General features: G+C 34.8%; 1 long non-coding RNA gene and 1 pseudogene across 1 annotated transcript; both read left to right on the forward strand.

Moving 5' to 3' along the window:
- The first annotated feature begins 34,096 nt into the window (after positions 1-34,096).
- On the forward strand, positions 34,097-120,706 carry LOC135679642 (alpha-N-acetylglucosaminidase-like; annotated as a pseudogene).
- On the forward strand, positions 61,623-116,107 carry LOC135678705 (uncharacterized). The gene is made up of 3 exons (XR_010515055.1): positions 61,623-61,697; positions 62,662-62,692; positions 115,478-116,107. It is a non-coding gene; the product is annotated as an uncharacterized LOC135678705 (long non-coding RNA).
- Positions 120,707-127,254: the final 6,548 nt, after the last annotated feature.

The following is a 127,254-nucleotide window of genomic DNA, read 5'->3' on the forward strand; positions in this document are numbered from 1 at the left end:
ATTTTTTTAGATCAATTTTCTTGTAATTTTTGAAAATATAAAAAACAAAAATTCTTACTCTTAGAAATAATAATTTGAATAATATCTAGTTCACCTTTATTAATGAACCTAGTCGATGATCTTTTTCATAAAATTTAAAATTTTCAAAATGTGGATGAAATTATTGTCAATTTGACATATTCAAGATGTTTGTTCATTATTTTATATCAAAAGAGCAAACTATTTCAACAAACATCAAGATTATCATGATAATTTGAGTCATAATATGATGTTATCATGATTTTAAACGAGCATGGCAAAGTTAGAAATATTTGTAAAAAAGTCTTGCATTTTATGTTAATTTGTTTCCCCCATGCTAAATAACAAAGATGAATTTTAATAATCAATTGTATAAATATGTGAATTAAAAATTTAACATAATCAAAATTTATGAAGACAAATTTGATATTTTGTTAAAATGCATTAAATATTTGTTTTGCCAACATTGACTTTGCAATCACTTAATTTTCAAGATGAGCAAATTCTAATGCTCTAAGATTATTTTATTATAGGTAACTTATAATGAGAGTTTCTTTTTATAGAAATATTTTGACTTAGTAAATGCTAGTGACCTAAATTGAGAATTTGTTCATTTAACTATCGACTACGTTATTCATTATCAAAACCTAGTAGCTAATAATATAATTGTACTTTAATAAAGTTAGTTTTAAGGACATTGATTTGCATTTGTAGAGGAAATTGAAAATCTACCCCTATTACAAGAATTACACATTTAAAATAATAAACTATATAATTAAATAATATCGAAAAAAATTATTCATCTTACTGGAAAATTTCTACAAATTAATGATATAACTTGATTTCATGTGGTAATAGTCATGTCAAAATTTCTTTCTTATAAACTTGGATGTTTCTATTTCTAGAAATAGAAAGAGAGCATTCTTTGATTTAATAATACTTGTCATGATTGTTGGCAATCTATAAATGTTTAAAATTGATATTTATAATTTCGTTTGGGTCATTTTTTCCTCAAGTTGACATCTAACCATATCAATTTTATCGATAATATTAAAGACTTTTATTTTATCATTTTTTATTCATCACATATTATGATAATGATAATACATAATGCATTAAAATTTATTTTTTATGATATTAGAAAAAATTAGCTCAAGGAGATGTAAGGTGTACTAGATTTTAAAGGGGAGGTATGATTATAGGATTAATATCAATTGATCTGATCTCATCCCCAACTATCGCCTCTTTTATAGCAATGGCTAAAAAATAAACGTAATTCATGTTAGTAAAATATTTTGAAAGAAGATCTAAATTTTAATAATTATATGATATTATCTAAAATGTTGAATAATATAGCATAATTAGTTTTTAAAAAAAAGCAATCTTGATGGCATTAAAAAAACTACACAAATTTTCACAAACTACTTATTTTTAAGGTCAATATTGTGGTGAACTTGGTGTTATTAATCATAAGTTTTAACATCGAAACATACATAATGCGTCATCGTATATTATTCCGAATATCTTAAGCAAGTGAAACTATATTATTACTAAAATAATATTTTAGCCGACTATTCTAATTCTCAAGATGATGGAGGAGCAATCTCTTTATATGATAGTGCAAAAAATTACATTGTCGTTTAAAGAAGGAAGATCGTTAGGCCAATAAGAAGTTGTCTTCGAACGTGACAGACTAACATTACATTATACGTAAAAAAAATAAATTTTGCATTATTGAAGTAATGTGTAGATGGTTGAATTATTAATCACAAGAGTGAGGTAATATAAAGATTAGGGTCAATTAAATTTTATGCATAATGTTATATTATTTTAATACTTTTAATGTAACTGAAATCTTTATTGTATATAGTAACTTCCGTAGTATCTAATAATGTATAAAATGGAAGAATTGAAATGTATAAAAGTTGAATAAAAAATCATGACATCATACAATTTATAAACTATGCTTGTTATATCCATAAGGTAAATATTTTATAAGAATATTATCATCTTTTGACAAGATACTTATAGTTTATATAACACTATTAAGATTTAAATTTAAAAAAATTATTTCATATCTTTCAAGTGCATAAAAGCTACTAAGAGAGGATTTAAAGTTTACTTTGTGAATTACTAATTAATACCTCAGTAGTTTAGTATGTTATGCTCTTTTTGAGATGAAGTATATAAAGCATGGTGTAAAACTCTCGACGCATAGAATTCTTATTTAAAATGAGGCCCAATTTAATTTTTTATGTTGTCAATTTAGTATTCTTGTAATATGAAAAAATCTAAATGTGGATTGAAAATTCTCACTAGTACAATTTTATATTTGAATAATTTCTTGTTCACCTTATTCAGGAATATAGTTGATGATCCTCTTCCAACAAGTTAAAAATATTAAAATACGGATGTATTGATTGTCAACTTGACTTGTTCGAGTCATTTGTTAATTATTTTATATCAGAAGTATAATATTTTATAATAAATATCTATTATCTCATGATAATTTAAATCGAGATATGTTGTTATCAATATTGTATTTGTCGATAATAAACCTAAAAATATTTGTAATTATTTATCTTTGCTTTTATGTTAATTCTTTTACTCAAATCCTAAAAAAGATAAAATTTAATAATGTATTGTTAAAAGGAGTGAACAAAAAGTCAAACATATTAAAAATCGAAAATGTCACAATTATATAAAAATTTTAAAAAACTTTAGTTTTGCCTACTCTAAGATTATAACCACTTAAAGTTCAGGATGAGTGTATTTTAATGGTCCAATGCTAGTTTATCTTGGGCAACTAATAAGGCATTTATACTTTCTTTTTATAGCAATGTTTCAACTCATTACCAACTAGTGACTTGAAATTAAATTTTTTTCATTTAACTATCATGTAAGTTATTAATCATTAAAATATAAGAGCTTAGAATATTGTTATAATATAATGGAGTGAGGATATTGTGTGTTGGTCTACTTTTGTAGTGGAAATTGGAACTCTAACTCGCTCTCACGAATTATCAATTTATGGCAATAGACTATATAATTAAATAATATTGAGAAACAATATATTATATTGGAATAATTATGTAATATAATGACATAACTATATTTTATGTGGTAATAGTTATATCCAACCTTCTTTTCAAGAAAACATAGAATCGATAGTTATAATAATGCTTTTCACGGATGAAAGTTAATATTTAAAATTTCGTTTGGGTTATCTTTTCTACAAGCTCACATTTAACTATTTCAATTTTATCGATAAAATTTGAGAGACATATATTTTAATAATTTTTAGATCATTTCGAAGTAAAATAATGACAACGCATAATGCATTACAATTTATTTTTTATGATATTAAGACAATGAACCTAATCGTGTACAGCGGGGACTATAGGATTATGTAGAGGAGGAATGATAAAAGGTTTTATATCGAATGATTTGATGTCATCTCCAGCTATAGCCTCTTTGATAGCAATGGCTAAAGAACAAAAGTAATTCAATTAGTAAAATATTTTGAAACAAACTCTAAATTTTAACAAGCATACGAAGCAATAAAAACTATTATCGAATATAACAAAATTAGTAAAAGAAACAAGCTTTTAGATTTGCATCAAAAGAATTGAAGATAACTCTTCACTTAACATATTTCCTATATGGTCAGCATTGAGAAGAACTTGGTGTTATTTATCATTGTTTTAATATCAAAACTACAATAATGCTGGATCATACGCTATTTCAAATACTATAAGTAAATAAATAATAATTACTACTGACCTAAGATTTTTGCCAACTCTTCTAATGCTGAAGATGATGTTGGAGGAAGCTTATCAGACGCTACCGAGAAAAATTGCATTGTCGTTAAGAGGAGGAAGACCATCAGGCTAATGAGAAGTTGTCTTAGAAACATGATGGGCCAACACTTGAATATTTGTAAATGAAATTACAATACTGAAGTAATATATCTTGATGGATGAATTGTTTTATCGCAAGAGTGAGTTGCTTTAAAAATTAGGATTAATTAAACGTTATGCATGAGGTTTTAGTTTTTTGAAACTGACCATGGTCGTCTAGAAACTGAAATCTTCATTGTATATTGTAACTTTCTTTGCATGCAATAACATATCAAATGGTACAAGGGAAATGTATATAAATTAAATAAAGAATTATGACTTTATACACTATGCTTGTTATATTTATTAATAAATATTTTATAGAAATAATGTCATCTTTTAACATAATGCATATACTTTATGTAAAAATCTAAGATTATTGTATGGTATGTTGAAAAAAATATATTTCATATCCTTCAAGTGCATAAATATAATTGAGAGAGGAATAAGCATCTCTTTTGTAAATTGGCTTGTAATCCTTTAGTCATCCAATACTTTATGCTTTTTTGTGATCAATTACATGAGGCATGGTTCTAAACTCCACACATAGAAATCTTTTTTAAAAATAGAACTAACTTAAATTTTTTTAGATCAATTTTCTTGTAATTTTTGAAAATATAAAAAACAAAAATTCTTACTCTTAGAAATAATAATTTGAATAATATCTAGTTCACCTTTATTAATGAACCTAGTCGATGATCTTTTTCATAAAATTTAAAATTTTCAAAATGTGGATGAAATTATTGTCAATTTGACATATTCAAGATGTTTGTTCATTATTTTATATCAAAAGAGCAAACTATTTCAACAAACATCAAGATTATCATGATAATTTGAGTCATAATATGATGTTATCATGATTTTAAACGAGCATGGCAAAGTTAGAAATATTTGTAAAAAAGTCTTGCATTTTATGTTAATTTGTTTCCCCCATGCTAAATAACAAAGATGAATTTTAATAATCAATTGTATAAATATGTGAATTAAAAATTTAACATAATCAAAATTTATGAAGACAAATTTGATATTTTGTTAAAATGCATTAAATATTTGTTTTGCCAACATTGACTTTGCAATCACTTAATTTTCAAGATGAGCAAATTCTAATGTTCTAAGATTATTTTATTATAGGTAACTTATAATGAGAGTTTCTTTTTATAGAAATATTTTGACTTAGTAAATGCTAGTGACCTAAATTGAGAATTTGTTCATTTAACTATCGACTACGTTATTCATTATCAAAACCTAGTAGCTAATAATATAATTGTACTTTAATAAAGTTAGTTTTATGGACATTGATTTGCATTTGTAGAGGAAATTGAAAATCTACCCCTATTACAAGAATTACACATTTAAAGTAATAAACTATATAATTAAATAATATCGAAAAAAATTATTCATCTTACTGGAAAATTTCTACAAATTAATGATATAACTTGATTTCATGTGGTAATAGTCATGTCAAAATTTCTTTCTTATAAACTTGGATGTTTCTATTTCTAGAAATAGAAAGAGAGCATTCTTTGATATAATAATACTTGTCATGATTGTTGGCAATCTATAAATGTTTAAAATTGATATTTATAATTTCGTTTGGGTCATTTTTTCCTCAAGTTGACATCTAACCATATCAATTTTATCGATAATATTAAAGACTTTTATTTTATCATTTTTTATTCATCACATATTATGATAATGATAATACATAATGCATTAAAATTTATTTTTTATGATATTAGAAAAAATTAGCTCAAGGAGATGTAAGGTGTACTAGATTTTAAAGGGGAGGTATGATTATAGGATTAATATCAATTGATCTGATCTCATCCCCAACTATCGCCTCTTTTATAGCAATGGCTAAAAAATAAACGTAATTCATGTTAGTAAAATATTTTGAAAGAAGATCTAAATTTTAATAATTATATGATATTATCTAAAATGTTGAATAATATAGCATAATTAGTTAAAAAAAAAAAGCAATCTTGATGGCATTAAAAAAACTACACAAATTTTCACAAACTACTTATTTTTAAGGTCCATATTGTGGTGAACTTGGTGTTATTAATCATAAGTTTTAACATCGAAACATACATAATGCGTCATCGTATATTATTCCGAATATCTTAAGCAAGTGAAACTATATTATTACTAAAATAATATTTTAGCCGACTATTCTAATTCTCAAGATGATGGAGGAGCAATCTCTTTATATGATAGTGCAAAAAATTACATTGTCGTTTAAAGAAGGAAGATCGTTAGGCCAATAAGAAGTTGTCTTCGAACGTGACAGACTAACATTACATTATACGTAAAAAAAATAAATTTTGCATTATTGAAGTAATGTGTAGATGGTTGAATTATTAATCACAAGAGTGAGGTAATATAAAGATTAGGGTCAATTAAATTTTATGCATAATGTTATATTATTTTAATACTTTTAATGTAACTGAAATCTTTATTGTATATAGTAACTTCCGTAGTATCTAATAATGTATAAAATGGAAGAATTGAAATGTATAAAAGTTGAATAAAAAATCATGACATCATACAATTTATAAACTATGCTTGTTATATCCATAAGGTAAATATTTTATAAGAATATTATCATCTTTTGACAAGATACTTATAGTTTATATAACACTATTAAGATTTAAATTTAAAAAAATTATTTCATATCTTTCAAGTGCATAAAAGCTACTAAGAGAGGATTTAAAGTTTACTTTGTGAATTACTAATTAATACCTCAGTAGTTTAGTATGTTATGCTCTTTTTGAGATGAAGTATATAAAGCATGGTGTAAAACTCTCGACGCATAGAATTCTTATTTAAAATGAGGCCCAATTTAATTTTTTATGTTGTCAATTTAGTATTCTTGTAATATGAAAAAATCTAAATGTGGATTGAAAATTCTCACTAGTACAATTTTATATTTGAATAATTTCTTGTTCACCTTATTCAGGAATATAGTTGATGATCCTCTTCCAACAAGTTAAAAATATTAAAATACGGATGTATTGATTGTCAACTTGACTTGTTCGAGTCATTTGTTAATTATTTTATATCAGAAGTATAATATTTTATAATAAATATCTATTATCTCATGATAATTTAAATCGAGATATGTTGTTATCAATATTGTATTTGTCGATAATAAACCTAAAAATATTTGTAATTATTTATCTTTGCGTTTATGTTAATTCTTTTACTCAAATCCTAAAAAAGATAAAATTTAATAATGTATTGTTAAAAGGAGTGAACAAAAAGTCAAACATATTAAAAATCGAAAATGTCACAATTATATAAAAATTTTAAAAAACTTTAGTTTTGCCTACTCTAAGATTATAACCACTTAAAGTTCAGGATGAGTGTATTTTAATGGTCCAATGCTAGTTTATCTTGGGCAACTAATAAGGCATTTATACTTTCTTTTTATAGCAATGTTTCAACTCATTACCAACTAGTGACTTGAAATTAAATTTTTTTCATTTAACTATCATGTAAGTTATTAATCATTAAAATATAAGAGCTTAGAATATTGTTATAATATAATGGAGTGAGGATATTGTGTGTTGGTCTACTTTTGTAGTGGAAATTGGAACTCTAACTCGCTCTCACGAATTATCAATTTATGGCAATAGACTATATAATTAAATAATATTGAGAAACAATATATTATATTGGAATAATTATGTAATATAATGACATAACTATATTTTATGTGGTAATAGTTATATCCAACCTTCTTTTCAAGAAAACATAGAATCGATAGTTATAATAATGCTTTTCACGGATGAAAGTTAATATTTAAAATTTCGTTTGGGTTATCTTTTCTATAAGCTCACATTTAACTATTTCAATTTTATCGATAAAATTTGAGAGACATATATTTTAATAATTTTTAGATCATTTCGAAGTAAAATAATGACAACGCATAATGCATTACAATTTATTGTTTATGATATTAAGACAATGAACCTAATCGTGTACAGCGGGGACTATAGGATTATGTAGAGGAGGAATGATAAAAGGTTTTATATCGAATGATTTGATGTCATCTCCAGCTATAGCCTCTTTGATAGCAATGGCTAAAGAACAAAAGTAATTCAATTAGTAAAATATTTTGAAACAAACTCTAAATTTTAACAAGCATACGAAGCAATAAAAACTATTATCGAATATAACAAAATTAGTAAAAGAAACAAGCTTTTAGATTTGCATCAAAAGAATTGAAGATAACTCTTCACTTAACATATTTCCTATATGGTCAGCATTGAGAAGAACTTGGTGTTATTTATCATTGTTTTAATATCAAAACTACAATAATGTTGGATCATACGCTATTTCAAATACTATAAGTAAATAAATAATAATTACTACTGACCTAAGATTTTTGCCAACTCTTCTAATGCTGAAGATGATGTTGGAGGAAGCTTATCAGACGCTACCGAGAAAAAATGCATTGTCGTTAAGAGGAGGAAGACCATCAGGCTAATGAGAAGTTGTCTTAGAAACATGATGGGCCAACACTTGAATATTTGTAAATGAAATTACAATACTGAAGTAATATATCTTGATGGATGAATTGTTTTATCGCAAGAGTGAGTTGCTTTAAAAATTAGGATTAATTAAATGTTATGCATGAGGTTTTAGTTTTTTGAAACTGACCATGGTCGTCTAGAAACTGAAATCTTCATTGTATATTGTAACTTTCTTTGCATGCAATAACATATCAAATGGTACAAGGGAAATGTATATAAATTAAATAAAGAATTATGACTTTATACACTATGCTTGTTATATTTATTAATAAATATTTTATAGAAATAATGTCATCTTTTAACATAATGCATATACTTTATGTAAAAATCTAAGATTATTGTATGGTATGTTGAAAAAAATATATTCCATATCCTTCAAGTGCATAAATATAATTGAGAGAGGAATAAGCATCTCTTTTGTAAATTGGCTAGTAATCCTTTAGTCATCCAATACTTTATGCTTTTTTGTGATCAATTACATGAGGCATGGTTCTAAACTCCACACATAGAAATCTTTTTTAAAAATAGAACTAACTTAAATTTTTTTAGATCAATTTTCTTGTAATTTTTGAAAATATAAAAAACAAAAATTCTTACTCTTAGAAATAATAATTTGAATAATATCTAGTTCACCTTTATTAATGAACCTAGTCGATGATCTTTTTCATAAAATTTAAAATTTTCAAAATGTGGATGAAATTATTGTCAATTTGACATATTCAAGATGTTTGTTCATTATTTTATATCAAAAGAGCAAACTATTTCAACAAACATCAAGATTATCATGATAATTTGAGTCATAATATGATGTTATCATGATTTTAAACGTGCATGGCAAAGTTAGAAATATTTGTAAAAAAGTCTTGCATTTTATGTTAATTTGTTTCCCCCATGCTAAATAACAAAGATGAATTTTAATAATCAATTGTATAAATATGTGAATTAAAAAGTTAAACATAATCAAAATTTATGAAGACAAATTTGATATTTTGTTAAAATGCCTTAAATATTTGTTTTGCCAACATTGACTTTGCAATCACTTAATTTTCAAGATGAGCAAATTCTAATGCTCTAAGATTATTTTATTATAGGTAACTTATAATGAGAGTTTCTTTTTATAGAAATATTTTGACTTAGTAAATGCTAGTGACCTAAATTGAGAATTTGTTCATTTAACTATCGACTACGTTATTCATTATCAAAACCTAGTAGCTAATAATATAATTGTACTTTAATAAAGTTAGTTTTATGGACATTGATTTGCATTTGTAGAGGAAATTGAAAATCTACCCCTATTACAAGAATTACACATTTAAAATAATAAACTATATAATTAAATAATATCGAAAAAAATTATTCATCTTACTGGAAAATTTCTACAAATTAATGATATAACTTGATTTCATGTGGTAATAGTCATGTCAAAATTTCTTTCTTATAAACTTGGATGTTTCTATTTCTAGAAATAGAAAGAGAGCATTCTTTGATATAATAATACTTGTCATGATTGTTGGCAATCTATAAATGTTTAAAATTGATATTTATAATTTCGTTTGGGTCATTTTTTCCTCAAGTTGACATCTAACCATATCAATTTTATCGATAATATTAAAGACTTTTATTTTATCATTTTTTATTCATCACATATTATGATAATGATAATACATAATGCATTAAAATTTATTTTTTATGATATTAGAAAAAATTAGCTCAAGGAGATGTAAGGTGTACTAGATTTTAAAGGGGAGGTATGATTATAGGATTAATATCAATTGATCTGATCTCATCCCCAACTATCGCCTCTTTTATAGCAATGGCTAAAAAATAAACGTAATTCATGTTAGTAAAATATTTTGAAAGAAGATCTAAATTTTAATAATTATATGATATTATCTAAAATGTTGAATAATATAGCATAATTAGTTTTTAAAAAAAAGCAATCTTGATGGCATTAAAAAAACTACACAAATTTTCACAAACTACTTATTTTTAAGGTCAATATTGTGGTGAACTTGGTGTTATTAATCATAAGTTTTAACATCGAAACATACATAATGCGTCATCGTATATTATTCCGAATATCTTAAGCAAGTGAAACTATATTATTACTAAAATAATATTTTAGCCGACTATTCTAATTCTCAAGATGATGGAGGAGCAATCTCTTTATATGATAGTGAAAAAAATTACATTGTCGTTTAAAGAAGGAAGATCGTTAGGCCAATAAGAAGTTGTCTTCGAACGTGACAGACTAACATTACATTATACGTAAAAAAAATAAATTTTGCATTATTGAAGTAATGTGTAGATGGTTGAATTATTAATCACAAGAGTGAGGTAATATAAAGATTAGGGTCAATTAAATTTTATGCATAATGTTATATTATTTTAATACTTTTAATGTAACTGAAATCTTTATTGTATATAGTAACTTCCGTAGTATCTAATAATGTATAAAATGGAAGAATTGAAATGTATAAAAGTTGAATAAAAAATCATGACATCATACAATTTATAAACTATGCTTGTTATATCCATAAGGTAAATATTTTATAAGAATATTATCATCTTTTGACAAGATACTTATAGTTTATACAACACTATTAAGATTTAAATTTAAAAAAAATATTTCATATCTTTCAAGTGCATAAAAGCTACTAAGAGAGGATTTAAAGTTTACTTTGTGAATTACTAATTAATACCTCAGTAGTTTAGTATGTTATGCTCTTTTTGAGATGAAGTATATAAAGCATAGTGTAAAACTCTCGACGCATAGAATTCTTATTTAAAATGAGGCCCAATTTAATTTTTTATGTTGTCAATTTAGTATTCTTGTAATATGAAAAAATCTAAATGTGGATTGAAAATTCTCACTAGTACAATTTTATATTTGAATAATTTCTTGTTCACCTTATTCAGGAATATAGTTGATGATCCTCTTCCAACAAGTTAAAAATATTAAAATACGGATGTATTGATTGTCAACTTGACTTGTTCGAGTCATTTGTTAATTATTTTATATCAGAAGTATAATATTTTATAATAAATATCTATTATCTCATGATAATTTAAATCGAGATATGTTGTTATCAATATTGTATTTGTCGATAATAAACCTAAAAATATTTGTAATTATTTATCTTTGCGTTTATGTTAATTCTTTTACTCAAATCCTAAAAAAGATAAAATTTAATAATGTATTGTTAAAAGGAGTGAACAAAAAGTCAAACATATTAAAAATCGAAAATGTCACAATTATATAAAAATTTTAAAAAACTTTAGTTTTGCCTACTCTAAGATTATAACCACTTAAAGTTCAGGATGAGTGTATTTTAATGGTCCAATGCTAGTTTATCTTGGGCAACTAATAAGGTATTTATACTTTCTTTTTATAGCAATGTTTCAACTCATTACCAACTAGTGACTTGAAATTAAATTTTTTTCATTTAACTATCATGTAAGTTATTAATCATTAAAATATAAGAGCTTAGAATATTGTTATAATATAATGGAGTGAGGATATTGTGTGTTGGTCTACTTTTGTAGTGGAAATTGGAACTCTAACTCGCTCTCACGAATTATCAATTTATGGCAATAGACTATATAATTAAATAATATTGAGAAACAATATATTATATAGGAATAATTATGTAATATAATGACATAACTATATTTTATGTGGTAATAGTTATATCCAACCTTCTTTTCAAGAAAACATAGAATCGATAGTTATAATAATGCTTTTCACGGATGAAAGTTAATATTTAAAATTTCGTTTGGGTTATCTTTTCTACAAGCTCACATTTAACTATTTCAATTTTATCGATAAAATTTGAGAGACATATATTTTAATAATTTTTAGATCATTTCGAAGTAAAATAATGACAACGCATAATGCATTACAATTTATTGTTTATGATATTAAGACAATGAACCTAATCGTGTACAGCGGGGACTATAGGATTATGTAGAGGAGGAATGATAAAAGGTTTTATATCGAATGATTTGATGTCATCTCCAGCTATAGCCTCTTTGATAGCAATGGCTAAAGAACAAAAGTAATTCAATTAGTAAAATATTTTGAAACAAACTCTAAATTTTAACAAGTATACGAAGCAATAAAAACTATTATCGAATATAACAAAATTAGTAAAAGAAACAAGCTTTTAGATTTGCATCAAAAGAATTGAAGATAACTCTTCACTTAACATATTTCCTATATGGTCAGCATTGAGAAGAACTTGGTGTTATTTATCATTGTTTTAATATCAAAACTACAATAATGTTGGATCATACGCTATTTCAAATACTATAAGTAAATAAATAATAATTACTACTGACCTAAGATTTTTGCCAACTCTTCTAATGCTGAAGATGATGTTGGAGGAAGCTTATCAGACGCTACCGAGAAAAATTGCATTGTCGTTAAGAGGAGGAAGACCATCAGGCTAATGAGAAGTTGTCTTAGAAACATGATGGGCCAACACTTGAATATTTGTAAATGAAATTACAATATTGAAGTAATATATCTTGATGGATGAATTGTTTTATCGCAAGAGTGAGTTGCTTTAAAAATTAGGATTAATTAAATGTTATGCATGAGGTTTTAGTTTTTTGAAACTGACCATGGTCGTCTAGAAACTGAAATCTTCATTGTATATTGTAACTTTCTTTGCATGCAATAACATATCAAATGGTACAAGGGAAATGTATATAAATTAAATAAAGAATTATGACTTTATACACTATGCTTGTTATATTTATTAATAAATATTTTATAGAAATAATGTCATCTTTTAACATAATGCATATACTTTATGTAAAAATCTAAGATTATTGTATGGTATGTTGAAAAAAATATATTCCAGATCCTTCAAGTGCATAAATATAATTGAGAGAGGAATAAGCATCTCTTTTGTAAATTGGCTCGTAATCCTTTAGTCATCCAATACTTTATGCTTTTTTGTGATCAATTACATGAGGCATGATTCTAAACTCCACACATAGAAATCTTTTTTAAAAATAGAACTAACTTAAATTTTTTTAGATCAATTTTCTTGTAATTTTTGAAAATATAAAAAACAAAAATTCTTACTCTTAGAAATAATAATTTGAATAATATCTAGTTCACCTTTATTAATGAACCTAGTCGATGATCTTTTTCATAAAATTTAAAATTTTCAAAATATGGATGAAATTATTGTCAATTTGACATATTCAAGATGTTTGTTCATTATTTTATATCAAAAGAGCAAACTATTTCAACAAACATCAAGATTATAATGATAATTTGAGTCATAATATGATGTTATCATGATTTTAAACGTGCAAGGCAAAGTTAGAAATATTTGTAAAAAAGTCTTGCATTTTATGTTAATTTGTTTCCCCCATGCTAAATAACAAAGATGAATTTTAATAATCAATTGTATAAATATGTGAATTAAAAAGTTAAACATAATCAAAATTTATGAAGACAAATTTGATATTTTGTTAAAATGCCTTAAATATTTGTTTTGCCAACATTGACTTTGCAATCACTTAATTTTCAAGATGAGCAAATTCTAATGCTCTAAGATTATTTTATTATAGGTAACTTATAATGAGAGTTTCTTTTTATAGAAATATTTTGACTTAGTAAATGCTAGTGACCTAAATTGAGAATTTGTTCATTTAACTATCGACTACGTTATTCATTATCAAAACCTAGTAGCTAATAATATAATTGTACTTTAATAAAGTTAGTTTTATGGACATTGATTTGCATTTGTAGAGGAAATTGAAAATCTACCCCTATTACAAGAATTACACATTTAAAATAATAAACTATATAATTAAATAATATCGAAAAAAATTATTCATCTTTCTGGAAAATTTCTACAAATTAATGATATAACTTGATTTCATGTGGTAATAGTCATGTCAAAATTTCTTTCTTATAAACTTGGATGTTTCTATTTCTAGAAATAGAAAGAGAGCATTCTTTGATATAATAATACTTGTCATGATTGTTGGCAAACTATAAATGTTTAAAATTGATATTTATAATTTCGTTTGGGTCATTTTTTCCTCAAGTTGACATCTAACCATATCAATTTTATCGATAATATTAAAGATTTTTATTTTATCATTTTTTATTCATCACATATTATGATAATGATAATACATAATGCATTAAAATTTATTTTTTATGATATTAGAAAAAATTAGCTCAAGGAGATGTAAGGTGTACTAGATTTTAAAGGGGAGGTATGATTATAGGATTAATATCAATTGATCTGATCTCATCCCCAACTATCGCCTCTTTTATAGCAATGGCTAAAAAATAAACGTAATTCATGTTAGTAAAATATTTTGAAAGAAGATCTAAATTTTAATAATTATATGATATTATCTAAAATGTTGAATAATATAGCATAATTAGTTTTTAAAAAAAAGCAATCTTGATTGCATTAAAAAAACTACACAAATTTTCACAAACTACTTATTTTTAAGGTCCATATTGTGGTGAACTTGGTGTTATTAATCATAAGTTTTAACATCGAAACATACATAATGCGTCATCGTATATTATTCCGAATATCTTAAGCAAGTGAAACTATATTATTACTAAAATAATATTTTAGCCAACTATTCTAATTCTCAAGATGATGGAGGAGCAATCTCTTTATATGATAGTGCAAAAAATTACATTGTCGTTTAAAGAAGGAAGATCGTTAGGCCAATAAGAAGTTGTCTTCGAACGTGATAGACTAACATTACATTATACGTAAAAAAAATAAATTTTGCATTATTGAAGTAATGTGTAGATGGTTGAATTATTAATCACAAGAGTGAGGTAATATAAGGATTAGGGTCAATTAAATTTTATGCATAATGTTATATAATTTTAATACTTTTAATGTAATTGAAATCTTTATTGTATATAGTAACTTCCGTAGTATCTAATAATGTATAAAATGGAAGAATTGAAATGTATAAAAGTTGAATAAAAAATCATGACATCATACAATTTATAAACTATGCTTGTTATATCCATAATGTAAATATTTTATAAGAATATTATCATCTTTTGACAAGATACTTATAGTTTATATAACACTATTAAGATTTAAATTTAAAAAAAATATTTCATATCTTTCAAGTGCATAAAAGCTACTAAGAGAGGATTTAAAGTTTACTTTGTGAATTACTAATTAATACCTCAGTAGTTTAGTATGTTATGCTCTTTTTGAGATGAAGTATATAAAGCATGGTGTAAAACTCTCGACGCATAGAATTCTTATTTAAAATGAGGACCAATTTAATTTTTTATGTTGTCAATTTAGTATTCTTGTAATATGAAAAAATCTAAATGTGGATTGAAAATTCTCACTAGTACAATTTTATATTTGAATAATTTCTTGTTCACCTTATTCAGGAATATAGATGATGATCCTCTTCCAACAAGTTAAAAATATTAAAATACGGATGTATTGATTGTCAACTTGACTTGTTCGAGTCATTTGTTAATTATTTTATATCAGAAGTATAATATTTTATAATAAATATCTATTATCTCATGATAATTTAAATCAAGATATGATGTTATCAATATTGTATTTGTCGATAATAAACCTAAAAATATTTGTAATTATTTATCTTTGCTTTTATGTTAATTCTTTTACTCAAATCCTAAAAAAGATAAAATTTAATAATGTATTGTTAAAAGGAGTGAACAAAAAGTCAAACATATTAAAAATCGAAAATGTCACAATTATATAAAAATTTTAAAAAACTTTAGTTTTGCCTACTCTAAGATTATAACCACTTAAAGTTCAGGATGAGTGTATTTTAATGGTCCAATGCTAGTTTATCTTGGGCAACTAATAAGGCATTTATACTTTCTTTTTATAGCAATGTTTCAACTCATTACCAACTAGTGACTTGAAATTAAATTTTTTTCATTTAACTATATATAAGTTATTAATCATTAAAATATAAGAGCTTAGAATATTGTTATAATATAATGGAGTGAGGATATTGTGTGTTGGTCTACTTTTGTAGTGGAAATTGGAACTCTAACTCGCTCTCACGAATTATCAATTTATGGCAATAGACTATATAATTAAATAATATTGAGAAACAATATATTATATTTGAATAATTATGTAATATAATGACATAACTATATTTTATGTGGTAATAGTTATATCCAACCTTCTTTTCAAGAAAACATAGAATCGATAGTTATAATACTGCTTTTCACGGATGAAAGTTAATATTTAAAATTTCATTTGGGTTGTCTTTTCTACAAACTCACATTTAACTATTTCAATTTTATCGATAAAATTTGAGAGACATATATTTTAATAATTTTTAGATCATTTCGAAGTAAAATAATGACAACGCATAATGCATTACAATTTATTGTTTATGATATTAAGACAATGAACCTAATCGTGTACAGCGGGGACTATAGGATTATGTAGAGGAGGAATGATAAAAGGTTTTATATCGAATGATTTGATGTCATCTCCAGCTATAGCCTCTTTGATAGCAATGGCTAAAGAACAAAAGTAATTCAATTAGTAAAATATTTTGAAACAAGATCTAAATTTTAACAAGCATACGAAGCAGTAAAAACTATTATCGAATATAACAAAATTAGTAAAAGAAACAAGCTTTTAGATTTGCATCAAAAGAATTGAAGATAACTCTTCACTTAACATATTTCCTATATGGTCCGCATTTAGAAGAACTTGGTGTTATTTATCATTGTTTTAATATCAAAACTACAATAATGCTAGATCATACGCTATTTCAAATACTATAAATAAATAAATAATAATTACTACTGACCTAAGATTTTTGCCAACTCTTCTAATGCTGAAGATGATGTTGGAGGAAGCTTATCAGACGCTACCGAGAAAAATTGCATTGTCGTTAAGAGGAGGAAGACCATCAGGCTAATGAGAAGTTGTCTTAGAAACATGATGGGCCAACACTTAAATATTTGTAAATGAAATTACAATACTGAAGTAATATATCTTGATGGATGAATTGTTTTATCGCAAGAGTGAGTTGCTTTAAAAATTAGGATTAATTAAACGTTATGCATGAGGTTTTAGTTTTTTGAAACTGACCATGGTCGTCTAGAAACTGAAATCTTCATTGTATATTGTAACTTTCTTTGCATGCAATAACATATCTAATGGTACAAGGGAAATGTATATAAATTAAATAAAGAATTATACTTTATACACTATGCTTGTTATATTTATTAATAAATATTTTATAGAAATAATGTCATCTTTTAACATAATGCATATACTTTATGTAAAAATCTAAGATTATTGTATTGTATGTTGAAAAAAATATATTCCATATCCTTCAAGTGCATAAATATAATTGAGAGAGGAATAAGCATCTCTTTTGTAAATTGGCTGGTAATCCTTTAGTCATCTAATACTTTATGTTTTTTTATGATCAATTACATGAGGCATGGTCCTAAACTCCACACATAGAATTTTTTTTTAAAAATAGAACTATCTTAATTTTTTTTAGATCAATTTTCTTGAAATTTTTGAAAATATAAAAAACAAAAATTTTCACTCTTAGAAATAATAATTTGAATAATATCTAGTTCACCTTTATTAATGAACCTAGCCGATGATCTTTTTCATAAAATTTAAAATTTTCAAAATATGGATGAAATTATTGTCAATTTGACATATTCAAGATGTTTGTTCATTATTTTATATCAAAAGAGCAAACTATTTCAATAAACATCAAGATTATCATGATAATTTGAGTCATAATATGATGTTATCATGATTTTAAACGAGCATGGCAAAGTTAGAAATATTTGTAAAAAAGTCTTTCATTTTATGTTAATTTGTTTCCCCAATGCTAAATAACAAAGATGAATTTTAATAATCAATTGTATAAATATGTGAATTAAAAAGTTAAACATAATCAAAATTTATGAAGACAAATTTGATATTTTGTTAAAATACCTTAAATATTTGTTTTGCCAACATTGACTTTGCAATCACTTAATTTTCAAGATGAGCAAATTCTAATGCTCTAAGATTATTTTATTATAGGTAACTTATAATGAGAGTTTCTTTTTATAAAAATATTTTGACTTAGTAAATGCTAGTGAACTAAATTGAGAATTTGTTCATTTAACTATCGACTACGTTATTCTTTATCAAAACCTAGTAGCTAATAATATAATTGTACTTTAATAAAGTTAGTTTTATGGACATTGATTTTCATTTGTAGAGGAAATTGAAAATCTACCCCTATTACAAGAATTACACATTTAAAATAATAAACTATATAATTAAATAATATCGAAAAAAATTATTCATCTTACTGGAAAATTTCTACAAATTAATGATATAACTTGATTTCATGTGGTAATAGTCATGTCAAAATTTCTTTCTTATAAACTTGGATGTTTCTATTTCTAGAAATAGAAATAGAGCATTCTTTGATATAATAATACTTGTCATGATTGTTGGCAAACTATAAATGTTTAAAATTGATATTTATAATTTCGTTTGGGTCATTTTTTCCTCAAGTTGACATCTAACCATATCAATTTTATCGATAATATTAAAGACTTTTATTTTATCATTTTTTATTCATCACATATTATGATAATGATAATACATAATGCATTAAAAATTATTTTTTATGATATTAAAAAAAATTAGCTCAAGGAGATGTAAGGTGTACTAGATTTTAAAGGGGAGGTATGATTATAGGATTAATATCAATTGATCTGATCTCATCCCCAACTATCGCCTCTTTTATAGCAATGGCTAAAAAATAAACGTAATTCATGTTAGTAAAATATTTTGAAAGAAGATCTAAATTTTAATAATTATATGATATTATCTAAAATGTTGAATAATATAGCATAATTAGTTTTAAAAAAAAAGCAATCTTGATGGCATTAAAAAAACTACACAAATTTTCACAAACTACTTATTTTTAAGATCCATATTGTGGTGAACTTGGTGTTATTAATCATAAGTTTTAACATCGAAACATACATAATGCGTCATCGTATATTATTCCGAATATCTTAAGCAAGTGAAACTATATTATTACTAAAATAATATTTTAGCCAACTATTCTAATTCTCAAGATGATGGAGGAGCAATCTCTTTATATGATAGTGCAAAAAATTACATTGTCGTTTAAAGAAGGAAGATCGTTAGGCCAATAAGAAGTTGTCTTCGAACGTGATAGACTAACATTACATTATACGTAAAAAAAATAAATTTTGCATTATTGAAGTAATGTGTAGATGGTTGAATTATTAATCACAAGAGTGAGGTAATATAAGGATTAGGGTCAATTAAATTTTATGCATAATGTTATATTATTTTAATACTTTTAATGTAATTGAAATCTTTATTGTATATAGTAACTTCCGTAGTATCTAATAATGTATAAAATGGAAGAATTGAAATGTATAAAAGTTGAATAAAAAATCATGACATCATACAATTTATAAACTATGCTTGTTATATCCATAATGTAAATATTTTATAAGAATATTATCATCTTTTGACAAGATACTTATAGTTTATATAACACTATTAAGATTTAAATTTAAAAAAAATATTTCATATCTTTCTAAGTGCATAAAAGCTACTAAGAGAGGATTTAAAGTTTACTTTGTGAATTACTAATTAATACCTCAGTAGTTTAGTATGTTATGCTCTTTTTGAGATGAAGTATATAAAGCATGGTGTAAAACTCTCGACGCATAGAATTCTTATTTAAAATGAGGCCCAATTTAATTTTTTATGTTGTCAATTTAGTATTCTTGTAATATGAAAAAATCTAAATGTGGATTGAAAATTCTCACTATTACAATTTTATATTTGAATAATTTCTTGTTCACCTTATTCAGGAATATAGTTGATGATCCTCTTCCAACAAGTTAAAAATATTAAAATACGGATGTATTGATTGTAAACTTGACTTGTTCGAGTCATTTGTGAATTATTTTATATCAGAAGTATAATATTTTATAATAAATATCTATTATCTCATGATAATTTAAATCGAGATATGATGTTATCAATATTGTATTTGTCGATAATAAACCTAAAAATATTAGTAATTATTTATCTTTGCTTTTATGTTAATTCTTTTACTCAAATCCTAAAAAAGATAAAATTTAATAATGTATTGTTAAAAGGAGTGAACAAAAAGTCAAACATATTAAAAATCTAAAATGTCACAATTATATAAAAATTTTAAAAAACTTTAGTTTTGCCTACTCTAAGATTATAACCACTTAAAGTTCAGGATAAGTGTATTTTAATGGTCCAAAGCTAGTTTATCTTGGGCAACTAATAAGACATTTATACTTTCTTTTTATAGCAATGTTTCAACTCATTACCAACTAGTGACTTGAAATTAAAATTTTTTCATTTAACTATCATGTAAGTTATTAATCATTAAAATATAAGAGCTTAGAATATTGTTATAATATAATGGAGTGAGGATATTGTGTGTTGGTCTACTTTTGTAGTGGAAATTGGAACTCTAACTCGCTCTCACGAATTATCAATTTATGGCAATAGACAATATAATTAAATAATATTGAGAAACAATATATTATATTGGAACAAATATGTAATATAATGACGAAACTATATTTTATGTGGTAATAGTTATATCCAACCTTCTTTTCAAGAAAACATAGAATCGATAGTTATAATAATGCTTTTCACGGATGAAAGTTAATATTTAAAATTTCCTTTGGGTTATCTTTTCTACAAGCTCACATTTAACTATTTCAATTTTATCGATAAAATTTGAGAGACATATATTTTAATAATTTTTAGATCATTTCGAAGTAAAATAATGACAACGCATAATGCATTACAATTTATTGTTTATGATATTAAGACAATGAACCTAATCGTGTACAGCGGGGACTATAGGATTATGTAGAGGAGGAATGATAAAAGGTTTTATATCGAATGATTTGATGTCATCGCCAGCTATAGCCTCTTTGATAGCAATGGCTAAAGAACAAAAGTAATTCAATTAGTAAAATATTTTGAAACAAGATCTAAATTTTAACAAGCATACGAAGCAATAAAAACTATTATCGAATATAGCAAAATTAGTAAAAGAAACAAGCTTTTAGATTTGAATCAAAAGAATTGAAGATAACTCTTCACTTAACATATTTCCTATATGGTCCGCATTTAGAAGAACTTGGTGTTATTTAACATTATTTTAATATCAAAACTACAATAATGCAGGATCATACGCTATTTCAAATACTATAAATAAATAAATAATAATTACTACTGACCTAAGAATTTTGCCAACTCTTCTAATGCTGAAGATGATGTTGGAGCAAGCTTATCAGACGCTACGGGGAAAAATTGCATTGTCGTTAAGAGGAGGAAGACCATCAGGCTAATGAGAAGTTGTCTTAGAAACATGATGGGCCAACACTTGAATATTTGTAAATGAAATTACAATACTGAAGTAATATATCTTGATGGATGAATTGTTTATCGCAAGAGTGAGTTGCTTTGAAGATTAGGATTAATTAAACGTTATGCATTAGGTTTTAGTTTTTTGAAACTGACCATGGTCGTCTAGAAACTGAAATCTTCATTGTATATTGTAACTTTCTTTGCATGCAATAATATATCTCATGGTACAAGGGAAATGTATATAAATTAAATAAAGAATTGTGACTTTATACACTATGCTTGTTATATTTATTAATAAATATTTTATAGAAATAATGTCATCTTTTAGTATAATGCATATACTTTATGTAAAAATCTAAGATTATTGTATGGTAAGTTGAAAAAACTATATTCCATATCCTTCAAATGCATAATTATAATTGAGAGAGGAATAAGCATCTCTTTTTTAAATTGGCTAGTAATCCTTTAGTCATCCAATACTTTATGCTCTTTTTGTGATCAATTACATGAGGCATGGTCCTAAACTCCACACATAGAAATCTTTTTTAAAAATAAAACTAACTTAATTTTTTTGACGATCAATTTTCTTGTAATTTTTGAAAATATAAAAAGCAAAAATTCTTACTCTTAGAAATAATGATTTGAATAATATCTAGTTCACCTTTATTAATGAACCTAGTCGATGATCTTTTTCATAAAATTTAAAAATATCAAAACGTGTATGAAATTATTGTTAATTTGACATATTCAAGATTTTTGTTCGTTATTTTATATCAAAAGAGCAAAATATTTCAATAAACATCAAGATTATCATGATAATTTGAGTCATAATATGATGTTATCATGATTTTAAACGAGCATGGCAAAGTTAGAAACATTTGTAAAAAAGGCTTTCATTTTGTGTTAATTTGTTTCCCTCATGCTAAATAACAAAGATGAATTTTAATAATCAATTGTATAAATTTGTGAACTAAAAAGTTAAACATAATCAAAATTTATGAAGACAAATTTGATATTTTGTTAAAATACCTTAAATATTTGTTTTGCCAACATTGACTTTGCAATCACTTAAATTTCAAGATGAGCAAATTCTAACGCTCTAAGATTATTTTATTATAGGTAACTTATAATGAGAGTTTCTTTTTATAGAAATATTTTGACTTAGTAAATGCTAGTGACCTGAATTGAGAATTTGTTCATTTAACTATCGACTACGTTATTCATTATCAAAACCTAGTAGCTAATAATATAATTGTACTTTAATAAAGTTAGTTTTATGGACATTGATTTGCATTTGTAGAGGAAATTGAAAATCTACCCCTATTACTAGAATTACACATTTAAAATAATAAACTATATAATTAAATAATATCGAAAAAAATTATTCTTATAATATGAAAAAATCTAAATGTGGATTGAAAATTCTCACTAGTACAATTTTATATATGAATAATTTTTTGTTCACCTTATTCAGGAATATAGTTGATGATCCTCTTTGTACAAGTTAAAAATATTAAAATACGGATGTATTGATTGTCAACTTGACTTGTTCGAGGTATTTGTTAATTATTTTATATCAGAGGTATAATATTTTATAATAAATATCTATTATCTCATGATAATTTAAATCGAGATATGATGTTATCAATATTGTATTTGTCGATAATAAACCTAAAAATATTTGTAATTATTTATCTTTGCTTTTATGTTAATTCTTTTACTCAAATCCAAAAAAAGATAAATTTTAATAATGTATTGTTAAAAGGAGTGAACAAAAAGTGAAACATATTAAAAATCTAAAATGTCAAAATTATATAAATTTTTTTGAAAACTTTAGTTTTGCCTACTCTAAGATTATAACCACTTAAAGTTCTGGATGAGTGTATTTTAATGGTCCAATGCTAGTTTATCTTGGGCAACTAATAAGGCATTTATACTTTCTTTTTATAGCAATGTTTCAACTCATTACCAACTATTGACTTTAAATTAAAATTTTTTCATTTAACTATCATGTAAGTTATTTATCATTAAAATATAAGAGCTTGGAATATTGTTATAATATAATGGAGTGAGGATATTGTGTGTTGGTCTACTTTTGTAGTAGAAATTGGAACTCTAACTCGCTCTCACGAATTATCAATTTATTGCAATAGACTATATAATTAAATAATATTGAGAAACAATATATTATATTGGAACAATTATGTAATATAATGACACAACTATATTTTATGTGGTAATAGTTATATCCAACCTTCTTTTCAAGAAAACATAGAACCGATAGTTATAATAATGCTTTTCACGGATGAAAGTTAATATTTAAAATTTCATTTGGGTTATCTTTTCTAAAAGCTCACATTTAACTATTTCAATTTTATCGATAAAATTTGAGAGACATTATTTTAATAATTTTTAGTTCATTTCGAATTAAAATAAAGACAACGCATAATGCATTACAGTTTATTGTTTATGATATTAAGACAATGATCCTAATCGTGTACAGTGGGGACCATAGGATTATGTAGAGGAGGAATGATAAAAGGTTTTATATCGAATGATTTGATGTCATCTCCAGCGTCTTTGATAGCAATGGCTAAAGAACAAAAGTAATTCAATTAGTAAAATATTTTGAATTAAAATCTAAATTTTAACAAGCATACGAAGCAATAAAAACTATTATCGAATATAGCAAAATTAGTAAAAGAAACAAGCTTTTAGATTTGCATCAAAAGAATTGAAGATAACTCTTCACTTAATATATTTCCTATATGGTCCGCATTTAGAAGAACTTGGTGTTATTTATCATTGTTTTAATATCAAAACAACAATAATGCTGGATCATACGCTATTTCAAATACTATAAATAAATAAATAATAATTACTACTGACCTAAGATTTTTGCCAACTCTTCTAATGCTGAAGATGATGTTGGAGCAAGCTTATCAGACGCTACGGGGAAAAATTGCATTATCGTTTAGAGGAGGAAGACCATCAGGCTAATGAGAAGTTATCTTAGAAACATGATGGGCCAACACTTGAATATTTCTAAATGAAATTACAATACTGAAGTAATATATCTTGATGGATGAATTGTTTATCGCAAGAGTGAGTTGCTTTCAAGATTAGGATTAATTAAACGTTATGCATGAGGTTTTAGTTTTTTGAAACTGACCATGGTCGTTTAGAAACTGAAATCTTCATTGTATATTGTAACTTTCTTTGCATGCAATAACACATCTCATGGTACAAGGGAAATGTATATAAATTAAATAAAGAATTATAACTTTATACACTATCCTGGTTATATTTATTAATAAATATTTTATAGAAATAATGTCATCTTTTAACATAATGCATATACTTTATGTAAAAATCTAAGATTATTGTACGGTAAGTTGAAAAAAATATATTCCATATTCTTTAAGTGCATAAATTTAATTGAGAGAGACATAAGCATCTCTTTTGTAAATTGACTAGTAATCCTTTAGTCATCCAATACTTTATGCTCTTTTTGTGATCAATTACATGAGGCATGGTCCTAAACTCCACACATAGAAATCTTTTTTAAAAATAAAACTAACTTAATTTTTTTGACGATCAATTTTCTTGTAATTTTTGAAAATATTAAAAGCAAAAATTCTCACTCTTAGAAATAATGATTTGAATAATATCTAGTTCACCTTTATTAATGAACCTAGTCGATGATCTTTTTCATAAAATTTAAAAATATCAAAATATAGATGAAATTATTGTCAATTTGACATATTCATGATGTTTGTTCACTATTTTATATCAAAAGAGCAAAATATTTCAATAAACATCAAGATTATCATGATAATTTGAGTCATAATATGATGTTATCATGATTTTAAACGAGCATGGCAAAGTTAGAAATATTTGTAAAAAAATCTTTCATTTTGTTTTAATTTGTTTCCCTCATGCTAAATCACAAAGATGAATTTTAATAATCAATTATATAAATATGCGAAATAAAAAGTTAAACATAATCAAAATTTATGAAGACAAATTTGATATTTTGTTAAAATACCTTAAATATTTGTTTTGCCAACATTGACTTTGCAATCACTTAAATTTCAAGATGAGCAAATTCTAATGCTCTAAGATTATTTTATTATAGGTAACTTATAATGAGAGTTTCTTTTTATAGAAATATTTTGACTTAGTAAATGCTAGTGACCTGAATTGAGAATTTGTTCATTTAACTATCGACTACGTTATTCATTATCAAAACCTAGTAGCTAATAATATAATTGTACTTTAATAAAGTTAGTTTTATGGACATTGATTTGCATTTGTAGAGGAAATTGAAAATCTACCCCTATTACTAGAATTACACATTTAAAATAATAAACTATATAATTAAATAATATCGAAAAAAATTATTCATCTTACTGGAAAATTTCTGCAAAATAATGATATAACTTGATTTCATGTGGTAATAGTCATGTCAAAACTTCTTTTCTTATAAACTTGGATGTTTCTATTTCTAGAAATAGAAAGAGAGCATTCTTTGATATAATAATACTTGTCATGATTGTTGGCAATCTATAAATGTTTAAAATTGATATTTATAATTTCGTTTGGGTCATTTTTTCCTCAAGTTGACATCTAACCATATCAATTTTATCGATAGTATTAAAGACTTTTATTTTATCATTTTTTATTCATCACATATAATGATAATGATAATACATAATGCATTAAAATTTATTTTTTATGATATTAGAAAAAATTAGCTAAAGGAGATGTAAGGTGTACTAGATTTTAAAGGGGAGGTATAATTATAGGATTAATATCGATTGATCTGATCTCATCCCCAACTATCGCCTCTTTTATAGCAATGGCGAAAAAATAAAAGTAATTCATGTTAGTAAAATATTTTGAAAGAAGATCTAAATTTTAATAATTATATGATATTATCTAAAATGTTGAATAATATAGCATAATTAGTTTAAAAAAAAAGGCAATCTTGATGGTATTAAAAAAAATTTATAAATTTTCACAAACTACTTATTTTTACGGTCCATATTGTGGTGAACTTGGTGTTATTAATCATAAGTTTTAACATCGAAACATGCATAATGCATCATCGTATATTATTCCGAATATCTTAAGCAATTGAAACTATATTATTACTAAAATAATATTTTAGCCAACTATTCTAATTCTCAAGATGATGGTGGAGCTATCTCTTTATATGATAGTGCAAAAAATTACATTGTCGTTTAAAGAAGGAAGATCGTTAGGCCAATAAGAAGTTGTCTTCGAAACGTGATAGACTAATATTACATTATATGTAAAAAAAATAAATTTTGCATTATTGAAGTAATGTGTAGATGGTTGAATTATTAATCACAAGAGTGAGGAAATATAAAGATTAGGGTCAATTAAATTTTATGCATAATGTTATATTATTTTAATACTTTTTATGTAACTGAAATCTTCATTGTATATAGCAACTTCCGTAGTATCTAATAATGTATAAAATGGAAGAACTGAAATGTATAAAAGTTGAATAAAAAATCATGACATCATACAATTTATAAACTATGATTGTTATATCCATAAGGTAAATATTTTATAAGAATATTATCATCTTTTGACAAGATACTTATAGTTTATATAACACTATTAAGATTTAATTTTTTTAAAAAATATTTCATATCATTCAAGTGCATAAAAGCTACGAAGAGAGGATTTAAAGTATATAAAGCATGGTGTAAAACTTTCCACGCATAGAATTCTTATTTAAAAAGAGGCCCAATTTAATTTTTTATGTTGTCAATTTAGTATTCTTATAATATGAAAAAATCTAAATGTGGATTGAAAATTCTCACTAGTACAATTTTATATATGAATAATTTTTTGTTCACCTTATTCAGGAATATAGTTGATGATCCTCTTTGTACAAGTTAAAAATATTAAAATACGGATGTATTGATTGTCAACTTGACTTGTTCGAGGTATTTGTTAATTATTTTATATCAGAGGTATAATATTTTATAATAAATATCTATTATCTCATGATAATTTAAATCGAGATATGATGTTATCAATATTGTATTTGTCGATAATAAACCTAAAAATATTTGTAATTATTTATCTTTGCTTTTATGTTAATTCTTTTACTCAAATCCAAAAAAAGATAAATTTTAATAATGTATTGTTAAAAGGAGTGAACAAAAAGTGAAACATATTAAAAATCTAAAATGTCAAAATTATATAAATTTTTTTGAAAACTTTAGTTTTGCCTACTCTAAGATTATAACCACTTAAAGTTCTGGATGAGTGTATTTTAATGGTCCAATGCTAGTTTATCTTGGACAACTAATAAGGCATTTATACTTTCTTTTTATAGCAATGTTTCAACTCATTACCAACTATTGACTTTAAATTAAAATTTTTTCATTTAACTATCATGTAAGTTATTTATCATTAAAATATAAGAGCTTAGAATATTGTTATAATATAATGGAGTGAGGATATTGTGTGTTGGTCTACTTTTGTAGTAGAAATTGGAACTCTAACTCGCTCTCACGAATTATCAATTTATTGCAATAGACTATATAATTAAATAATATTGAGAAACAATATATTATATTGGAACAATTATGTAATATAATGACACAACTATATTTTATGTGGTAATAGTTATATCCAACCTTCTTTTCAAGAAAACATAGAACCGATAGTTATAATAATGCTTTTCACGGATGAAAGTTAATATTTAAAATTTCATTTGGGTTATCTTTTCTAAAAGCTCACATTTAACTATTTCAATTTTATCGATAAAATTTGAGAGACATTATTTTAATAATTTTTAGTTCATTTCGAATTAAAATAAAGACAACGCATAATGCATTACAGTTTATTGTTTATGATATTAAGACAATGATCCTAATCGTGTATAGTGGGGACCATAGGATTATGTAGAGGAGGAATGATAAAAGGTTTTATATCGAATGATTTGATGTCATCTCCAGCGTCTTTGATAGCAATGGCTAAAGAACAAAAGTAATTCAATTAGTAAAATATTTTGAATTAAAATCTAAATTTTAACGAGCATACGAAGCAATAAAAACTATTATCGAATATAGCAAAATTAGTAAAAGAAACAAGCTTTTAGATTTGCATCAAAAGAATTGAAGATAACTCTTCACTTAATATATTTCCTATATGGTCCGCATTTAGAAGAACTTGGTGTTATTTATCATTGTTTTAATATCAAAACAACAATAATGCTGGATCATACGCTATTTCAAATACTATAAATAAATAAATAATAATTACTACTGACCTAAGATTTTTGCCAACTCTTCTAATGCTGAAGATGATGTTGGAGCAAGCTTATCAGACGCTACCAGGAAAAATTGTATTGTCGTTTAGAGGAGGAAGACCATCAGGCTAATGAGAAGTTATCTTAGAAACATGATGGGCCAACACTTGAATATTTCTAAATGAAATTACAATACTGAAGTAATATATCTTGATGGATGAATTGTTTATCGCAAGAGTGAGTTGCTTTCAAGATTAGGATTAATTAAACGTTATGTATGAGGTTTTAGTTTTTTGAAACTGACCATGGTCGTTTAGAAACTGAAATCTTCATTGTATATTGTAACTTTCTTTGCATGCAATAACACATCTCATGGTACAAGGGAAATGTATATAAATTAAATAAAGAATTATAACTTTATACACTATCCTGGTTATATTTATTAATAAATATTTTATAGAAATAATGTCATCTTTTAACATAATGCATATACTTTATGTAAAAATCTAAGATTATTGTACGGTAAGTTGAAAAAAATATATTCCATATTCTTTAAGTGCATAAATTTAATTGAGAGAGACATAAGCATCTCTTTTGTAAATTGACTAGTAATCCTTTAGTCATCCAATACTTTATGCTCTTTTTGTGATCAATTACATGAGGCATGGTCCTAAACTCCACACATAGAAATCTTTTTTAAAAATAAAACTAACTTAATTTTTTTGACGATCAATTTTCTTGTAATTTTTGAAAATATTAAAAGCAAAAATTCTCACTCTTAGAAATAATGATTTGAATAATATCTAGTTCACCTTTATTAATGAACCTAGTCGATGATCTTTTTCATAAAATTTAAAAATATCAAAATGTGGATGAAATTATTGTCAATTTGACATATTCATGATGTTTGTTCACTATTTTATATCAAAAGAGCAAAATATTTCAATAAACATCAAGATTATCATGATAATTTGAGTCATAATATGATGTTATCATGATTTTAAACGAGCATGGCAAAGTTAGAAATATTTGTAAAAAAATCTTTCATTTTGTTTTAATTTGTTTCCCTCATACTAAATCACAAAGATGAATTTTAATAATCAATTATATAAATATGCGAAATAAAAAGTTAAACATAATCAAAATTTATGAAGACAAATTTGATATTTTGTTAAAATACCTTAAATATTTGTTTTGCCAACATTGACTTTGCAATCACTTAAATTTCAAGATGAGCAAATTCTAATGCTCTAAGATTATTTTATTATAGGTAACTTATAATGAGAGTTTCTTTTTATAGAAATATTTTGACTTAGTAAATGCTAGTGACCTGAATTGAGAATTTGTTCATTTAACTATCGACTACGTTATTCATTATCAAAACCTAGTAGCTAATAATATAATTGTACTTTAATAAAGTTAGTTTTATGGACATTGATTTGCATTTGTAGAGGAAATTGAAAATCTACCCCTATTACTAGAATTACACATTTAAAATAATAAACTATATAATTAAATAATATCGAAAAAAATTATTCATCTTACTGGAAAATTTCTGCAAAATAATGATATAACTTGATTTCATGTGGTAATAGTCATGTCAAAACTTCTTTTCTTATAAACTTGGATGTTTCTATTTCTAGAAATAGAAAGAGAGCATTCTTTGATATAATAATACTTGTCATGATTGTTGGCAATCTATAAATGTTTAAAATTGATATTTATAATTTCGTTTGGGTCATTTTTTCCTCAAGTTGACATCTAACCATATCAATTTTATCGATAGTATTAAAGACTTTTATTTTATCATTTTTTATTCATCACATATAATGATAATGATAATACATAATGCATTAAAATTTATTTTTTATGATATTAGAAAAAATTAGCTAAAGGAGATGTAAGGTGTACTAGATTTTAAAGGGGAGGTATAATTATAGGATTAATATCGATTGATCTGATCTCATCCCCAACTATCGCCTCTTTTATAGCAATGGCGAAAAAATAAAAGTAATTCATGTTAGTAAAATATTTTGAAAGAAGATCTAAATTTTAATAATTATATGATATTATCTAAAATGTTGAATAATATAGCATAATTAGTTAAAAAAAAAAAGCAATATTGATGACATTAAAAAAACTACACAAATTTTCACAAACTACTTCTTTTTACGGTCCATATTGTGGTGAACTTGGTGTTATTAATCATAAATTTTAACATCGAAACATGCATAATGCGTCATCGTATATTATTCCGAATATCTTAAGCAAGTGAAACTATATTATTACTAAAATAATATTTTAGCCAACTATTCTAATTCTCAAGATGATGGTGGAGCTATCTCTTTATATGATAGTGCAAAAAATTACATTGTCATTTAAAGAAGGAAGATCGTTAGGCCAATAAGAAGTTGTCTTCGAAACGTGATAGACTAACATTACATTATACGTAAAAAAAATAAATTTTGCATTATTGAAGTAACGTGTAGATGGTTGAATTATTAATCACAAGAGTGAGGTAATATAAAGATCAGGGTCAATTAAATTTTATGGATAATGTTATATTATTTTAATACTTTTTATGTAACTGAAATCTTCATTGTATATAGTAACTTCCGTAGTATCTAATAATGTATAAAATGGAAGAATTGAAATGTATAAAAGTTGAATAAAAAATCATGACATCAAACAATTTATAAACTATGCTTGTTATATCCATAATGTAAATATTTTATAAGAATATTATCATCTTTTGACAAGATACTTATAGTTTATATAACACTATGAAGATTTAAATTTAAAAAAATTATTTCATATCTTTCAAGTGCATAAAAGCTACTAAAAGAGGATTTAAAGTTTACTTCGTCAATTACTAATTAATACCTCAGTAGTTTATTATGTTATGCTCTTTTTGAGATGAAGTATATAAAGCATGGTGTAAAACTCTCCACGCATAGAATTCTTATTTAAAAAGAGGCCCAATTTAATTTTTTATGTTGTCAATTTAGTATTCTTGTAATATGAAAAAATCTAAATGTGGATTAAAAATTCTCACTAGTACAATTTTATATTTGAATAATTTCTTGTTCACCTTATTCAGGAATATAGTTGATGATCCTCTTCGTACAAGTTAAAAATATTAAAATACGGATGTATTGATTGTCAACTTGACTTGTTCGAGTCATTTGTTAATTATTTTATATCAGAAGTATAATATTTTATAATAAATTTCTATTATCTCATTATAATTTAAATCGAGATATGATGTTATCAATATTGTATTTGTCGATAATAAACCTAAAAATATTTGTAATTATTTATCTTTGCTTTTATGTTAATTCTTTTACTCAAATCCTAAAAAAGATAAATTTTAATAATATATTGTTAAAAGGAGTGAACAAAAAGTCAAACATATTAAAAATCTAAAATGTCACAATTATATAAAAATTTTAGAAAACTTTAGTTTTGCCTACTCTAAGATTATAACCACTTAAAGTTCAGGATGAGTGTATTTTTATGGTCCAATGCTAGTTTATCTTAGGCAACTAATAAGGCATTTATACTTTCTTTTTATAGCAATGTTTCAACTCATTACCAACTAGTGACTTGAAATTAAATTTTTTTCATTTAACTATAATGTAAGTTATTTATCATTAAAATATAAGAGCTTAGAATATTGTTATAATATATTGGAGTGAGGATATTGTGTTTTGGTCTACTTTTGTAGTGGAAATTGGAACTCTAACTCGCTCTCACGAATTATCAATTTATGGCAATAGACTATATAATTAAATAATATTGAGAAAAAATATATTATATTGGAACAATTATATAATATAATGACATAACTATATTTTATGTGGTAATAGTTATATCCAACCTTCTTTTCAAGAAAACATAGAACCGATAGTTATAATAATGCTTTTCACGGATGAAAGTTAATATTTAAAATTTAATTTGGGTTATCTTTTCTAGAAGCTCACATTTAACTATTTCAATTTTATCGATAAAATTTGAGAGACATGTATTTTAATAATTTTTAGTTCATTTCGAAGTAAAATAATGACAACGCATAATGCATTACAGTTTATTGTTTATGATATTAAGACAATGAACCTAATCGTGTACAGCGGGGACTATAGGATTATGTAGAGGAGGAATGATACAAGGTTTTATATCGAATGATTTGATGTCATCTCCAGCTATAGCGTCTTTGATAGCAATGGCTAAAGAACAAAAGTAATTCAATTAGTAAAATATTTTGAATCAAGATCTAAATTTTAATAAGCATACGAAGCAATAAAAACTATTATCGAATATAGCAAAATTAGTAAAAGAAACAAGCTTTTAGATTTGCATCAAAAGAATTGAAGATAGCTCTTCACTTAACATATTTCCTATATGGTCCGCATTTAGAAGAACTTGGTGTTATTTATCATTGTTTTAATATCAAAACTACAATAATACTGGATCATACGCTATTTCAAATACTATAAATAAATAAATAATAATTACTACTAACCTAAGATTTTTGCCAACTCTTCTAATGCTGAAGATGATGTTAGAGCAAGCTTATCAGACGCTACCTAAGATTTTTACTTACTGCTTTCCTTGGTCGATGCTGAAAATCCATCTAGTTGGCTTTCTTTCTTCCTTCTAATGGTTCTGTTTGTTAGATTGTGTCCATCAAGATATTGTGTGGGACAACATCTGGATGTCTTGGCCAATAAATTTGTTTCTAATTTATGGAACTACTTTCCATCAAGATTTATGGATATCAGAATTTTGGTACAGAATTATGCTACTATAAGTTTTTGTATATGGTTTTTCATTTTTTTTCTGTTAGTGAAATATGAAAGTATTTAAAAAATACTTCAGATGCTTATCCTGTAATTGTGCCTCCTGGTTTGTGTTCCAATGTTGAAATACTCTGTCAATGTTTTAACAGAATCCAGGGGACAAGTGGTGTTGAACTTTCTGCTGGTCTCCATTGGTACTTAAAACACTGGTGTCTGATACACATATCTTGGGAGAAGACCGATGGTCTACAGTTGTCATCTGTACCAAAAGTGGGCTCCCTTCCGCATGTTCCTTCGGCTGGTATTTTGGTACAAAGACCTGTTCCGTTGAGTTACTACCAGAATGCTGTTACATCCAGTTGTAAGTTACTTTATTATTTATTTTTTAAGTTGATTTGGCGCTCAATAGCCCCTTTAGTTTGGTCTAGAAGTCTATTAATGTGAGACTGAAGTATCTATTTTCATCTTGATAGCTATTATTTGAAATTCACTTTCTAGTTTTTATATTACTTAAAAGCTACACATAAAGTTGAAACGAGTTTAATCTAGTCTGAAAATCCAAGAAACCAACTTTGATCATGTGTATGTATGAGAGCTAGCATAATGGACATTTTTTCTTTTAGTTTCGTAAATTTTAGTGAATACTACTACAAATTATTTGAGCATCTTATGTACTTCGGTACATTATTTATCCTCAAAAGAAGGGAAATAAATGGATAGTTTCACTGTTTTTACTATGATAATAATTAAGAAAATGGTTCTTAACATTGCTTAGACACCAACTCAAACTACAGTGCAGCAATGGCACAGCTGCCTGATTGTTATTTGAACAACATAGCTATTAGTTAAAATAAAATATGAAAGATGGAACAAAGAGGTAAAATTAACGTGATTATAACCTCCATGAAGTTCCATTCTTTATACCATTCACTTCAGAGCATATAATGGAGGTTCACATTTAAAAATGAAATAGATTTTTTTGTTTGATTTTTTTGGATTAAATTTGCTGAACTGAGTGCTAATTTGCTCCACTTTCTGCTTTATACATGGTTGCTTGTCACCATCTATAAGCATATCAGACTCCATAATTTGTTATAATCTGGCCTCATGATATTTGTGCTTTCTATATGTTTCTAACTGAAATTTGGATGGGCCAGAAAATGTTTGTACTAGATGTGGATTCAGCAGCTACATAGGTGCAGATGTTACATGTACAATCATGGTGGTTGCCTCCAAGTTCTAACTAACATTTTACAATCATAAAAGTTAAACCGACTGAAACATGTGCTAAGAGATAGTCAATCTGTTAGAATGTCATAGTCCTTAAGTCCATCTAGGTCAATTAGCTATTTTTAGTGATTACATTATCTAGAATGTTTCTTCATTATGCATCTAGTAAAAAATTGTTTCGCAAAAGAAATGAGGATATGTTTAATAAATCATTAATTTCATGAATAGATTTCTCTCCACTATTAGTTGGGCAGCAGGAAGTGACATTTTCCAAGAATGGCAAGTTTGAGCCATTTGATTTATAGTCATTTCAGTGTCTTTGGACCATGGAGAGTCATCATCTGTTGTATGCTTAAACTCATCTAAAATATATAGTCAGTTACCATGACATATGTTTGTTGCCATTTAGTTCCATTGCTGGTGACCTCTTGACTGCTGACTACCTGGTTATTGACCCCTCCAGCAACTAGCTACCAAGTTGTCGGTCATCAATAAATAACTATCCATAACTGTTTGGCCATCAACATGTTGTTAGATCAGTGTTGTCAATCCATTTAAATTGTCAGTTAACTTTTTTTAATGCAAATGGTGCAATTTACTTTAAACACTGAATTCTGTCATATAACAACAAGTTCAATTAGTTTATGGTTATATTTTGTAAATGCTTTCACTTCTCCAGCACTTCCTTGGTGCATTGAATGTGTGTGCATGGTGCATTTTAACTGACACATTGCATGAGCTTTTTACTACTTTGCGCTGCCCTTGTACTCGTTTTACATAATGTTGGCATGCCCTTGTGCTAATATTTGTCCATGATGGTAACATTCTAGTGTGAGTTTGTGTTGCTTGTACTTTCGATCCTTGATTTTGCTAGAACCTTTACGGTGTTTGGATAAATTGGCTAAGATATTGATGCATAGTTTATGATGTGAAATGCCAGCCGTTGGAACTGCCTCGGGTGGCATTCTAGGGGATGACACCCCAGTTGTATGCTATTTATATTTGTTTCTTCCGTGTTGTGAACTTTGTTTTTTACTGTGTTAAGATTCATATGCATGGTGGAGTTGGGAAAGATGGGAGAAGGAAATTGATTGGATGGTTCTCCAAGGGGTCAACTTACCACTTGCTTTCAATGGGCAAGAAGCCATTTGGCAGAAAGTTTTTGAGGTACAATACTTTTCTTTTTCTTCTATCAGTGTCCTTTGCTATTAGTTTGTCAAGGTATAATACCTCAATATATGTACCTTTTCTATCAAACATAGAGCAACAAATGATGTTTTGCCTGGACTGGTATGTACATAACAGTCCTGGTGTGTGAACCAGTATGTGGACTGCCCCCGTTTTGGACCAGTTCAACCTGCCCATATAAAATGTAAAAAATATGTTTGCACCTTTGCCCTAATTGTGCACGTCATGACCTCGTACACTGTTGCTTTGCACCACCTTTGCCCTAATCGCATCTCAATCACAAAGGATACATCATGTGATGTCGCCACTCACCATCTCTGCGCACAGCCACCAAGCACATACACCTCTTCTCCTCTTCCTCCACTGCCTCCTTTTCTTCCTTCCTTTACTGTGCCTTCTCCTTCATCTTCACTCATACATACTAGTGTACTGGTACCGACCGGTATAGGTCTGGCTAGGGAATGATATGCATCCAGTATGCACTAGATGACGATCCTTTTTATATAGTTTGAGATGTTAGTTCCTTACGGATGCAACTTTGCATGCTGCTTTTTTGTACAAAACAATATTTTACTTCTCATCCTTATACCATAATTTTTAGCTCTCTCATCAGTCCATTGACCATTCAAGACTCTACCAACAATAGGTCAACTATGGAATACAACTCACAATGAGGAGGTTCCTTTGGTGATTTGACAGTATTTGATACTGGCTGTCAATCTAATGTCAATACCCTGAAGCAAGGTTTTAAATATCGGTCCGTACCGACGTATTGAGCTCCGGTACACCAGGGTATACCGATGGTACATCCTAAAACCTTAAAAATACCTGGTATTGGTCTGTACGCCTCGGTACCGGCCTGTCACGGACAAAACTGTAAACAAGGTTTTTAATGTAAGCTTATGTATGTCCGTGTCTTTTGGCTTGTTCATGCGTTGCACAACATGCAGAGGAACAGTCGAAGGCTTAACAATCCCATTTTAGTTGAGTTTGGTGGCTGTTTTAGGCTTGTAAATAAATGTTGTATCATGTGGACACTTGTGAGAGATATTTGGTATGTAGTGGACCATTTTGGATCCTTTGTTGTGCCACCGTTTAGAGCTTATAAAGTCTGTTTGTAATTTGCATTGGCTATGAAGTGTTTTTCGAAATGTTTGCTTGTGGATCCCGAGTGAGGCATTTTCTTTGACTCATTTTCTCTTTTATAGGTCCTAAGGGACCATGAGAGGTTTCGGGGAGGTTGACTTTTGCGGATGGACACACAACGATGCTACACGACTTTGACAAAACCAGCTAAGTCCATGACAGATGGTATCAGAGCGGGACAAGCACTCATAGAAACACTTGGTATGCAAACGTGGGGGTCAATGCAGCCCACACGCGCGATCGTTTAGGGGAAAGCGGGCATGGAAATGTAGGGAAAATGAGTCACTCAGAGAAGCGGACATCTGAGATTGACATTCAGAGGAATGACCAACCCTTCGCGCAAGAGGCATTACGATGATAAGCAAGTTGGGAAGAATGTGTAGCGCACAAAGGCTGAGATGGTTGAGTTTGAGCTACGACTCAATGTTGGCAACCATACTTGATGGTGATTAAGGCAAGCGAGGCACTTGGTAAAGGATGAGACTATGTAAGGTGGAATGGGTTGTTCAGTGACCGAAAGAGTTGTGCAAAGCTCGAAAAATTCGATACTCATTTAAAGGCTTGTATGCGAACGATGGAGTGTTCGTAGCCATCCTAATGTGACCAAAACTCGGCGCTATGGAGCATTGAAACTTTCTCTTCAGCATGAGAATGATACGTCTGTAGGAGGCTAAAGTGTGCAGCCAGTTCAGCATGTTGCTAGGCCTTGAGGGGTGCAACGGGGATTGTATTGACGTGGAGTCGCAATCTAGCAAGTGCGTTTGCGGGAGGTAGAACAATGCACAATTTGTTCAACAAGGTGGAGTAGTCCAAGGGGATGGTGGTCTCCGAAACTTTCAAAGAGAAGGAAGCGAAAAGAGAAGTTGCTCCAACGGGAGAGATATTTAGGAGGGATAAGTCCCGGCTCTACAAAGGGAGAACCATGTGTAACGGACCGGACATGTTGAGGAGTACCTCAAAAACAACTTCACAAAGCTCAACGGACCAAGCAAGCGACGAGGAGTCGTTGCATGATCTCGCTTGAAATAATGCATTGGGGAGATGCTTGCGAGATCAAGTGGGGGAGCAATCCAAGGCAACGCAAATGAAGGCACACTTGGAGTCGATATGGAGATCAGACTCAATGGAGGGCTGGCTCATAGAATGGTGGGCGTGAGGACTATCATCAACTCAATGCAAATCGAGGAACGGAGCAACTTGGGTGTAGCTTGGCGAAGTACCTAAGCCACATGAAGGGAGCCGACATAGAAGATGAAATATAGAGCGGAGGCACAGAGCTTTCTTTGGATAGAGGACATGAACTCTTGCAGAGGCAAGGGCGGGATTATGTCGTTCCATGGATCCCTCATTCTGATGGAGCGGGCTCATCCTGCATGGTGCCAAAGATGAAGGGAGTTTTGAGGCACATACACCTTACCTCAGAGAAGCATTTGATGGAGGCGACTCAACTTGCAAATACGAAGTTGGGTTCAAAAGGCCTTAGCACGGGGCAAGAGGATGCGGTGTACAGTGGAGATTGTGCTAGTAGGGGCAGAGGCCCAGGATCCAAACAATAGTGCACCAATTTTAGCGAAGTCGGTGGACTTCGGAAGCTACTAGGCGACGGACTGTCATAGAGCTGTGCTTCATCTAGGTGTGACTCGAGAGCGGTGGACGAAGGTTGATTGCCAAATGAGCGAACACAATCGAAGGTGGAAAAAGCTTTGTGATGTGTTGGCAAAGGCCACACATGGAGGGATCACAATTCGAGTTCTTCCCACAAGGATCAGAATGCAATGGAGATGTCACCGAGAGGCGACATGGTGCAGCGGATCGTGGTGGAATAGTTCGTGGCAATGCGATACACACGATATAATCCCGTGAGAGACTATCTCATATGGAGGTATGATCGGGAGCTATTGGGAGCTCCACTTCGGTGAACAACACGATGACAAGAAGGGCTATGGATTCAAGGAGTGAAGGCCATGGTACCGTAGAGGCGGGTCTTCCGTGTGTGTATCGAATTTTATATCGGATAAAAGCCTTGGTCATTAGCATATGAGGCTGTGTACTACCGAGAGAAAAGTTCGAATGTAAGTACCAGTGAGTCCCATGGGAGGGACTTGATCATGCAGAGGTATGATCGGAGCGGTTGGAGAGTTGGACTGCTCTAGAGCTCATATTCGCTTAAGGGAGCCCGGCAAGTTAGAGGACAAGGCTGAGTAAGCGAACATTGCTATCAAGGAAGCTAAGGAAAATAGAATCGGTGCGAACCCTGCAACATGATGGCAGAGGCCATGAATGAGAGTTGTAGTCTGTCTTTCCATCGACCAAGGGGAACTACTTGGAGAACACAGAGGTGTTGAAGCAAGGGGTCGAAAGGGGCGAGGAAGCGACGACGAGTTCAAAGAGACTTAGCTACCTAAAACCAAGTATCAGTTAGAATGAAGGTGAACTCGGAGGAATGCCACAGAGGTAGATCTATCGATCGTGAAGAAAGAGATGTAGATGTAAGGCGATGGATAGTAGGGCCATGGGCATGACAGCACCATGGTACCGTAGCAGCTGGACTTCCGTGAAGTTCTCGATCTCTTGCTCTCATGGAGGGAGAGCGTATGGTCGTGAAAGGGGCCGAGGAGGTGGAGCATGCGGAGGCAAACTCCAAGTACTAAGATAAGGTTGAAGGGCAAAGGCCAAGGAACTTTGTAAGACCGGTGTCAACGAGCTTCTCATCAAGATAGCTGAAAGTGGAGGACTTCGGGTCGATACAAGAGTAGACGACCAAGGAACGAAGCAGGCAGTACACGGTACTGTACCTTTGCTACTCAGTGGAGTAGGCGACTGTTGATGGAGAAGACGGTACAATCCCAGAGGCGACCAATACTATTAAAGACTTACTCCAAGTTGGGGTGTAAACTTCCAGCATTCCAGAAGTTCGATGGCATTGAGAAGGTGAATCATAGTAACTAACTCAACGCAAGGAGTGCAAACACTTCAAGTGCTTCAGAAGTGTGAGCAAAGAGCAGGTGAAGGTCAGTAACCAGCTCGATGCATGGAGTACAACCCTTGAGGAGCCGGGCGAAGTCAAATAACCTTTGCCTTCTCAACTCTTAAGAGAATGGCCGAAACCGAGTACCCTAATTCTCTTAGCTATCGAGCAGAGGAGCTCTGCATATGTTCAAAGCCCCTTCGAAGAAACAAAATGGAAGACAATAGTTGTCAAATCCTCACCAATAGTGATCAGTGCTACTGAGAGTAGATTATCCGTTTTATTTCCCAAGAGAGTGTCAATCGAAAGCAGAAGTGATGCGAACCTACTTGGAAGTGACAACTAAGTGAAAGAAGAGTCGATGGGCAAAATTTGTAGAGGAAGGACCCGAAAACTTTAAAAGTTTGCGAGGCGATGCTCGTTAAAGCTTCAACAAGCATCCACCCAGTTTAACCAACATGAGGCATTTGAGAGACTGAAGCATAGTAAGGATGGTCTTTTCCTTCATATGAAGGATCCGCAAGAACCAACAGGGATCGACACAACTCAGCCAACCACACACTAGAGTTAGAGTCATTGGTGAGTTGAAGCAACATGGCGGATCAAAAGTTCGACTACTTAACAACAGCAGCGGAGAGCAGCTGGGAGCCAAGAGATGCATTGCTGTTGGAGCAGAAAATTAAAGACTCAGTAAAGGCAAGGAGTTGTACTGTGTTAGGACTCTAGCTAGGAGAGTCCTAATTGAGAGGGACATTCATGTAAAACCTACCTAAGCCGACCCCTATTAAAGAGGTGAAGAGGCCGGCTAGGGTTAGGAGGTTGTTTCTTAGAGAAGAATTAGGAGTTGTAAAAGAATAGGAGTTTTGAGTAGAAGTCCTATTAGGAATTGGTTAGAAGTAGGAGTCTTGAGTAGGAGTCCTATTAGGAGTTAGGGTTTAAAAACCCTATAAATAGCCATGTATTCCTCATCTTTTGATAAGCAATAGATGAACCTTTTCTGCAGCCTTTGAGCAGCAACTTGGAGGGAGGAACCCGTATAGAGTTCCAAGGAGGTCGATCCCCTAAAGAGATCAATCCCAAGTTTAGAATCTGCAAGGGTTCTAACATAGTGTCGGCAAAGGCTTCGACGAGGACGTCGAAGGAATAAGTGGGGGAGAATGTCACGGACAAAACTGTAAACAAGACTTTTAATGTAATGCTTATGTATGTCCGTGTCTTTTGGTTTGTTCATGCGTTACACAATATGTAGAGGGACAATCGAAGGCTTAACAGCCCCATTTTAGTTGGGTTTGGTAGTCGTTTTAGGCTTGTAAATAAAGGTTGTGTAATGTGGACACTTATGAGAGATGTTCGGTCTGTAGTGGACTATTTTGGATCCTTTATTGTGGGACCGTTCAGAGCTTGTAAAGTCTGTTTGTAATTTGCATTAACTATGAAGTGTTTTCCGAAATGTTTGCTTGAGGATCCCGAGTGAGGCGTTTTCTCTAACCCGTTTTCTCTTTTGTAGGTCCTAAGGGACCATGGGAGGTTTCGGGGAGACTGACCTTTGCGGACGGACACGCAACGGTGCCGCACGACTTAGGCAAAACCAGCTAAGTCCGTGACAGGTCGGTATGCCTCGGTACCGATCAAAACATTGGTACCGCCCGGTAGATGGTGGTCTGCATACCGATATCTTCTTGGACCGGTATATACCGCCTGTATCGGGCGGTACATATTGAAATTGAGAACCCTGCTCTGAAGTTAGTTTTCCCATTCTACCTATAATACTTCTAGGAAAGAGATTTTCCCTAAAACCTAATAAGCTAGTTAGCATGAAAAAGTAATTATCACACTGATTGTCATTTATCAATTCTTTTCTTGTGCGATCACTGAGCAAGAAGCTGAAACTCTAGATATTAGAGTCTAGAAGTTTAAATAGGGAGCAGTTTTGACAAAATAGTGAACAGAAAATCCCTGAATGTGAACCTCTTGTTGTTTTAATAATTATATGCTTGGTGATCTTACTACATGGTATATAGGCAACTCCCTTATAATTTCACAAGCTTCATATGGTTTAATACTTAAAAAAAAAATAAAAACTTCATTGCAAATAATTTCTCCTTATGATATTCAGCTTGACATGGATAGGATGATATCAATTATTCTTTAATCTCTTCATGTGCTTTTTATTTTGTTATTTTGCTACTTGGTTATTGATGACATGCGATCATCTCTAATCATTTAACCACAAAAGGATACATTTACAATTTATGTTACCATGAATTCCATTAGATGATATTACCTACTTAAGTTTTGTACGAGTTCTTTGTTGTTTGTCTGCATAGTGATTATCAAGATTTGTCACATTGCTCTAGCAGGTAATTTGAATTATTATTAATTTTTAAACAGTCTTCCTACTATTTTTTAGAGGTATAATATCAGCCGTAGAGATCTGGATGATTTTTTCGGGGGGCCTGCATTTCTTTCATGGTCACGTATGGGAAACTTGCATGGGTGAGTTTACTATTTTGTTTAATTTTAGTTTCAGTACATAGTAGAAATGGATTATATACATGGTTTTGATTGGTAATCAAATGTTGTGCAAAATTTATAAGCTTGACCACATACTAATTTAAATTCCTTTATTCTGTATTCTTTTGCTGTGCTTGATACTAGATGGGGTGGACCCTTGCCTCAAAGTTGGCTTGATGATCAACTTGTTCTTCAGAAGAAAATTCTTGCTAGGATGTACTCGTTTGGAATGACTCCGGGTATTTTTAGAAGAAGATTTAAATTCAATCCTCTATATTTGTAGGCATCCTTAAGATCATAATCTGGCATGATAAATAGATACATTTTGAATCTTAGTAAGTTCTCTTAATATAATATTTTAGGTTGGTAACGTCCTTAAGATCACAATCTTGCACAATTAACGGATACATTTTGATTCTAAAAAGTTATATATCTATTTATTGAGAAAAAATTGTTTGCATCACATCTTCGATTATTTTTCATTGTAATGTGAAGTTTATATGTTTAGATTACTTTGTGGTTGATGCTTGTAAATAGCTAAGGTTTTATAACATATTGCGTGATACATGTGACAGACTGCATTAGTTGAGGTTTGGAAACTGAGTGTATGCCCTTCTCTCATATACACGAGGCTGTTTCTCATGACTGTTCAATAACTCTTAACATTGGAATAAATGAGATTAATGTCATGCCCTGCTGCAACTTTACTCACAAAGCCAAGCTGTATTGGACAGGTTAATGTCCATATAATTTTATACAAACAAGTAAACAAATAAAAAATTTATTTATTTTCATTTATTGTCTCAAAATATTTGAGGATAACACTTAATTTGAGTTCAAAACCAATCATATGAACTAAACAAAGTACTATTGTATGACATAAATTCTATTGTATCCTGTCTCAGTTAATTTTACTAAGTCTGTAGCAGAATGAAATGGTATTATAAACAACATAATTAGCATAGTAATTTGGTACGGAATGTACCAATTGCAAAATTACATAAAGACAAGGGGAATAGATTTGAAGGTATATTTTGAGAATTGCGACAACAAATATAACGTTGTTTTCACTTGTTCATATTACTTATGCCTTCTTACATGCTAGTGGGATTGGCAACATAAGTTGATTACTGGAGTCATCAATGGTGTAATGTTGACACCCAGGAATGAACAACAATAAGACAAGGGAAGAGGACATAATTCAAACTCTCTATTTGGTTAACACAAAGTGCTATAGGAACAATCCTTAAATTGGTTTTTTACTAACTAAGGATTGGTTATTGGAAATAACTAGTAATAATGGATATAATAAAATCGTGACTATCTTGATGGTGTTGAGATGTGCCTTGGTGAATGGATATTTAAATTATACAAATATATTAATGATTCAATGGTTCAATGATGATATTGCCACTACTGACTATTTTAACAGAATAGTTAGTGACTAAATTCTAATATTTATTTAATAAGTAATTTGTTTATGATATAGAGTTTATTGATTTGTCTTATCTTAATTTTGTTAATTTTTATAAGAAGATTAGGAAGAAATTTAAAATTTACATTATATTAAATGATGTTCAAGATACTTACACATAGAGTCGAACCGGAGATCCATCAATTGTGCAACAATGCACTAACCATTAGGATGTCAAATCGGAGATCTATCAATTGTGCAATAACGCACTAACCATTAGGATGTCTCAATAGAGCCTCTTGGTCTGAGCTCACGAAGAAAACAAGTCAGTGTGTTGATAACTTTCAATAAAATAATTTGTGCTTTGGACAATCTTTTTCATTTGAAATATCAGGTAAATTTGCATTTGATCACTATTTGATTCAGGTTTTAGAAATCCTCTTATGTGCTAGTGATGGGCTGAAGCAACCTCAAGAATTTTGGCTAGTACTATTACATATTTATATGAAAATGAAGGCCAAACAAGCCTTTATGTTTGGATACCATCTTGATTTAAGCTGTACAACTTTTTTCTTTCTACCATTCCTTCTTTATCCTTTTGCCTAATAGTAAAGCATTGGTGAGCATGGTACATATTGCTGATTGGTACGTGGACCAACCATTTTCGGATGGTACAAGATGAGCATTGGTGAGATGGTTTGACATACCAGCTGAAAGGGTACAAGATGAGTGGTATGTATCAGTTCGCCTATTGATTGATACACTGACCAACCATTTTTGGATGGTACACTACAAGGGGGTGTACCGGATGGTATGCCTCATGTATCACCTGATATGGTCACCATTACTGATCAATACGGGTTGGTAACAGTTGGATTTCAATGGTACCAATTAACATTTGGGTTAAATCAGTTCCAATAGTTAGTTCGATCGTTGTGTCACGAACGATCATCGCGCACTTGAAACAACTTCGTTCAACGAACCGTCCGTCGTTTTTGCATACTTGTACAGAGATATGGCAGCCTGTTTTGCCTTGGTTTTGTGTGTTTTTCTTGTAAAAAAATACATGTTCGAACAGGTTGCAGTGTTACAGTGCAACTGCTCACTGCGCCGGGCCAAAAAGCCCCTAAATGGCTCCGTTTTCGTGTGCCGCGGGCTGTTTTCTTCAGCCCGCTGCAGCGCTAAAAAACGTTAGCCATCTCAGCACCCTGGAACCCCTCGGGTGGCATAGGGCTGGATGGGGCTTCGATATATTGTCGAGCGTTGAAAAATCTTCATAAGTTCACACGTTAACTTGACGGGAACTTGCCTTCGCGCTCGACACCCGGTGAACAGTTGTTTGTGGACTTGCAATTGTTCGTTCTACCTTCTAAAGTCCTTGTTTTCTCCTTCCTCTCTTTTCTCTCTTGCACTCAAGGTGCTTGCTGAATTGCTTGTAAAGCTTCCCTCTTCGCGAGACGCCGGGACTTATCCGTCGCTCATTTTCAATCTAATCAACTTTCTATTTTACAGGTCCTTCGGGACTTGTACGAGGTTGCAACTAGGCTGAACCTTTGTGGACGCATGTGTCGTGAGGGCGCCTCATGACTTAGGCAATCCCAGCTAAGTTCGAGAAGTTGGTGCAAGGGTATGTCGCGATTTAGGTAACTCAAGCTAAGTTCGCGACTTGGTCACAAGGGTGCCTCACGACTTAGGCAAGTCCAGCTAAGTCCGTGACATTGTGGTATCAGAGCGGGCAAGCAATTCGAGCAAGCAGCGAAGGAACTTCACAATTTCTCCATGACAAAGCATCGTGGCGAATCAAGCAAGACGGGGCAAGCCGGACCCTTGCCTCAAGTAGCCGTAGGTGGGCTGTAAGTGCATACTCTCTCTTATGCTATTGGAGCCGTTCAGGAGGAGCGTGACAACGAACATGATGAGCGAGAAGTTGGCTACTCTCCGCGAGTGGAGGAGGCGCAATCTGGAGCGCCAACTAGGAAAAAGAGCCATAATGTCACGAACGGTCATCGCGCACTCTCAATAACTTCGTTTAACGAATCGTTCGTCGCCTTTGCATACTTGAACAAAGACATGACAGCTTGTTTTGTCTTGGTTTTGTGTGTTTTTGCTTGTAAAAATACATGTTCGAACAGGTTGCAGCGCAGAGTGCGATCGCTCACCGTGCTGGGTCAAAAAGCCCCAAAATGGCTCCGTTTTCGCATGCCACAAGCTGTTTTCTGCAGCTCATTGTAGCGCGCAAAATGTCAGCCATCTTAGCACCCTGGAACCCCCCGGGTGGCATAGGGCTGGATGGGGCTTCAGTATATTGTCGGGCATTGAAAAATCTTCACAAGTTCGCACGTTGACTTGACGGGAACTTGCCTTCGCACTCGGCACCTGGTGAGCAGTTGTTTGTGGACTTGCGACTGTTCGTTCTACCTTCTAAAGTCCTTGGTTTCCTCCTTTCTCTCTTTTCTTTTGTGCACACAAGGTGCTTGCTGAATTGCTTGTAAAGCTTCCCTCTTTACGAGACGTCGGGACTTGTCCGTCGCTCGTTTTCAATCTAATCAACTTTTTGTTTTACAGGTCCTTTGAGACCTGTACGAGGTTGCAACTAGGCTGAACCTTTGCGGATGCATATGTCGCAAGGACGCCTCAAGACTTAGGCAATCCCAGCTAAGTCTGAGAAGTTGCTGCAAGGGTGTGTCGTGACTTATGCAACTCAAGCTAAGTTCGCGTCTTGGCCGCAAGGGTGCCTCACGACTTAGGCAATTCTAGCTAAGTCCGTGACATTGTGGTATCAGAGCAGGCAAGCAATTCGAGCAAGCAGCGAAGGAACTTTGCAATTTCGCCATGGCAAAGCATCGGGGCGAATCAAGCAAGGTGGGGCAAGCCGGACCTTTACCCCAAGCAGTCGCAGGTGGGCTACAAATGCAAACTCGCTCTCATGTCGTTAGAGCCACTTTGGAGGATCGTGGCAGCGAACATGATGAGCGAGAAATTGGCTACTCTCCGCGAGCGGAGGAGGCGCAATCTAGAGCGCCAACCGGGAAGAAGAGTCATAAGGAGAGACTCACAACGGTGGAAACCCTCTTGGATGTTCTTGAAGCGAGCTTGGAGGAACTCTACCAAGGCCAGCGAAGGCTTCTTGGGGTAGAGAGCTCACAAGAAGAAGCTGAATCCTGAATCGACAAGGTTGAGGCCCTAGTCGATCGATTGACGGATGATACTAAAGACTCCATGCAACATTTGTATGAAGTCGTGGCGGATCTCACTTCTAAAGTGACAGCACTCACTAGGGCACTAAATGTGGGAGGGAGAAACACTCGCGTTACACCGCCACAAAATCTAAGGGCACCTGAGCCTCATTGCTATGGAGGTACTAGGGATGCAAAAGAGCTCGAGAATTTCTTCTTTGACATGGAATAGTATTTTCGAGCTACAAGGCCTGATTTTGAAGATACCAAATTTTCAAAAACAACCATGTATCTGAACGAGGATGCAAAACTTTGGTGGCGAACCCGCTAGGAGGAGATCTAACATAGGTCGGTGTCAGGTGGACACATGGGAGGACTTAAAGCAGGAGTTGAGAATTCTGTTTCTATCTGAAAACACAGAGTTCGTCGCAAGGAGGAAACTAAGACAACTCCGTCAAAGTACTTCCATTCGAGACTACGTGAAGTAATTTTCTGCACAAATGCTGGACATACAGGACATGTCTGAAAAGCAAGGTTCGCAATACCGTACCGTACCAGTATTTCGACCTAGGCTGGGTATCGGTACGGTACGGTGTACCGAGCACTGTAGCACTACTACAGTGTACTGGTGCACTGTAGCACTGTAGCACTGTACTGCTACAGTGCACTGCAACAGTGCACTGTATTGCTACAATGCACTGTACTGCTACAGTGCGAACCGGTACCGGGCGATCCGTGTACCGCTGGCCTGTCGGACCGGTACGTACCGCCTGTACCGGGCGGTACGATTCGGTACGACAGACACTGTTGAAAAGGATAAACTGTTCAGCTTCCTCGATGGTTTGAAGCCTTGGGCTCAACAAGAACTGCATCGAAGGAATGTCACTGATATAATCAGGGCAATTGCTGTCGCAGAAAGGCTCACCGATTTTGTTACCTCTGAGGACCCGGGAAAAAGGAAACAATCTTCAGGAAATCGCCCTTCAAAATATTCTCAAGGGAAAGAGCCCAAGGGCGAACAAAGGAAGAAGAGTTCCCACAAAGGGCCAAGCTCAAAAGGCAAGCCCTTGAAGATTGGCGGATGCTTCTTGTGCGGAGGGCCGTACATGGTGAGGGAGTGCCCACAGAAATAGGCACTCAATGCTTTAACAACTTTCATCCATCCCCCCAAATCGGACAAGGGCAAAGTCGTCGCCCTCAGTTCAAGTAGTTCAGAATCTAGTAGCGACGATGAGGAGTCGCAAGGTCCCCGAATGGGAGCAAACTTCTGAAGTTTTGGGTCCTTCCTCCACAAAATTTGTCCATTGACTCTTCTTTCACTTAGTTGTCACTTCCAAGTAGGTTCGCATCACTTCTGCTTTCGATTGGCATTTCGTTTGGAAATGAAGCAGATAATCTACTCTCTGTAGCATTGATCACCGTTGGTGAGGATTTGACAACTATTATCTTCCATTATCTTCGAAGGGTCTTTGAACCTGTGCAGAGCTCCTCTGTTGGATAGATAAGAGAATTGAAGTACTCGGTTTCGCCCTTTCTCTTAAGAGTTGAGAAGGCAAAAGTTACTTGACTTCGCCCGCCTCCTTGAGGTTGTACTCAATGCATCTAGCTGGTTACTGGCTTTCGCCTGCTCTTTGCTCACACTTCTGAAGCACTTGAAGTGTTTGCACTCCTTGCGTTGACTTAGTTACTGTGATTCACCTTCTCAATGCCATCGAACTTCTGGAATGCAGGAAGTTTTCACCCCAACTTGGAGTAAGTCTCTAGTAGTTTTAGTTGCCTATGGGATTGTACTGTCTTCTCCATCAACCCGGCCGCCTACTCCACTGAGTAGCAAAGGTACAACACCGCGTACTGCCTGCTTCGTTCCTTGGTCGTGCACTCTTGCATGACCCAAAGTCCTTCACTTTCGGCTATCTTGATGAGAAGCTTGTTGACACCGGTCTTACGAAGTTCCTTGACCTCCGCCCTTCAACCTTGTCTCGGTACTTAGAGTTTGCCTCTGCATGCTCCACCTCCCAGGCCCCTTTCATGACCAAGCGCTCTCCTTCCTGTTAGGATCAAGAGCACTAAGAGGGGGGGGGGTGAATTAGTGCAGCGGAAATCTTATAATAATTTAAGAACCAAAAGCTGCGTTCGTTCAAAAACTATTATGATGCAAAAGCAAATTCTCAGTTTGTATCAAAGTGCAGTTTGCGTCTAAGCGCAGATTGCGTTTAAGCGCAGTTTTGCGTCTAAGCGCAGTTTTGCGTCTAAGCGCAGTTTTGCGTCTAAACTCAGATTTACGTCTAAATGCAGATTTACGTCTAAACGCAGATTTACGTCTAAACGTAGTTTTACGTCTAAACGCAGTTTTACGTCTAAACGCAGTTTTACGTCTAAACGCAGATTTACGTCTAAACGCAGTTTTACGTCTAAACGCAGTTTTACGTCTAAACGCAGATTTACGTCTAAACGCAGTTTTACGTCTAGACGCAGATTTACGTCTAAACTTTGAAACTCGTTTGTATACTCGCAGAAGGCAGTATGCAGTTGAAATCAAGACGTAAACGTGAACTGAAATCTGATGATTGAGCGAGGAAAGCCGATTTACGTCTGAATGCAGTTTTACGTCTAAATGTTGAAACTCGTTCGTAAAATCGTAGAGGACAGATTGCAGTTATTAATAGGATTAAAATGTAAGCGTAAACTGCAAGGAAGCTCGTTCGTAAAAGCGCGGAAAACAGTTCTGCAGAATCAAACGTAAACGTAAACTGTAATGTATGAAAATACGAGTTTACGTCTGAATGCAGATTTGGAAGAACAGCACTTAGAACTTGTTCGTGAAAGCGCAGAGAGTAGTAGTGATGAGGGAGGTTTGCAGTAATGATAAAGTGCTCGAAAATAAACGCAAACCAGAGATTTAGAGTGGTTCGGTCAGCCTTGACCTACTCCACTTTTGGCTTCCTCCACCGATGAGGTTGCCGACGTCAACTAGGTGCCTTCCTTCAATGGGCGAAGGCCAAACTTCCCTCTTACAATTTCTCTCCTTTTGACAGGCTTAGGAGACAACCTTTACAGATGTTTTCTCTCCTCTCTTTTCAACTCAAACTTGAAGAACAGAAGGAGGAGGAAAACTAGCAGTTTTGAGCTCTAAGAACCACTGAAAAGATCAAGATTTCGGGTCAGTTCTTGCTCAATTCAGTGCTGAATGGGTGGGGTATTTATAGGCCCCAACCCAATTCAAAATTCGAGCTCAAAACGATCAAATCGATCAAATCCCAGAATTCTGGGATCAGGCGGTTGCACCTCTCGACTGGAGAGGTGGCACCGCCTGGCAGAGCTCGAAGACTGAGCTCTGCCGATTGCTTCTCTCTGCCAGAGCTCGAAGACTGAGCTCGATGGTTGCATCACCTGGCAGAGCTCCAAGACTGAGCTTGGTGATTGCATCACCTGGCAGAGCTCGAAACAGAGCTCGGTGGTTGCATCACCTGGCAGAGCTCCAAGCTGAGCTCAGGCTGATCCACCTCTCTGCCAGAGCTCGAAGACTGAGCTTGGTGAATGCATCACCTGGCAGAGCTCGAGACTGAGCTCAGGCTGATGCACCTCTCTGCCAAAGCTCGAAGACTGAGCTTGGTGGTTGCATCGCCTGGCAGAGCTCGGAACTTGAGCTCAGGCGGTGCAACCTCTTGGCTGGGGCGGTTGCACCTCCCAGCCGTGCAGCCCTGGCGGTTGCACCTCCTGGCTGGGGCGGTTGCACCTCTCAACCCCCACAGCCCAGGCGGTTGCACCTCCTGGCTGGGGCGGTTGCACCTCCCAACCCTGGCGGTGGCACCTCCAGGCTTGAGAGGTTGCACCTCTCAACCCTGGCGGTGGCACCTCCAGGCTGGAGAGGTGGCACCTCTTCACTATTCCAGCTCACTTGGTTTGGCTCCAAACTTGGTCCAAACCAGTCCGAACTTGGGCCTAATTGGCCCCTACTTGGGTTATAGGATTAACACCTATTCCTAACCCTAATTAATGTGCTAACTATGAATTTAAAGACATTTTCTAAGCTATTACAAAGTCCGCAAGTCAAGACTTCTTCTAGCGAGCTTCCGGCAAACTTCCGGCGGTCTTCCGATGAACTCTCGGAAACCATTCTGCGGACTCCCGGCAAGCTCCTAGACTTCACGATTTGTTCTTAGCGAGTTCCAACGAGCTTCTTCGGCAAGCTCCGATCTTTCTCGGCGAGCTCCGCGAACTCCCAACGAATCTTCGGACTTCCGTCGAACTCTCGAACTCGCAACAAATCCATCGCGCTTGACTCCGACACTTTGTTTCGCTTTATGTCTTCATCGTTATCATAGTTAATCCTGCACAACAAAACAAAACTTCAATCGAGACAATTAATCCTAAGCAATTAACCAAGTTGTCCGACATATCATTGGTCCCTCGACGCTTCGTCCGATTCTTCGGCGCATCGTCCTCTCGTGCAGCCTATTGCCCAATCGGCCAGTTGACTCCGCAACTCCGATATCCTTGGCACAATACCCGCTCTTCTTGGCCCGATGCCCGAGTTCACGGCCCGAAGCCTTCTGTCGATACGTCGACCGATCCACCGGCCCGACGTCCAATCTTCTGACATGTTCCTTCAGCACAACATGATTTTCCTGCTTTAATTGTCTCATCCTGATCGAAGCATCCTGCGTCACTCAAAACGCAGATTAAATCATAAACATATATCAAGTAGTTTCATCATCAAAATACGAGATTCAACAATCTCCCCCTTTTTGATGATGACAACCACTTGATGACGGAGTTAAACTTAACTCCCGGAGTTTAAACAAACTCCCCCTATCAATATGCCATATTGATAGAACCTTGAATTCAAACTGAATTCAAGTCATTGCAATATTCATCATGAATACTTGCAACACGTCAACATGAACTTATGCATAAACTTATGCATCACATGTCATGTCATCAACATACTTCTCCCCCTTTGTCATCAACAAAAAGGAGAAGTACTACAATCAAGTGTGTGTGATATTGGTTCAACTCATTGCATGAAAATCATAGTATCAAGTTTTATCATCATGCAATCTTGGAGCTAGAAGATTTAGCAAGTGTTACATCATGCTTAGAACATTCATGCTATCAAGTTTTAGATATGAAGTTTTATAGCATATAAGATAGCACTTTTGGTAATGTTCAAGATAGCAAGTTCTACATCATGCAAGCTAGCAAATTAGAGATGTTCAAGAAGGCAACTCTTGCTTCTTGAAAATTTTGCTCACTTTGCTAGATGCACAAGTTAGCATTTTTGCCTCTTGAGATAGGCAAGATAGCACATTTGCTTCTTTTGAGATAGCAACTTTTTGCTTCTCTTTAGACCAACAAGCTAGCAATTTTTACGATATACAAGTTTCACAATATATAAGCTAGCAAAAATTTCGAAAGCAAATGCAAGATAAATTTCTTGTGTAAGCTCATGATTCTTGCTTCCTATTGCAATGTGCAAATTGCAAGTTTTGCTTCTTGAGATATTCAAGATAGTGATGTTCAAGAAGACAATTTTTCTTCTTGAAATAAGCAAGTTAGCAATCTTTGCTTCTTAAAATAGGTAAGCTAGCAAATCAAGTTTTTGCATCTTCTTGACTTGTACAAGCTAGCTATCTCCCCCTTTGTCATTGTAAAAAAAAAGAAAGAGAGAATACAGTTTTGTAGTTCTCTTTTCCTTTTACAACGATTTCAAAATCATGACAAATGATGAATAATCAAGTTATGAATGTCAAGATAATTTTTCATCATGAATATTTTATCATAGCATGCATCATTATCATAAATTGAAGTATTACATGCATGATATCATATCACCATTCATAATTACATTAATATTTCAATATAACAATTTCTTCTCAAAATGTGTAACTTGGCACTCATAGCATTTTAAATCATGATTTACATCATATGCAATACATCACATCATAATTAGAAAGCACAAGTATTGTATGCATAATTGTACATTATAAATGTTTCATATCATGATGGTATCAATTTTGTCAAATTATATCCTACCATGCATGATCAAAACTTCTCCCCATTTTATCATTGAAAACAAGAAGAAAGTAGGGGGAAGAGCATAAAAGTGTTAAATATTTCAATCATTTTTAAGATTCATAACATGAATAACGTTATTACTATTTCATCAAAATCAGTTTCGAGATTCACATAATATCATGAAATCATTAATCTCGATAAAATGGGAAAAACATTTTCTTTTTAAGTGATTCTTTTAACACATCATAAAAAAGAAAAACTCATTCATAATTCAAGTGATTTACAAGATATCATAAATGAATTTATCACTTGTATTTCACCAAAATCGAGAACTCTTAGAGATAGAAAATGATTGAAGCATTTAATCTGATTGAAGAATGATTCATATTTAAAGTGTAGCATTTGTCAAATCTGAAATCATCAAGTATAACTTTAATATTTTCATTGCAACATTAAGCAAGGTTTCATTGAACATAATTTTGAATGATTCTTATAAATGCCTAAAACTTCTTTAGTTTTAATTTATGATTGACTTTATAATAGCATGCTCAAATCTTTATTTTTATGTCAAAACCATACATTATATTTAATAAACAAAGACAATGAAAAATATCAAGCCTTCCAAACAAAGGCCATGTATCGTCATTGAAAAGCAATATGAAAATCATCAAAATATACATTCTTGCTTCTCAAGCACATAAGATTAATCTCACTAGGTGTAAAATCATTAGATTTCTATCTTGCATTAACATAAGACATGCAATTTTCATTATCATTTTCAAGATTACAAGCATGATCATATTTTTGCATTTTCATGGTTAAATTATTAAAAATATAATTTTCAACAAAATTTAAAGAAAAAGAAAAGTGCATCATGAAAAGCATCATGTAATTTCGAAGTAAATTAGGGGGATTTCGATTACCTCATCATTGTAGGCTGTTAAGGCGTAGTTTGCCGCCTTGCTTTTGTTGACTTTCTCTTCTTCGGAGGAGCTCGATTCATCCCAATTTTTGTTCTTCTTCTTGCGTTTAAAGCAAGTAGTTCCATTCTTTTTGCTTTTTAATTTTCGTTTCATTTTAAGTTCACCATCACTTGAGCTTATGCTCGAGTGGTCTTCAAATGATCTATGTCCCAAATCCTTCCTGTTCTTTGGAAGGTTGGTTTGTTCATCATTGTCCTCATCACTTGAGTCATCGCTCAAGTGGCATTCATTTGTCCAGAGTTCCAAATCCTTCCTGTTCTTTGGAAGGTGGTTCTCAAGTTCTTCACGTGCATTGCACGTCATTTCATATGTGATCAATGAACCAATTAGTTCTTCAAGTGGAAAATGGTTCAAGTTTTTCGATTCTTGAATAGCAGTTACTTTTGAATCCCAAGTTTTAGAAAGTGAGCGCAAAACTTTGTTAACGAGTTCAAAATCCGAAAAGCTTTTACCAAGTGATTTTAAACCATTGACGACATCCGTAAAACGGGTGTACATGTCAACAACGGTTTCGCTTGGTTTCATATGAAAAAGCTCGAAATCAAGCAGTAGAATATTAACTTTCGAGTCTTTGACTCTACTAGTTCCCTCGTGCGTGATTTCAAGAGTGCACCAAATATCGAAAGCTGTTTCACACGTAGAAATCCGATTGAACTCATTTTTGTCCAATGCGCAAAATAAGGCATTCATAGCCTTTGCGTTTAAAGAAAAATTCTTCTTCTCCAAAACCGACCATTCGTTCATCGGTTTGGAGGGAAGTTGAAAACCGTTTTCAATGATATTCCATAAATCCAGATTTAGAGAAATTAAGAAAACTCTCATTCGAGTTTTCCAATAAGTGTAGTCCAATCCGTTAAAGAACGGTGGACGAAAGACCGAACAGCCCTCTTGAAAAGTCATTTCTCTCGGGTGTAAATCCGAAATGAGAAAAACCCCGCTCTGATACCAATTGTTAGGATCAAGAGCACTAAGAGGGGGGGGGGTGAATTAGTGCAGCGGAAATCTTATAATAATTTAAGAACCAAAAGCTGCGTTCGTTCAAAAACTATTATGATGCAAAAGCAAATTCTCAGTTTGTATCAAAGTGCAGTTTGCGTCTAAGCGCAGATTGCGTTTAAGCGCAGTTTTGCGTCTAAGCGCAGTTTTGCGTCTAAGCGCAGTTTTGCGTCTAAACTCAGATTTATGTCTAAATGCAGATTTACGTCTAAACGCAGATTTACGTCTAAACGTAGTTTTACGTCTAAACGCAGTTTTACGTCTAAACGCAGTTTTACGTCTAAACGCAGATTTACGTCTAAACGCAGTTTTACGTCTAAACGCAGTTTTACGTCTAAACGCAGATTTACGTCTAAACGCAGTTTTACGTCTAGACGCAGATTTACGTCTAAACTTTGAAACTCGTTTGTATACTCGCAGAAGGCAGTATGCAGTTGAAATCAAGACGTAAACGTGAACTGAAATCTGATGATTGAGCGAGGAAAGCCGATTTACGTCTGAATGCAGTTTTACGTCTAAATGTTGAAACTCGTTCGTAAAATCGTAGAGGACAGATTGCAGTTATTAATAGGATTAAAATGTAAGCGTAAACTGCAAGGAAGCTCGTTCGTAAAAGCGCGGAAAACAGTTCTGCAGAATCAAACGTAAACGTAAACTGTAATGTATGAAAATACGAGTTTACGTCTGAATGCAGATTTGGAAGAACAGCACTTAGAACTTGTTCGTGAAAGCGCAGAGAGTAGTAGTGATGAGGGAGGTTTGCAGTAATGATAAAGTGCTCGAAAATAAACGCAAACCAGAGATTTAGAGTGGTTCGGTCAGCCTTGACCTACTCCACTTTTGGCTTCCTCCACCGATGAGGTTGCCGACGTCAACTAGGTGCCTTCCTTCAATGGGCGAAGGCCAAACTTCCCTCTTACAATTTCTCTCCTTTTGACAGGCTTAGGAGACAACCTTTACAGATGTTTTCTCTCCTCTCTTTTCAACTCAAACTTGAAGAACAGAAGGAGGAGAAAAACTAGCAGTTTTGAGCTCTAAGAACCACTGAAAAGATCAAGATTTCGGGTCAGTTCTTGCTCAATTCAGTGCTGAATGGGTGGGGTATTTATAGGCCCCAACCCAATTCAAAATTCGAGCTCAAAACGATCAAATCGATCAAATCCCAGAATTCTGGGATCAGGCGGTTGCACCTCTCGACTGGAGAGGTGGCACCGCCTGGCAGAGCTCGAAGACTGAGCTCTGCCGATTGCTTCTCTCTGCCAGAGCTCGAAGACTGAGCTCGATGGTTGCATCACCTGGCAGAGCTCCAAGACTGAGCTTGGTGATTGCATCACCTGGCAGAGCTCGGTGGTTGCATCACCTGGCAGAGCTCCAAGCTGAGCTCAGGCTGATCCACCTCTCTGCCAGAGCTCGAAGACTGAGCTTGGTGAATGCATCACTTGGCAGAGCTCGAGACTGAGCTCAGGCTGATGCACCTCTCTGCCAAAGCTCGAAGACTGAGCTTGGTGGTTGCATCGCCTGGCAGAGCTCGGAACTTGAGCTCAGGCGGTGCAACCTCTTGGCTGGGGCGGTTGCACCTCCCAGCCGTGCAGCCCTGGCGGTTGCACCTCCTGGCTGGGGCGGTTGCACCTCTCAACCCCCACAGCCCAGGCGGTTGCACCTCCTGGCTGGGGCGGTTGCACCTCCCAACCCTGGCGGTGGCACCTCCAGGCTTGAGAGGTTGCACCTCTCAACCCTGGCGGTGGCACCTCCAGGCTGGAGAGGTGGCACCTCTTCACTATTCCAGCTCACTTGGTTTGGCTCCAAACTTGGTCCAAACCAGTCCGAACTTGGGCCTAATTGGCCCCTACTTGGGTTATAGGATTAACACCTATTCCTAACCCTAATTAACGTGCTAACTATGAATTTAAAGATATTTTCTAAGCTATTACAAAGTCCGCAAGTCAAGACTTCTTCTAGCGAGCTTCCGGCAAACTTCCGGCGGTCTTCCGATGAACTCTCGGAAACCATTCTGCGGACTCCCGGCAAGCTCCTAGACTTCACGATTTGTTCTTAGCGAGTTCCAACGAGCTTCTTCGGCAAGCTCCGATCTTTCTCGGCGAGCTCCGCGAACTCCCAACGAATCTTCGGACTTCCGTCGAACTCTCGAACTCGCAACAAATCCATCGCGCTTGACTCCGACACTTTGTTTCGCTTTATGTCTTCATCGTTATCATAGTTAATCCTGCACAACAAAACAAAACTTCAATCGAGACAATTAATCCTAAGCAATTAACCAAGTTGTCCGACATATCATTGGTCCCTCGACGCTTCGTCCGATTCTTCGGCGCATCGTCCTCTCGTGCAGCCTATTGCCCAATCGGCCAGTTGACTCCGCAACTCCGATATCCTTGGCACAATACCCGCTCTTCTTGGCCCGATGCCCGAGTTCACGGCCCGAAGCCTTCTGTCGATACGTCGACCGATCCACCGGCCCGACGTCCAATCTTCTGACATGTTCCTTCGGCACAACATGATTTTCCTGCTTTAATTGTCTCATCCTGATCGAAGCATCCTGCGTCACTCAAAACGCAGATTAAATCATAAACATATATCAAGTAGTTTCATCATCAAAATACGAGATTCAACACTTCCATGAGAGCAAGGGATTAATGACTTTCATGGAAGTCCCGCCTCTACGGTACCATGGCGCTGCCATGCCCATAGCCCTACTATCCGTTGCCTCGCATCTGCATCCATTTCTTCACGATCAGTAGATATGTCTATGTGGCACTCCTCCGAGTCCACCTCCATTCTAACTAATGCTTGATTTTGGGTAGCTAAGTCCCTCTGGACTCGTCGTCGCTTCCTCGCCCCTTTCGACCCTCTGTTTTAACACCTCTGTGTTCTCCAAGCAGCTTCCTTTGGTCGATGGAAAGATAGACTGCAACTCCCATGCATGGCCTCTGCCATCACGTTGTAGGATTTGCACCGATTCTGTTCTCCTTAGCTTCCTTGGTAGCAACGTTCGCTTACTCGACCTTGTCCTCTGATTTGCCGGGCTCCGTTAAGCGAATATGGGCTCTGGAGTAGTCCAGCTCTCCAACTGCTTCGATCATACCTCTGCATTATCAAGTCCCTCCCATGGGACTCACTGGTATTTGCATTAGAACTTTTTCCTTGGTGTAACACAGCCCCCATATGCTGATGACCAAGGCTTTCATCCGATGCAAAATTTGATACACACACGGAAGATCCGCCTCTGCGGTACCATGACCTTTACTCCTTGAATCCATAGCCCTTCTTGCCGTCGTGTTGTTCACCGAAGTGGAGCTTCCAGTAGCTCCCGATCATACCTCCGTATGATCTAGTTCCTCACGGGACTATGTCGTGTGTATCGCATTGTCACAAACTATTCCACCACGATTCGCTGCACCATGTCGTCTCCTGGTGACATCTCCATTGCATTCTGATCCTTGTGGGATGAACTCGAATTGTGATCCCTCCATGTGTGGCCTTTGCCAATACATCGTAGGGTCTCCTTCAACTTTGATTTTGTTCGCTCCTTTGGCAATCGACCTTCATCCACCCACTCTTGGGTCGCACCTAGATGAAGCACTGCTCTAGGATAGTCCGTCGCCTAGTAGCTCCCGAAGTCTATCGACTTCGCTGAAAATGGTGCACCATTGTCTGGATCCTGGGCCTCTACCCCTACCAGCACAATCTCCGCTGCGCACCGCTTCCTTTATGACAACTTGAATGGCAACACTGTGGCATATTCTTCAAGAGTACCCGCCTCCGCGTCCTCTTGCCCTGTGCCAAGTTTTTCTGAACCCAACTTCGCCTCCGCAAGTTGAGTCGTCTTAGTTCCTCTAACAAATGCTTCTCCGAGAGAAGGTGCATGTGCCCAGAAGCTCCCTTCATCTTTGGCACCATGCAAGATGAGTCCGCTCCGTCAGAATGAAGGACCCATGGAACAACATGATCTTGCTCTTGTCTCTGCAAGAGTTCATGTCCTTAACCTCTGTCCAAGGAAAGCACTATGCCTTCGCTCCATGCTCCATCTTCTACGCCGGCTCCCTTCATGCGGCTTGGGTACTTTGACAAGTTACACCCAAGTTGCTTCGCTTCTCGTTTTTGCATTGAGTTGATGGTGGCCCTTGTGCCCACCATTCCACGGGTCAGCCCTCTCTTGAGTCCGATATCTATATCGACTTCAAGTGTGCCTTTATTTGTGTTGCTTTGAGTTGCTCCCCTACTTGATCTCGCAATGCATCCACCAATGCATTCTCTCAAGCGAGATCATGCGACGACTCCTCGCCGCTTGCTCGGTCCATTAAGCTTCGTGGAGTTGTTGTTTATTGAGGTACTCTTCCTCAACATGTGCAGTCTGTTGCACATGATTCTCCCTCTGGAGAGCCGAGAATTATCCCTCTTGGATATCTATCCCATTGGAGCAACATCTCTCTTCGTTTCGGAGACCACCATCCCCTTGGACTACTCCGATTTGCTGAACAAACTACGCATTGTTCTGCCTCCTGCAAACGCACTTGCTAGATTGCGACTCCACGTCGATACAGCCCCCGCTGCACCACTCAAGGCCTAGCAACATGCTGAACTCGCTGCATAATTCAGCCTCCTACGGACGTATCCTTCACATGCCGAAGAGAAAGTTTCAATGCTCCATGGCGCCGAGTTTCAATCGCCTTGGGATGGCCACGAACATTCCATCGTCCGCATACAAGCCCTTGCATGAGAACCGAATTCTTTGAGTTAGCAATTCTCCTCACCTCTGTGAGCTTTGCACAACTCTTTCGGTCGTTGAGCAATTCATTCCACCTTGCATGGTCTCATCCTTTACCAAGCGCCTCGCTTGCCTTGAGCACCATCAAGTATAGTTGTCAACGTTGAGCCGTAGCTCAAACTAAGCCATCCTAACCTTTGTGTGCTCTGTATTCTTCCCAGCTTGCTTGTCCTCGTGGTGCCTCTTGCACAAAGGGTTGGCTATTCGTCTGAATGTCACTCTCAGATGCCCGCTCTTCCGAGCGACTCCATTTTCCTACATCTCCATGCTCGTTTTCCCCCAAACGATCGTGTGTGTGCTGACTGCCCTCAACGCAGCCCCGCTAGGTCCCTCACGTTTGCATGCCAAGTGTTTCTATGAGTGCTTGTCCCACTCTGATACTATGTGTCACGGACTTAGCTGGTTTTGCCTAAGTCGTGCGGCACCCTTGCGTGTCCGTCCGCAAAAGTCAGCTTCCCCGAAGCCTCCCATGGTCCCTTAGGACCTACAAACGAGAAAACGGGTTAGAGAAAACGCCTCACTCGGGATCCACAAGCAAACATTTCCGAAAACACTTCATAGACAATGCAAATTACAAACAGACTTTACAAGCTCTGAACAGTTGCATAACAAAGGGTCAAAAGTTCGACTACTCAACAACAACAGCGTAGAACAACTGGGAGCCAAGAGGTCTATTGCAGTTGGAGCAGAAGATTGAAGACTTAGCAAATGTGATAAGTTACAGTGTCGGCAAAGGCTTCGACTATGACGTTGAAGGAATGGGTGGGGGAGAATGTTACGGACAAACTTCTAAACAGGATGTTTGATGTAATGCTTATGTATGTTTGTGTCTTTTGTTTTGTTAATGCTTTGCATAGTATGTAGAGGGACGGTCGAAGGTTTAACAACCCCAGTTTAGTTGGGATTGGTGGCTGTTTTATGTTTGTAAATAAAGGTTGTGTCATGTGGACGGATACGCAAGGGTGCCGCATGACTTAGGCAAAACCAGCTAAGTCCGTGACAATAGTGATCAATTTGGCTGGTCGACAGTAACACTGTAGCAGCGTACAGTAACACTGTAGCAATGTACAGTGCTCGGTACACGTGAGTGTACCGCTCGGTACACCTGGGTGTACCGAGTGGTATACCGTACCATACCGGTACCGAGCCCGGGTCGAAACGCCGGTATGGTACGGTACGACGAACCTTGGTACATAACTTTTAGATGCAACTGATCCTTTGTTTATAGAAATTGGAAAGGCATTTATGGAACAACAACTTAAAGGTATACTTTATATTCGTATCTTGATTTGTGGGATAGAAATATGGATGTTAGTCATCGATAATCTCAATAGTATAGACTTTTAGGGCCTTGTAAGCTTTAAAAAATTGCACCATGTAATTCTTTGCACTTGAATTAGGTTTGCGATGCTCTGTTTATCAGCATCATCATTTTTTTCATTTAGCAAAGCCTATATTTTTCTGTGTCAGTATCAATACTGTCAGAAAAATCTTCCATTTAAATAGCGTTTTAGTATGAATTCTGAAATATACACATTTGGTGTTAAGGAACTTCTCCTTTGTAGTTTTATCTAAAGATCAGCGTAAAATAAATGCTTTATCTTGACAGAATTAGTGTGGGGCTATCGCACCAATTCCATAAGGCTTTTTTATCGTGGTTCTAATCACATTATTTTTATATATTAGGGAGATTATCAATACGATTTAAAAGTAGGTATTCACTAATCTATTTTGGCAGCGAGTAATTGGCACATCCTGGCATCTTATTGGCTTAAATAAGGTTTTTTTAATTTGTGCAACTGAGACGTTGTTTTCTTGGTTTGCTTGTTCTTTTGTTGGGTTGACTTGGTGTTGGTGATATTTTTTAGCTTACTCTTCATGTTGCTCTTTTACGTGAACTATTTCTTCCAGATTTGGCTGGATCTCTTTTTCCTATTCCATCTCATAAATGAAAGAGAAGTAGTCATTCACTTTTATTAAAAAAATGTAAATTAGCAACTGTCAATGATTTAATATCTTTTCTGGTATACTTGCTTTTTCTTTTTCGTAAGCGTTGCATCCACCAACTGTCATATTTTAATGTTTTCTGAGAAATTATGTACCCTTTCATGTCATCACAGAAGATAATATTATAATCCATAAATTGATTAAATTTAATTGTGACCTTCCTCCAGTAATGCAACAAATTACTCATTTAAGATTTGAAACAATGTTCACTTATTCTGCAGAATATGGCAGGAGAAGTCACATATACAATTGGTACATTTCTCTTTCCATCTTCTGAGAAACCTTTATTCATGCTGCTAGTAATTTCTTATATATGCAAGCTCTTATGTTAATTCCAAGGACTGAGCATATCCATGGGTAATGCAGATACTGCTAATACAATTCTCATAATCAAGCCTTACTAACAAAGAAAATATAACATAGCACAAATATTCCTACCGGAGAACTTAGTGTTAGCTCTTCAACAGCAGAAGTGGTCCTTTTCTTTACCAGGTGTTCTTTGTCTTCGTAACTTAATTTGATGTTATTCTTCTCATATATAAATATAAATAAAAATATATATATATATATACAAGGATTGAAATTTCGTATCGTACCAGAATTTCGAGATTTGCTCGATATGGTATGGTACTATATACCGAGCAGTATATTTCGATATATCGCTCGGTATATATATATATATATATATATATATATATTGTGACGTCGCCTCTCTTGGGCAGCGTCGTCGCTTCTCTTGGGCAGTATATTTCGATATATCGCTCGGTACCGTACAGTATATATATACTGTACGGTACTATATACCGAGCAGTATAAAAAAAAGTTTTGCGACGTCGCCTCTCTTGGGCAGCGTCGCAGAAAAAAAAAAAAAAAATTTTGCGACGTTGCCGAGGTGACGTCGTAGAAAAAAAAAAATTTCGCTAAGGTTTCACCTCGCTTTGCCTCGCGATGCCGATACTCTTCTCCCCGTGCGCGGATGAGAAGTCACCGTAGACGAGGATAGCGACGTTGATCTCAGATTCTCCTTTTTTTTCTTGTTTTTCCTATTTCTTTCTTCCCCTTTTGCCTCTTCTTCTCCCTCTTTCTTCTCCCTCGGTCACCGTCGACTCCCTCTTTCTTCTCCCTTGGTCACCGTGGATGATAATAGCCTTAATCGACACTACCGCTTGGTAGCGGATGGTCCGTGTACCGCTGTGTTGATGGACCGGTACATACCGCCCAGTACGGGCGGTATCATTCGGTGTTACAAACCTTATATATATATATATATGTGTGTGTATATGTATATATCTATATGTGTATATGTATATATATACACATATATCTCTGTATATATATGTATATGCATATATATACATATATACATATCGTGGGTTATGAGGTTGCATCTTTTTCCTGGATCCCTAAAACAGTCAGATTCTACAAAAAGAAATTAGGCTTTTCTTTTTCATATATACATATACATATACATGTATGTGTATATATGTATATATATTTATATATATATGTATATATATGTATATACGTATATACATATATATACATATATACATATATACATATACATGTATATGTATATGTATATATGTATATATATGTATATATGTATATGTATATATGTATATGTGTATATGTATATAGATACATATAATACATTTACACATATACATATATACATATATATATAAATATATATATATACATACATACATATAAATATACGTATATATGTGTGTGTGTATATATATATATATTATATGCAAGGTTCGTAATTTCGTACTGTACTAGAGTATCGAGTTCAGGTCGGTACAGTATGTTATGTTTATACATGTATACACCTATATACATATATACATATATATATACAAATATATATATATATATACACATATATATACATATATATTTATATTTGTGTGTATATATATACATATTAATATGTATATATGTGTGTGTGTGTGTGTATATATGTATGCACATACATATATATTTACATATATATACATATACATAAACACACACACACACACATATATATATATATATATATGTACATATATATATATATATGTACATATATATATATATATGTACATAAATATATATATATGTACATAAATATATATATATGTACATAAACATATATATATATATATGTATATATGTATTTATATATATGTGTATGTGTATATATATATATATGTGTATGTGTATATATATATTTATATGTATATGTATATATATATGTATATATATGTATATATATATATATATGTATGTACATATACATACATATAACATATCTGTCAATATAAATCACATTAATATATGTATGTGTATACACATACTTATACATACATACACTCACTTATATATCAATATAAATCACATTGATATATGTGATGAGTTATTTTTATGTAACCAAAGATGTTCTTGTTTGCGATATGAGTTGTAACCGACATTAGGGTGATCAAATTTATGTAACCAATCTTTTATAGATATAGAAAATTTCAAGGTCTTCAATTTCAAATAATTCCACCCAGTACGATCGGTACGTACCGGTTCATCAACAGACCGGTACACGGATCGCCCGTTACTAGGGAGAAGAGAGAGGCAATGTCGCCCCGCCTCTAATGTAACTAATGCGGGGCAACGTCGCCCCGCCTAGGGAGAAGAGAGAGGCAATATCATCGAATTTTTATTTTGTTATATATATATACACACACGCACACATCGAACGGTATATCACTCGGTATACAGTGTCGTACCGTACCGAGTGAATTTCGAAACTCCGGTACGGTACGATATTTCAATATTTGAAAATTTTAGTAAGAAGCATAGGAGCATACATTATGTAACCAATCATTTTACATATAAAGGCTATCGGTGCTTTGTCATCATTTGATTTAAACTTAGTAGCTCTATTATAGATTCTCCTTTTGTCATTTTCATGAATAATTAATTACAATTGTAATGCATTATCTTTTCATTTGTTGCATGAAATAACAATTACAATTGTTTATTGTACTTACTTTCATATGCTTATTTTATAGTTTTTATTGTTCTTTTATCAAAATGTCTAGTTTTAAGAGGGAAAAAAATGCTCCTAGAAATCAATCAAATATTTGAAGAGTATGCTATAAAACTTGAAAACAATAGAAGTAAAATCATATGTAACTTATGTGAAAAAACCATCTTAGTTGGGATATGGTACAAGCAATGTTCGTTGTATCGATCTGTACTAGTGTATCGATCATGCGTCGATATGGTACGTACCGAGGCATATTAACGTATTATATGGTATGCAAGATTCATAATTTCGTACCGTATCGGAGTATCGAGCTCAGCTCGATACGGTACAATACGGTATAATGAGTGGTATGTTATGGTATACCGCTCGATATATATATATATATATATATATATATATATATATATATATATATATATGTGTGTGTATATATATATATATGTGTGTGTGTGTATATATATATATATATATACATACATACATATATAAAAAGTAATTTCTTGCTCGTGTGGGTAGAAGAAACCGAGGTTTCCTTGTCCCCGTGAAAAAAAGGGTGACGAGGCGATGTCGCCGCGTCATCGCCTCGTTTCTTCTGCCCACGTGGGGAGAATAAATGTCGCCTCCACGATGCTCGGTTTCTTCTCCCCACGATGTCGTTGAGGCTTTTTCTCCTCGCACGGATGAGGAGTTATTGCCGATGATGCCGATGCCTCATCACCTTAAATGAGGAGGAGGTGACATCTCATCTACGGTGTCCGACGAGGGAGGGCGGCGATGGATCGGGATCTCATCGAGGGAGAGCGGCATCAGATCTCTAGGTTCTCCCTTTTCTTCTCCCCCTTCTTTCTTCTACCTCGGCTAATACCACTCGATAGCAGGCAGCGACGGTCGAAATCGATCGTCATTGACCGATTTAGGGTGGTAGCAGAAACAACCCCAATCGACGATATTGGCTGGTAACGGTTGGTCTACGTACCAGTACGTACCACCCGGTACGGGTGGTATTATTCAAAATTAAAATCCTTGATGGTATGTATGGTACATGTATTGATACTCTAGTGATGCACGAGTACTGGTGCCAAGATCCGTATTGATATCATCGCTATGACCCTCGTATTCATCATAAAACTGTTCCTACGTAGCATGTATGTATTCTTCCTATTCCTTGGCTTTTTTTTGAATTGTATCATTGCTTACCTATTGTAGCTTATTTTTAAATAATTAACGGATCTTTGTTGAAATCTTTTTGCATTTTACAATATTGGGATAACTATAGGTCAAATGTTGCTTCAATCGAGTGATTCCTCTATCCCGACCAGTGTAGTCACAATGTTCGCACCGCCAATGATGACAGTTGTTGTCCAAACAGTAGGCATGATCCTAAGCATTATCATATACTTATTCCTTTGGTGTTATGTTCTTATAAAAATTTATTAAATTAACAAGCTACGATTAGCCCTAATTTCCATCGAATTTAAAATAACAAGCTGTGATTATTTGTAATGAATCTCACCTTGCCATTATAAATATGTTAATCATCTTAATATTGGATTAAATACATAAAATTGACCCAATATTGGTTAAATTACAATGAAATCATTATTAAATCTACTAATCACAACATTAAAAAACCTAATTACTCCTTAATTAACCATCTTTTACCATCTTCCCTTAAGGATAACTTGCTTTCCATTAATAAAAAACTTCATAATTAGTTTAGAAAAGTTCCAAGAAACATCACCCAAGGTTGATAGCTACTCAATTCCAAGCACCACTTTATAGTTTTCTATGGGTAGTAAAAAGAAATCCACAAGCAATTCTTGGCCCTACAAAGTCAGTTTTATCTTTGAGCACTTGCTATCATAAGTTAAAATCCGTCCATCAGCGACCTTGATATCAAATTTGGCACAACGTTCGATGTGGTAAGTGTTGAATCTCGGATTTTGATGATGAAGTCAATTGTCATTTGTTATCTAATCTATGTGTTGAGATAAGTGTGCAGGATTAACTACGATAAGAGTAAGACAAGCAGCACGTGTTGCGCCGGAGTCAAGATCATGATCACATTGGGAGTTCGAGAGTTCGACGGAAGTTCGGACGGTCGTCGGAGGTTCAGCGAGAACAGATCCGAGAAGTCCAGAAGCTTGCCAAGCGAAGCTCGTCAGAACTCGCCAAGTGGATCGTCGCAAAGTCCAGGAGTATGCCGGATGTCCGCAGAAGGATCACCGAGGGTTTATCGGATGATCGACGGAAGTTCGCCGGAAACTCGTCGGAAGAAGCGATTGACGCATCGGAGCAAGTTGCAGAAGTTGTCTTAGAGTTAATCGTAGTTAGCACGATAATTAAGCTTGAAAATGGGAGGTGATCCCATTAGCTTAATCTTGGGGAAATTGGGCCCCTGAAAAGATTCAAATTGGGCCGAATGGAGCGAACCATTCGGACCCTGATTGCACCAGGAGGTGCAACCGCCCCAGCCAGGCAGTGCAACCGCCCAGGCCATGTCTTCCAGCGAGACTGGGCGGTGCAACCGCCCCAGCCAAGAGGTGCAACCGCCCAGGGCTCAGTCTCCAAGCGAGACTGGGCGGTGCAACCTCCTCTGTCAAGAGGTAGCACCGCCAGAGCTCAAGTTTCGAGCTCTGCCAAGAGGTGCAACCACCGAGCTCGGTCTTCAAGCTCTGGCAGAGAGGTGCAACCTCTTTGGACAGGTGATGCATCGCCTGAGCTCGGTCTTCGAGCTCTGGTAGAGAGGTGCAACCACCTCTGGCAGAGAGGTGCAACCACCTCTGGCAGAGAGGTGCATCAGCCTGAGCTCAGTTTCGAGCTCTGCCAGGTGATGCAACCACCGAGCTCAGACTTCGAGCTCTGCCAGGTGATGCAACCACCAAGCTCAGACTTCGAGCTCTGCCAGGCGATGCAACCACTGAGCTCAGTCTTCGAGCTCTGGCAGAGAGGTGCAATCGCCTGAGCTCAGTCTTCGAGCTCTGCCAGGCGGTGCCACCTCTCCAGTCAAGAGGTGCAACCGCCTGATCCCGGAATTCCGGGATTTGATCGTTTTGAGCTCCAAATTTGAATTGGGTTGGGGCCTATAAATACCCTACCCATTCAACACTGAAAGGATACAGATCCACACCGAATTCTTGATCTTTTCAGTGATTCTAAGAGCTCAAATTTGTGTAAAGTCCTAAAGTTCTCCTCCTTCTGTTCCTTAAGTCTTGAGTTGTAAAGAGAGGAGAGAAAGGATCTGTAAAGGTTGTCTCCTAAGCGTGTCAAAAGGAGAGAAACTGTAAAAGGGCAGTTAGCCTTCGCCCATTGAAGGAAGGCAGCTAGTTGACATCGGTGACCTCGTCGGAGGAGGAAGCCAAAAGTGGAGTAGGTCAAGACTGACCGAACCACTCTAAATCTCTAGTTTGCTTTTACCTTGAGCACTTTATCATTACTGCAAACCTCCTACATTGCTACTGCCCTCTGCGCCTTTACGAACGAGTTTCCAAGCTCTGATCTTTCAGAATCTGCATTCAAACGTAAATCGTGTTTTCGTACGATCTTCACACTGCAGTTTACGCTTACATTCGGATTCCATTTATAACTGCAAATTGCTTTCTACGTAAAACGCTTTTTAAGGTTCAAAACTGCTTTTAGACGCAAAACTACATTTAGACGTAAAATTACGTTTAGACGTAAAACTGCGTTTAGACGCAAAACTGCGTTTAGACGTAAAATTGCGTTTAGACGTAAAACTGTGTTTAGACGCAAAACTGCGTTTAGACGCAAAACTGCGTTTAGACGCAAAACTGCGTTTAGACGTAAAACTGCGTTTTGACGTAAAACTGCGTTTGAACGTAAAACTGCGTTTAAGACGTAAAACTGTGTTTAGACGCAAACTGCGCTTAGACGCAAACTGCGCTTAGATGCAAAACTGCGCTTAGACGCAAACTGCACTGTGATTCTGCTTTTATATCGAAATCATTTTTTATCGGACAAACGCAGCTTTAGCTTTTAAATTGCTGTAAGATTTCCGCTGCACTAATTCACCCCCCCCCCCTCTTAGTGCTCTCGATCCTAACAATTGGTATCAGAGCAAGGTTAACTCTCTAAAGGATTAAAACCCAAGAGAGATGGCTTACGCCGGAAACCAAGAGGGGCACTCTATTACACGTCCACCCATGTTCAGTGGAACGGACTACACCTACTGGAAGACCCGAATGAGGATCTTTCTTATTTCTATGGATTTTGAACTGTGGAACCTTGTTGAAAATGGATTTTCAAAATCTTCTCTTCCAATGATCGATTGGAACGATTTGGAGAAGAAGGCTTTCGCTCTTAATGCAAAGGCTATGAATGCCTTATTTTGCGCACTTGATAAAAACGAGTTTAATCGTGTTTCAACTTGCGAAACTGCATTTGATATTTGGCACACACTTGAAGTGACCCACGAGGGCACAAGTAGAGTGAAAGAGTCAAAAATCAATCTGTTGCTGCATTCTTTTGAACTTTTCCGAATGAAACCGAGTGAAACCATTGGCGACATGTTTACCCGTTTCACGGATGTCGTCAACGGTCTAAAAGGACTCGGAAAAAGTTTTTCGGATTTTGAACTCGTAAATAAAATACTAAGATCCCTTCCTAAAAGTTGGGATCCTAAAGTCACTGCCATTCAAGAGGCAAAAGATCTGCGCAACTTCCCTCTTGAAGAACTAATCGGGTCATTAATGACCTACGAAATGACTTGCAAAGCTCATGAAGAGCAAGAAGACATCCTTCCAAAGAACAGGAAGGATATGGCACTTAAAACTTCTGAATGCCACTTGAGAGAAAACTCAAGTGATGAGGACTGTGATGATGACTTGGCACTTTTGACAAGAAAGTTTAAGAAATTCTTCAAAAGAAACAAGTTTAAAAACGATGTGAAAAATAAACTTGAACCCAAGAAGGACCAAGTGATCTGCTACGAATGTAAAAAGCCGGGACACTACAAGAATGATTGTCCCCAAGTCAAAAGAAGAACATCAAAGAAGAAGGCTCTTCAAGCAACATGGGATGACTCGAGCGCATCTGAAGAAGAGGAGTCCAACACCGAGCAAGTTGCTCATTACGCCTTAATGGCCATCGGAGAAGAGGTAACGGATTTATTAGATGCTGATTTATCTTTCGATGAATTATTAAATGCCTTCAATGACTTATTTGACGAATGCAAGAGTATAAGTAGAAAATATAAATTGCTGAAAAAGATGCATGATAGTCTTACTTGTGAGTTTGATAAGTTAAAAGTCGAACATCATGATAGTTTAAATTCTTGTATCAAATGTCATGATCTAGAAACTATGCAAAAAGAAAACCTGCTACTCAAGGACACCTTGAAGAAATTCGAGGTTGGTAGCAAGTCATTAAACATGATCCTTGCAAACAAGGGTCACATTCCCAAAAGAAGTGGGATTGGATTTGTGAGGAGTCCTCACCGAAATCCAACTACCTTTGTAAAAGGCCCCATCTTACATGTTAGAAGCAAATGCAACTTTTGTTGCAAGTTTGGTCACAAGACACATTATTGTCCATTCAGGAAATTGAGTCCAAACAAATTGATATGGGTTCCTAAAGGAACCATGACAAATTCTATGCAACATGATAAAAAATGTAGATCTATTTGTGAGGAACCCAAAAGCAAATGGGTACCTAAACATCATCCTTTCTTGTAGAAAACTAAACCATCGCAAGCTAGGAGCAAGAGATGGTACCTTGACAGTGGATGCTCAAGGCATATGACCGGAGATTCATCCCAATTCTCTAAGCTCTCTAGCATAAACGAAGGATATGTCACCTTCGGAGACAACAACAAGGGTAAAATCATTGGCAAAGGAACCATAGGTAACAAATCCAACTTTTCTATTGAAGATGTTTTGCTGGTTGATGGTCTAAAACATAATCTTCTAAGCATTAGTCAATTATGTGATAAAGGATATATCATCAAATTTGAATCTAATGCTTGCGTCATAGAAAAACCTCACAAAAACATATCCATGATTGCATTAAAACAAAATAACGTATACACTATTGACATCGATGATTTATGTAATGAAACATGTTTTTCTGCTTTAAATGAGAATGCTTGGATATGGCACAGAAGATTAGGTCATGCTAGCATGAAGCTAATCACTCAAATATCATCCAAAGAACTTGTAAGAGGAATTCCTCATATCAAGTTCATCAAAGATAATGTATGTGATGCCTGCCAATTAGGTAAACAAATTAAGAGTAGCTTCAAATCTAAAAATCAAGTAAGCACCTCTAGGCCCTTACAATTGATCCATATGGACTTGTTCGGACCCATCTCCACATCAAGCCTAGGAGGTAGCAAATACGCTTTCGTCATCATAGATGACTATAGCAGATTCACATGGACCTACTTTTTAGAACAGAAAAGTGAATGCCTTAGATCTTTTACCAAGTTTTGCAAACTCGTTCAGAATGAGAAAGGTTCTATGATTTCGTCAATTAGAAGTGATCATGGTGGTGAATTTCAAAACCATGATTTCCAAGAATTTTGTGAACTCAATGGATACAACCATAATTTCTCTACTCCTAGAAACCCTCAACAAAATGGAGTTGTAGAAAGAAAAAATCGAAATTTACAAGAAATGGCAAGAACCATGTTGAATGAACATAACCTACCCAAATATTTTTGGGCCGAAGCCGTAAATACTGCATGCTATATCTTAAATAGAGTTCTAGTGAGACCTCTACTAACCAAAACTCCCTATGAGTTATGGAACAATAAAAAACCCAACGTTTCATATTTCAAAGTCTTTGGGTGTAAGTGTTTTATCTTGAATGAAAAAGACAACTTAGGAAAATTTGATGCTAAATCCGATGAAGGAATCTTTCTTGGTTATTCTACAGTTTCTAAAGCCTTTCGTATCTTTAATAAAAGAACTCTAATTATTGAAGAATCCATTCATGTTGTTTTCAATGAGACTTCTGAAATCACGAAAAATGATCTTGACGATGATGTTAATTTTGACTCTTTAAATTTAAACGAGACCCCGTCTCCAACTAGCAACTTGGATGCATCCACTTCTCAGATTTCCTTACCCAAGGATTGGAAGTATATAGATGCTCATCCTAAGGAGCTAATCTTAGGAGACACATCAAAGGGAGTTCAAACACGATCTTCTCTTAAAACCTTTTGTGCAAATGCCGCCTTTCTCTCCCAAATTGAACCCAAATGCGTTGATGAAGCCATGAAAGATGATTCATGGATTATCGCAATGCAAGATGAATTAAATCAATTTGAGAGAAATGAAGTGTGGAAGCTTGTTCCTAGACCAAATGATCATCTAGTTATTGGTACTAAATGGGTCTTCAGAAACAAGCAAAATGAAAATGGTATCGTGGTTAGAAACAAGGCGAGACTAGTGGCCAAAGGTTTCAACCAAGAAGAAGGTATCGATTACGAAGAAACCTTCGCTCCTGTGGCACGATTGGAAGCCATAAGGATGCTCCTTGCCTACGCTAGCAGTAATAATTTTAAGTTGTTTCAAATGGATGTTAAAAGCGCCTTTCTTAATGGCTTTATTTCCGAAGAAGTCTATGTTGAACAACCTCCTGGATTTGAAAATAATAGTCTCCCTAATCATGTGTTTAGATTAACTAAAGCTCTCTATGGTTTAAAACAAGCTCCTAGGGCTTGGTATGAGAGACTTAGTTCTTTTCTTATTGAAAATAATTTCATAAAAGGCAAGGTTGATACTACATTATTCATCAAGAACTTTAAAAACAATTTTCTCATTGTTCAAGTTTATGTTGATGATATTATCTTTGGTTCTACAAATGAATCTCTTTGTGAATCCTTTGCGAAAACTATGAGTCGTGAATTCGAAATGAGTCTAATGGGAGAATTAACATTCTTCTTAGGCCTACAAATCAAACAACTAAGCAATGGCATCTTTATTAGTCAAACCAAATATGCTGTGAGTTTGCTAAAGAAGTTCAAAATGAATAATTCAAAAGCCATTGACACTCCTATGAGCACCTCCACTAAGTTGGAAATTGATGAGAATGGAGAAAGCTTCGATCAAAAAACCTATAGGGGTATGATAGGAAGTTTACTTTACCTCACTGCCACCAGACCAGACATCATGTTCAGTGTAGGACTTTGTGCTAGATTTCAATCAGACCCTAAGATATCTCATCTCAAAGCAGTCAAAAGAATACTTAGATATCTTAATGGAACTACCAATCTAGGATTATGGTACCCAAAATCAGAAAATTTTGAATTAACAGCTTATGCTGATGCGGACTTCGCTGGCTGTAGACTAGACAGAAAAAGCACATCAGGATCATGTCAATTTTTAGGACATGCCCTTGTATCCTGGTCATCTAAGAAACAAAACTCGGTTGCTCTATCAACAACCGAAGCTGAATACATTGCAGCAAGTGCATGCTGTGCACAAGTTGTATGGATGAAAAACACTTTAGAAGATTACAAAGTGAATCTTAAAGATATTCCCATTAAATGTGATAACACGAGTGCAATATGCTTAACTAAAAATCCTATACAACACTCAAGAACAAAACACATTGATATTAGACATCACTTTATACGAGATCATGTCACTAATCATGATGTAACCATAGAGTTTATTGATACCAAACATCAACTAGCTGATATCTTTACAAAACCCCTATGTGAAGAACAATTTGATTACATAAGAAGAGAATTAGGAATGTTGATGTGTCCGAATACTTAAACTAGTTAAAATTATTTTTCGGATGTTATTCCTATTACATGCCTTGATAACGCTTGATCAAATAATATGTTGCAAATTATGTGACAAATATTTTTAACCAAATGCATGTAAGAAGTTCATTTTTCGGTTTGTATGCTAAAAATGGGATATTCCTGTACACTCTTATGAAAATTTTTTGAAAAATGACTTTCCTCCTTCAAGCAACAAACAATAAAGAGATATTCAAAGAATTATATGTGTCATGACTTCCTTTATGTGCTTGATAATGCTATCATGCTTTTTGTTGATGACAAAGGGGGAGAAACATATGAATTGATAAACACTATGTCATAGCTGAACTGCCATAATCATGTCTATGTCATAGTTGCAAATACTTGAGTGATGCTATAAACAATGTTATAGTTATGCCATCCTTGCATCACCAAGAGATATGTGAACATGCGCTATAGTTTGCATCATGTCTTGATTTGATATTCTATACTGTGAAGAAAATGCAAACTTGCTAGAAAATCTCAAATGTGTGCATCATGTCAAAAGTCCTTCGTAGCTTTATATGATTACATGATGAATAGTTACAAACACTATCATACAAACTTAATGATGTATGTCATGCCTTGACATCATTCTTGAAGAGATACATCATGATGGGCATCATGATGGGAGCATTGATAAGTTTAACTGAACTAACTTATCAATACGTCACTTGAATTCTTAGGTCTTGAATTCAAGGTTGACTTATCTCAACTAAGGCATATAGATAGGGGGAGTTAAGGACAACTCTATCAATTGATTGTCATCATCAAAAAGGGGGAGATTGTTGAATCTCGGATTTTGATGATGAAGTCAATTGTCATTTGTTATCTAATCTATGTGTTGAGATAAGTGTGCAGGATTAACTACGATGAGAGTAAGACAAGCAGCAGGTGTTGCGCCGGAGTCAAGATCATGATCACATTGGGAGTTCGAGAGTTCGACGGAAGTTCGGACGGTCGTCGGAGGTTCAGCGAGAACAGATCCGAGAAGTCCAGAAGCTTGCCAAGCGAAGCTTGCCAAGCGAAGCTCGTCGGAACTCACCAAGTGGATCGTCGCAAAGTCCAGGAGTATGCCGGATGTCCGCAGAAGGATCACCGAGGGTTTATCGGATGATCGACGGAAGTTCGCCGGAAACTCGCCGGAAGAAGCGATTGACGCATCGGAGCAAGCTGCAGAAGTTGTCTTAGAGTTAATCGTAGTTAGCACGATGATTAAGCTTGAAAATGGGAGGTGATCCCATTAGCTTAATCTTGGGGCAATTGGGCCCCTGAAAAGATTCAAATTGGGCCGAATGGAGCGAACCATTCGGACCCTGATTGCACCAGGAGGTGCAACCGCCCCAGCCAGGCGGTGCAACCGCCCAGGCCATGTCTTCCAGCGAGACTGGGCGGTGCAACCGCCCCAGCCAAGAGGTGCAACCGCCCAGGGCTCAGTCTCCAAGCGAGACTGGGCGGTGCAACCTCCTCTGTCAAGAGGTAGCACCGCCAGAGCTCAAGTTTCGAGCTCTACCAAGAGGTGCAACCACCGAGCTCGGTCTTCAAGCTCTGGCAGAGAGGTGCAACCTCTTTGGACAGGTGATGCATCGCCTAAGCTCGGTCTTCGAGCTCTGGCAGAGAGGTGCAACCACCTCTGGCAGAGAGGTGCATCAGCCTGAGCTCAGTTTCGAGCTCTGCCAGGTGATGCAACCACCGAGCTCAGACTTCGAGCTCTGCCAGGTGATGCAACCACCAAGCTCAGACTTCGAGCTCTGCCAGGCGATGCAACCACTGAGCTCAGTCTTCGAGCTCTGGCAGAGAGGTGCAATCGCCTGAGCTCAGTCTTCGAGCTCTGCCAGGCGGTGCCACCTCTCCAGTCAAGAGGTGCAACCGCCTGATCCCGGAATTCCGGGATTTGATCGTTTTGAGCTCCAAATTTGAATTGGGTTGGGGCTTATAAATACCCTACCCATTCAACACTGAAAGGATACAGATCCACACCGAATTCTTGATCTTTTCAGTGATTCTAAGAGCTCAAATTTGTGTAAAGTCCTAAAGTTCTCCTCCTTCTGTTCCTTAAGTCTTGAGTTGTAAAGAGAGGAGAGAAAGGATCTGTAAAGGTTGTCTCCTAAGCGTGTCAAAAGGAGAGAAACTGTAAAAGGGCAGTTAGCCTTCGCCCATTGAAGGAAGGCAGCTAGTTGACGTCGGTGACCTCGTCGGAGGAGGAAGCCAAAAGTGGAGTAGGTCAAGACTGACCGAACCACTCTAAATCTCTAGTTTGCTTTTACCTTGAGCACTTTATCATTACTGCAAACCTCCTACATTGCTACTGCCCTCTGCGCCTTTACGAACGAGTTTCCAAGCTCTGATCTTTCAGAATCTGCATTCAAACGTAAATCGTGTTTTCGTACGATCTTCACACTGCAGTTTACGCTTACATTCGGATTCCATTTATAACTGCAAATTGCTTTCTACGTAAAACGCTTTTTAAGGTTCAAAACTGCTTTTAGACGCAAAACTACATTTAGACGTAAAGTTACGTTTAGACGTAAAACTGCGTTTAGACGCAAAACTGCGTTTAGACGTAAAACTGCGTTTAGACGTAAAACTACGTTTAGACGTAAAACTGCGTTTAGACGCAAAACTGCGTTTAGACGTAAAACTGCGTTTAGACGTAAAACTGCGTTTTGACGTAAAACTGCGTTTGAACGTAAAACTGCGTTTAAGACGTAAAACTACGTTTAGACGCAAACTGCGCTTAGACGCAAACTGCGCTTAGACGCAAACTGCGCTTAGATGCAAAACTGCGCTTAGACGCAAACTGCACTGTGATTCTGCTTTTATATCGAAATCATTTTTTATCGGACGAACGCAGCTTTAGCTTTTAAATTGCTGTAAGATTTCCGCTGCACTAATTCACCCCCCCCCCCCTCTTAGTGCTCTCGATCCTAACAGTAAGCTAATTGGGCTGCAACTTTTCTGTCCATAAAATTATTAATGCTACCCGTATCAATCAAAATAGTGACATGCTGATGCTTCAAAGTTCCTCCGATTTTCATAATTTGTGGGTTAGCGTAGCCAGCCAATGTATGCACTATATGTGTGATGGCTTCAATATATTCATTAGTTTCCACACTTCATGATCGGAGTCCAACTCTTCTACTTTCGGTTCCTCCTCGATCGGCTCAATCATCAGAACTTTTCCCTATTTGCATCGGTGCTCCTTACTCCACTTTTTATTGCAATGGCAGCACAAACCCTTCGCTGATCTTTCTTTGAGTTCTTCTCGGGTTAGTTTGGGAGTGATAGGATTTTGACTAGGAGTAGATAGGGTGGGCTGCTTGCTGATCACCTGTTTATTGACACATCTGTTTCGACGTTATTCCATGCTGATTTTTTCCTCATGTAGGCATGCAAATGAAATCGCAGCTATCATGGTGTGGAGTTGACCAGTCTTAACTTCACACCGAATCTCTGGATTAAGCCCTTCAATAAATGTACCCAAAAGTTGTTGTTCTGACTAATCTCTAGCTTGATTTGACAATCTTTTAAATCTGCTCTGATATTCCAACACTGTAGAAGTTTGATGAATTTTGGTGAGTTGCCCATCAACATTCTCATATTCCGATGGGCCAAAGCGAACAAGAAGTCCTCTTTTGAACTGCTCCCACAAAGGAACTTTGTGACAAGTTTCATACCAATCGTACCACTGGATTGCATCTCCATCCAACTAGATTGAGGCAATTTTTACCTTGGATTCTTCTGGGGTCCTATGAAAACGAAAAAAAAATTTCGCCCTAGAGATCCAACTAGTCGGATCCCTATCTTCCCATCATGGAAATTCTACTTTAATGCGTGGGTAGTGTGTGTCACAATCTTGGGGCCGTTTTTCTATATCTCCAAATCTGTTCAAAGTAGAACTTGAGCTCCCATCTTGTCGAAACCCACTAAAGTGATCCAATAAGCTCTTTTTGAAATCGTGAAGGGTTTCTTGTAGCCGATTCTAAATTCTAGTTTCCAACGCTTCCATTTGTGTTTTTACTGAGGTATCGATAGCCATTGCGTAAGACTGCAAATCGATAATCTCTAGTTCTTGTTTCTAATGTCTGGTCAAGGGCATCAGCAATATAGATGTGAATCTATCGAGGAAGCTAACGCTAAGGGCAGTGCTGCGGTCACTGCGAGGAGGAAGAGTTGCAACCTTGTGTTTCTGTCGCTGCGGGAGATGAGAGCACCGGGGCTGAAAGGCGACGATTACGATTGTTGTGACCCAAGGAAGCGATCGTTGAACAGTTGTGTTGAGGCTATGGTGATGGCAACTAGCAACTACAACAGCGAAGGCAGAACAAGAGGGAGGCGGCGTTGAAGCGACCGGGGTTGAGGCTATAGTGGTGGCAATCGGTGGCTGCGGCAATGATGCAGAGCAAGGGGGTTGAGGCTGCGGTGGAGAAGAGGAATTAGTGGCAGTCGTCGCTGGTCGGGAAGTAGCGACAATGATGCAGAGAAGGTTGGCTGCGACAATGATACAAAGAAAGGGGTCGGTGTCCCCTCAGTCATCCTAGCGTGGAAGAGGCTCTTGGATATCTCATATCGCTGAGTCCTTCCTTGTTCCTCAAATAGTTTACGGACATATAGGAGAATAGATCTGGCATCTATATATATATATATATAATATAAAGTGATAATGAAAAAATATAATAAGCAAAAAGACTGCGTGTCAAGTCACACGTGCCATCACTCACGTGATTGGCTTGTATGTTTGTAGCCGTCATACAACACCCTTCTTTCATAATGCCAAGGCCTTCTCAACAGCAAATAACAAGCGTCGATTGGAGCAACATCACACCATACTTCGTCTTTATAATACTTGCCAATAGAAAATTAAACTAAACATCTTTTATTTACCTTGATATCATTTCCTTTTTGCAACCAACATAATTGGTACGGATGTGGATGAGGGATTGTGTCCAACTTTAGCTTCTACACCTTCTCCAAAGATAGCACATTCTCAAAGTAGCCGTTGTTGATGATCACCAAGCACACCTTGCCAAGTAACCTCTTCCTCATCTTCATTATATTTTACCTTCAAACTCTGGAATATCCAATCTTGGGTTGTATTTGTTCTGCCACTCGTTTTGGACACCATGTCTTGCACGGAATCTTCTCGACTCCCTTGGATGAGGAGGTGTATTATCATCAGAAGTAAATTCATGGACATCATTTTCATGCTGGTTGTGTTTACTTTGAAGTTCTTCGATTATTTCTTTTTTTTCTTGTAGACTACGCAACAATCTTCGTAGCTACAGCCTCAATGACTCAACATCATCTTCATGGCAACCACCTTCACCAACTATATCTTTTCCATTCCGCCTTGCATTATCTCTAACCTTTAGCTCTGATACCAAACTGATACCGGGGGTGATGCAGAATAGGGGGATAAAGCAGAATAGATTTTGATAGAAAACCGATAGTAGAGCTATATTTGCTTGAATGAGTATTTTGATTAGAAAAGTCACTGTAGATGAGGAACGAACTCTCGAAGAAAAGTCGCAGTACAGTTGTATTTGCTAGAATGAGTGTTTTGGATAGAAAAGGAACGAACTCACGATAAAACTTAAATAAGATCGAAAAATAGCTCACCACCAAGTTAAAATCACAAAGGGATATAGAAAGTTCACCACCCTAAGGATTATAAACGAGATTATAGAACTGAAATAAAAAACTCAACACTCAAGGATGCATCCAAGAGATGCAGTTTTTGTGAGTACTCCAAGAGAGCTTCTGCCATAATATTATCAGTTTTAAAAGTCCTTTCTAAGCTCTAAACACCAAAATAAGTACTAGTGCATGAAACAACCATTCATGCATAAGGAATTTCAAAATTAAGTGTTTTACCACTACAAACCAACTCCTTAATTGCATTCCTTGGTCATGAATAAAAGCACCATGAAACAGCTTTATCTTTATGCAGGGAATATGCTGATGAGCTGTCATATTTGAGTGAGCTGAGTTTAAGATTATGAGGCAACATTGATGGCTTAAAGAAATACCATTTCATCAGTTAGGTCCATATGATCAGGTTGTAGCAAATTAGATAATCCCGTGTTAATGTTCGATTGGTTTTTTATGTACTATCTCGAAAATTTAAAATATTGGCCATTTCCAACATATTAGCTTCATGGAAGTTGTTTAAGCTTGGTTTTGCAAAAAAAATGTGACGGTTATAAAGTTTGCGCAAAGTCGAGGTTCGATCAGTTTTTTGTGCAGCGTCTCGATTTATTTGAAATATTGACCATTCCAAACATATTAGCTCTAGGGAAGTTATTTAAGCTGGGTTTTGCCAAAAGATATGATGGTGATCAGGTTTGCAAAGAGTCAAGGTTCGATAGGTTTTTTGCCCTTCCTCTCAAAAATTTAAAATATTGACCATTCCTAATATATTTGCCTTCGGGAAGTCGTATATGCTGGGCTTCGTAAAAATACGTGGTAGTCATAAATTTTACACAAAGTCATGGTTTGATAGGTTCTTTGTTAACAATCTCAAAAATTCAAAAAATTAATCATTCCCAATGTATTTGCCCCAGGGAAGTCCTATGAGAATGGTTTCACGGAAAAACATGACGGTCATAAAGATTGCGTAAAGTCGTGGTTCAATCGGTATTTTACGCACCATCTCCAAATTATAAAATATTGACCATTCCTAACATATTAGCCTTAAGGAAGTTGTATAAGCTTGGTTTTGCAAAAAAAATGTGAAGGTTATAAACTTTGCGCAAAGTTGAGGTTCGAATGATTTTTTTCGCACCATCTCGAAAAGTTAAAATATTGACCATTCCCAACATATTAGCTCAAGAAAATTTGTACAAGCCAAGTAGGTAGCCCTAGGGAGAAGCAACCATTACCCCTGCCCTAAGTCGCCCGCGCACTAGCCATTGAGGGCACGGGAGCATGTGCTGCCCGTGAGGTGCCCTTGCCCTTAGTCGCTTCTCGTCGCTTATCGTAAGGGTCGCCTCCCGGCCTTTTCTCTAGCAGAGAACTATCGATCATTGGGATATTAGCCCTGGGGAAGTTGTATAAGCCTGGATTCGTGAAAAAAATATGACCGTCAGAAAGTTTCTGCAAAGTCGAGGTTCGATTGATTTTTTGTACACCATCTCGAATATTTAAAATATTGACCATTCCCAACATATTTGCCCAAAGGAATTTGTATAAGCTTAGTTTCGCAAAAAAAAAAAACTGTCATAAAGATTGCGCAAAGTTGAGATTCGATTGTTTTCTTACGGACCCTCTAAAAAATTTACAATATTGACCATTCCTCATATATTAGCTTTCGAGAAGTTGTATAAGCTTACTTTCGTAAGAAAACATGGTCGTCATAAAGTTTGTGCAAAGTCGGGGTTTGATCGGTTTTTTGCATAGTCTCAAAAATTCAAAAAATTGATCATTATCAACTTATTTGCCGTAGCGAAGTCGTTTGTGCATGGTTTCACAAAAAAATATGTAAGTCATAAAATTTGCGCAAAGTCAAGGTTCAATTGGTTTTCTGCTCCCCATCTCAAAAATTCAAAATGTTGACCATTCCCAGCATATTAGCATTATGGAAGTTGTATGAGCCTAGTTTCGCAAAAAAACATTACGATCATAAAGTGTGTGCACAGTCGAGGTTCGGTAAGTTTTTTTAGCTCCACCTCAAAAATTCAAAATATTGATTATGCATAATGTATTAGACTTATGGAAGTTGTATAAGTCAGTTTTCACGCACCATCTTGAAAATTCAAAATATTAACCATTCTCAACATATTAGCCCTAAGGAAGTTGTATAAGCTTGGTTTTAGAGACATACTTATAGTCATAAATTTTGCGTAAAGTTGATGTTGGATCGGTTTTCTACGCACCGTCTCGAAAATTCAAAAAATTGATCATTCCAAACATATTTGTCCATGAGCTGTCGTACGAGCATAGTTTAAAAAAAAAATGTGGTAGTTATTAAGTGTTTGCAATGTCGAGATTCGATCGGTTTTTTACGCACCATCTTAAAAATTCAAAAAATTGATCACTCCAAACATATTTTCCCTACGGTAGTCTGTATAAGCATAGTTTTGGAAAAATCGTGACAGTCATAAACTTTGCGAAAAATCGAAGTTCGATTGGTTTTTTGCACACCATCTCGAAAATTCAAATTATTGACCATTCCCAACATATTAGCTCCATGGAAGTTGTTTAAGCTTGATTTTGCAAAAAAATGTGACGGTTATAAAGTTTGCGCAAAGTCAAGGTTCGATCAGTTTTTTGTGCACCATCTTGAATATTTGAAATATTGACCATTCCAAACATATTAGCTGTAGGGAAGTTGTTTAAACTGGGTTTTGCAAAGCTTCAAGGTTCGATCGATTTTTTGTGCTCCCTCTAAAAAATTTAAAATATTGACCATTCCCAATATATTTGCCTTCGTGAAGTCGTATAAGTTGGGCTTCGTAAAAAAACGTGGCAGTCATGAATTTTGCGCAAAGCCAAGGTTTGATAAGTTCTTTGTCCACCATCTCAAAAATTCAAAAAATTAATCATTCCCAACATATTTGCCCTAGGAAAGTCCTATGAGAATAGTTTCACGAAAAATCATGACGGTCATAAAGATTACGTAAAGTCGAGGTTCAATCTATTTTTTATGCACCGTCTCCAAATTTTATTAACCATTCCCAACATATTAGCCTTAGGGAAGTTGTATAAGCCTAGTTTCACAAAAAAAATTTGACAGTTATAAAGTTTGCGCAAAGTTGAGGTTCGAATGATTTTTTGCGCACCATCTCGAAACGTCAAAATATTGACCATTCCCAACATATTAGCCCAAGAAAATTTGTTCGAGCCAAGTAGGTAGCCCTAGGGAGAGGCAATTGTCGCCCCTGCCCCAATTCGCCCTTGCACTCGCCATTGAGGATACCGGAGTGCGTGTTGCTCGCGAATATTAGCCCTAGGGAAGTTATATAAGCCTGGATGCATGAAAAAAATATGACGGTCATAAAGTTTTTGCAAAGTCAAGGTTCAATTGGTTTTTTGTGCACTATCTCAAAAATTTAAAATATTGACCATTCCCAACACATTTGCCCAAGGGAAGTTGTATAAGTTTAGTTTCGCAAAAAAAAATGATGGTCATATAGATTGCCCAAAGTTGAGATTCGATTGTTTTCTTACGGACCTTCTCAAAAATTTACAAAATTGACCATTGCCCATATATTAGCTTTCGGAAAGTTTTATAAGCTTAGTTTCGTAAGAAAACATGGCCGTCATAAAGTTTGTGCAAAGTCGGGGTTTGATCAATTTTTTGTGCAGTCTTGAAAATTCAAATAATTAATCATCATCAACTTATTTGCCCTGGCGAAGTCATTTGTGCATAGTTTCACAAAAAATAATTAATCATTGGGATATTAGCCCTAGGAAAGTTGTATAAGCCTAGATTCACAAAAAAAATATGACGGTCATAAAGTTTCTGCAACGTCGAGGTTCGATTGGATTTTTGTACATATTTGCCTAAGGGAAGTTGTATAAGCTTAGTTTCGTAAAAACAAATGACGGTCATAAAGATTGCCCAAAGCCGAGATTCAATTGTTTTTGGAGGACCATCTCAAAAAATTACAATATTGACCATTACCCATATATTAGCTTTCGGGAAGTTGTATAAGCTTAGTTTCACAAGAAACATGGCCGTCATAAAGTTTGTGCAACGTCGGGGTTTGGTCGGTTTTTTGCACAGTCTCGAAAATTCAAAAAATTTATCATTATTAACTTATTTGCCCTAGCAAAGTTGTTTATGCATGGTTTCACTAAAAATTATTTCAGTCATAAAGTTTGCGGAAAGTCAAGGTTCAATTGGTTTTCTACGCACCATCTAAAAAATTCAAAATATTGACCATTCCCTACATATTAGCATTATGGAAGTTGTATGAGCTTGGTTTCGCAAACAAACATGATGATCATAAAGTTTGCGCAAAGTCGAGGTTCGATCAGTTTTGTGAGCACCATCAAAAAAATTCAAAATATTGATCATGTCCAATATATTAGACCTATGGAAGTTGTATAAGCCAATTTTCGCAAAAAACGTAACGGTCATAAAGTTTGCACAAAGTCGAGGTTCGAATAGTTTTTGCGCACCATCTTGAAAATTCAAAATATTAACCATTCCCAACATATTTGCCATAAGGAAGTTGTATAAGCTTGGTTTTAGAACCAAACTTATAGTTATAAATTTTGCATAAAGTTGATGTTGGATCGGTTTTCTACGCACCGTCTTGAAAATTCAAAAAATTGATCATTCCAAATATATTTGTCTATGAGCTGTCGTACGAGCATAGTTTCAGAAAATAAACGTGATAGTTATAAAGTTTTTGCAATGTCGAGGTTCGATCGATTTTTTACGCATCGTCTCAAAAATTCAAAAAATTGATCACTCTCAACATATTTGCACTAGGGTAGTTAGTATAAGCATAGTTCCGGAAAAAAATGTGATAGTCATAAACTTCGCGGAATATCGAAGTTCGATTGGTCGAAAATTCAAAATATTGACCATTCCCAACATATTAGCTCCATGGAAGTTGGTTTAGCTTGGTTTTACAAAAAAAATGTGACGGTGATAAAGTTTGTGCAAAGCCGAGGTTCAATCAGTTTTTTGTGCACCGACTCAAATATTCGAAATTTTGACCATTCTAAACATATTAGCTGTAGGGAAGTTGTTTAAGCTGGATTTTGCCAGAAGACGTGACGGTCATCAGGTTTGCAAAGCTTCAAGGTTCGATCGGTTTTTTGTGCTCCCTCTTAAAAATTTAAAATATTGACCATTCTCAATAAGAAAACGTGGCAATCATGAATTTTACGTAAAGTCAAGGTTTGATAAGTTCTTTGTTCACCATCTCAAAAATTTAAAAAATTGATCATTCCCAACATATTTACCCTAGGAAAATCCTATTAGAATGGTTTAATGGAAAAACATGATGGTCATAAAGCTTGCACAAAGTCGAGGTTCAATCGATTTTTTATGCATTGTCTCCAAATTTTACTGACTATTCCCAACATATTAGCCATAGGGAAGTTGTATAAGTCTGTTTTCGTAAAAAAAATATGACGGTTATAAAGTTTACGCAAAGTTGACGTTCGAATGATTTCTTACGCACCATCTCAAAATATCAAAATATTGACCATTTCCAACATATTAGACCAAGAAAATTTGTATGAGCCAAGTAGGTAGCCCTAGGGAGAAGCAACCGTCGCCCTTGCCCCAGGTCGCCCTTGCAATAGCCATTGAGGGTACTGGAGTGCGTGCTGCCCGCGAGGTGCCCTTGCCCTCAGTCGTTTCTCGTTGCCTATCGCAAGGGTCACCTCCTTGCCTCTTCTATAGCGGAGAACTATTGATCATTAGGATATTAGCCCTAGGGAAGTTGTATAAGCCTAGATTCACGAAAAAAATATGACGGTTATAAAGAATGCCCAAAGCCGAGATTCGATTGGTTTTTTGTGCCCTATCTCGAAAATTTAAAATATTGACCATTCCCAACACATTTATCCAAGGGAAGTTTTATAAGCTTAGTTTCGCAAAAACAAATGACGGTCATAAAGACTGCCCAAAGCTGAGATTCGATTGTTTTCTAGTGGACCCTCTAAAAAATTTACAATATTGACCATTCCACATATATTAGCTTTTGGGAAGTTGTATAAGCTTAGTTTTACACGAAAACATGGCCGTTATAAAGTTTGTGGAAAGTCGGGGTTTGATCGGTTTTTTACGCAGTCTAAAAAATGTAAAAAATTGATCATTATCAACTTATTTTCCTTGGCGAAGTCGTTTGTGCATGGTTTCACAAAAAATTATGTCAGTCATAAAGTTTGCGCAAAGTAAAGGTTCAATTGGTTTTCTACGCACCATCTCAAAAATTCAAAATATTGATCATTCCCTGCATATTAGCATTATAAAAGTTGTAAGGGCCTGGTTTCGCAAAAAAACAAGACAATCATAAAGTTTGTGTAAAGTCGAGGTTCGATCTTTTTTTTTTAGCACAATCTAAAAAATTCAAAATATTAACCATGCCCAACATATTAGACCTATGGAAGTTGTATAAGTCAATTTTCGCAAAAAAAAGTAACGGTCATAAAGTTTCTGCAAAGTCGAGGTTCGAACAGTTTTTGTGCATCATCTTGAAAATTCAAAATACCCAAGACAGTTTTTGTGTATAAGCTTGGTTTTATAAACAAACTTACAGTCATAAATTTTGCATAAAGTCGATGTTGGATCGGTTTTCTATGCACCATCTCGAAAATTCAAAAAAATAATCTCTGTATTTGTCATGAGATGTCGTGCTAGCATAGTTTCAAAAAAAAAACATGATAGTTTTAAAGGTTTTGCAATGTTGAGGTTTGATCAGTTTCTACGCACCATCTCAAAAATTCAAAAAATTAATCTCTCAACATATTTACCCTAGGTTAGTAAGTATAAGCATAGTTTCGGAAAAAATATGACATTCATAAACTTTGTAGAAAATAAAAGTTCGATTGGTTTTTTGCAGACCATCTAGAAAATTCAAAATATTGACCATTCCCAACATATTAGCTCCATGGAAGTTGTTTAAGCTTGGTTTTGCAAAAAAATATGATAGTTACAAAGTTTGCGCAAAGTCGAGGTTCGATCATTTTTTGTGCACCATCTGGAATATTCGAAATATTGACCATTCCAAACAAGGATTGCCATACCGACCCGTACCACCCGGTACGAGCGGTACGTACCGGTCCGATGGTATATCGGTACGCGAACTGCCCATTACCGGGCGGAACGAATAATAATAATAATATATATATATATACATATATATATATATTAATATATATATATATTAATATATATATTAATAATTTAAATAAAATCGAGGCGACGTTGCGTCGCCTCGGCAATGTCACCGAGGCGACACGACGTTGCCTTTCTCGGAGACGTCGCCGAGGCGACGCAGCGCCTTTCTCGGCGTCGTCGCCTTTTTGGACGACGTCGCTATATATATATATATATATATATATATATATATATAAACGTCGCCGAGGCGATGCGATGTCGGCCAATAAAAAAATAAAAAAAATAAATATAATATATATATATATATATACATATATCGCTCGGTATACCGAGCGATATACCGTTCCGTACCGTACCAAGAGATCGTCGAAACTCCGGTACGGTACAAAATTTCAAACCTTGATTCCAAACATATTAGCTCTAGGGAAGTTATTTAAGCCAGGTTTTACCAAAAGATGTGACGGTCATCGGGTTTGAAAAGCGTCAAGGATCGATCGGTTTTTTGTGCTCTCTCTCAAAAATTTAAAATATTGACCATTCCCAATATATTTGTCTTCGAGAATTCGTATATGATGGGCTTCGTAAAAAAATGTGGTAGTCATAAATTTTATGCAAATCAAGGTTCGATAGGTTCTTTGTGCACCATCTCAAAAATTCAAAAAATTGATCATTCCCAACATATTTGCCCTACGGATGTCCTATGAGAATGGTTTCGCAAAAAAACAAGACAATCATAAAGTTTGTGTAAAGTCGTGGTTCGGTCGAATTTTTTAGCACCATCTCAAAAATTCAAAATATTGATCATGCTTTAACATATTAGACCTATGAAAGTTGTATAAGCTAGTTTTCGCAAAAAAAGTAACGGTCATAAAGTTTTCGTAAAGTTGAGGTTCGAACAATTTTTCTGCACCATTTTGAAAATTCAAAATATTAACCATTCCCAACATATTAGCTCTAAGGAAGTTGTATAAGCTTGGTTTCAGAAACAAACTTACAGTCATATATTTTGCAGAAAGTCATTGGATCGGTTTTCTATGCACCGTCTCGAAAATTCAAAAAATTAATCATTCCAAACATATTTGTCCATGAGATGTTGTATGAGCATAGTTTCAGAAAAAAAAACGTGAATGTTATAAAGTTTTTGCAATGTTGAGGTTCGATTGATTATTTGCGCACAATCTCAAAAATTTTAAAAATTGATCATTCCCAACATATTTGCCCTAGGGTAGTCAGTATAATCATAGTTTTAGAAAAAAACGTGATAGTCATAAACTTTGCGAAAAATCCAAGTTCGATTGGTTTTTTACACACCATCTCGAAAATTCAAAATATTGACCATTCCCAACATATTAGCTCCAAGGATATTGTTTAAGCTTGGTTTTACAAAAAATGTGATGGTTACAAAGTTTGTGCAAAGTCGAGGTTCGATCAGTTTTTTGTGCATCGTCTCGAATATTCGAAATATTGACCATTCAAAACATACTAGCTCTAGGGAAGTTGTTTAAGCTGGGTTTTGCCAAAAGATTATTGAATCTGGGATTTTGATAATAAAACCAATTGATAGTGTTTATGATATTAATTTACGTTTTGAGTGACATAAGAAGCTTCGATCAGGGAGAGACAATTAAAGCAGGAAGAATCATGTTGGGCCAGAGAGAAACATGTCAGAAGATTGGATGTCGAACTGAAGGATCAATCGACATATCGATAGAAAGCTTCGAGCCATGAGTTCGGGCATCAAACCAAGAAGAGCGAAAATTGTACCAACGAAATTGGAGTTGCGGAGGTCAATTGGCCGATTGGGCAAAAGGCCACAAGAGAGGACGATGCGTCGAAGAATCGGACGAAGCGTCGATGAACCAATGACATGCCGGACAACATGATTCAAGCTTTGTAATAATTATCTAGATCGAAGTAGGTTTTATTTGTGCAGGATTAACTACGATAGTGATCAGGGCATAAAGCAAAATGAAGTCTCGGAGTCAAGAACGAGATTTCGTTGGGAGTTCGAGAGTTCGTCGGAAGTCCGAACGTTCGTCGGAAGTTTTGCCGGAATTGATAGAGAAGTCCAGGAGCTTGCGAAAGAAGCTCATCGGAACTTGCCAAGAAGATCGTCATGAAGTCCATGAGCTTGCCGGGTGTCCGCTGGAATATTACCGAGAGATTATCGGAAGTTCACCGGAAGATCGCCGGAAGCTTGTCGAAAGAAACCTAGACTAATCGGATCTGATATGCTTAGTGTATGCCTTAAATTTCATAGTTAACACAAAATTGGGATTGGGTTAACCCAATTAGGGGACAGTTGGGCCTAAGTTTGGCCTGTGTTGGGCCAAGTGAAATGCCAAACAGTGACCCAATGGGTGAAACCGTCGTGGCACAGTCTCCGAGACTCGGTGGTACCCCACCCAAACACAGTCTTCCAAGCGGTGGTACCACCAGATTATGCGATGGTACCGCCAAGTGTCAGTGTTGCAAGCGGTGGTATCGCCCAGCACAGGTGGTGGTACCGCCGATACCCGGGAAACCCGGGATGAGATATTTTTAGGCTCAAAGTTTGAATCCACTTGAGGCCTATAAATACCCCTCTCATCCCTAGTTAACATACACAAGCACAAAGAGTTTAAAAGTGAGAAAACATTGTAGTAATCACTTGAGAAAAACCCTCCTATAGTTCTAACTTTAGAATTCTGTTTGGGGAGGAGGGTGTGCTTGTAAAGGCTGTCTCCTAAACCAGTGAAAAGGAGAATAGGGGTGTAAAAGGGTAGTTGATCTTTGCCCATTGAAAGAAGATCGGTGGTGGAAGTCAGTGGCCTCGACAGAAGAGGAATCTGGAGTGGATGTAGGTTACGACGACCGAACCACTATAAAAATCTTGTTTGCATTTCGTTTTGAGTAATTTACCTTTACTACAAACTGCTTTACCTTCTTATTGCTTTCACTACGCTCCCATACGCTTTCTAGTTGATATCTTTACGAAACGATTTTCGTCGGAATCGGGTTTAAACGAAACGAAGGTTTTTTAAATCGGTAATTTTTCTGCTGCACTAATTCACCCAAAGATGTGACGGTCATCAGATTTATAAAGAGTCAAGGTTCGATCAGTTTTTTGTTTTCACTCTCAAAATTTTAAAATATTGATCATTCCCAATATATTTACTTTCGTGAAGTCGTAAATACTAGGCTTCGTAAAAAAACGTGGCAGTTATAAATTTTGCACAAAGTCAAGGTTTGATAGGTTCTCTATCCACCATCTCAAAAATTCAAAAAATTGATCATTCCCAACTTATTTGCCATAGGGAAATCCTATGAGAATGGTTTTACGGAAAAACATAACGGTCATAAAGATTGCGCAAAGTCGAGGTTCAATCGGTTTTTTATATACCATCTCTAAATTTTATTGACCATTCCCAACATATTGACCTTAGGGTAGTTGTATAAGCCTGGTTTCGTAAAAAAATGTGACGATTATAAAGTTTGCGCAAAGTTGAGGTTCGAATGATTTTTTGCGCATATCTCAAAACGTCAATATATTGACCATTCCCAACATATTAGCCCCAAGAAAATTTGTACGAGCCAAGTAGGTAGCCCTAGGAAGAAGCAACCATCGCCCATGCCCCAAGTCGCCCTCACACTCGCCATTGAGGGCACGGGAGCGCATGCTGCTCGCGAGGTGCCCTTGCCCTTAGTCGCTTCTCGCCGCCTATCGTAAGGGTCGCCTCCCTACCTCTTTTCTGGCAGAGAACTATTGATCATTAGGATATTAGCCCTAGGGAAGTTGTATAAGCCTGGATTCAAGAAAAAAATAAGACGGTCATAAAGTTTATGCAAAGGCGAGGTTCGATTGGTTTGTTGTGCACAATCTCAAAAAATTAAAATATTGACCATTCCCAACACATTTGCCCAAGGGAAGTTGTATAAGCTTAGTTTCGCAAAAAAAAATGACGCTCATAAAGTTTTCCTAAAGCCGAGATTCGATTGTTTTCTTGTGGGCCCTCTCAAAAATTTATAATATTGACCATTCCCCTTATATTTGCTTTCAGAAAGTTGTATAAGCTTAGTTTCACAAGAAAACATGGTCGTCATAAAATTTGTACAAAGTCGGGGTTTAATCGATTTTTTGCGCAGTCTCAAAATTCCAAAAATTGATGATTATGAACTTATTTGCCCTGGCATAGTCGGTTGTGCATGGTTTCACAAAAACTTATGTAAATAAAGTTTGCGCAAAGTCAAGGTTCAATAGGTTTTTTGCGCACCATCTCAAAAATTCAAAATATTGACCATTCCCTGCATATTAGCATTATGGAAGTTGTATGAGCCTGGTTTCACAAAAAAACTTGACGATCATAAAGTTTGTGCAAAGTCTAGGTTCGATCAGTATTTTTAGCACCATGACGATCATAAAGAGGTACATGGAAACTGCCAACAAACACAAAAAATAAATGGAGTTTAATGTTGGTGATTTGGTTTGGATTCATCTAAGGAAGGAGAGGTTTCCACCTGGTAAATTTGGAAAATTGAAACCAAAGGCTGATGGTCCATTCAAAGTCATTTTCACAATCATATTGACGAAACAAACAAGGACTTGAGGGCAAGTCTTTTTCAACCAGGGGAGATTGACACGAGAGTGTCTAATTTGCTATAATCTAATCATATGGACCTTGCTAATGATATGGTATTTTTTTCAGCCAACAATGTTGCCTCGTAATCTTCTACTCAGCCCACGCAAATATGATAGCTCATTAGCATATTTCCCCCACAAAGTTTAAATCGTTTCAAGGTGATTTTCTTCAAGACTAAGGAATGCATTAAAAGAGTTGGTTAACAGTTGTAAAATACTTAATTTCGAAATTCCATATGCATGAAGGGTTTTTTTCATGCACTAGTACTTGTTGATATTTTGGCAGAAGCACTCTTGGAGTACTCCCTTAAACTCTGTATCTCTTAGATGCGTCCTTGAGTGGTAGGTCTTTTGTTTTCAGTTTTGTATCCTCGTTTATAATCCTTGTGGTGGTAAACTTTCTGTATCCCTTTATGATTTTAACTTGGTGGTGAGCTATTTTTCAATCTTATTTAAGTTTTATCCTGAGTTCATGCCTTTTCTATTCAAAACACTTATTCCACCAAATACAAATGTACTATGACTTTTCTTCGAGAGTTCGTTCCTTGTCTACTATGACTTTTCTATCCTAAATTCTCATTCCAGCAAATATAGCTACACTATCGGCTTTCTGTCAAAATCTATTCTGCTTTATCCCCCCATTTTGCATCACCCTTGGTATCACACCGTCTCAAAATTTTAAAAAATTGATCACTCCCAACATATTTTCCCTAGGGTAGTCAGTATAAGCATAGTTTCGGAAAAAAACGTGATAGTCATAAACTTTGTGGAAAATCGAAGTTTGATTGGTTTTTTGGGCACTATATTAAAAATTCCAAATATTGATCATTCCCAACATATTAGCTCTATGGAAGTTGTTTAAGCTTGGATTTGCAAAACTAATGTGACAATTATAAAGTTTGCGCAAAGTCGAGGTTCGATCAGTTTTTTGTGCACTGTCTTGAATATTCGAAATATTGACCATTCCAAACATATTAGCTCTTGGGAAGTTGTTTAAGCTTCGTTTTGCCAAAAGATGTGATGGTCAATAGGTTTGCAAAGAGTCAAAGTTCGATCGATTTTTTGTGCTCCCACTAAAAAATTTAAAATATTGATCATTCCCAATATATTTATCTTCGGGAAGTCGTATATGTTGGTCTTTGTAAAAAAACGTGGCAGTCATAAATTTTGCGTAAAGTCAAGGTTTAATAGGTTCTTTGTGCACCATCTAAAAAATCTAAAAAATTGATCATTCCCAACATATTTGCCCTAGGGAAGTCCTATGAGAATGGTTTCACAGAAAAACATGACGGTAAAAATGATTGCATAAAGTCGTGGTTCAATCGGTTTTTTATGCACCATATCTAAATTTTATTGACCATTCCCAGGATATTAGCCTTAGTGAAGTTGTATAAGCCTGATTTTACAAAACAAATGTGACGGTTATAAAGTTTACGCAAAGTTGAGATTCGAATGATTTTTTGTGCACCATCTTGAAAAGTCAATATTGACCATTCCCAACATATTAGACCAAGAAAATTTCTACGAGCCAAGTAGGTAGCCCTACGGAGAAGCAACCGTCGCCCCTGCCCTACGTCGCCCTTCACTCACCATTGAGGGCACGGGAGCGCGTGCTGCCCGCAAGGTGCCCTTGCCCTCAGTCGCTTCTCGTTGCCTATCGTAAGGGTCGCCTCCCTGCCTCTTCTCTGGCATAGAACTATTAATCATTGGGATATTAGCCCTAGGAAAGTTGTATAAGCCTAGATTCACAAAAAAAATATGACGGTCATAAAGTTTCTGCAACGTCGAGGTTCGATTGGATTTTTGTACATATTTGCCTAAGGGAAGTTGTATAAGCTTAGTTTCGTAAAAACAAATGACGGTCATAAAGATTGCCCAAAGCCGAGATTCAATTGTTTTTGGAGGACCATCTCAAAAAATTACAATATTGACCATTACCCATATATTAGCTTTCGGGAAGTTGTATAAGCTTAGTTTCACAAGAAACATGGCCGTCATAAAGTTTGTGCAACGTCGGGGTTTGGTCGGTTTTTTGCACAGTCTCGAAAATTCAAAAAATTTATCATTATTAACTTATTTGCCCTAGCAAAGTTGTTTATGCATGGTTTCACTAAAAATTATTTCAGTCATAAAGTTTGCGGAAAGTCAAGGTTCAATTGGTTTTCTACGCACCATCTCAAAAATTCAAAATATTGACCATTCCCATCATATTAGCATTATGGAAGTTGTATGAGCTTGGTTTCACAAAAAAACATGATGATCATAAAGTTTGCGCATAGTCCAAGTTCGATCGGTTTTTTGAGCACCATCTCAAAAATTCAAAATATTAATCACGCTAAACATATTAAACCTATGGAAGTTGTATAGGCCAGTTTTCGCAAAAAAAAGTAACGGTCATAAAGTTTCCGTAAAGTCGAGGTTCGAACAGTTTTTGCGCACCGTCTTGAAAATTCAAAATATTAACAATTCCAAACATATTAGCCCTAAGGAAGTTGTAAAAGCTTGGTTTCAGAAACAAACTTATAGTCATAAATTTTGCATAAAGTCGATGTTGGAAAGGTTTTCTATTCACCATCTCGAAAATTCAAAAAATTGATCATTCCAAATATATTTGTCCATGAGATGTCGTACGAGCAAAGTTTCAGAAAAAAAAATGTGATAGATGTAAAGTTTTTGCAATGTTTAGGTTCGATCGGTTTTTTGCGCATAATCTAAAAAATTCAAAATATTGATCACTCCCAACATATTTGCCCTAGGATAGTCAGTATAAGCTTAGTTTGGGAAAAAAATATGACAGTCATAAACTTTGCGAAAAATCGAAGTTTGATTGGTTTTTTGCATATCATGTCGAAAATTCAAAATATTGACCATTCCCAACATATTAGCTCCATGGAAGTTGTTTAAGCCTGGTTATGCAACAAAATTTGATGGTTATAAAGTTTACACAGAGTTGAGGTTCGATCAGTTTTTTGTGCATCGTTTCGAATATTCGAAATATTGACCATTCCAAACATATTAGCTTTAGGGAAGTTGTTTAAGCTGGGTTTTGCCAAAAGACGTGACGGTCATCAAGTTTGCAAAGAGTGAAGGTTCGATCGGTTTTTTGTGCTCCCTCTCAAAAATTTAAAATATTTACAATTCTCAATATATTTGCCTTCAGGAAGTTGTATATGCTGGGCTTCGTAAAAAAACATAGCAGTCATAAATTTTGTGTAAAGTTAAAGTTTTATAGGTTCTTTGTGCACCATATCAAAAATTCAAAAAATTGATCATTCCCAACATATTTACCCTAGGGAAGTCTTATGAGAATGGTTTTATAGAAAAGCAGGTCATAAAGATTGTGCAAAGTCAAGGTTCAATCGGTTTTTTATGCACCGTCTACAAATTTTATTGACCATTCCCAATATATTTGCCTTAGGAAAGTTGTATAAGCCTGGTTTCGTAAAAAAAATATGACGGTTATAAAGTTTGCACAAAGTTGTGGTTCAAATGTTTTTTTTGCACTATCTCGAAAAGTAAAAATATTGACCATTCCCAATATATTAGCCAAAGAAAATTCGCACGAGCCAAGTAGGTAGCCCTAGGGAGAAGCAACCATCACCCCTGCCACAAGTAACCCTCGCACTCGCCATTGAGGGCACGGGAACGCATGCTGCCCATGAGGTGCCCTTGCCCTCAGTCGGTTCTCGCCGCCTATCGCGAGGGTCACCTCCCTACCTCTTCTCTAGCAAAGAACTATCAATCATTGGGATATTAGCCCTAAGGAAGTTGTAAAAGGCTGGATTCAAAAAAAAAATATGACGATCATAAAGTTTCTGCAAAGTCGAAGCTCGATTGGTTTTCTGTGCACCATCTCGAAAATTTAAAATATAGACCATTCCCAACACATTTTCCCAAGGGAAGTTGTATAACCTTAGTTTCAAAAAAAAAAAATGACGGTCATAAAGATTGCCCGAAGCTGAGATTCGATTGTTTTTTGTGGACCCTTGAAAAAATTTACAATATTGACAATTCCCCTTTTATTAGCTTTCGGGAAGTTGTATAAGCTTAGTTTCGCAAGAAAACAAGGCTATCATAAAGTTTGAGCAAAGTCGGGGTTTGATCGATTTTTTATGCCGTCTCAAAAATTCAAAAAATTGATCATTATCAACTTATTTGCCATAGCGAAGTCATTTGTGCATGGTTTCATAAAAAATTATATCAGTCAAAAAGTTTGCGCAAAGTCAAGGTTCAATTGGCTTTCTGCGCACCATCTCAAAAATTTAAAATATTAACCATTCCCTACATATTAGTATTATGGAAGTTGTATGAGCCTGGTTTTGCAAAAAAACATGACGATCATAATGTTTATGCAAAGTCAAGGTTTGATCTTTTTTGTAGCACCATCTAAAAAATTAAAAATATTGATCATGCCCAAAATATTAGACCTACGGAAGTTGTATAAGCCAGTTTTCATAAAAAAAGTAACGGTCATAAAGTTTTCGCAAAGTCGAGGTTCAAATAGTTTTTCCACACCATCTTGAACGTTCAAAATATTAATCATTCCCAACATATTAGCCCTAAGGAAGTTGTATAAGCTTGGTTTCAGAAACAAACATACAGTCATAAATTTTGCAAAAAGTCGATGTTGGATCGGTTTTCTATGCACTATCATGAAAATTCAAAAAATTGATCATTCCAAACATATTTGTCCAAGAGATGTCGTACGAGCATACTTTCAGAAAAAAAACATGATAGCTATAAAGTTTTTGCAATGTCAAGGTTCGATCGGTTTTTTGTGTACCGTCTCAAAAATTCAAAAAATTGATCACTCCCAACATATTTACCCAAGGGGAGTCAGTATAAGCATAGTTTCAAAAAAAAACGTGGTAGTCTTAAAATTTGTGAAAAATCGAAGTTCGATTGGTTTTTTGCACACCATCTCGAAAATTTAAAATATTAACCATTCCCAACATATTAACTCCGATGGAAGTTATTTAATATTGGTTTTTAAAAAAAATGTGGCAGTTATAAAGTTTGTGCAAAGTCGAGATTCGATTAGTTTTTTTGTGCATCGTCTCGAATATTCAAAATATTGACCATTCCAAACATATTAGCTCTTGGGAAGTTGTTTAAGCTGGTTTTGCCGAAAGACGCGACGGTCATCAGGTTTGCAAAGAGTTAAGGTTCGATCAGTTTTTTACGCTCCCTCTAAAAAATTTTAAATATTGACCATTCCCAATATATTTGCCTTCGGGAAGTCATATATGCTAGGCTTCGTAAAAAAACGTGGTAGTCATAAATTTTGCGCAAAGTCATGGTTTGATATGTTCTTTATGCACCATCTCAAAAATTCAAAAAATTGATCATTCCAACATATTTGCCCTAGGGAAGCCCTATGAGAATGGTTTCACGGAAAAACATGACGGTCATAAAAACTACGCAAAGTTGAGGCTCAATCGGTTTTTTATGCACCATCTCCAAATTTTAAAATCTTGACCATTCCCAACATATTAGCCTTATGGAAGTTGTATAAGCCTGGTTTCGTAAAAAAAATGTGATGGTTATAAAGTTTTCGCAAAGTTATGTTTCAAATGATTTTTTGCACAAAATCTCGAAAAGTCAAAATATTGACCATTCCCAACATATTAGCCCAAGAAAATTTGTACGAGCCAAGTAGCCTAAAGGAAAAGCAACCGTCGCCCCTGCCCCAAGTCGCCCTTACACTCGCCATTAAGGGCACGGGAGTGCGTGCTGCCCGCAAGGTGCCCTTGCCCACAGTCGCTTCTCGTTGCCTATCACAAGGGTCGTCTCCCTACCTCTTCTCTAGCAGAGAACTATCGATCATTGGGATATTGGCCCTAGGGAAGTTGTATAAGCCTGGATTCACGTAAAAAATATTACGGTCATAATGTTTCTGCAAAGTCGATGTTCGATTGTTTTTTTGTGCATAATTTCAAAATTTTAAAATATTGACCATTCCCAACACATTTGCTCAAAGAAAGTTGTATAAGCTTTGTTTTGCAAAAAAAAATGACGGTCATAAAGATTGTCCAAAGTCGAGATTCGATTGTTTTCTTGTGGACCTTATAAAAAATTTACAATATTGACCATTCCCCATATATTAGCTTTCGGGAAGCTTTATAAGCTTAGTTTCACAAGAAAACATGGTCGTCATAAATTTTGAGCAAAGTCGATGTTTGATCGATTTTTTGCGCAGTCTAAAAAATTTTAAAAATTGATCATTATCAAATTATTTGCCCTAGCAAAGTCGTTTGTGCATGGTTTTACAAAAAAATATGTCAGCCATAAAAGTTTACGCAAAGTCAAGGTTCAATTGGTTTTCTGCGCACCATCTCAAAAATTCAAAATATTAACCATTCCCTAAATATTAGCATTATGGAAGTTGTATGAGCCTGCTTTCGCAAAAAAACATGATGATAATAAAGTTTGTGCAAAGTCACGGTTTGATCGGTTTTTTTAGAACCATATCAAAATTTCAAAATATTGATCATGCCCAACATTTTAAACCTACGGAAGTTTTATAAGCTAGTTTTCATAAAAAAAGGAACGGTCATAAAGTTTGCGTAAAGTCGAGGTTCGAATAGTTTTGGCACACCATCTTGAAAATTCAAAATATTAACCATTACAAACATATTAACCCTAAGGAAGTTGTATAAGCTTAGTTTCAGAAACAAATTTACTGTCATAAATTGTGCATAAAGTTGATGTTTGATCGGTTTTCTACACACCATCACGAAAATTCAAAAAATTGATCATTCCAAACATATTTGTCCATGAGATGTCGTACGAGCATAGTTTGAGAAAAAAAACGTGATAGTTATAAAGTTTTTACAATGTTGAGGTTCGATCGGTTTTTTACGCATTGTCTCAAAAATTCAAAAAATTGATCACACCCAACATATTTGTCGTACGGTAGTCAGTATAAGCATTGTTTCGGAAAAAAAACGTGATAATCATAAACTATACGAAAAATCAAAGTTCGATTGCTCTTGTGCGCACCATCTCGAAAATTCAAAATATTGACCATTCCCAACATATTAGCTCCATGGAAGATGTTTACGCTTGGTTTTTCAAAAAAATGTGACGATTATAAAGTTTGCACAAAGTCAAGGTTCAATCAAGTTTTTGTGCACCTTCTCAAATATTCGAAATATTGACCATTCTAAACATATTAGCTCTAGGGAAGTTGTTTAAGCTAGTTTTGCAAAAAGACGTGACGGTCATCAGATTTGCAAAGTGGCAAGGTTCGATCGATTTTTTACGATCCCTCTCAAAAATTTAAAATATTAGCCATTCCTAATATATTTGTCTTCGGGAAGTCATATATGCTAGGCTTCGTAAAAAAACGTGGCAGTCATAAATTTTGTGCAAAGTCATGGTTTGATAGGTTCGTTGTGCACCATTTCAAAAATTCAAAAAATTAATCATTCCTAACGTATTTGCCCTAGGGAAGTCCTATGAGATTGGTTTCACAGAAAAACATGATGGTCATAAAGATTGTGCAAAGTCGAGGTTCAATCAGTTTTTTATGCACCGTCTCCAAATTTTAAAATATTGACCATTCCTAACATATTAGCCTTAGGAAAGTTGTATAAGCCTGGTTTTGCAAAAAAAATGTGATGGTTATAAAGTTTGTGCAAAGTTAAGTTTCGAATGATTTTTTGTGCACAATCTCGAAAAGTCAAAATATTGATCATTCCTAACATATTAGCCCAATAAAATTTGTATGAGCCAAGTAGCCCAAGGAAGAAGCAACCGTCGTCCCTACCCCAAGTCGCCCTCGCACTCGCCATTGAGGGCACAGGAGCGCGTGCTGCCCGTGAGGTGCCCTTGCCCTCAGTCGCTTCTCGCCGCCTATCGCAATCGCAAGGGTCGCCTCCCTACCTCTTCTTCGGAAGAGAATTATCGATCTTTGGGATATTAGCCTTAGGGAAGTTGTATAAGCTTAGATTCACGTAAACAATATGACGGTCATAAAGTTTCTGCAAAGTCGAGGTTCTATTGTTTTTTTGTACACCATCCCATCTCAAAATTTTAAAATATTGACCATTCCCAACACATTTGCCCAATGGAAGTTGTAAAAGCTTAGTTTCGCAAAAAAAAAAATGATGGTCATAAAGATTGCCCAAAGCCGAGATTCGATTGTTTTCTTGTGGACCCTCTCAAAATTTACAATATTAACCATTCCCCATATATTAGCTTTTGGGAAGTTGTATAAGCTTAGTTTCGCAAGAAAACAAGGCCATCATAAAGTTTGAGCAAAGTCGAGGTTTGATCAGTTTTTTGCGTAATCACAAAAATTCAAAAATTTGATCATTATCAACTTATTTGCCCTGGCGAAGTCGTTTGTGCATGGTTTTACAAAAAATTATGTCAATCAAAAAGTTTGCGCAAAGTCAAGGTTCAATTGGTTTTCTGCATACCATCTCAAAATTTTAAAATATTGACAATTCCCTACATATTTGCATTATGGAAGTTGTATGAGCCTAGTTTCACAAAAAAGCATAACGATCATAAAGTTTATGCAAAGTGAAGGTTAGATCGATTTTTTAAGCACCATCTAAAAAATTCAAAATATTGATCATGCCCAACATATTAGACCTACGGAATTCCGTATGTTTAAGCTAGTTTTCATAAAAAAAGTAACGATCATAAAGTTTGTGCAAAGTCGAGGTTCGAATAGTTTTTGCACACCATCTTGAAAATTCAAAATATTTACCATTCCCAACATATTAGCCCTAAGATAGTTGTATAAGCTTGGTTTCAGAAACAAACTTATAGTTATAAATTTTGCATAAAGTCGATGTTGGATCGGTTTTCTACGCACTATCATGAAAATTCAAAAAATTGATCATTCCAAACATATTTGTCCATGAGATGTCGTACAAGCATAGTTTCAGAAAAAAAAACATGATAGTTATAAAGTTTTTGCAATGTCGAGGTTCGATCGGTTTTTTGCGCATCGTCTCAAAAATTCAAAAAATTGATCACTCCCAACATATTTGCCCTAGGATAGTCATTATAAGCATAGTTTAAAAAAAAATGTGACAATCATAAATTTGCGGAAAATTGAAGTTTCATACCAGGGGTGATGTAGAATAGGTGGACAAAGCAGAATAGATTTTGACGAAAAACCAATAGTAGAGCTGTATTTGCTGGAATGAGTATTACGGATAGAAAAGTCACAGTAGATAAGGAATGAACTCTCGAAGAAAAGTCACAGTACAGTTGTATTTGCTGGAATGAGTGTTTTGGATAGAAAAGACACGAATTCGCGATAAAACTTAAATAAGATCGAAAAATAGCTCACCACTAAGTTAAAATCACAAAGGGATACAGAAAGTTCATCACCCCAAGGATTATAAATGAGGATACAAGACTGAAATCAAAAGACTCACCACTCAAGGACACATCCAAGCGATACAGAGTTTAAGGGAGTACTCAAAAAGAGCTTCTACCAAAATATCATATGTTTCTAAAGTCCTTTCTATGCCCTAAATACCAAAATAAGTACTAGTGCATGAAATAACACTTCATGCATAGGGAATTTCGAAATTAAGTATTTTACAATTACTAACAAACTCCTTGATAAGACCCTAAGGTCATATCGTCAAAGAAAAGAAGGGAAAATGGATGATCACTTCGAGGGGATCGGCCTCCGAGGGTTTGTCAAAAGACTAAATAATATTTCCTTGATTACCAAAAGAAACAGTTACATCTCTATTTATAGAGTTCTGACTCTAACTGAACTAAAACGACTCAATAAATATTATTTAAAAGCTCAGAAAATAAAAGGACCCTAACATTTCCTCCTTCAATTCAGCCTTGTCCTCAAGGCTGAGCAATATCAAATTATGGAAACTTCTTTTTTAGCGCTCTGTAGGACTCCCTAGCAGCATCTTCCTTTGGTAAATTAGCCCATTGCACCAGCACTTCACTCACAGGATGTCTGCGGTACATTACAACTCGTCGATCAAGTATAGCTTGTGGTTGAGCTTGAACTTCCCTAGTAGTAGAGGTATCCGGCAAATGGTGCTGCACTATCTCATCTTCACCCAACTTCCTCTTAAGGTATGAAACATAAAAAACTGAATGTATTTTAGAGCTAGCAGGCAAATCCAAACGGTAGGCAATTGGTCCAATATGTTCTAATACCTTATAAGGTCCAAAAAAATGAGGAGACAGCTTCATGGAAGATCGGACCGAAAGCTAAATCGTCACCGCCCGCTACCGGGTGGATTTAATCAAGGGAGAAGAAAGAAGAGGTGAACCTGGAGATCGACGTCGCTCTCCCTCCTCATCTGAGGCGATGAGACCTTGGCATCGTCGGCGACTTCTCATCCACGAGGGGAGAAGAATCCTCGGCGTCGCGTGGAGAAGAAACTAAGCGTCGAGGCGGCGTTTATTCTCCCCACGCAAGTAGAAGAAATGAGGCGACGAGGCAGAAGGAAATGATTTCTTCTCCTCGCCTTTTTTGCACGGGTAGAAAAGAGGCAACGTCACAGAAAACAGTTTTCTTTTATATATATATATGTATATATATATGTATATATATATACCGAGTAGGGAGAAGAAATCGAGGTTTCTTCTCCCCACGTGCCAAAAAGGGTGACGAGGCAGTCACCCCTTTTTTTTTAACTTATATACATATATACAAGGTTCGCAATACCATATCGTACCGGTATTTCGACCTGGGCTCGATACCGGTACGGTACAGTATACCGAACGGTACACCCAGGTGTACCAAGTACTGTAGCACTGCTACAGTGCTACAGTACTCTCGGACCGGTAACAGTCGGTCCGCGTACCGACAACCTGTCGGACCGGTATGTACCGCCCGTACCGGGCGGTACAGCTCAGTATGGCAGACCCTGCATATATATATATATATATATATATATATATATATATATATATATATATATATATATATATATATATATAATATTTTTATAAAAGGTGATGTCGCGTCACCGAGGTGACATTGCGTCACCGAGGTGACGTCGTCTCGTTTATATATATATATATATATATATATATATATATATATATATATATATATATATATATATATATATATATATATATATATATATATATATATATATATATATATATATATATATATCTCGGCGATGTCGCCAAAAAAGGTGACACGACGTCGCCTTTTATATATATATATATATATATATATATATATATATATATATATATTGTTCCGTTCGGTAATCGGCGGTCCGTGTACCGATAAACTGATGGACCGGTACGTACCACCCGTACCGGGCGGTATTATTCGAAATTGCATACCTTTTACATATACATACCACGTCTTCTCTCCACGCACCAAAAAGGGCGACAAGGCACTCGTCCCTTTTTTTTTTAGCGGTATACCGAAATCTATCGCTCGGTATACAGTATTGTATCGTACTAAGCGAATCTCGAAACTCCAGTATGGTACGAAATTTTAATCCTTGCGTTGAATTGTGTTTTCCAACTTAAAACCCGTAATATAATTTTTTTTTTATTTTTCAGAAATTTTTGGAGCTATTTTTTATCATTTTCCTATGTCGTTGGTATGCCCCGCCGTATCTACACATGGTACACTAGTATAGGGCAGTACATATCGTATTGCCGGTCAGTTGGTACACTGGTTTGGACCAGGAAGGTGAACCCTGGTTTGAATAATGTCTACCTTTGCACTTTGGTGAAGATGTTTGAGATGTGTGCAAAGAGCATTGCAATTCTACAATTTGCAGATTATGTTGCAGAAAAGAGGAAAAAAAAAAGATCAGACATAGTATTGTTCTTTTTTTTAGATTTGTTCTTTCCCTAATTGCAAAAGATATACCGAAAGCTCTTTTGGTTCATTGAACAAAATATGACAGCTTTAATACCTTAACAAGATATCTAAAAATCCAATAGAGTGATAGACTAATAGTAGAGTTGAACTATTTTGTGAAACATGACACCACCCAGAAAGATGATCAATCAAGAATGCCAAGTTCTATTTGTGTTCTCCTTTTTCTTATTGTTGCTAGGAGAGACTAATTAAAGTTGTTAATTCTTCTAATTTATAAAAAAATAAAAAAGTATACACACCTAGTTATGTGCTCTTATTGTTGATAGATAATTTATAAATTGTGCAAAAATGTATTAGTTTCAAAGATATCAATATACTTATTTTTTTACTTCAAAAGAAGTTCTGATCTTATAACTACCAAAGTCTCACAAATAGGAATAGAAATAGCTATAAGTTCAACTTGTTCTGGTAGGCGTGAGAGTGCATCTGCAACTAGATTCTCGCTCCCTTTTTTATAAATGATCTCATAATCGGATCCTAGTAGCTTTGTGACCCATTTCTACTGTTCTAAAGAAGAAATCTTTTGCTCCAGAAAATATTTGAGCCTTTTGTGATCAGTGCATATTTGAAACCACCGGCCAATTAGGTAGGGTCTCCATTTTGTGACTGCATGTATAATGGCTAGCATCTCCTTGTCATAAATAGATAAACACAAATGAGAAGGGGAAAGAGCCTTACTAGCGTAAGCAATAGGCCGCCTTCCTGCATTAATACAGCCCCTATACCAGCTCCAGAAGCATCAGATTCAATTATAAACAACTTATTAAAATCGGGTAGAGCAAGCACTAGTGTAGTAGTCATTGTAATTTTCAAGAAATTAAATGCCTGGGTTACCACTTATGACCATCTGAATGCATCTTTCTTTAGAAGTGACATCAAGGGGGCATTGATTTTGCCATAATCCTTCACAAACTTTTGGTAATAGCCGGTTAGTCTCAAGAACCCCTTTAAAGCTTTGATTGACTTTGGAATTGGCTAGTCTTTCATCATTTGGATTTTTGAAGGATCAACTGCAACACCCTTTTGAGAGATGATATGGCCAAGATACTCAACATCTGGTTGCCCAAAACTGAACTTGGATTTCTTGACAAAAAGATCATGCTCACGAAGAATATTAAAGACAATTCGTAAATGTAATAAATAACTCTCTAGGGAAGGACTATATATCAAAATATCATCAAAGAAAACCAGAACGAACTTACTGAGATGAGCCCAAAATACATCATTCATTAAACTCTGAAAGGTAGAGGGTGCATTAGTTAACCCAAAAGGAATTACTAGAAACTCATAATGACCGTTGTGTCCTGAAGGCAGTTTTTGGAATATCACCTTCATGTACTTTGATTTGATGATAGCCCGATCGTAGGTCCAATTTAGTGAAAACCTGAGGTCCTCCCAATTCGTCCAATAGTTCATCCACTATTGGAATAGGATTTTTATCTTTCACCGTAATATTGTTAAGTGCTCTGTAGTCCACACACATCCGCCATGTGCCATCCTTTTTTCTGACCAGTAAGACTGGGGAGGAATATGGGCTAACACTAGCTCTTATAACCCTTGTTTCGAGCATCTCTGTGACAATCCTCTCTATCTCTGCCTTTTGGAAATGTGGATATCTATAGGGCCGGACGTTGGTTGGTGCTTTCCTAGGTAATATCGGAATCCGATGATCATAATGTCGATGAGGTGGAAGTCCATGTGGCTCTGCAAAGACTTCTGCAAACTCTTTGAGCAATGAATCAATATTTTCAGTTGGAATGTGCACAGTCATTTCCTTTTTAATGTTCTGCAATTGCACTAAAAATCCGGTGTGTCTTTCGAAGAACCTGCTCCATCCGAAGGCTAGTGATAGTTGTAACCTAACATGTCAAACTTCCTAATAGACATTAAGTACGTAGAATTAACCCAATATTGATCAAATTACGTTGAAATCATCATTAAATCTACTAATCACACCATTAACATACTTAATTACTCTTTAATTAGTCCTCTTTCACCACTAAAAACATGTCAAACACCCTATTATGGATTAAATACATTAAATTGACCCAATATGGGTCAAATTTTGATGAAATCATCATTAAAACCACTAATTATAGTATTAAAAAAATTCTCTAATTAACCTTATTCTATCATCGTAAACATGTAAATCACCTTAATATGCATTAAATACATAGATTTCAACCCAATTTGTGTCTAATTTTGATTAAATCAGTATTAAACATACTAATCACAGCATTAAAAACCTTAATCACTCCAGAATTAATCATATTCTACCATCATAAATATGTCAAACAACATAATAGACATTAACCACATAGAATAGGATTAATCATCTCATAACTTAACAAAAATCTAGAAATGGAATACATACCTTTTGATTAGAGTGATCCTTCTCTCTAACTTAAGTGTTAAACGTCTCAAGTGAGCCTCCAAAATTTGATCCAATCTATAAGTTGCAGTTTTGCTTGAGTTTAAGAGATTGAAAATGTGAGAATGAGAGAGAGATGTAAGTGAGAATAAAAGAGAGTAAAAGAGGTTGATAAAAGGGGGAGGACAGGGTTTAAAAACCCTTTGAACTAGTGCCAATGGTCAATTTGACTGTTGGAATGGATCATATCTCAACCATCCATTGATATGTGTTTCAACCGTGTTGCTCGATACAGACCTTGTATCACTCGATAAGAGATACCCAATTCATAACCGCTTGGTACAGAGTGGTCCGTATGCTAATCACCTGTTGTATCACCTTTATTGTACCGTATCGAGTGGTACAACAAACCAAAGATTGAGATTTTGTATTGTACCGGAGTTTCGAGCTTCGCTCGGTACAGAACCGTGTAGCAAGCGGTATGCCAAGGCATACCGAGCGGTACACCTAATTTAGGCATAAAATCCTTCAAAAATACCTGAAAATTAAAAAAAAAATTGGATTGAGTTTTTAAGTTAGAAATAAATATAGTAATAGTATGAGTTTAGCAAAATTAATGTAAATTAGGTAAAAACAGTATCACATATCTTTTTCGGACTTCGAGATATAGCCTTGTGCAAGGTTCGTATTTTAGTCCATTACTTATTGTCCTTTTGTAAATATTGAAATATCTATAGAAAAATCATTTGAATTATTAGACTATTTTTTTACAATATAAACTCTAAAATTCAAATGAATTAAATAATCACATATATAGATATACTTGATTGTTGATTCTACCATCAAAACGAACGACGGGCCACTACGGGTGGTGGATCGGGGTCCTCGATCCTATATATTTGCATATCAATATGATATGTTTGTTGGACTCAATTATAAAATTGATCCCATGACATAATGCATTGATACACCGTATGCCATTGGTGCAATAATATAGTGATGATCGTAGGTTGATCGTCATGAATCATATTTGTCTAAGGCAGCTCCTAAGGCATATATTGGTGAATGTCAGAGCTTCTACTTTCGCTAATGATCTGTATCATACTGTTGCTCGGAGAAGTATAACCATCACCGTACTGCTATTGGCCATATGATTCTCCATAATACGACGATTATGAATAGAATGAGCTTTGTTCTGTGTCTACATCATGTAGGCTTTATTGCATCTGCTCAAATTCATCCACTGCCTTCCCCTTCCCCTTCCGCGCATAAACTTGACCAGTGCCTTGTCGAGTTTCATAGTCTGAATCTTGGGTGGTATGTGTAAAATATTACTCCTCGGTTCATATACCACCCTCAAGTTGTGTAGACGAGACCAATAACTGCCGGACATCGTCGCCATCATCTATCGAGGCACTACTATCCCTGTTGCTGTCATGTGTCTGGATCGAGTGAGTTGCTGAATGCGATTATGAAGGTGTCTCGTTGCCCAACTCGATTTTTTCCAATGATGTGAGTAATGCTACTTCCTTCCCCTTTGCCTTTGCACGCTGGGCGGACGATTGTGATCGTTTGGTGTTTGTAGTTCCTTGAGCAGTTTGACTCGATGTTGTTTGACTCCTACCACGTTGTGATCGAGGGGGATTTTCCAACTGCTGGGGTTGTGCTTCCTCTTCTTTTATTGCCTCATCAAGTAGAGGATCCTCTTGGTTCTTTGCTGCTTCAACCCAATCTAATATCAGCTCTGAATCTTCATCATAGAATTGGAGGTCGATGGGATCGATATCTGGTTCCTCTAGCTCCTTATCCAACTCAACACATCAAAACCTTAGCCGCATGTTATAATGGATATATACCAGTTTCTCTAACCATCTATACGAGAGTTTGTTGTAGACCTTCGTGTGAATCAATGCAAACATTGACCAATTATATTCATAACCACTAGATGTTATCATTTGTGAAAGTACACGAACGACAACCTTCCTTAAATGTGGTGCATCCCCTCTAAATTGTAGCCACCACTCCATTGCAAAAAGATATAAATAAGATTTTATTAGTATAACAAATAATTAACATCAAACATAATTGATAATCAATATGTGTAACTTTTTTTCACTAGGATCCATAGTGTAACAACATCATACAGCTACAATGTCGAAGAATGAACCAACTGTTTCTTGAAATAATCGACCCTCTATAAGAGCATCAGCTGCATCAGTAGTGTTTGGTAAGAGCTGATATATAGCATTTCGTAGTGTCGTTAGTAAATCATTTTGCATTTCGAGAGCATACCGATATTGAATTGTTGGGTTTAGATAATACGTTGCAAGATATTATTTTGTTTGTATGATTTTTTATTGTATAAAAAATAATAAATTAAATTATTTTGAATATGAATTTACCTTATGGATATCTTGATCCATATGAACTTCAGTCCGACAATCAATGATCCGTATGTATTGGTCGACCTTAAAATCATCTTTGAATGCTTTCTTGACCTCCTCTCTTGCTAAAATCAACATATATTTTTGATACGACATCTGTGGATGCTTGTCCATATTGACCTTATGGAGAACAATATAAAGTGGTTCCATACCTTTTATAATTTCTACTACGGTCTCCCAAAATCTAGAGGAAAGAATGGACTTTTCTATATTTTTTCCATTGCTCAATCTCGAATATCTGGAATCAAACCACTCTTGTGAGGTGACCATTGCCTTCAAGCCATGCCTTTTTTACTGTAATGACTTTAATGTAATAAAATTGGTAGTAAACCAAGTGACTCCAAGTTAGAGTATCTCACCGTTTACATACTTTTGCATTAAAGCGTATACCCAATGATGATTATATATAAACTTTGTAATTGATTGTGCTCGAGCTACACAATTCTTGACCATCTCCAGCTCACCAATATCCTTCGGCATTAGATCTATGCAATAAGCTGCACATGGAGTCTAAAATAATGTTTTTCTTTTTTCATCAATTGCAAACCGACCTTCTTGAAATTCGCTCCATTGTCATTATTATTTGACCAACATATTGTGGTCCGATCTCCTCTACTATAGTATCCATCAAGCTCTCAGTGTAGTTTGCATCTTGGATTTTTTCAGAATCATTAACTGACTTATGAAACACCATCCTTCTGTTACAATAAATAAGAAAGCTGATGATACTCATTCTTGTTGGTCCTTTCCAACTATCACACATCAGTGTCAACCCCATATTCGTCCCATTGCCTCTTGAAGGATTTGATCCAATCCTTCACTTCTACCACCTCCTTCTCTAAGTGTACGTCGTGAATCTCCCTTGGTGTTGGTGGTTGGATCCTCGTGCCAGACTTTTGAATAGAAGAGATCATGCTCTGATAATATGGACCTTGGGTTGTGTTGGCTTGAATCCTGTGGAAGTTGAACCATTTTAAAATTGCTTTTCCAATATCCCGTTTCTTTTCTTTTATGTATACATCGTCAATCCATGACTGTTTCACTGTTTGTGGGGGATAGGTTTGCGGATCAATATCAACAATATTTGGTGTGGACCTCCTGCCAAGACCTCTCATAAAACCACGAAGTCCACCATACCTCATGCTACTAGTTCAGCCTAATTGAGGAGGAGCAGTTGGCTGCCTCATGCTGGCCGACCTTTGGATTCTACTACCACTGTCATGCTCCAATTATGAGTCAGGTCGTCGATGTCTCATTGCTTCATCGACCATATACTGATGCTCTAATAATGCACGAATCCCAACTATGAGATCCAGGTCGACTTCATCGTCGCAACCCTCATACTGATCATAAACTGGTTTCTGCGTAGCCCTATAATATTCTTCCTCAACTCTTGCCTTTATTTTTAATGTATCTTCCTTTTCTTGTTGTAGCTTGTTTTGAAATAATTTACGGATCTTCGTCAGAACCTTCTTGCATTTTGCAACATCAAGATACTCGTCGGCCAAATGCATCTTTACCCGAGTTATTGCTTCACCCTTGTCAATGTAGTCACAATAAATACACTACCAAAGTACCAATGATGACGGTTCCCATCTATCTTTCGGGCATGAACCCATACATCATCATGTGGTTGTTCCTTTGATGCCATGATCCTATCAAATTTAAATCAAATATGCTATAAAGTATAAACATGTTGAATTGACCTAATATCGATCAAAAACCATTAAACACAGTATTAAATAATTTTATTAAATCATAACTAATCTTATTTTTCCATCATAAATATGTGAAATACATTAAAAAAAGCATTAAATACATAATTTTAATCCAATATAGGTCAAATTATGATAAAATCATCATTAGATACACTAATCACATAATTAACATGGTTAATGATCCACTTATTACTTCTCTTTCAACACTATAAATATGTTAAACACCTTAATAGGTATTAAAAACAATGAATTAAGCTAAAATCGATCAAATTTCGATTAAATCATCATTAAAATGACTAATTGCAGCATTAAATAATTTTAATAAAACCTAACTAATCCTATTTTACCATCATAAATATGTGAAATACATAAAAAAAGCATTAAATACATAATTTTGATCCAATATGGGTCAAATTACGATAAAATCATCATTAAATACATTAATCACCTCATTAACATAGTTAATTACTAACTAATTACTTCTCTTTCAACACTATAAACATGTCAAACACCCTAATAGGTATTAAAGATATTAAATTGACCCAAAATCGTCAAATTTTGATTAAATCATTATTAAAATGACTAATCATAGCTTTAAATAACTTTAATAAAACCTAATTAAACCTATTTTACCATCATAAATATGTCAAACACATAAAAGAAGCATTAAATATATAATTTTGATTCAATATAGTTCAAATTACGATAAAATCATCATTAGATACACTAATCATATGATTAACATAGTTGATTACCCACTAATTACTTCTCTTTCAATACTATAAATATGTCAAACACCCTAATAGGTATTAAAGACATTGAATTGACGTAAAATCGATCAAATTTCGATTAAATCATCATTATAATGACTAATCGCAACATTCAATAACTTTAATAAAACCTAATTAAACTTATTTTACTATCATAAATATCTTTCAATATTTAATATGCATGAAATATAAATATTTGACTTAGTAAGTGTCTAATTTCGAATTAACCAATATTAAACACACTAATCATAATATTAAAGATCTTAATTACTCGCTAATTAAAGAAAGAGAATACATACCTCTTGATTAGAAAGTTCTTCCTCTTAATCTTCTCAAATTAGCCTTGATTCAATTCACAAATCGTTATTTGGTAGAGTTTAGGAGAATGTAAATATGAGAAAAAAAGAGTTTGAGATAGTTTAAGAGAGTATGAGAGTGAAATGGAGTGAAATAGGGGAGAAGATGAGTTAAAAACCTATGAGAAAGGGACCGTTGGAGCACTCTTACCAAGTGGTAACAGTCGATTTCAACCGTTATCGATCCCGAGCGATAACGGTTGATTTCAATCGTTACCAAGTAATAACGGTCGAAATCGATCATTACTGAGCTGTGCCGGGCGGTAACGGCTGAAATTTCGACCGTTACTACCTGAAATAAACTTGTATTGTCTGATATGGGGCGATGTTAAGCGTTCCGCCCGGTAGCAGGCGGTCCGCGTACCGATATGTTGTCGGACCGGTACATACCGTCCGTACTGGGCAGTATTATTCGAAACTGTAAACCTTGCAACAAACCCTGTTTTTGTAATGGAAAGAATATTAGACTTGGAGCTTAGGGCTTGGTTGTAAGGTCCCTTGCTTGCAAGAGTATGGAGCAAGAAGGTCTTGGAATGGATTTTAAGTCTCAACACTTTGCTACGGAGAAAGCTACTAGGGAACTATTATGGATTCAATCACCATAGAAAATAAGTTTTTTCATCTTACTGGAATATCATGAGATTTTGAGTTATCGTATTAAAGTACATATATTGATGAGCAATGGGGAGTGCACTAGGTTTTTGCCCTACTCCTAGTGAGGGAGAGTTATCTTTAAAAGATCAAGGCAGAACAAGTAAAGCTTTATATTAGGCCTATGTTACTTGAACATGATTCGTTTTAAAAAAGTGACTCATCTACAAGAGTTATTTAAGATGATTTTTGTTGCTAAATTTACCTAGACGTCATAATGGTCAGAGATTGGATGAGAAGGAAATCCCTTTTGCAAAGCTTTGTTTGTCCTTGCAGGTTATATTCTAAAGGATTCTCATAATGTTTTGTATACTTAAGGAATCATATTTAGGTCCAATGGTACTTTGATTGCTGTTAAAATTCTTAAAAAGGCAACATTTTGGCTATGTTATAATGGCACACATTCATCTTACAAGCCTCAGAAGACACATGTTGGCAACTACATATGATTATCCACATTTATCTAAAAGTAGTACCAAGAGTAATGATATTTATCAAACATTGTGTTTCTAGGTATTAGAAGGATACATAATCTATATCAAGTTAATTAATATTTTAATGCTTGGTCCTAATATACTAGGAGTTTGCATTAGGGTTTGTCGTGCCACTGTACCGTTCGGTATGGGCGGTATGTACTGGTCCGATAGGGGACTGATATGTAGACCATCCTGTACCAGGTGGTATATGCTAAATAATCCCGTATCACCCAACTGGGGTTTGTTTCAATCGGAACGGTCAAAATCAGACCATTATTGACCTGTACCGGTTGGTACATTTCAACTGTTACCGACCTGTTCTAATCGGTAATAGTTCGTTACTGACCTGTACTAGTCGGTATTGACTGATAACAATTGGATTTCGATTGTTACCAATGGACGACTCAGATCTAACCAGTTCCAATAGTCAAATCCATTTGAAAGGATTTTTAAACCCATTCTTTCCCCTCTTCCACCCCTTTTCATTATCTAAAGCTCTCCTACTTACTCAATCTCTTTCTCACTCACTTTTTTCTCTCATTCTCACATTTGCACTCTCTTAAAACTTTATAAAGCTGTGATTTATGGTTTGGATCAAGTTTGGAAGGCTAATTTAGGAGGATTAATATGTAAGTTAGAGGAAGAACTCTCTAATCAAAGTTATATATTTTTTCCTCAATTTTTATGATTTATGAGATAATTAAGCCCAAGGTTCGTAATTTCGTACCGTACCGGAGTATCAAGCTCAGCTCAGTACGGTATGATACGAGTATATCATACGGTACGTATCGGTGTATCGCTCGGTATATATTTATATATATATTATTCAAAATTAAAATCCTTGATTAAGCCTGTTCTCAATGTCTAATATATTGTTTAAGGTCTTTATGATGATAAAATAGTGTTAATTAGGGAGTAATTAATAACTTTAATGTTGTGATTAAGATGTTGAATCAAGGATTTTAATTTTGAATAATACCGCCCGTATCAGGCGATACGTACTGGTCCGCCAATAGACCGATACACGAACTGCCCGCTACCGAGTGGTACCATCGATTGGGGTTGTTTCTGCCCTGTTACCACCCTAAATTAATCGTCACCGCTCGCTACCGGGTGGATTTAACCGAGGGAGAAGAAAGAAGAGGTGAACCTGGAGATCGGCGTCGCTCTCCCTCCTCGTCTGAGGTGATGAGGCCTTGGCATCGTCGACGACTTCTCATCCGCGCGGGGAGAAGAATCCTCGGCGTCACGTGGTGAAGGAACCGAGCATCGAGGCGGCGTTTCTTCTCCCCACACAAGCAGAAGAAATGAGGCGACGAGGCAGAAGGAAATGGTTTCTTCTCCCCACCTTTTTCGCACGGGCAGAAAAGAGGCAACGTCACAAAAAACGATTTTCTTTTATATATATATATATGTATATATATATATAAACCGAGTGGGGAGAAGAAATCGAGGTTTCTTCTCCCTACATGCCAAAAAGGGTAACGAGGCAGTCACCCCTTTTTTTTTAACTTTTATATATATATATATATATATATATATATATATATATATATATATATATACATATATATATATATATACATATATATATATATATATATATACATAGATATATATATATATATATACAAGGTATGTAATTTCGTACCGTACCGGAGTTTCGACATTAGCTCGGTACGGTACGAAACTGAATACCGAGCGATATATCGTTCGGTATACCGCTCGGTATATATATATATATATATATATATATATATATATATATAATTCGGCGATGTCGCCTCGTTTATATATATATATATATACATATATATATATACATATACATATATATATATAAATATATATTTGTATATAAAATATTTTTATAAAAGGTGACATCACGTCACCTCGTTTATATATATATATATAAAGGCGATGTCGCCTCGGCGACGTTGCCTTAAAATTTGACATCGCGTCGCCCTTTATAAAATATTTATATTTTAATTTATATATAAATATTTATATATATTAATATATATATATATATTTCGTTCCGTCCGGTAACGGGTGGTCCGTGTATCGGAAAACTGACGGATCAGTACGTACCACCCGTACCGGGCGGTATTATTCGAAATTGCATACCTTGTACATATACATATATATATATATACATATACATATATATATATATACATATACATATACATATACATGTATACATATATATACACATATATAAAACGAGGTTACATCGCCTCGGTTTTCTACCCGCATGGGGAGAAGAAATCGAGGTGTCTTCTCTCCACGCGCCAAAAAGGGCGACAAGGCACTCGTCCCTTTTTTTTTTCATGCGGTATATCGAAATCTATCTCTCGGTATACAATATTGTATCGTACTAAGCGAATCTCGAAACTCCGGTATGGTACGAAATTTCAATCCTTGCGTTAAATAGTGTTTTCCAACTTAAAACCCATAATATAATTTTTTTTATTTTTCAGAAATTTTTGAAGCTATTTTTTATCATTTTCCTATGTTGTTGGTATGCCCCGTCGTATCGACACATGGTACACTAGTTGGTACACTGGTTTGGACCAGGATGGTGAACCCTGGTTTGAATAATGTCTACCTTTGCACTTTGGTGAAGATGTTTGAGATGTGTGCAAAGAGCATTGCAATTCTACAATTTGCAGATTATGTTGCAGAAAAGAGGGAAAAAAAAGGTCAGACATAGTATTGTTCTGTTTTTTAGATTTGTTCTTTCCCTAATTGCAAAAGATATACCGAAAGCTCTTTTGGTTCATTGAACAAAATATGACAGCTTTAATACCTTAACAAGAAATCTAAAAATCCAATAGAGTGATAGACTAATAGTAGAGTTGAACTATTTTGTGAAACATGACACCACCCAGAAAGATAATCAATCAAGAATGCCAAGTTCTATTTGTGTTCTCCTTTTTCTTATTGTTGCTAGGAGAGACTAATTAAAGTTGTTAATTCTTCTAATTTATTAAAAAATAAAAAAGTATGCACACCTAGTTATGTGCTCTTATTGTTGATAGATAATTTATAAATTGTGCAAAAATGTATTAGTTTCAAAGATATCAATATACTTTTTTTTTTTACTTCAAAAGAAGTTCTGATCTTAATTACCTTCTGTTTCTTTTTGGTCTCTACAGTGATACATTTGATGAGAACACTCCACCTGTAGATGATCCAAAGTATATATCTTCCTTGGGTTCTGCAATATATAAAGGAATTCAAAGTGGTGATGATGATGCAATATGGCTCATGCAGGTATCATAAATTAGTTATTTCATAGGCACCATAGGTTGATATTATTCATCCTTTAATTACTCCAACACATGAATGAGGAGTTGACATCTTGAAGAGGGTTCTTTTTAAGTGTAGATATTGGTGGTCAATTTTTACAATTTAACAATTGATTAGTTTGGCAAACTTGGAAACTTGGTTTTAGATTTAATACATGTTAGCTAAAGCTGGGTTTCAGAACAAATAGATAGTTTGTTAATTTTTATCCCTGTTTCTATTGATCCAATTTGAACACTAAGAACTTATGTATCATGTAATAGATATTTTGTCATTAGAAATAATTTCAAGGTTATTGCTGAAGATGCATGCTATTGTACCATATTGGTTGCCAATGAATATTAAGCATTAAACAATCCTGGAGTAGGAAGCTTTTCCTATTTCAGTTAGATGATGCCTAGTGATTATTTGAGTTTCTTGTGGTTTTATAATAAACAGATATCAACATTTTATGAGGCATGATACCCTCATTATCATGTGTGGGCACCTTGTTGGGGTGATACATGGTACTTTGCATTAGCCAACATGTACAATATGCCAGTTCCTTTAATTTTTTTTTCCATGAATTAATAGATTTTAGGCTTCTTTCATGGTCAAGCGTGATGCTCTTAGTTTCAAAGTAACATCAAATAATCTTTTTGGGTTCTAAACTTCTACAGGGTTGGTTATTTTCATATGACCCATTCTGGAAACCACCTCAGATGAAGGTAGTGTTTTTGTTGACCTGCTAGTTTAGATTTTATTAATACTTATCTCCGTCATTATCTTATTATTTACTTGAAATTCTGTGTTCATGTCCATTTTATACCAAATACGTTTGATACCTATGTTAATCCTTATAATAAAGTTTTTAGTTATTATCTTATTATTTACTTGAAGTGATCAAGAACCATAAAGGTACCAGTAAGAAAAATCTTTTAATATTTGATCACTTGAATTAATCATTACTCTATCAATTGGTTCAATAATAGCACAATTAGATATTACCCTATATTGTCTTTTTAGTTCAAAAGATCATGATGTTTTAAGCTGCTTTAGTTGCAGCATCACTACTGGTAACTTCAATGTTTTCTATCCTTATTGGGTTTGGTATTCAGGGAAACACTTGGATTTTAGTAAAAAAGGAGATCTACACTCTTCCTCTCTGACAACAGCAGAAACAGTGCTGCAACTTAAGTCCAAGGAATCAAAGAGATTTTACCATTGATGTTGATAATACATCAATGATGGTACTTACAAACCTGGCTTTAGATTAATTACTTTCTAGAGAAAGGTTGATGAGCAAATTGTAACGAAAACTATTTTCATTTGGAAAGCAAATATCAAAGGCATGAAAAAAAAAGAACCAGCTTTTGGATGTTTTATATAATTATGCGAAGGTTATTCAGTTTTTGAGCCAATGGTAGCTTTCATTTACGAAATTATTTCTTGATTTGTACAAAACCTAGTACTCTAGAATTTTCTTATTGAAGAACAAAAGAAAAGAAACATAAAATCCTATTTTCCTAATCGTAGTTGTCTCATTTGATAATCTTTGAATTACTTCTACTCAAGGATCACCGTTTTGGGTACTGGACCCATTTTGGTAATCTGCTCAGACTAGTACATATCAATCAGTACTGGTGTACTGTATCGGTGTTCTGGAGAAGAAGAAAAAGGAGAAGAAGAAGGGGTGGTAGAGGAAGAGGAGGGAGGAGGAAGGAGGTAGGAGGAAAGAAGAAGAGGAGATGGTGAAGAGGAGGAAGACGAAGAGGAAAATGGGCATTCCTATGAGAAGCAATTAGGCCAAAGGTGGTGTTTGGTGGTGGTGTGCAGTGAGGCCATGGTGTGCCTGAGAAGTGGAGGTCACATTGAGAAGCAAAGGTTGCGCTGTGCGTGAGAAACAATTAGGGTAGTTTCCTTATATATGGATGAACTGAATCGCCCTAAACAGGGGCGGTCTGCATACCACATACCAGTTGATGTCTGAACCAGTACGTACTGCCTGTTTCGTATCAGTCCAAGTGAAACACGTCATTTGCTTCTACATCTTTTCATCTGTTTTCTTATTCTCTTTATTATCATTTTACTTTTCTTCCTTATCTTCTTTGTTACGGCCTTCATCTTTACTATCGGTCATGATGGTTAATGTCCCAGCAGAGCATTAGAAATCTTTGGCTGCTTTTATGGCTTCAAGACTATGAATTAAGTCCCAGATAAAAATAGTTTGATAAGCAGAGGCAAAGAAAGAGGTGCTGAGAGCTAAAAGACCAAAGAGAGAGAATTTCATGATCAAGGGCATTAGAAACTTAAAGTTTGCTTGTGATTGGATTGCGCAACTAGACCATAGTCCAAATTGAAGTGGTTCAAGCTAAGCTTTCTTCCAGATTCTAATGGGTAAACCATTGCTTGAATTGGTTTAAATTACCACATGAAATTACAGTTTTACCTCTTTGAGATTATTATCAATAATTAAGTGCATCACTTTTGGTGCTTTCGTGCATTTACTTACCAGTTATTAGTTCTAATGCTTTTTGATGTATCTATATGTCTCAACCGCTCAACAACAGGACAAAAATCGAGATGTAATTGTTGCATTTCCAGATGTTGATCCATCTGTCATATTGATACCAGAGATATTTGAAGAGAGAAAGCTTGTGCATTTTAGTCGACAATTATCAGAAAGAGAGCCACTGAAGGAAACAGCTAATTCTTATGATCAACCACATTTATGGTATTCAACTGCTGATGTCACACGCGCATTAGTTCTTTTCCTAGAAAATGGGTATGATGTATCAGATAGCCAGACTTTCAGGTGATTTGCGATTCATTTGTTTTAGCGTAAAGCTTGCCATGACTAGAGCAAGGAATTGAAACACACTCTGATAGTTATCTGCTTATATGTTAGACTTGCATAATGCTGGTATCTCTCTTCCATCCACATCTCTGACATATTACTGGTATTTATATGCTAGACTTGCATAAAGCTTGCCATGACTAGAGCAAGGAATTCAAACACACTGTGTTAGTTATTTGCTTATATGTTAGACTTGCATATTGCTGGTATTCATCTCTTCCATCTAAATCAGCATATTTGCATCTTAATATTAGTTTCAAAAGCAGCTGAAATTTGACTGATGGTAGTGGCAAAATCCAAGTAGAGTTCTGATTTGACAGGTTTAAGCAATGTACATTGGTAGACGGTTGTGGTTCTGTAACTGCAAAATTATGATGAGTCAATTGCTCAGTGATACTTTTGGATGAAGTCAGTATATTTTCCTTTCCTTCTTATTCCCCCTCTTTTTGTCTTTTTTATCTCTTATTTGTTCTATTTTTCCAATTACTAGGTGACTAAGATGTCTTTGTTTCTAAAACAAGATCTTGTACATGTTGCTAGAAAATGAGGTTTTGCATGTGAATTTGGTCTTTGGTCCTTAGCAGGTGTGAAACTGGCATGATATGCAACATTGAGGCTTAGATCGTCCCAACCACTTACTAAATCATTGTCCAATAACCAATTTTCTTTTATGGTTAAAGATACTTCCTTTCTCATGTAAATTTACATTGTTCATAGTTCATACTTCATATTGCTCTCAATGTCCATGATTGCAAGTTCTTTATCCAGTTGTACATTATTTTATGACGATGAAAGCTTATCAAGTTATAACCCATATAAAGCAGTCTAGACGACAGCTCCATGACTAGAATTGGCTTGTGTTTGTTATGATACATGTAAATTTTTGCTGCTTCAATGGGTATGACTCTTTCTATCAATTCTTGTTGTTCTCATGTGATAAACTTAACGGATAATTATATAAAATGATAAATATTGTAAATTATCTGCATCCTTATCCATTTTTTCTCCCTTTCTTCCACATAAAAATATTATACAGTTCAATATTATCATAAAGTCAGCTACAAACAATATTATACAGTTCAAATATTTATTCCCATCAATAATAATTTTTTGTAAATCATGTCAATATTAGGAGCTTTTAACATGCAACTATATTTTGATAATGGATCTTATATGAATTTTAGTTTCCTATTATTCCAGATATGATCTCGTGGATCTCACCCGTCAGGCATTAGCAAAGTATGCAAACAAAGTATTCTTGAAGATTATAGAAGGGTACCAACTCAGTAATTTAAAACAAGTGACCATATATAGCCAGCACTTTCTTGACCTTATGAAAGAGCTGGACATGCTTTTGTCATGTCATGATGGATTTCTGCTTGGACCCTGGTTGGAAAGTGCCAAACGCCTTGCAAGAGACCCAGAACAGGAGCAACAGGTAAGATTCTTGTTGTCACCTGTTTGCCCTCCTCAAATTTGAATACTTGTATGCCTATTTAAGTAGGATTCTGCCATTGTCATGCTTCTATGGTGCAGTTTGAATGGAATGCAAGGACTCAAGTAACCATGTGGTTTGATAACACTGAGACTGAAGCTAGTTTGCTTCGTGATTATGGTACATACAAATGCAGAAACAATTTTCTTTATACCCTTTACTTTGGTGTCATCAATCTGTTTTAATGTAATACTCTTGCGACAATCTCATTTGTGCAGGAAACAAGTACTAGAGTGGTCTTCTACTGGACTACTATGGGCCAAGAGCATCTATATATTTCAAGTACATGATAGACAGCTTGGTGAAGGGGGAGAGTTTCCCATTAGAAGACTGGAGGAGGGACTGGATAGGCCTTACCAACAAGTGGCAAAGCAGTAGAAATTTGTTTCCAGTGAAAGCTTCTGGTGATGCTCTAAATATATCTCGATGGCTATATGACAAGTATTTATGTACTGATAACTTGCAATCACTTTATATGGGTTCAAACTATGATGAAGCTGCTAATTTTGTGATCTTTTATGTTTGACACAATCTCCTGATGATAATTTCGTTCCCAAAGTTCAAAAGAATCTTATTGCCTTGGTTTTTTTATCAAAGCAATTATGTTATGAGTTGTTTGTTCCATAATGGATTCCTAATCTATTTGTCGAGAAGGCATTGTCTAGGCAATGATATGTCAATTTGCCACAATTTGAGTTTCTTATTACTCTGTAACACCAGAGTCAACTTAGTACTTATGAGCACTTAATATGTTTGGTGTTCTCACTGTTTATGGACTATGGACATTTCAAAATATATTAATGGGAACTTTTAGTACCAAACAAGAAGTTAATCATTTTTTATGATAAATGCTATTGTTGACTACTGCAATAATTTTAATTTCTTTTGAGTTTCCTGACACCTGAACCGACATAGACCAAACTTACCAGAATTGTCATGGGCACTGTCAAGCTATAGCACTTTTAATTCAGTTTTCAAAGCATGCTTGTGACTTATGGGCATAAATATTCGATTTACACGTAAAAATTGCTTTGCTTGATTCACTCAAAAGTGCTTAGAAGCTTTTTAAGTTCAAATCGGCTTCCAAGGTAGTGCCTTCTCAAGCTTGAAATTTATCTAAGCATCGTCTAGTTCCTGGCAGAAATCCTGGTGAACTTAATTAGCTAGTGATTGTAGTTTTGTAGCACCTCAAACTTAATCTTTCGAGCCAAAAAGAAATTAAAATATAATATGTTCAACATATTGTTAGATGAAGACCGGTGATAAGAAACCCCTAGAGACTAGAAAAGTAGGTCACAATGGTTTCTATAATATTACATGAAACATGCCCTGAATCATGTTAGCTTCTTAGTTTCCTCTCACTATCTTGTCATAATTAACGATCATAGATGGACTATGTAGCCCTAATTAACACCAACAGGTAGCAGTAACAGGGAAAAGCTGAAGTTATCTTCATTAATTCATATGGAGTTTAGGTTCGATGATTCATACCATCTGAAAATTTTAGACAGAGAAGTTAAACTTATTTTGCAATAAAAATAACTTAGAATGAAAAATTAATGCACTCTTGCTATGAACTTAAAAACACCTAAAAAAAAAAACTAAAGCAAATTAATCACTCGAAAGTTCTCGTTCGTGTCATAAAGCCAATCACATGTGACATGACACGTAGTCTTTTTGCTTATTGTTATTATGACATTTCTCACTTTATATTGCTTGATGCATAAATATATTATGATGTCCATGGATCTTGTAATAGAAATCGGATCACGACAAGATCACGATAATGAGATCGATTTACCTTTAAACGTAGATCCTAAATAATCCTGGTTATAGGTTATTTGAGATGAACATCGAGATAACTGGACAAATTGGTGTGTTGTATACCCTTCCATATAATGGAGGTGGCTGGTCTCATAGCTGCTCGTATGGGGACACTATGACTACAGTGAGTACTTGTACTATAGTTATAACACTCACGGAATACTGGATGGTTGATGATACCTCGTTGTCCCCACACTTGCATGATTGATTCGCTGATGTGTTATAGCGAATCAACCCATCCATATAGGTTATAGTGCTCATGGAATGCTAGATGGTTGATAATACCTCATTGTCAAACAACGATTCCGTTATCCTAGTGGTGTACCCGATCCTTAGACTTGAGATACCAAGGATGTCCTATATGAGTACTCCACTCTTTGATATCAAACTTATAGGTATAGAAGTTCTAGATCTAATACAGTCGATCATTTGGAGTGGCAGCCAACCTTACGAGGACTATTGACTATCGATAGAGGATCATCCACTCTCGGTATTATGAGAGGAATATCCTATATGTTCTTGCTAAAACAAATCCTTGGCTAAGGTCATTCGGATTGAGAGAAATAGTTCTCCGAGAGAATCCGATTAGAGTGAAACTCGAGGTGAAACCGTATGGGCCTGACAACACCATGCCTAGTATACGGTCTCTTGAAAATTAGATGGATGAGGGACTATAAGTATACGATAACTAAGGATATATAGGTCTAAAGGATTAGATTCCCCTATATCATTTGGGGATTACGGCATAGTAGCCTAGTACGTTCATAGTCGATGAGACAAGTGAATTATTATGGAGATAATAATTCACAGAGCTAGAAAAAGTTCTAACATGTATGATTCACGCCCAACTTGATATTGAGCCTAAGGGTCATACATATATGATAGGTATTTTGACGAGTACAAGTTTGGATATGAGATATCCGTTAAAGCTCATATCTTATTGGATATCCAATAAGCCCCTGAATTATTGGATCCTATGGATGAGATCCAATAAGAGCCAATGAGAGATTATTAGATAGAGATCCACTAATCTAAAAGGCTTGGATAGTTGGACGGAGATCCAATACCCAATAGGGTAGGATCCATTAGGGTTAAGTTGATAAGGAGCCTCTATAAATAAGAGAGAACTAAAGGGCCACAGGCTAGATTTCTTGGTTATCACCTTATATTCTCCTCTCCCCTTCTCTTTAGCCAATAGGTGTGGAGATTTGACTAGCAATTTTAGGAGTGACTTTGCAGCCCCTACCATATGGATCACCGCTAAAGAGGAGGATGCTTGACCTCCTTCATCCTCTCCCACAAAGAGGAGGACCCTTGCAGATGGCAGCATTGGCCGCCATCTGCGTGCAAGCAGTCGGCGAGCGACAGACTGCTACTGGTAGCCTGCGAGCAGAACTGCCCACAAGAGCGATGGTGATCGTAGGTGTTAGGAACAGAGTCGGCACTAAGAGGGGGGGGGGGTGAATTAGTGTAGCGGAAAGATTATGTCGGTTCAAAAAACTTTCATACGATAAAATCCGTTTCCAACAAAAAACCATTTCGTAAAGGTAATAACTTTGAAAGCGTACGTAAGAGAGTAGTAGATGTAAAGAGTAAGTAAGGAGGTTTACAGTTAAAGTAAATTGCTCAAAGAAATGCAAACCAGATTTTAGAGTGGTTCTATCGTCGTGACCTACATCCACTTCACCGATTCCTCTTCCGTCGAGGCTACCGACTTCCACTATCGGTCTTCCTTTAATAGGCAAAGATCAACCTCCTTCTTACACCTCTCTTCTCCTTTTACCGGGTTTATGAGACAACCCTTACAAGCACTCACTCCTCTCTCAAACTATTCTAACACTTAAAACTTTGAAGAGGAGGATTCTCACAAGAGATTATAATAGCATTTTTCCCTTTTTAAATTCTCTGTGCTTGTGTATATTAACAAGGGATGAGAGGGGTATTTATAGGCCTCAAGTTGATTCAAACTTGGAGCTTAAAAACATCTCATCCCAGGTTTCCTGGGTCCAAGCGATACCACCGCTAGTGTCAGTTTGACACTGACACTGCACTGGGCGGTACCATCGCCCAGTCTGGTAGTACCACCACCTAGGAGGATGTGCTGGGCGGTACCACTGCCTAGACTAGCGGTACCACTGCCTGCAACCTCTCGGATGCTGTGTCTGGGCTGTACCACCGCCTGACATAGTCTCATAGACTATGCCACGACGGTGCCATCTCTTGGGTCATTGTTTGGGCCTTTTATTGGGCCCAACACAGTCCTTACATAGGCCCAACTAGCCCCTAATTGGGTTGGCCCAAATCCAATCCCAATTACATGCTAACTACAAATTCTAAGACATTTCCTAAGCTAAACAAGTCTGTAAGTCTAGTTTCTTCCACGAGCTTTCGGCGATCTTCTAGTGAACTTCCGATGATCTCTCAGCAATGTTCCAACGGACTCCCGGCAAGCTCCTAAACTTCACGACGATCTTCTTAGTGAGTTCCGACGAGCTTCTTCCGGCAAGCTCCTAGACTTCTCGGCTAGTTCCTGCAGAATTTCCGACGAACGTCTAGACTTCTGACGAACTCTCGAACTCCCAACAAAATCGTGTCCTTGACTCCGAGACTTCATTTTACTTTATGTCTTGCTATCGTAGTTAATCCTGTACATGTAAAACACACTTCGATCTAGACAATTATTACTAAGCATGAATCATGTTGTCCGGCATGTCATTGGTCCATCGATGCTTCGTCCGATTCTTCGGCGCATCGTCCTCTCTTGCGACCTATTGCCTAATCGGCCAATTGACCTCCGCAACTCCGATATACTTGGCAGAATTTTTGCTCTTCTTGGCCCGATGCCCAAATCCATGGCCCGAAGAATTCTATCGATATATCATCCGATCCTCTGGCTAGACGTCCAATCTTCTGATATGTTTTCCTCCGGCACAACATGATTCTTCCTACTTTAATTGTCTCATCCTGATCGAAGCATCCTGCATCACTAAAAACGCAGATCAAATCATAAACACTTATCAATTGGTTTCATCATCAAAATACGAGATTCAACAATCTCTCCCTTTTTTATGATGACAACCAATTGATGACGAAGTTAACCTTAACTCCCGGAGTTTAAACAAACTCGCCCTATCAATATGTCATATTGATAGAACATTGAATTCAAGTCATTGTAAATTTTATCATGAATATTTGCAACACGTCATCATGCATAATATGATCATATTTCTTTCCCTTTATCATCAATAAAAAGAAGTATAACTTTCTAGTGTTTGGAAATACAAATTCAAATCATTGCATAAAAAACATAATATCAAGTTTTATCATCATGCAATTTGTAAGCTAGAAAATTTAACAAGTGCTACATCATGCAAGCTATCATGTTGTAGATATGCAAGGTAGTAAGATAGCAAGTTTACAACATACAAGCTAGAAAAATTTAAAGATATGCAAGTTGGCATATTTGCTTTTCTAGCAAATTTTTGAAATGCACAAGATAGCATCATTTTTGCATTTTCTTGCAATGTGTAACTTAGCAAAATTCACAAGATAGCATCATTTTTGCATTTTCTTGCAATGTGTAACTTAGCAAAATTCACAAGATAGCATCATTCATTCTTCTCTTTTGAGAAGTGCAAGCTTATCAATTTTGCTTTCTAGCAAGTTTTGTTCCCCCTTTGTCATTGTCAAATAGAAGGGAATAATACAATGTTGTAATTCTTTTCCTTTTATATCAATTTCCAAATCATGACAAAGGTAAACAACAAAAATGAATGTCAAAAGATCATATCTCATTTTTGACATGTTTCTTCTTTTTTGTAAATAGAAAGCATGATAAGAAACGATCTTGATTCAAAAAGAAAACTCAAGTTATAATTCATGAATTAACAAAAATCATGATTCATTTGACAAAAAGATTGTTGATTTATACATTTAAACCAACATCACTTTAACTCATCAAGCATAATTTCAAAATGTAAAATCATCAAACATGATACAAACATTTGTGTTCAAAACCTTCATCATTACTCCCATGCATGATAATAAAGCATTCATGATACCAAACATTAAATCAATATTTTTAACCATTTATCTCTTCATGATTGTTGGTACCAAACATTCATCAATAAATCAACATTTTGATCATTTATTTTCTCTTGAACAATGGGCAAAAAGAATTATAGGAGAAAAAATGATATAATATCTTGATTGATGCATAAGAAATCTTTAGTTATAAATCTAAAAAAAAAATCAAGATAAAGCTCATTCAAATTCAAATTGTCAAAATCATCAAAATCTCAACATTTCTTTTAAGAGATTCAAAATGGCATAAATAATTTTATTGATCTCTCAATGAAAAATCGATAAGATAGAGAAAAAGAAAATTTTCAAAAAAAATGCTTTCCTCCTTTTGTTTCAACTTATTGATTGATTTCATACGTATGTTCTTTTCTTTTATGCCAAATCAAAACATACATCATTTTTAAAACCAAAAAAACAACTTTAATTATGGTAAAAATCGATAATCCATAAATCTCAAGAATCATCATACATAAATTTGAAACATAAACTTATTAAGCATGATATCAAATCATTACTTCAAATCAAACATGATTTCATTAATCAAAGAGCATCTTCAATCAAAATTGAGAAACAATATGATTCATCTTGTTAGGTGTACAAGCATTAGATTTATACCTAACATTCTAGTGCATTTAAAACATCAAGCATGATTTCATAAGGCATTTTTAATCAAAATCATTTTGTTTGTTTTTCATAAGAAATATAATTTTCATGATTATTTTTAAAATCACTAGAAAGGTAAGCATGATCCTTATTTTTTGCATTGTCATTATATTATTAAACATGCAATTATCAAGAAAAATAATTATTCTAAACTAAATTAAAAGTAACTCATGAAAAGCATCATGTAATTTCGAAATAAATTAAAGATATTTTGATTACCTCATCGTCGAAAGCCGTTAAGGCGTAGTTTGCCACCTCGCCTTTGTTGATTTTCTCCTCATCTTCGGATGAGCTTGATTCGTCCAACATTACTTCCTTCTTCTTGCGTTCATAGCAAGTAGTTACGTTCTTTTTGTTCTTTAATTTTTGTTTCATTAACTTTTTAAATTTCATGAGTAGTTCAAGTTCATCATCACTTGAGCTTATGCTCGAGTGGCCTTCATGTGTTCTAAGTGTCAAATCCTTTGTGTTCTTTGGAAGGTTATTCGAAAAAGTTCAAAATCATGCATTAAAAAGTTAATTTTTGAATCTTTAACTTTGCTAGTGCCTTCATGTGTGATTTCGAGAATGCGCCATATGTCAAAAGTCGTTTCGCACATAAGAAACCTTCGTACGATAAAATCTATTTTCGATGAAAAACCGTTTCGTAAAGGTAATAACTTTGAAAGCGTATGTAAGAGAGTAGTGGATGTAAATAGTAAGTAAGGAGGTTTACAGTTAAAGTA

Source organism: Musa acuminata, chromosome BXJ1-1 (assembly GCF_036884655.1).
Source record: "Musa acuminata AAA Group cultivar baxijiao chromosome BXJ1-1, Cavendish_Baxijiao_AAA, whole genome shotgun sequence".
In the NCBI taxonomy this organism is placed as follows: Eukaryota; Viridiplantae; Streptophyta; class Magnoliopsida; order Zingiberales; family Musaceae; genus Musa; species Musa acuminata.